This window comes from Elaeis guineensis, chromosome 6 (assembly GCF_000442705.2).
Source record: "Elaeis guineensis isolate ETL-2024a chromosome 6, EG11, whole genome shotgun sequence".
Taxonomy (NCBI): Eukaryota; Viridiplantae; Streptophyta; class Magnoliopsida; order Arecales; family Arecaceae; genus Elaeis; species Elaeis guineensis.
The window spans coordinates 82,134,975-82,279,153 of NC_025998.2; positions in this window are offsets into that span (position 1 = coordinate 82,134,975).

The following is a 144,179-nucleotide window of genomic DNA, read 5'->3' on the forward strand; positions in this document are numbered from 1 at the left end:
CACAAACTAGCATCCCACATGCCAAGAATTATTTTCTTGCTTGTGGGATTTATTTTGTGCGCAAAAGGCATGTTGGCGTCCCATGAGATGGGATGCCCCTTTCCTCATTCTTATCTCTTTGTTCCATGATGAAAAAAAATTCATAAGGTTTATGATCTAATTTTAGGCATAGAAGAGTCCTTCTGTAGCTAAATCACTTCATGGTTTAATCGTGGAAATTAGATAAGAATTGGAAACCTAGCCAAATCTCATTTATGCGCCACCTAGTGTCCAACTAGTTTAGGTCTCTTAATTTTGTTGCACGCCACCTTTATTCCTGATTTTTTCTCCACACCATCTTTAGGTTAGAACCTCATTTGTGGGCCCTTGGATGGTCAAAGTGTGCTGTTCAATGTGGAGAGAAATGCCGCTCAAGGATACCTCGCGATGCATCAAAAAAATAACAGGAAAATTTCTCCCAAGAGTCTTTCTGCGTGAAGTGACTCTTGGATTCTTTTCCCAATGTTTGCCATGTATCACAAGACACCAGATGGGTGTGTGAAATTGGGTAGGGGCATGAGATCATCTGGTTGGGTGCAAGATGTAGCGTGGAGAGGGCGTGAGATAATTCTGAACACTTCCCGTCGCTAACTATAAAAGGGGTCCTGCACCAGGGTTTAATTCATTCAGATTTTAGTCTTATCTCTTATTTCTTACACCTCTCTCCCTATTGTCCAATTAATCCTTTCCTTGCCTTGTTAGGACAAGTTCTAAAATAGTAAGGACAAGTCTGATTTTAAAACAGGGGCCTAGGAAGAGATATAAGGAGGACAAGGAGACAAGAAAGGTAGAGATAGGAAGGTTAGGAGGAGAAGAAGAAGGCCTTGAGGTTCTGCTACCCAAAAAAATTCTTAGAGTGAGAAGTTTGGAGGAGAAATTATTCTAAAGAGTTTGTGTCCTGATGAGAGCCCTGTGTGGATCACCGTTGGAGGGCAAACACTTGGGCACCTAGTGGAAGTTCTATCGATGTTTTAGATTAAATATTGCAGGTATTCTTCTATACCTTGAATTTTATTATAAAAATATTTTACATGATTGTTAATCATTAAGGAGGTGTTGGTTTAAGAATTTAATATTTAAATTTTTTTAGTTTAAAATTTTAAAATCCATTATGCTTCCACTGTGCATGATCTCCCTGAAACCCTACAGTAGTATCAGAGTCGATTTTGTTTGGTTCAATCATATATATAGATAATATTCACGTAATGCATGTTATAATTCATGTTATAAAATTAATTATACTAGGAATTATGCTTTCATATGATAATATAAATTGATGCATATCTAATCAATCACTTCATCATTCTGAAATAAGTTATCCTAGTATAATGGGGTTATGCTACAAGGTTGTCCTAAAATGATGAATGTTCATATATTACACTGGCACATATAAAATATTTAATACTGATATATATATCAATGAGCATTAGCATTATAAAATTAGAATATCCACGAGACCAATGAAGTCCTTATAAAATTATATTAAGTGGTAGTGATAAGAAACTATGGGTTAACCAATTCTTGATCAATTGATCAATTGGTGTCTAGGAAAGTACTAAAGGTAGTTCTTTAATTGGTTCTGTTGATTGATCTGACCAATTTATTGGTGTCTAACGAAAGCAACAGGGAGACCCCTACCTATTTATCTGGCTAATTTCGTTAAGCGATTTTGATATTAAAAAATTCTAATATTGAAAATACTACTAGGGGCATTCCTTCATGCTAGGTTCATGTTACATCATGAACTATGGCAAGCTTGTTGTGTTACCATAAGGCTTATCATAAGGACTGATATAATATAATCCTAGTGCATAAAAGATACTTACGATAATTTTGGATATACTACTTTGTTGTGTTACCATTGTTAAAAAATTGTTGCGATTTCGTACGTAAAATTCAAAAAAAAATTCTAAAGATGTATGCAGCAAAAACAAATAAATTCAAATATTTTTAATTAATTTACATACCAGATGTAATCTAAAAATTATAGCAAGAATCTTGATACAAAAATGTAACCATGATCTAAAATTTAAAATAAAAAAATAAATAATTATAAAAATCAAATGGAGATCAGATCTCCATACCTCGGATCTTCTGACTGTCTCGGGTTTTGATCGTAGCCGTGCACATGCCTGACCACTGCTGATATCCACATAGAGCCACCTAATTAGAGCATCGAGATCACCGATATGCTAGCACCTTACAGATCTCGCTCTTCATCTTTAGATCTAGATCTTTTTTTCTAGATCTTGAAGAAGGAGATCGCTGTGCGAACTCTTTCGCATAGATCCGATGGGATCTGAACCTTATCACCATGAAGAGAAGAAGAATCCTTCTTCTTCTCTTTTTCTCTCTCTTTTTCTTCTCTTAGATCTGATCTTTATCAGATCTGGGCATTGGATGAAGGGGAGAAGGGAGGAGGCATTGGGAAGAATTTTTTATGTAAGAAAGAAAGACTCTCCTCCTATCTCATGCATGCCTCCTCTTCTTTTATTTTTGTCTCACCAACCAGATCTCTCACACTCCAAACCCTTCTTAACATCTTAATAGATCAAATCCTATTTGATCTTAGGCATCAAAATCATAAAGAAGGGATGAGATTAATTGAGATAAGAGGAGGAAGAAAACAATCTCACGCACACAATTAGCGCACGTCCCAACTTCTCTAATTTTTTTTTTCACACAAAAATACTCTTCCACAACCCAATCAAAGAGATTTTTATCTTATTTTAAATCAAATTCAAATAAAAAAAATTTAGATGAAAAAGAGTTTTAGATGAGGTGGGGCACCAACTATTGGCGCCCCCTCTCCTTTCACGCATGCGAGAAGAAAAAGATGTGAAAAATAATGCCCCTCTTTCTTTCTTGGCATGATTTCTAGAGAGAGAGTCTCAAAAGGGCTCTCTGAGTCAAGATTTATCTGCTTTAAATAGAGCCTCAATCAGATTCAAATCGAGTCCGAAACGAGCTGAATTCGAAAAGGTTGTCAAGCCTGATCCAATTAAGCCTGAAATCTAAATCTGATTTGAATTATTGAACCTAATTAGTATTAAATTAAATTAAATTAAATTAAATTTAAATTAATTAAAATTTAATTTATAATTTAATTAATTTTAAAAAATTATAATATTTATAATTAAATCTCTATGCTAACAATTAGTAGCTGTCAAAATTGTAACGATTACAAATTAGCAGTTTCTAAAATTCAAACTATCAATCTGATTGATAATTCGAATATGATCCAAGCCATTGATCTGGTTATACTCCTTTTCTGTGTGACCCCTCAGATTCTATTCTGTCTGGTAGTGAGATATAACGTGATCTCTATCACAGTATCATCAAAACTCTTTTCGATGGGATGAAATGATTCCAACTCACCTCAACAAAGATTGTTAATCCAAAAATGATCTTAGTGAGTTCTCACAATCTACCAATGACATCTAGCAACATGTAGTGACAATCCAGCAGAACGAAAAAGTAAACCTCTAGGTGTAGTTATCATGTGATATAATCCCTCTATTGTGTGTTCCAACTTGACAGAGGTCATGAAGAACTCATCAAACCCCATCGTTAATCATATGCTAGATTGGCTCGACTCAAGTTCATTTGTGAATCTTGTGAAAACTCTTTTTTAGTATTGACACTTACTCTGGCCAAAGATTTTTTGAACTCGATCTTACGAATCATATAAGACTTCTTCTTTTCTACCAAGATCGATAGATTCCATCTAGGTGTATCTTACTTTAAATAGCAAATCTGAACCTACATAACTAACATACATAGCAAGGACCCATATGGCTAGGGACCAAAGAAATGTGCAGTCAAACTAAGTAGCCTCACTGCTGTGAATAACCAACACACCACAGGTCAAAGGACTAGTCACACCACTGCAGCATCGAGAAAGATCATTAACGAGTGAGTAGACATCCAAGTGATTTCTTATGTTGGTCATGCTCAGTGCAAGTTGTTCTCCAACAACCACCTACACTTTCACCTTAGTGTCTCTATACCGTAGACTCAAAACTCATCTATCTCAAAGAGAGGTGATCCGTGCTTTGATCTCGAATAGACTGATCATTGTCCTCCATGACGATCCTTCGATCAGAAGTATTTAGAAATTAACTACTAATGATGTATGTCTCAAATTCTCAGCATTTTGAGAATATACAAAATTATCTTTATTAATTTTTAGGATAAATCATGGACATATAAGACATGATTGATTTTAAAAATTGCCCATCAAATACAAAACATATCCTAAAGAAAAATATGTGTCAGCCAAGATTAATTTCTATGGCACACATCCAACAAACTTCCACTTGCACTAAAGCCAATTTGCCATATATCTGAGCCCCATCTTCTGAAGATAGGCTTCAATGTTTAGCTAGCTAAGTAACTTGGGCCTTCCACATTCTATGTGGAGTTTACTCTCTTTACCTCCATATATTTCTACTTGAGATAATCGCGTATATCTCTACTCTATGTGCATGGACTGGTGAGATCTTGGCTCCTTAGCAAAGGCTATGAACTATTATCTTTGTAGTACAATGTCATAGCATCCAATGATATGACATCCAGTTCTGTAACTATCATAAGAACCAAAATGCATCCTGCACATCTATAGCAAATTCAGCTTCCATTGATTGATTGCTTAAAATCCTTCCAGCATATCGAACCAATATAACTCAAAAGTATATGCTGGTGTAGACATTCTACCATCAGCATCAGTGTATCCTCCCACTCTTAGCTCTAACCCTTCTTCAAAGATAAGAAATAATCCTTTAGTACTTCTCAAGTACTTAGGGATATTTTTACAACAATCTATTATATCCATTCTGGATTCGACTAATATTTGCTCATGACTTTCACAGCAAGATGTACTAAATCAAGTACATAGCTTGGCATACACCTATGCCTAAGAGAATAATGGATCTCTCTTGGAGGTTTCAATGCTGAACCCTTTTAGCACCTCTTCTATGTACTTATCTATGAAAACCAAACATCCTTTAGGATCTATCTCTGTAGACCTTTTATTTCCAAAATATTTGACATAGGTTTTTGAAAAGAAAATTCTATATATAACCACATCATAATCGATATCAGCATGGGACCCACTACTGACATTCATGTAACTACATGATTCCTCGTATCACATCATTGTAGGTTTTGGGATCATCCCTATATTTCCAATCTCCCTCGAGAAATACTTTCTCTAAATCTTTTATAAGAATACCAAGTATCTTTCTAAAAGATAGGAGTTCCTACTAGATTTACAAGGTGGAGGAAGTACTACATATACTGGCTCATCTTAAATAGGTTGTACAGGTCCTGTGACTCATTATTCTTTAAAGATTTCTCTTTGAGTTCATCCTCCCACTATTTCTAAAGAAAATAATATGATTGCTCACAATCACATTGTGAACCACTGGAAAGAAAAAGTGACATCCCAAACTCTTTTGGGATACCCCATAAATGAGCTCTTACAGATCTATCCTCTAACTTATCCACCATATCATTATCTCATATGGTGTGGTGAAACCAACTATTAGTAGTCTACATGTCCCCATGCATATATTGGATTTCATCAAATATTGAATCCAATTTATAGCACCTAACCTAATTATCAATGTCTAACTATTTGTCAAGTATAGCTTGTTAACTATGGATTGGACAAGCTGATGACATTGGGTTAATCTGATCAAGAATATGGCTTAATTTCTAAAATCTAAAAATTATTCTTAGATTTATGAGCCAGAATATATAATTGATTTCGGTTAAGTGGTTAATATCAAAGATTTGGGTTAGAAGGTTGGAAGCTAAAGAATTGATCATAGAGAGTAAAATTTTAATTAGATGATTGTACTTGTAATAGTTTGCTCTAAGGATTTTAAAAACAAACAAAAGGCTCTCATTAATTTTTTGAGTCTCTCACACTCCTCAGGTGGAGAAACAGAAACACTAACGAGATAATAGGTTTTAGTAGGTGCTGCGGTCCCATTGATGTATGGTATCTCACCTAATAGTTATTGGTGACACATATACCAATGCATGGACAACTCTTTATCCAGATGCTAATCCAAGCATGTTGCAGTGACTTGATCTCTAAGTCCTGTGGTCTCACCTAACAGTTATTAGCATATTTCTTAGTTAAGTCTGACCCACCATTTACCAGCGAATGCAAAGCCATCATTAGGTTCCTCACCTAATAGTTATTAGGCTCAACCCCATCTTTATCCTGGGGCATCTGATGCCAATAGAGTGGTTGTATCTTTTCGATGCAATCAAACCACTGTAACCAGTCGATAACGATCAACACCAGAAAAGGCATCCGTATCTCTACAATGGTGAAAGACCACTAGACTTAATATTTAGTGAGGAGATTTGGATTTAGGTCTCTTCTAATTAGTCACATATATTTGATGTAATGACTAATATGATTTGGATCAGCACATTATATGTCTGACCAATCTAGTCAGCATGGGTGAACTCGGGTCAACAAGTAACCTAATACAAAACATAATATCCCAAGATGGTCAAGTAATGATGAGTGGAGGTCCCCCCATTGCTTTTCTTAGACACCAACAAATTGGCCAGGTCAGACAATGAAACCAATTAAATAACCACCATCTAATACTTGCCTTAGATACTAAATTGATTGATTAGTATTAATTAGGTTAATCTATAGACTTGAGCTCGAACCGCTAAGCCAAATTCGATCTTGACTTAATCAATTCATATCATATGTGAATCAATTTGACCAACTATAACTAAATTTAATTTTGAACCCCTTTGACCTAATCCCAATCAACTCTTGATTAGGTTTGATCAACTGCTCAAAATCAAAAAGGATTCTAACTTGATCTAATCAATGACTCTCGTTGTAGTTTAATCTTGAAATCTAATTTGTTCAACCCATACCCAAAGCCCATATTTTATGCATTAAAATTTAGATCTTAAATTTATAATTTTAGATCTTATAATTTTAAATCTTAATTCTTAATTAAGTTCATTATGTACATGGATTTAAGTTTAGATCTTGAAATATTTTTTAATCTAAACCATTTATTTTGTATCTTATACAATATCGCTATTTGCATAATCAAGTCGATTCATCCAGGAACATGAATCGACTTGTCACAGTGAGCCAGCACACACTGAGATAAGAAAAAAAATAAAATTTTGTAGACCTAGCGTACACAATTGAGTCGATTCATCAGCAAATGAGCCGACCTACTCGTGTCTCGAGTCAACTCCAACAAAAATGAGTCAACTCACCTTAACAACTCGAGTCGACCCAATAGAGAATTGAGTCAATTCCACCGGCATACCAGTCATAGTTTCATGCTCTCATGCAAACAAAGCCTAGGGTTTTGGATCTAAGATTTTGCAAAAATTAAGTTTTAGATCAGATGTCAAACAATATATCAAATATAATATTAATCGATCTAAAACACATAAAAATACATGTATAATTTGATTTAAATCTAAAATATGTATCATATATACTTTTTTGTTCACTGTTCCTCATCATGAGAAATATCACAGTCGGCACCCCTACACGTCATAAGAGAGAACACATCAAATGGGCAAGAGAGGAACTTTGATCCCTTCATCATCTTATGACTGGACGGCTACGGTGACTATCTCAATTTGATTAGCTACTAAAAATTTAATCTAACATATCATATATATAATCAATTAAAAATTAGATCTAATTATTTTTCACATGTCAAATATATGAATAATAACTATGAATCTATGCATGTAAGAAAAATTTCAGCAACCATACTAGATCTAAATTACATCCTAATTAAAATTTTAGATCTAAAATTAATTTTAGATTTGAATAACTCATGATTTATTTTAGATTTAAAATAATTTTAGATCTAAAATAATTCTGTAATTATATTACAGCATGCACAAAAATCAGATCTAACTTTAATCGATGTTCTATATCGTTCTAGGACAATCGTTCAGTATAATAGGGATTATACCAGGGCAACCTTATTTCAGAATGATGTGATTATCTAACTAACCTTCAGATCTGATTTCTACAAACTAGATATCAGATTTGAGGAAGTTTCATATTTGTATCGAAACTTATGCTCTGATACCACTGTTAGAAAATCACTATGGTTTCTTACGTAAAGTTCAAAATTTTTTTCTAAAGATCTATGCAGCAAAAATAAATAAATTAAAATATTTTTAATTCATTTACATACTAGATCTAATCTGAAAACTATAGCAAAGATCTTGATACGAACATGTAACCATGATTTGAAATCTAAAATAAAAAAATAAATAATTAAAAAAATCAAATGGAGATCAAATCTCTATACCTCAAATCTTGTGGATGTCTCAAATTCTGATCGTAGCCATACATGCATCCGACCTCTATTGATATCCACACAAAGTCACCTAATTAGAGCATCGAGATCATCGATGTGCTACCACCTTACAGATCTCACTCCTTATCCTTGGATCTAGATTTCTTCTTCTAGATCTTGAAGAAGGAGATCGCTGCATGAACTCTTTCATGCAGATCTGAGAGGATCTAAACTAGATCACCATGAAAAGAAGAAGAACCCTTCTTCTTCTCTTCTTCTCTCTCTTTTTCTTCTCTTAGATCTGATCTCTATCAGATCTGGGCATTGGATAAAGGGGAGAAGGGAGGAGGAGGCATTGGGAAGAATTTTTGATGTAAGAAAGAATGACTCTCCTCCTATCTCACACATGCCTCCTCTTCTTTTATTTTTATCGCACCAACCAGATCTCTCACACCCCAAACCCTTCTTAACAACTCAATAGATCAAATCCTATTTGATCTTGGGCATCTAAATCACAAAGAAGGGATGAGATTAATTGAGATAAGAGAAGAAGGAAGAAAATAATCTCACGGACACAATTAGCACACATCCCAACTTCTCCATTTTTTTTTTCATACAAAAATATTCTTTCACATCCTAATCAAAAAGATTTTTATCTTATTTTGAATCAAATTCAAATAAAAAAATTTAGATGAAAAAGAGTTCCAGATAAGGTGGGGCGCCAATAGCTCCTTTCACGCATGTGAAAAGAAAAGGATGTGAAAAACAATATTCCTCTTTCCTTTTTGGCATGATTTTTGGAGAAAGAGTTTTAGATAACTTAAGCTCTCTGAGTCAAGATTCATCTGGTTCAAATAGAGTCTCAATCAAATTTAAATTGAGTCTGAAACGAGTCAAATTTGAAAAGACTGTCAAGCCTGATCCAATCAAGCCTTAAATCCAAATCTAATTTGGATTATTGAACCCAATTAGCATTAAATTAAATTAAATTTAATTAAATTTAAATTAATTAAAATTTAATTTATAATTTAATTTATTTCAAAAAATTATAATATTTATAATTAAATCCCTGTGCTAACAATTAGTAGCTGCCAAAACTGTAATGATTACAAATTAGCAGTTTTTAAATTTTAAACTATCAATCCGATTGATAATTTGAATATGATCCAAGCCGTTGATCAGGTCATGCTCATTTTGTATGTGACCCTTCAAGTTTTATTCTATTTGGTAGTGAGATATATCGTGATCTCCATTACAGTATCATCGAAATCTTTTTCGATGGGCTAAAATGCTTCCAACTCACCTCAATAAAGATCGTTGATCTGAAAATGATCTTAGTGAGTTCTCATGATCTACCAGTAATATCTAGCAATATGTGGTGATAATCTAGCAAAACAAAAATATGAACCTCTAGGTGCAGTTATCGTGTGATACAATTCCTTTATCGTGAGTCCCAACCTGACGGAGGTCATGGAAAACTCTTCAAACTCCATCGTCAGTTATATGCTAGATTGGCTCGACTCGAGTTCATTTGTGAATTTTATGAAAACTTTTTTTCAATATTTCATACTTACTTTGGTCAGAGATTTTCTGAGCTCAGTCTTACGAATTGCATAGGACTTCTCTTTTTCTACCAAGATCGATAGATTCCATCTAGGTGTATCCTACTCTAAACAGCGAACTTGAACCTACATAGCCAACATACACAGCAAGGATCCATATGGCTAAGGACTAAAAAAATATGCAATCAAACTAAGTAGCCTCGCTGTGAATAGCCAACACACCGCAGATCAAAGGATCAGTCACACCACTGCAGCATCAGGAAAGATAACTGACGAGTGAGTAGACATCCAAATGGTTCTCATGTTGGTCATGCTCAGTGCAAGTTATTCTCTAACAATCATCTGCACTCTCATCTTAGTGTCTCTATACTGTAGACTCAAGACTTATCTGCCCCAAAGAGAGGTGATCCATGCACCGATCTCGAATGGATTGATCACTGTCCTCCGTGACGATCCTTCAATCGGAAGCATTTAAAAATTAACTACTAATGATGTATGTCTCAAATTTTCAACATCTTGAGAATATATAAAATTATCTTTGTTAATTTTTAAGATAAATCATGGACACATAAGATATGATTTGTTTTAAAGACTGCCCATCAAGTACAAAATATATCCTAGAAAAAAATATGTGCTAGCTAAGATTGGCTTCTAGGGCACAATCCAACAACTACAAGGACAATAATATTCAAATTTAACTATATTAAAATGAAGGGTCTTACTTAACTAAAATATTATAGCTTGTTGTGTTACCATAAGACTAATAATATTTTAGAGGCCAAGATAAAATTAAAAATTGCATGAGATGCAATTGCAAAGAGTTTCCTACCTATGAACTCATAAGGGTTTATTATGTTACCATAAGATCATTATGAGAAATTAGAGTCTCAATCCCACTAAGATAAATACATAATATATCTCGTTCATCATAGTAGAGGGTTATGATATTCGATAAAATAGTGGGGGACTCAATTAAATCTAAAAACTTTATTTAATTGTGTAAGTCATCATGAGTTATTTGCTTATGTTATATTATTTATTTATTATAGATTAAATTTTATAAATAGCATCTTCTTTATCATTATGAGAAATTTTAGATTCTAACAAGTTGATCAATCTCAATTACGTAGACTGATTGAGGAATTTAAAGATTATACTTACTCAAGAAAAGCTCTCTTATATTCTTGATGTCCCTGAACCATAAGAGGTTGGGGATGATGCCACTTAGGAGGAGGTATCAACATACAAGATGTGAAAGAATGACAATTTAACTGTCAAATGCATCATACTTGCCTCTATGACCAATGAATTGTAGAGGCAGCATGAGAGCATGGATACTCAATCCATACTCTTCAATCTTAAAGAGTTGTATAGAGAATAGAGTAGGACTGCTAGGTATGAGATATCTAAGTAATTATTTTATGCTAGAATGACTGAAGGGTCATCCGTGCAAGACCATATCCTTAAGGTCATTGACTTGATCACTAGATTGGATCAATTGAATTTTATGATGGTTGGAGAATTAAGTCAAGATTTGATCTTGCAATCTCTCCTTGAATCATTCTCTCAATTTGTTGTGAATTATCACATGAACAAACTGAATACCTTCTTGCCGAGCTGTTAAACAAGCTTAAAATAGCTGAGAGCCATATTAAAAAGAAAAAGGCTCCACTTCTTCTTGTGGGTAAAACCTCTAAGAAGAAATTAGGCTTTAAGGGTTCAAGGAAAGCATTGAACCCTAAGCATGGCAAGATGAAGAAGAAGGGGAAGAAAGTCTTCAGATAAAGTACCTACTTTCACTGCGGCAAGGCAAGGGACTAAAAAAAGAATTACAAGTCTTATCTTATAACTGTAAAGACTAGTGCAAGCATCGCACCAAAAGGTATGTATGAGGTACATATAATTTTGTTATTAAGTTCTTCTAATTTAGACTCTTGGGTATTAGATACCACTTACGATTCTCATATATGCATGTCATTATAGGGCTGTAGAATATTAGAGTATTGAAGAAGGATGACTTCGAGCTCTACGACGCTAGAGGAGAGTCCATCTAGGTAGAAGCTATAGGGATATTTATGTTGATGTTATCTTCTGAAAAGATCATAGAGTTAGAAAACTATTATTATATACCTAAAATTATTAGGAATATTATTTCTGTATCATTGCTGTTGTAACGAGATTTTGAAATAAATGGAAAGGATAATAGTTGCTTAATTTTTTTTCTAATGAAATTCTCTATCATGGCATTGTTAATTATAGTCTTCTGATTCTATCTAATGATAATATTTTTCATATCGATGAAAGCAAAAAGTGAAAGAGAAAAAAAAATAAATAATACTTTGCTTTAGAATTGTCGACTTAGTCATATAAGTGAGACGAGAATTAACAAGTTATACAAAGAAGAGTTCTTTGATCCTTATGTTTATGTATCATTAGAAACTTGTAAATCCTGTCTCATGGGTAAAATGACTAAGACTCTATTTAGTGGATATGAAGAAAGGACAAGTAAGTTATTAGAACTTATACATATTGATATAAGTGATCCTATGACAACTAAAGTTAGAGAAGGATACTCTTATTTTATTACATTCATTGATGATTTATCTAGGTTTGGATATGTGTATCTTATGAAACATAAATTCGAAGCCTTTGATAAATTTACAGAGTACCAAATTATGATCGAGAAACAAATTGAAAAAGATATTAAAATCTTTTGACCTGATCAAGGAGGAGAAAATTTATCTAATGAATTTTTAGATCATCTTAGAGAAAAAAAATTGTCGCAGAGTGGACCCTTCCTTATATACCACAGCTAAATGGTGTAGCAAAAAGGAGAAATTATACTTTATTAGATATGGTGCAGTCTATGATGTACCTTACAGACTTTTCTATTTCTTTCTGAGGATATGCCTTAGAGACTGCTGTCTATATCCTGAATAGAGTACCTTCAAAATCTGTGTCAAGCACTCCATATGGGATATGGAGAGGAAAGAAACCTAATCTTAAGTATCTTAAGATATGTGGATGTCTAGCTTACATTAAAAGAAACTTTGGACATAAGCTAAGCACTAGGACAGATAAATGCTTATATGTAGGTTATCCTAAAGAGAGTATGAGATATCTCTTTTACCACCCTACTGAATAAAAGATGTTTGTCAGTAAACATGCTACTTTTTTGAAAAAAGAGTTTAGCTTAGAAAGAGGTAGTGAAAAGAAAATTAAACTTGAAAAAGTTCAAGACCTATAAATAGAAGCATAAGATAATCCTCAATCAGAAGTACCCATTGATGAGGTACAATCACAAAATACACCTTCTCTCCGAAGGTTGGATAGAGTGCGAAATACACCTCTAAGGTATGTGTTTATTATTGAGAATAATGAAGCCCACATCATTGAGAATGATGAACCTTTGAACTATACAGAAGCTATCATGAGTAAGGACTCAAACAAATGGTTGAGGCTATGAAATTCGAAATAGACTCTATGTACTCCAACCAAGTGTGAATTTTAGTTGATGCACCAGAGGATGTGACCCCTATTGGATGCAAATGGATCTATAAGAAAAAGATTGGAGCAGATGGCCAAGTTGAAACCTATAAAGTTAAATTGGTGGCTAAAGATTTTAGACAAAAATAGGATATTGATTATGATGAAACATTCTCACCTATTGTCATGCTCAAATCTATACGGATTATACTTGCAATAGCAGTATACCATAATTATGAAATATGGCAAATAGATGTAAAAATTGCTTTCCTTAATGGTTATCTTGAGAAAGAGGTTTACATGTCTCAGCCAGAAGGATTTGTCTCAAAAGGGAGAACAAATCAGGTATGCAAGCTTAAAAAGTTAATTTATGGGTTAAAACAGACCTCGAAGAGTTGGAACATCCACTTTGATGTTACAATCAAAGAGTTTGGCTATATCAAAAATATGGATAAACTTTGTACATACAAGAAGACTAGTAGGAGTGTCATTATCTTCTTAGTCTTATACATGGATGACATACTTCTCATTGAGAATGATATCCCAATATTACAATATTGGATTTTGATGACATAGTGAAATATAAATTTTAAAATTTTTAACATACATTCAATAATTAAAAATAAAGTTTAATAATTAAATTAGTCTATCGGAACACAAAACCCTAGGAACCCCTTGATGATTACAATCAAATGATCAAAAACACACATATTAGAAAGAGACCAAAAGTTATATACCAACGAGAAGACCATGATCTGATAATTTTAAAATTTCCATGAGATTCTAAAGTAGAAGCCCTCCAATGGTGATCCACACAGGACTAATCAGGGTCCTTCCCAACTCGACATGGTGTTGCAGCCTTCTTTGCAAGCTTGCTGCTGACCGTCCTTCTCAAGAACTGGTTGCACCATTACTTGTATGCCTTCATGACCTCTATTAAGATTTTTTTAGAAATTATTTTTTCAAAGATCACACACACACAAATTAGATTTTATGTTCAACACATGAACAATATAATTTTTGGACAAGCATCTCATGCTTTTCATTTTCTCTCTTCCCTTTCTTTCTATTTTTCTTTCTTTTTTTTCCTTTTTTTTTTCACTTCAGATTTTTTCTACCACTTTTTCATCTAATATCACATCCAAACCACCCTTTGGATAAATTTTATGCCATATGGGGTGCCCCTTATATAAGTATGAAGGTGAAGGAACCAAATCTAGGGTTTCAGGGTTAGATCTTAAAATTTTTTCAAAATCAGACAGCGAAAGACTAAAATAAATCAAAATTTATCTTATAAAATTAAAGAATCTCTAGATCTAAGATTCTATTACATGATTATTATATAGTATTAAATCAAAAATTAAAATATAAAGAGCAAGAACTACATGTTGATCATATTAACATGTTTCTCTCTTCCCTTTCTTTCTATTTTTCTCTCTTTTTTTTCCTTTTCTTTTTCACTTCAGATTTTTTCTACCACTTTCTCATCTAATCTCACATCCAAACCACCCTTTGGATAAATTTTATGCCATATGGGGTGCCCCTTATATAAGGTATGAAGGTGAAAGAACCAAATCTAGGATTTTAGGGTTAGATCTTAAAACTTTTTTAAGATCAGGCAGCGGAAGACTAAAATAAATCAAAATTTATCTTATAAAATTAGAGAATCTCTAGATCTAAGATTTTATTACATAATTATTACATGGTATAAAATCAAAAATTAAAATATAAAGAGAAAGAACTACATGTTGATCATATCAGCATATTTCTATACTACATCTAATGTATGTAAAATATAATAGATCAGATCTATTACCTTGCAAGTTAGATGTTCTAACTTTGCTGATCTGGGCTTGAGGATAATATTGTGAGCTGCACACATGTCCAGCCTCTAGGAGTCATCCACATGAGCCCACGAATCACGATCAGAAGTTCTGATCCAGAAAATCAGCACAGTATGCTAGTATTGTGCTGATCCTTCTTCGATGGTCGATTAGATGCCTCCTTCTTCTTGATTTGGACTCTTTCAAAGATGAAAAGTAGGAGAAGGAGTTTTAGATGTGAGAAACTCTCAGAAAACTTACAGGTGGAGGAAGGAAAGAGATGAACTCAGTAACCCTAGAAGAAGACCCTCTTCTTCTTCTCTTTGCTCTCACTTAGATACCTAGTTTTGTGTCTATTATATCTCCACGCTCTAATACTCTTTCTCCCTGAATTTCACATGCCCCAAAGGTCTCTCAGTGCTCTATAATTCATAAAAATTTTAAGAAGAAATTTATCTTAAATAATAAGATATGAAGAGTCCTTGTCTAGGTCAAATACCTAGTCAAGGAAAATCCAAATAGGGCAAGACAAGGGGTGCCCAACTCATGGGTGCCCCCTCTTTCTTTTTCTACCATGGACCACCAGTAAAGGATGCACAATATATGCCATAAAAGTCATAAAAATATCAAAAAAAATTTGGATAAAATCAGTGTCATAAGGAAAGAGTTTTGGATTCCTAAAATTCTATCTCATAGAATTTGAAATCCAAACTAATTCCTACTTTGACTTGGTCCACAACCACATTCCATGTAAGAGAAAAAGAGTGAAAAGCTTTGAGCATGCATGAAAGCTTGGGAGAGAAGATTTTGTTGCACAAAATAAGAGAGAGTGGGCATGGGGGGCTAAGGTGGTGCAAGGTAGAATCCTAGTCTTTCTAGGGTTCAATCTATGACTTATTCAAATTTGATTTCTCAAACCAAATCAAACCAAAACCAAATCAACCCAATTAAAATAGGTCTTAACCCAATTAAAAACCTAATTTAATCAGATTAAATTAGATTTAAATCTGATTTAATTTTTTAATCGAATTAAAAATTAAGTTGACCCAAGTCCTAATTGAACTAGGACTAGTTTTTTCTTGCACTTGGCTTATCCAATAAACCAATTAGACTTGATCCAATCAAGCCCAAACCAAATTTAATTAAATAATATTTAATTAAACTTAATCTCAGCCCATTGGCTTAATCAAATTATGCCAATTAGTAATTAAATTGCTAATCGATCCTCCTGCAATACTTGCACAAGGTTTAATGTCAATCGTATTGATCGTTTAACCTTAGAATGATTCTTAATCATTGATCAACCATCCGATCGGATCGTGAACTCTAATATGTATGACATCATAGGTCTGAACCTAAGTTGATAGCATAAGAATAAATTTTTATACTAATCGAAGTGACCATCTAGCAATGGTATCCGACGGTCGGATAGGTCAAATATGTAGAACAACATCCTTAGAACCCATGCGGATATAGTTTCCATATAATTCATCTCCGTGACCAAAATGCTTATAGGACACCTCAGAGTTCAACTGTCAACTCTGATCAGGTTGTCCACATTGTATTTCAAAATATCAAATCTATCTGATGGATTACTCTGGCCAAGGTTTTGCTAAATTGAAATACAGCGACTCATTCTTGTCCAACTCTTGGAGTGGTCAATCTCATCTTGATCATACTCCAACTTCGCAAGTACTTAACTGTGCCCAGAAGCCTTCCATCACTAAATTTAAAATTTAGTTAGTCCAATACCAAAGCACAGTGAGTTACTTGCAAGTCACTGAGGTGATCTCAAATCTAAGAGACACTTATACCTATATCCCATCCGAGACATTCTCGATAGCAGAATGCTCTGGAGTTGGTCATGTTCAATGACGTCGTATCCTTACATCTCACCTATATGCCATACCAGTATCTCCACACTCCTTGATTAAGAGGACAACCAACTCATATGGCCTATAGTGACCTATACTCGATAGAAGCTGTCGTCCTTATTAACAGTCTATCATTTAGTCATGAGCAGTTTTAAGGACTAATCGATAAATCTTCTCTTTATTGAACCTAAATAGTCCTAAGAACTTCATCACAATAATGGAGTTCATTAGAAGATGAAAACTTATGATGAAAATGCCAAAAATATATTTTATTTATTAATAAATCAATTATAATACAAGTTTGCTCAATCGTCAATAGGTTGACGATTGGGTTTTGGGATATATTTTCCAACAATTCTCACTTGTCCTAAAGCCACTCGGCACAGTATCTAATACCCATCTTTGACTTGTGGTTGTCAAACTCCCTTATCACCAGGGCTTTAGTGAAGGGGTCGGCCAGGTTCTCTTTTTCATCGATCTTCTGAAGGTTGACGTCATCTCGATCCACGATCTCTCGAATCAGGTGGAAGCGGCGTAACATGTGCTTCGTCTGCTAGTGTGCTTTGGGTTCCTTCGCCTGAGCAATGGCACCAGTGCTGTCACAGTAGAGCAGGACCAGACCATCGATGGAGGGTGCTACTTCGAGCTCGATAATGAATTTTTTCAACCACACAGCTTCCTTCACGGTATCCGATGCTGTGATGTACTCCACCTCACAAATAAAGTCTGCCACAGTATGCTGCTTGAAACTCTTCCAGCAGATGGCTCCACCAATCAGAGTAAAGATATAACCCGACACGCTTCTACTGTCATCATGGTCAGATTGAAAGCCGGAGTCTGTGAACCCCACAAGTTTCAGATCTAACTCGCCATAAACCAACCATTGGTCCTTAGTATTTCTCAAATACTTAAGGACGGCTTTAACCACCTTTCAGTGATTTTCTCTAGGATCAGATTGGTATCTACTCACTACTCCTAGAAAGTATTGATAAGTGGTATATTTTTATATTTATTATAGATATTTTTCATAATTTATGGTGCTAACATCTTCTTAAAAAACCCTAATTTCATGAATTTATTATTTTTTTTAAAAAATAAATAATTTTGAATAAAATATAAAATTAGATATTGTCACACCCCTAGCCCGAGATCGCGAGCAGGAGGTCGCAGCAACCACCGCAATACTTATGAAGAACTCTCTCCATAAGCATGCAAGACATCTCATCACGATATCAATGCATCACAGTGGAATAAATTCAAATAATTATTATTCAACTTTAATTCAAGTAATTAAATCAAATATCTTACATCCAATAAAATTTTTACTAAAAATAAAATAATAGATCTACGTTCAATGAAGTTGACAATGCTAAATCTCGCCTCTAAAAGCTCTGTCCCAATATTTCTTCCCATGCTTGTAATTAATTATCTGAATCTGAAAAATAGAAAGAAAGGTAATGAGCTAGACAGCCCAGTAAATAACAAATATCTCAACTAGATATTTCAGATATTATATAATTTTCAAGAACAATGTTGCAAATAAATATAAAAATATATTTCATGCTGATTTTATACAAATCCAATCTTTTCAAATATTCACATATAATATAATCATAAATTCGATTCGATTCAAAACACTCGTAACTCAACAGCCTCGACTATGACCAACGTTTAACCCCCATTGCCGGGGTCCACTGAATACCAGCGCACAACCCCCACTGGCAGGGTCCACAAACACCAGCGCACAAATCCCACTGGCAGGGTCCACTAAATACCAGCGCACAACCCCCACTGGCAGGGTCCACTGAGTACCAACGTATAATCCCCATTGGTGGGGCCCACTGAAACATAGTTAGGCTGAGAGCATAAATCCGATCTGTATCAAAATATTTTTGTATCATAATATATCATAATTTTTTACTGAACATGTACATAATTGACGTACCATAATATTTCAAAAGCACTTTTCTTTCAAAACATAATTTTATAAATTATGCATAATTTCAGAGAATAATTATTTATTTTTAGAATAAATATAAAATATCTCGAGAAGATGATTCATTACTTACCTTTCACAGAGCACTGAATGAATAGATCGACTAACTTCTAGGAGATTCTTCAGTGCCTATTATCCAAAATTATATTTTTACATTAATTTTTAATTCAAAATTAAATCTAAACAAATCTCAAATCAAAATCTCACTTAAAATCAGACTCTTCCCTAAACTCGATCAAAATTATCAAAATGAAGCCTTTCACTACGCTAATCTTAGAAGGATAACTTTGGAGAGAGAAATCCATCAAGAGAGAGAAATAATCTAGAGAGAGAAAGTCCAATTCTAGAGAGAGAGAGTGAGGGTTCAGACTGAAAGAAGAGGGAGAAGAGAGAGAAACTCTCCCTTATTTTTATTTTATTTTATTATTTATTTATTTATTTATTTATTTCTTTTCTTTTCCTTTTTTTCTTTTTTTTTCCTTTTCTTTTTCTTTTTTTTTTCTTTTTCCTTTTTTTTTCTTTTTCTTTTTTTTCTTCCTTCTTCTACTTCTTCCCGTGGCCTCCCTGGGTGAAAAAAAAACTGAAACAGTGGACCGCATGGTCCCCTCATACGATTGGCCGACCGACGATCAACCGACACAGGAATGGCCGATGGCCGGAGAAGAGCGCACCGCCATCCCAAGGGTCCCAAATCGGTGGGTTTAAGGCCCAATGGGCCGGATGTTACATTCTTTCCTCCTAAAAATAAATTTCATCCTCAAAATTTTTCTTACCTGTCACCATTGTATTGGAAGCCTGTGCATTCTATTGAGTAAGCACATAAACTCTTCTCTGGGTTTTAGAAATCTGTCCACCATCCTTATGTTGTCCTTCATAAGTTCTTTGGCCAACTTGATTTTCAGTATTTAGCGGGCAGCTAGCAATTTTATGATCCATCTGACCACATTTGAAACAAGCACCTGTATTCCAATAGCAATCTTTGTCTGTATGATTTTTGCCACATCTGGAGCACTGCTCACCATCAATCTGTTGAGTCTTATTATCTATTGCTCCCTTAGCTAAACTTTTGATGTTTTTATTATTCTGCCCTTGTGTATCATTTGATTTTGCTCTCTTTCTTTGCTTTCTTTTCCTTTCCATGCGTTCTTCATTAACATCTCTTTCAATTATCAATGCTTTGTTTACCACATCAGCATAAGTTGTCAATTCATATGGAACCACTTATTTTCGAATCTCAGTTCTCAGTCCCATCTCAAACTTGTGAACATGTTCTTGCTCACCATCCACTAATCTCGGAGCAAATTTTGCTAACTCTGTAAATTTTGCTTCATATTCAGTCACACTCATACCCTTTTGCTTCAAATAAATAAACTCTTGCTCTTTCTGGATCCTTATACTCCGAGGAAAATACTGATCGTAGAATGCAATCCGAAATCTTTCCCAAATAAGTATTTCGCTGTCTTGTTCATACTTGTGCTGTAGTCGCTGACACCAGTTGTATGCTTCTCCTTGTAGTAAATAAGCTGCATATTGAATCTTTTCTTCATCAAGACACTCTTGGACAGCGAAGGCCTTCTCCATCTCCATTATCCAGTTATCAGCCTCCAAAGGTTCAGTAGTCCCCTTGAAAGCTGGAGGAGCAAGTTTTTTAAATTCTGAAATGTTGTTCCGTTGTACTGGTTGCTCTCCATGTTGTGGTGGGGGATGCTGATGTTGTTGTGTATCTCGTTGTATCTGCTGTAGTTCAAGCATTTGCTGCTGTATTTGTTGTTGAGTTTGTACCATCCCGATTAGGGTCTGCATTAACTGAGCCATATCTAGTTCCTGACATGCACTCGAAGTACTCCCATTAGGATCTACGACTCCCTCCTCCTAAGGGGTGCCACTGGTCAGATGGAAAGTGCTACCATCCTGTGGTTGTGATGTCTCTCTTGCAATTTCTTGAGTAGTTCTTGTCATTCTACGGGGAGGCATGATAACCTTATAGTAGTAAAACCTTATTAGATTCATTTATCTATTTGTTAGGATGGATTTATTATGATGCTCATACTTTAACGTCCCAATATTTCTAATGTTTACCCACCTACACTCATACTATGTCTAATTCTATGTGTCATAATTTATCCACTAATGCTCTGATACCATATTAATTTGTCACGCCCCCGGCCCGAGATCGCAAGCAGGAGGTCGCGGCAACCGCCGCAATACTTATGAAGAACTCTCTCCATAAGCATGCAAGGCATCTCATCACCATATCACTACATCACAGTGGAATAAATTCAAATAATTATTATTCAACTTTAATTCAAGTAATTAAATCAAATATCTTACATCCAATAAAATTTTTACTAAAAATAAAATAATAGATCTAAGTTTAATGAAGTTGACAATGCTAAATCTCGCCTCTAAAAGCTTTATCCCAATATTTCTTCCCACGCTCGTAATTAATTATCTGAATCTAAAAAATAGAAAGAAAGGTAATGAGCTAGACAGCCCAGTAAGTAACAAATATCTCAACTAGATATTTTAGATATGATATAATTTTCAAGAACAATACTGCAAATAAACAAAAAAATATATTTCATGCTGATTTTATACAAATCCAATTTTTTTAAATATTCACATATAATATAATCATAAATCCGATTCGATTCAAAATACTCGTAACTCAACAGCCTCGACTATGACCAATGTTTAACCCCCATTGGTGGGGTCTACTGAATACCAGTGCACAACCCCCATTGATAGGGTCCACAAACACCAGCGCACAACCCCCACTGGCAGGGTCCACTAAATACCAGTGCACAACTCCCACTGACAGGGTCCACTGAGTACCAACGTATAATCCCCATTGGTGGGGCCCACTGAAACATAGTTAGGTTGAGAGCATAAATCCGATCTGTATCAAAATACTTTTGTATCATAATATATCATAATTTTTCACTGAACATGCACATAATCGATGTACCATAATATTTCAAAAGTACTTTTCTTTCAAAATATAATTTCATAAATCATGCATAATTTCAGAGAATAATTATTTATTTTCAAAATAAATATAAAATATCTCGAGAACATGATTCATTACTTACCTTTCACAGAGCACTGAATGAATAGATCGACTAACTTCTAGAAGATTCTTCAGTGCCTATTATCTAAAATTATATTTTTATATTAATTTTTAATTCAAAATTAAATCTAAACAAATATCAAATCAAAACCTCACTTAGAATCAGACTCTTCCCTAAACTCGATCAAAATCATCAAAATGAAGCCTTTCACTATGCTAATCTTAGAAGGATAACTTTGGAGAGAGAAATCCATCAAGAGAGAGAAACAATCTAGATAGAGAAAATTCTAGAGAGAGAAAGTAGAGAGAGAAAGTCCAATTCTAGAGAGAGAAAGTAAGGGTTCAGATTGAAAGAAGAGAGAGAAACTCTCCCTCATTTTTATTTTATTATTTATTTATTTTTTTCTTTTATTTTTCCTTTTTTTTCTTTTTTTTCCTTTTTCCTTTTCTTTTTCTTTTTTTTTTCTTTTTCCTTTTTCCTTTTCTTTTTCTTCTTTTTCTTCCTTCTTCTACTTCTTCCCGTGGCCACCCTGGGTGAAAAAAAATTGAAACAGGGGACCGCATGGTCCCCTCATACGATTGGCCGACCAACGATCAACCGGCACAAGAATGGCCGGTGGCCGGAGAAGAGCGCACCGCCATCCCAAGGGTCCCAAATCGGTGGCTGGCGACGACCACCGGCGTCCGAAAACCAAAAAAATTAAAACCTCTCCCATGACAAAATTCAGTGACTCTGATCACCGGTGAGCGTGCACACCGGCACGGGAAAGAAGGGAGAGAAAAGAGGAAGAGAACCACATGCTTACCTCGAGCTCCGGTGACCTCTCCGGTGAGGAATTGCGGCGGGCATAGTGATGGTTTCTGCGAGCGATTTCCGGTGATCTTCGCCGTTTCACTCCAGGATTCTTTGGTAGGAAGAAGAGAAAAGGGTCTCCCCTTTAAATAGAACCGGAGGAGAGAAGTTTGACTCCTCTCCGATGAGGTTTCCGACTCCGATTAGGAGTCGGTTGGGAGAAGAAGACTCCCTACGGGAGTCTTTTTCATATATATATATATATATATATATATATATATATATATATATATATATATATATATATTTTGGACTGGGTTTAAGGCCCAATGGGTCGGATGTTACATTCTTTCCTCCTAAAAATAAATTTCGTTCTCGAAATTTTTCTTACCTGTCACCATTGTGTTGGAAGCCTGTGCATTCTGTTGAGTAAGCGCATAAACTCTTCCTTGGGTTTTAAAAATCTGTCCACCACCCATATGTTGTCCTTCATAAGTTTTTTGGCCAATTTGATTTTCAGTATTTAGTGGGCAGCTAGCAATTTTATGATCCATCTGACCACATTTGAAATAAGCACCTGTATTCCAATAGCAATCATTGTCTGCATGATTTTTGCCACATCTGGAGCACTGCTCACCATCAATCTATTGAGTCTTATTATCTATTGCTCCCTTAGCTGAACTTTTGATATTTTTATTATTCTGCCCTTGTGTATCATTTGATTTTGCTCTCTTTCTTTGCTTTTTTTCCCTTTCCATGCATTCTTCATTAACTTCTCTTTCAATTATCAATGCTTTGTTTACCTCATCTACATAAGTTGTCAATTCATATGGAACCACTTATTTTCGAATCTCAGTTCTCAGTCCCATCTCAAACTTGTGAACACGTTCTTGCTCACCATCCACTAATCTCGGAGTAAATTTTGCTAACTCTGTAAATTTTGCTTCATATTCAGTCACACTCATATCCTTTTGCTTCAAATAAATAAACTCTTGCTCTTTCTGGATCCTTATACTCCGAGAAAAATACTGATCGTAGAATGCAATCCAAAATCATTCCCAGGTAGGTATTTCACCGTCTTGTTCATACTTGTGCTGTAGTCGCTGACACCAGTTCTATGCTTTTTCTTGTAGTAAATAAGCTGCATATCGAATCTTTTCTTCATCAAGATACTCTTGGACAGCGAAGGCCTTCTCCATCTCCATTATCTAGTTATTAGCCTCCAAAGGTTCAGTAGTCTCCTTGAAAGCTGGAGGAGCAAGCTTTTTAAATTCTGAAATGTTGTTCCGTTGTACTGGTTGCTCTCCATGTTGTGGTGGGGGATGCTGATGTTGTTGTGTGTCTCGTTGTATCTACTGTAGTTCAAGCATTTGCTGCTGTATTTGTTGTTGCATTTGTACCATCCCGATTAGGGTCTGCATTAACTGAGCCATATCTAGTTCCTGACGTGCTCTCGAAGTACTCCTATTAGGATCCATGACTCCCTCCTCCTGAGGGGTGCCACTGGTTAGATGGGGAGTACTACCATCCCATGGTTGTGATGTCTCTCTTGCAATTTCTTGAGTAGTTCTTGTCATTCTACATGGAGGCATGATAACCTTGTAGTAGTAAAACCTTATTAGATTCATTTATCTATTTGTTAGGATGGATTTATTATGATGCTCATACTTTAACGTCCCAATATTTCTAATGTTTACCCAACTACACTCATACTATGTCTAATTCTATGTGTCATAATTTATCCACTTATGCTCTGATACCATATTAATTTGTCACACCCTCGGCCCGAGATCGCAAGCAGGAGGTCGCGGCAACCGCCGCAATACTTATGAAGAACTCTCTCCATAAGCATGCAAGGCATCTCATCACGATATCAATGCATCACAGTGGAATAAATTCAAATAATTATTATTCAACTTTAATTCAAGTAATTAAATCAAATATCTTACATCCAATAAAATTTTTACAAAAAATAAAATAATAGATCTAAGTTCAATGAAGTTGACAATGCTAAATTTTGCCTCTAAAAGCTCTGTCCCAATATTTCTTCCCACGCTCGTAATTAATTATCTGAATCTAAAAAATAGAAAAAAAAGTAATGAGCTGGACAGCCCAGTATGTAACAAATATCTCAACTAGATATTTCAGATATTATATAATTTTCAAGAACAATACTGCAAATAAATATAAAAATATATTTCATGATGATTTTATACAAATCCAATCTTTTCAAATATTCACATATAATATTATCATAAATTCGATTCGATTCAAAATATTCGTAACTCAACAGCCTCGACTATGACCAACGTTTAACCCCCATTAGCGGGATCCACTGAATACCAGTGCACAACCCCCACTGGCAGGGTCCACAAACACCAGCGCACAACCCCCACTGGCAAGGTCCACCAAAAACCAGCGCACAACCTCCACTGACAGGGTCCACTGAGTACTAACGTATAATCCCCATTGGCAGGGCCCACTGAAACATAGTTGGCTGAGAGCATAAATTCGATCTGTATCAAAATAATTTTGTATCATAATATATCATAATTTTATACTGAACATGTACATAATCGACGTACCATAATATTTCAAAAGTACTTTTCTTTCAAATCATAATTTCATAAATCATGCATAATTTTAGAGAATAATTATTTATTTTCAGAATAAATATGAAATATCTCGAGAAGTTGATTCATTACTTACCTTTCACAGAGCATTGAATGAATAGATCGACTAACTTCTAGGAGATTCTTCAGTGCCTATTATCTAAAATTATATTTTTATATTAATTTTTAATTCAAAATTAAATCTAAACAAATCTCAAATCAAAATCTCACTTAGAATCAGACTCTTCCCTAAACTCGATCAAAATCATCAAAATGAAGCCTTTCACTATGCTAATCTTAGAAGGATAACTTTGGAGAAAGAAATCCATCAAGAGAGAGAAAATTCTAGAGAGAGAAATTAGAGAGAGAATCAAATTCTAGAGAGAAAAAGTAAGGGTTCAGACTGAAAGAAGAGAGAGAAGAGAGAGAAACTCTCCCTCATTTTTATTTTATTATTTATTTATTTCTTTATTTATTTCTTTTCTTTTTCCTTTTTTTTCTTTTTTTTTCCTTTTTCTTTTTCTTTTCTTTTTTTTTTCCTTTTTCCTTTTCTTTTTCTTTTTTTTCTTCCTTCTTCTACTTCTTCTCGTGGCCTCCCTGGGTGAAAAAAAAACTGAAACAGGGGACCGCATGGTCCCCTCATACAATCACCGACCGACGATCGATCGGCACAGGAATGGTCATGGCCGGAGAAGAGTGCACCACCATCCCAAGGGTCCCAAATTGGTGGCCGACGACGACCACCGGCATCCAAAAACCAAAAAAATTGAAACCTCTCCCATGACAAAATTTGATGACTTCGATCATCGGTGAGCGTGCACACCGACACGGGAAAGAGAGGACAGAAAAAAGGAAGAGAACCACATGCTTACCTCGAGCTCCGACGACCTCTCCAGTGATGAATTATGGCGGGCACAGTGACGATTTCTGCAAGCAATTTCCGACGATCTTCGCCGTTTCGCTGCAGGATTCTTTGGTAGGAAGAAGGGAGAAGGGTCTCTCCTTTAAATAGAACCGGAGGAGAGGAGTTTGACTCCTCTCCGATGAGGTTTTCGACTCTGATTAGGAGCCGATCGGGAGAAGAAGACTCCCTGCGGGAGTCTTCTTCATATATATATATATATATATATATATATATATATATATATATATTTTGGGCTGGGTTTAAGGCCCAATGGGCCGGATGTTACTGATATATTTATAAAAAAATAGATGTTAATTTAATTAAGCAATTTGAGTACCAAAATGAAGAAAAATTTTTAAAGAATTTAATGCATATTTTTTTTAATTTTTTAGTTAAAAATCGAAGCAAAAATGGAGCTAAAATATCCTAAAAAATAAAGAAAATAGCCTTCGATGTACGGTGGATCGGTCGGTTGGTCCACAGAAAACTTCACGCGATCCACAGGCACGGCTCACAGTGAGAGAAGGATTCTGGGCATGATCCAATGACTGAAATTCATCCCAACCTAGATCCGACGGTCAGCATCCATTTCCAATTTATAAAGAGGAGTTTTTGTGCGATCCGATGGCTCAGAAGTGATCCATCAAGTGATCAGACGGCTGAGAATGCTCCCGACTGTGTTAAAGATTTAAATTACGTGATCCGATGGCTAGAACTTCATCAAAACTCAGATCCAATGGCTGACATTTGATTTGACTTTGATAAGGATTAAAACTATGAATTTTGATCAGATCTGGGTGGTCTGAAGCTGATACGACGGCCAGGAATATTCCTAGGAGGATTAATATGATTTTTAAGGGTTTTAGGACTCCTTTTCCTACCAAAAAATTATGAAAAATTTATCTATAAATAGAGGGTCTGGGAATAAGCTTTTAGAGCAAAAAATTTGAGTAGAAAGTATAAAAAAATAAAAAAAAATTAAATAGCTTTAGAGACCCAAGAAAAAGAAAGAGAAAAGTTGGTTCACTCTATAGAGTACGATGGAAGACGAAGAGGTCATCAACTATCTTCTCGATGAGACTTGACTGGTCAACTTCAGATCTTTGTTATAATTTTATTTTTATTTTATTTTATTATTTTTTTTAAATTTTTTGAACTTAAATTTTATTTTTAATTAATATAAAATTTATTTTTTTATATTTTAAATTTTTATTATTTATTTTTATTGCAAGTAGATGCTAGGATCTAGTTAGTAGATCTTAGTATCTGATTTATTTTTTATATTTTTAATTTTTATTTTTTGACTTAAATTGCTTTCTCTAAAATTTTATTTTTTTTGTAAAATCAAAGATTTTAAATCAAAATTCTGCCTTCTTTGTGGATTCAACCCGACTCACTATATTTTACATATTTTAAATTTTTATTGAAGTCGAAATTTGATTGATAATCATAGTGTCTTAACGATAGCATCACGATCCTATCAATTTTTGGCACCGTTGCTGGGGAAGGCACCAATTTTAATATTTGATTTCTTTGATTTTCTTGTGACTATTGCTTACTAACTTTTTTTTTATCTTTTTACAGAAAAAAATTCAAAAATTAAAAAAAAAGAGAGATAGAAAGCTTCCAAATTGGTGAGATCAATCCTAACCCTAGCCTTAACTATTTTTTTAGTATTAATTAATATTTTTTTAATTAACCTAAAATTCATCCACATAAACCTAATAAAAATTGCATGACAAGAGTAGAAACTTAATTTTTAGAAGCATTCATCGTTGTAGATTTATTTTTGGTGATCGCTGCAGACAAGGTAAGCTTTCAAGTTTTATTAGTTTCATGCATCTAATTTAGTTGCATAGAACTCCTTGATTGAAATTGGTTGTGCATATTCATCTCAAATCAATTTAAGGACAACACCCATAACAAGATAAGGTGAGGATTTCATCACCCTCTCTTAGCCCAAAAACAACCAACCAGCATCTCACATTAACCCTAGCCTAACTAAAATCAAGTAGACATTGGCCCCTAGTATTAATTGAGTTCAGTTCTGAGTATTATGGTCAAGTCAAGTGCAAGTAAGTCCGAACTCACTCCTGAAACTGGTGTCTAAGGATAGAGGTTATAAAGGCTCAGCCTAAGTGGATTTGTGGTTATTTAATTGGTTTCGTTAACTTACCTAGCCAATTCAATTGGTGTCTAAGGCAAGCAACGGGGGGACCCCCACGATCCCACCTCTTACCTTGCTAGTTGAAAGAAGTGAGAAAAAGTTCAATTTATATTTAAGCTAAACCACTCTACATCGAACTGTTAGGTCTAAGAAACTCATTGGTGTCTAGGTTTAATTGTTTGCTAACTTGATTATAATTAACACTAAACCACAACTAATTCTTCCCACCTTACATATCTAGGTCTAGGGCTCTTTCTTTCTTCTCTCTCCTTTTTCTCTTAAAAAAAAAAATAAAATAAAAACAAAACTTGAATCATACATTAGGGTTTGCACTGGTATATGCAGGGTAGAAGATCTCTCTATCCTGACCTAGTTGAACCAAATCCTGAGATTGAACGGTTGATTCATATTAAACCTAAAAATCAGATGGCTGGAGATCCTAGAGAACCACCTAGGCAGATGAAGGAATATTTTATTCCTTCCACCTATAACCCATTGATGTTTTCATCATTTTATGGGATCAAATATTCTGACTCTGGTCCTAAGACCGATCTGAACCTAATAGCCCAAAGATTAGATAAAGTCGACGTTCTTGCCTAGAAATTTGATCTGTTCCTAGCATTAGGTCAACAATCTCCTGCACAATACACACCACCACCTAATTATTAAAAAATTTATTCTATCTATGCTAGCCCAGCCTATTATATGAGCGAATGTCCCATAGCTGCACAGTTTCCACCTTTCATTCAAGAACAAGTTCAAGCTGCCCAAGGTTACTCCAAATCTGTCAATGATCCATTCTCTAATACATATAATTCAGGCTGGAGGAACCATCTTAATTTTTCTTGGAGACCTCAACAGACTCAGGATCAGACCCAAATTTTTCTTTTGCAAAACATTCAGAGTAGGCCTCCATACCAGAATTATGCTTACAATAGAGGTCAGCCTAGTCAATCTATTCAGCCACCATATCAAAATCAGCTATCATACCCATCTCCTCAACAGACTAATCTAGCTGATGATAGATTAAACCAACTTCAACAAATGATCATGACCCAACTGTAATTCCTAGCTAGGCTAGAAGCACAAATAGATCAATTAACTGAATCTACCATGAGGAGAGAACTAGGTCAATTGCCAAACGATCTAATACCGAATTTTGAAAATGACCCACCCATCCACCAATCACCTGGACCTAGTCATCAATCCAATGTCCCACCTAAGAATCCCCAATTTGAAAGTGACAATACAATTTCTGAGCTTAAAAGTAATAGGATTCTTAAAGACCCATATCAAGTCCAGGTGAGTGAGGCTAGTACTGATGCTAGCCAAAAAGAGAATTTAGAAGAGGAAATTAGTACTGAGACTAGCCCAATAGAAGAACCTGAGCCCAGTACTGATATTGATCTAAGTGATAAAGAGAAGAGAATGGATAAGTTACCCAAGATCTATTCACCAAAAGTTTCATTCCCTTCAGTGCCAGAAGTCGGTTCTTCCATTTTAAAATTACCTCCTTCAGAACTGAAATTGCCCTTGGTCACATCTGAGTATATATGTTTAAAATCAACTGACATCCTTTCAGCACCCATTACTTCAAACTCAACTTCTAACCTAAAAACTCAATTCATGAGCATTTTAGATGAACAAATAAGAGAAATTCTTGATAAATAAGGATCTGTGAATGGGTTTGTGAACTATCTTTCTAAAATTAAGAACGGAGGTGTGAACTACTTTCTAAAGATTGATAATAAAATATTAAAATTTATTTTAGATCATTTTTCTAAGATTGGCAATCCAAACTTATTGAAATTTATCAATCCAATATTTGACACGGGATAGGTGAGAGAATCAGCATGGTCTGGCTGAAGACGGTAAACTCAGCACTTCTTGGGAGGCAATCCAGTTTTCAAGTTTTTAATTTTTGCTTTTGCCTTTGCTTTCTTTTGCATTTTGTTTAGGATAATCGAGTCTTGCTTTATGTCTTTTATAAGGATCTAAAAATAATCTTGGCTAAGTTGGGGGGAGAATCAATTTTGAAAAGACTTATGGATCAGGTGATATCTCTCCTTTTCTTTCTCTTTACATGCACCGTTCATTTTTTCTACTCCATTAAGGACAATGTTGATTAAGTTGGAGGGGAGAATCAAAAATTTTTTAAAGTCCTCAAGTAAGTTAGCATTTAGTATTTAAGCATCTGATTATACTTAAGAATCAAGTTAAACCAAGTATTTTTAAAAGAAAATTGATATACAGATCAGAGAGTTTGTGAGATATTGAGGGATCAAGTATTAAGAAAACTCAATAAAGAGTTAAGTTTAGAACTTAAATAGTTTTTTTTGAATATTTCTAAATTTTTCTACCAGCAGCAAAGAAGAGTTTACTTCTTATGGACTTGTGTAAAGTAACTATACATTTCTTCATATATTTAAAAAAAAAAAATTTAAGTACTTCATGCTGAGTAATCGGGCCTCTTTGCCTAAGCAAGCATTGAGTTTCACGTCAAAAGGTATGAAGGGCAAAGAAGCTTTGTTGTAAAGTTAGTTTTAACTCGTAACCTATTTGATTCGAGTAAATAGATTTGAGAGATATTTTATACCTAGTGTCCTAAAGCCATCTTGTTTGAGAGTCATTGACTGAAACTCACTACATGGGTCAAACAGAAAGCTTAAGGGGTTAAGATACTTAATAGCAGTATAACATTAAAAAAAAAAATCAATCAATAAATGAAGGATGGAAGTAACAATATACTTGTCCGTGTGAAGGTGAATGATTTGGAGATAAAGGTAGCGATAATTTGAAAAAGTTCAAAAAAGATTTAGTGTTCTTAGTTTAACTCTCATATTGACTAGTATTAATACCCCAATGACATACCTCATTTACACTCTACTGAACATCAGTGGTCCTTTTGAAAATTGTTTGGTGAAATTTGAGATTTTAAGTTAAACGGTACTTGATTCTAAATTTTTTCTTTACTCGAGGACGAGCAAAGTTTAAGTTGGAGAGTGTGATAAGTGGTATATTTTAACATTTATTGTAGGTATTTTTGATAATTTATGGTGCTAACATCTTCTTAAAAAACCCTAATTTATTGAATTTATTGAATTTTTCTAAAAAATAAGTGATTTTAAAAAAATATAAAATTAGATATATTTATAAAAAAAATAGATATTAATTTAATTAAATAATTTAAGCACCAAAATGAAGAAAAATTTTTGAAGAATTTAATGCATATTTTTTTTTTAATTTTTTAGATAAAAGTTAGAGCAAAAATGAAGCTAAAATATCCTAAAAAATAAAGAAAATAGCCTTCGGTGTATGGTGGACCGATCGATTAATCCAGAGAGCCAAGGTGCGGTCCATAGAAAACTTCATGCGGTCCACAGACACGGCTCACAGTGAGAGAAGGATTCTAGGTGCAATCCAACGACTGAAATTCATCCCGATCTAGATCCAACAGTCAGCATCCATTGTCAGTTTATAAAGAGGGGTTTTTACACAATCCGATGGCCCAGAAGTGATCCATCAAGTGATCGGACGGCTGAGAACACTCTCGACTGTGTTAAGCATTTAAATTACGCGATCCGATGGCCAGAACTTCATCAGAACCCAGATCCAATGGCTAACATTCGATCCAACTTTGATAAGGATTAAAACTATGGATTTTGATCATATCTGGGCGGTCCGAAGCTGATCCGACAGTCAGAAATATTTCTAGGAGGATTAATATAATTTCTAAGGGTTTTAGGACTCCTTTTCCTACCAAAAAATTATGAAAAATTCATCTATAAATAGAGAGTCTGGGAATAAGCTTTTAGAATAAAAAAATTGAATAGAAAGTATAAAAAAATAGAAAAAAAAAATTAAATAGCTTTAGAGACCCAAGAAAAAGAAGGAAAGAAGTCGGTTCGCTCTACGGAGTATGATGAAAGATGGAGAGGTCATCAACCATCTTTTCGATGAGACTTGACTGATCAACTTCAGATCCTTGTTATAGTTTTATTTTTATTTTATTTTATTGTTTCTTTTAAATTTCTTGTACTTGAATTTTAATTTCAATTAATGCAAAATTTATTTTCATGCACTTTAAATTTTTGTCTTTTATTTTTTGCACGTAGATGCTATGATCTAATTAGTAAATCTTAGTACCAATTTATTTTTATACTTTTTAAATTTTTATTATTTATTTTTATTGCAAGTAGATGCTAGGATCTAGTTAGTAGATCTTAGTATCCGATTTATTTTTTGCACTTTTAATTTTTATTTTCCGACTTAAATTGCTTTCTTCAAAATTTTATTTCTTTTTTATAAAATCAAAGATTTTAAATCAAAATCATACCTTCTTTGTGGATTCGACCCGACTCACTACTTTCTACATATTTTTAATTTTTATTGAAGTCGAAATTTGATTGATAATCACGATGTCCTAACAACAGCATCGCGATCCTATCAAGTATGCCACATCTGGCTTTGTACATATCATGGCGTATATGATAGATCCCACGATCGAAGCATATGGAACTCTACTCATATGCTCTCTCTCTTCAAAAGTTGTCGGACAATCATTCTTAGAGAGAGAAATTTCATGGCCTATCGATAGATAGTCCTTATTGAAATTCTCCATGCTGAACCTCTTCAGCATAGTATCTATGTACGTGGACTGGGATAACCCAAGCATCATTTTAAATCTATCCTTATAGATCTTCATCCTTAGGATGTAGGATGCTTCACTCAAGTCCTTCATGGAGAACTACGATGACAACCAAATTTTTATTCCCTATAGTGCAGGGATGTCATTCCCGATTAAGAGAATATCATCTATATACAAGACAAGGAATACCATAACTGGACTATTTGTCCATTTATAGATGCAGGGCTCTTCTCCGTTCTTAACGAAGCCATACATTTTGATCACCTTATCAAAATGCGTGTTCCAACTTCGAGAAGCTTGCTTCAATCCATAAATGGATCTCTGAAGCTTGCACATCTTGGATTCATCTGTGGATATAAACCCCTCAGGTTGTATCATATACACCTCTTCGGTCAGCTCTCCATTCAGGAAAGCTGTCTTTACATCCATCTGTCAGATCTCATAATCCAGATGGGTAGCTATTGCAAGCATTATCCGAATGGATTTGAGCATTGCCACAGGGAAGAACGTCTTGTTATAGTCAATACCATAATATTGACGATACCCTTTGACAACCAGACGGGCTTTATAGATCTCCATCTTTTCATCTGCGCCCCTCTTCCTTTTGAAGACCCATTTACACCCAATGGGTTTAACCCATTCAGGTGGGTCAACCAATGTCCATACATCATTGACCTTCACGATACTCTATCAGATCATCTTAATGGTGCAGGTACATTGGGCTTCGAATCTGATCTAATCAAATCCTACTCAGGTTTAGCTATTGGTGTCGATCCTTCTATCTATTGAACTTCATCAAGTTCAACCTTAGAGGCAACAGTTCCTTCACCAAAGAACTCCTTTTCTAAAAAGGTTGTCTTAAGGCTGACGAACACCTTTTGTTCATCAGTATGGTAGTAAAAATATCCTTTGGTCTCTTTGAGATACCCTATGAATGTGCATTTGTCAGACCTAGGTCTAAGTTTATCTGTAACTAACCGTTTGACAAAGGTCGGGCACCCTCAGACCCTAAGGTGTGAAAGTGCTAGCTTACGTCCTATCCATATCTCATATGGAGTCTTAATTACAGACTTATCTGGAACCCTATTTAACAGATAACAGGCTAATTCGAGTGTATATCCCCAGAAGGATATCGACAAGCTGGCAAAACCCATCATGGATCGGACCATATCTAACAAAGTCCGATTTCTTCTTTCAGACACACCATTATGTTGTGGTGTTCTTGGAGGAGTCCATTAGGAGAGAATCCCATTCTCTCCTAGATATGTGAGAAACTTACCAAAAAGGTATTCCTCTCCTTGATTAGACCGAAGAGTTTTAATACTCTTCCCAGTTTATTTTTCTACTTCACTTCGAAATTGTTTGAACATTTCAAATAAATCTGACTTATGTTTCATCAGATAGACATATCCATATCTGGATAGATCATCCGTGAAAGTGATGAAGTAGAAATATCCACCTCTAGCACTTATGCTCATGGGCCTGTAAACATCAGTATGTACTAGGCCCAAGAGCTCAGTAGCTCTCTCACCTTTTCCAGTAAAAGGTGACTTGGTCATTTTATCAATAAGACAAGACTCACAGGTTGGAAGTGATTCACAATCACTACTTCAAGGATTCTCTCTTGAGTCAACCTGTTTATCCTGTTCTTGTTTATATGACCTAGCCTATAGTGCCATAAGTAGATATCTGATACACTATCTAATCTAGGATGCTTGCCAGTAGAATAGACTACGTTAACAGGTTGTGATAATATATACACACCATTGTTCAAATGTCCACAAAAAATAGTAACACCATTCATAATGATAGTACAAACTTATTTCTTTATTAAAATTTTATAATCATTTTTGGCCAAAAGGCCTACAGAAATAATATTTAAAAAGAAACTAGGACAGAAATGACAATCATTAAGAGCAATGGTATGGGACTCAAATACAAGTTTCAAGATTTCTAATGCTAGAACTGGAACTGATCTTCCATCTTCAATGTTCAGAAACCTCTCGCCTTGCTCGAATCTCCTACTAACCTGCAACCTCTGCAATGAATTGCAAATATGGTAAGGGCTATCGGTATCCAATATCCAGTCAGTTATATCATAAATAGAGAAATTACAAGGAGTTATCATATAAATACCTTGCCCAGCAACAACTTGCTTCTTTCTCTGCCTGTTTGGATCCAGGGAGGCAATGTACTGAGGATAGTTTCTCTTTCAATGCCCCCACTTCTTGCAAAAGAAGCATTCAGTTTGACTCTTATCGGGCTTGATCATTCTGGTCTAGCCCTGCACTGATGTCCTAGCCTGAACTTGCACCTTCTTCACTTTCTTCTTCTTGTTCTTCTTCCCTTTTTCAAAGGGTCGAGAACCAGAAGACGAACCTCTCACTAAGTTCATCGACTCCTTGTGGAGTTGGTGATCCTTCTCAAAGTTCAGAAGCAACCACAGTAACCCATAGTAGTTTACTTCAGGTTTTGTCATTCTATACTGAGTGAGGAATGGGAGATAAGACTTGAGTAGTGAGTTCGGTATTGTATCTTTCTCAAGCTGCTTATGCAAGAAAAAGTTGAGCTTACTCAAATGCTCTATCAGCTCGATCATGTACAATACATGATCAGTGATAGAGGCACCATCCTGCATTTTGGCATTGAAGATGGCACAACTAGTCTTGTGCCTCTCCACATCATCGGGTGTGCCAAAGGCATCCTCCAACACTTGAAGCATGTCCTTTGGCTGAGCCATCTCAAATCTGCGACTGAACTCGTTGCTCATAGCAGCAGCATGATGCAGCGCACCGTGATCCGATCATTAAGCCACTTTTGGTAAGTATCTCTGACTGTTCCACGTGCATTGGCAGCTAGCTCCTCAGGTGCAGGATCTGCCATCACATATAGGATCTGTTTATGCTCTAGGACAATCTTCAACTTTCGGTACCAGCTATCGAAGTTGGATCCCATCAAATTATCATTGTCCAACAATGATCGGAGCGATAGGGAAGTGGCCATATCTGCATAAAGAAAAACCATAACCTAATTAGTAATTGATTCATTAAACCTAAAGATTTGGATTTTAATCAAAAGGTTTCTCCCACTATTTTATTCGAATTAATAGCCTCTACCTCCAATTCGAAGAATTACCTTAATTCCTTAGTGGGTACTAGAATCTACTTAGACTGCACATAAGCCCAACTTTGGTTGGCCAACCCATATACATCTAAGGGTAGGTTCATAACCAATTATTTCTCTAAATAATTTTTAAAAATTTTAATTTTGCCCCAGTCCCTAATTAGTAGGCTTTGGCCTCCACTGAAAAGGTCTGGTTAGGTCCAACCATTAACATGACCATACTTAGCCCATCTAGCCAATGAATGAATAGGCCCAACTTTGGTTGGCTAATCTAATCACCATTTAGAAAGATATAGTCAAAAAATCATATTATGAATGATAATTCCATCAGCTGATAAGCACCAGGCCTTTGGGCCTTTAATGATTATCCAACTGATGGATCCATTATCATCCACTTAATGGGAGGCTATGATCTAGTTATCACCATAACTATTTCATTTTAAGGACTTAATAATTTTAGAAAATTTAATTAATTTAGAGAAGGAGGTTAGATGAACCAGCTTATCATGATCCTCTCACTGGCTTCACCAAGTCATCTTAAGAGAGACCATTAAAAGGGCTGGTCTAGGAGCACCTAAATCAGTCACATTGATTTACCTAACTGACATAGGTCAGCTCGAATAGTCAAGTGATCTGATCAAAATATAATTTCACCAAGAGGCCAGGTAAGTTCGATCGGTGAGAGGATCTATCAAAGCTTGCCTTAGACACTGTTGGGTTATAAAATACCCGCAGCCAAATTCGACAGCAGAACGGCTCCGCCCGGACTCCTACGGGAGTCGGGCTCCACCGCCGACAGCAGTTGCAGCTCCGCCTGGACTCCTACGGGAGCCGGGCTCCACCGACGACATCAGTGCAGCTCCGCCCGGACTCCTACGGGAGCCGGGCTCCACTGCCGACAGCAGTTGCAGCTCCGCCCGAACTCCTACGGGAGTCGGGCTCCACCGACGACATCAGCGCAGCTCCGCCCGGACTCCTACGGGAGCCGGGCTCCGCCGCCAACATCAGAACAGCCCCGCCCGGACTCCTACGGGAGCCGGGCTCCGCTCTCAGTATCAACTACTGGTAAGCTCCATCTGGACTCCTACGGGAGCCGGGCTCCACCGCCGACAGCAGTTGCAGCTCCGCCCGGACTCCTACGGGAGCCGGGCTCCACCGACGACATCAGTGCAGCTCCGCCTGGACTCCTACGGGAGCCGGGCTCCACCGCCGACAGCAGTTGCAGCTCCGCCCGGACTCCTACGGGAGCTGGGCTCCACCGACGACATCAGCGCAGCTCCACCCGGACTCCTACGGGAGCCGGGCTCCACCGACGACATCAGCGCAGCTCCGCCCGGACTCCTACGGGAGCCGGGCTCCGCCGCCAACATCAGAACAGCCCCGCCCGGACTCCTACGGGAGCCGGGCTCCGCCGCCAACATCAGAACAGCCCCGCCCGGACTCCTATGGGAGTCGGGCTCCGCTCTCAGTATCAACTGCTGGTAAGCTCCATCCGGACTCCTACAAGAGCCGGACTTCACCCTTAACTTTGATTGCAGCGCAGCTCCGCCCAGACTCCTACGGGAGCCGGGCTCCACCGACGACATCAGCGCAGCTCCGCCCGGACTCCTACGGGAGCCGGACTCCGCCGCCAACATCAGAACGGCTCCGCCCGGACTCCTACGGGAGCCGGGCTCCGCTCTCGGTACCAGGCTCCGCTCTCGGTACCAACTGCTGGAGGAGCCGAGCCTTAAGGGAGCCGAGCCTCATCTCTGACGCCAGCGACTACAGCCGCAAGCAGACTCTGCCCGGACTCCTACGAGAGCCGGGCTCCACCCACAACTTCAGCTCCGAGAGGGTTCCGCCCGGACTCCCCCGGGAGTCAGGCTCCGCTCACGACCCCTACCGCCAGGAGGACCTCACCCGGACCTCAACAGAAATCGGGCTCCAGCCACTGTCGAGCCTCGATCAACAGATCCGCTTCCCTTGGCAGATCACGATAACAACCCTGATCCTGTTCCACTTCTTGTAGCGGATTTCGTGCGGCTCCATCACCCCCTACGGCGGACCCATTACTTTCTGACAGGCTGTGTCAACAGCTATGATGCTGCTCCGCTCCCTGCGGCAGGTGCTGCACGATCCCACTACTCGCTGACAACTAGCGGCAACGGATGCCGCTCCACTACCTGCAACAGGCCCTACGTGGTGGGCTATGATGATGGCCACGTGTCTGCTCCACTATCTTTCGCAATCAATTCCCCTGACCATGGGCGACCCACTACCAGGCGATTACAAACGTCGCCATCAATCCGTTGCCTCCTCCGCCTATAAAAGGGGGATCCAGATACGTTATTCTTTAAGCTCCTTTTCCTTATCTCAAAACTCTGCTAAATTCTCCGTTCGAGCACTCCATTCTTGTTGAGGCAGAAAACTGACTTGAGCGTCGGAGGGTCTTGCCGGAGCAACCCCACCTCCGATTTAGACTTCCCTTGCAGGTCCCGGTGGCGACCGCGGCTTCCCCGACTCCAGCTTCTCCAGCGCAAGCGGATTTTTGCACCAACAGGATTGGCGCTAGAGGAAGGGGCTTTGTGTCTTCGCAGCACCCTTGTTCTTGAAGGAGCGCTCAACGGACCCGCTTCCGGCCATCTTTTCCGGCATCCAATCCTCTTTTCCCCATCCGATGCCCTCTCGCGAAGTTTCTGCACGGCTACCCCTGGCTATGGTCGTCGATAAGGGGTGGCCGGGTGACCAGTCTTCGCCGGATTCTGTCAACGTCATCTCGGGGGAATCCCGGCAGGGGGGAATCAACACGTCAGCTGCACCCCTCAAGCGGCAAAAAGTTGAAGAGCCCATCGCTTTCACTGAAGAAGATGCCCAGGGAATCCAATTCCCTCATAACGACGCGATCGTGGTTTCCTTGAACATAGCAAATTATGACGTCCGTCGCATTCTCGTCGACAACGGAAGTTCGGCCGACATCTTATTCTACAGTGCCTTTTCGAGAATGGCCACTCTTGGCAGTCATCTAAGGCCGATTTGCTCCCCCTTGATAGGGTTTACTGGTGACGCCATTCCGACGGAAGGAATGATAGCTCTAACTGTGACCGCGGGTCAACATCTAAAGCAGTCTAGAGCCCTGGTGAATTTCCTGGTGGTAAAGGCGCCATCTGCCTACAATGCAATTCTTGGCCGACCCGGCCTCAACACCCTCAGAGCCGTTGTTTCAACCTACCATTTGAAATTGAAGTTCCCCACCGACAAGGGGATCGGAGAAGTTCGGGGAGACCAAGCGCTGGCCAGGCACTGCTACAATATAGCCCTGCAAAGAAGCGATCAAGCGGACCTCTGTCCAGTCGACGGGTTGGATGCGCGCGATGACCTCACTGAAGAGAGGGGCGGTCCGATCGAGGACCTAATACCAATTCCTTTGAATGATGGGAATGCGGAGCATGTGGTGTTAATTGGCTCCAACCTGGAGGAGGAGGTGCGGACGCATCTCGTGGATTTCCTCCGGAGGAATGCGGACGTTTTCGCATGGGTCCCGACGGATATGCCGAAAATTGACACAGAAGTCATGGAACATCATCTGGCGGTCGACCCTAAACATCGGCCAACAAAAGAAAAAATCCAGAGTCATGCCCCGGAGAGGCAGAAGGCAATAGCCGAGGAAGTGGATAAACTTCTCAAGGCCGGATTCATCAAGGAGGTCAATTATCCTGAGTGGATCTCCAATGTTGTCTTGGTCAAGAAAGAAAACGGCAAGTGGAGGATGTGTATCGACTTCAAAAAGCTGAATAAGGCTTGCCCAAAGGACAGTTACCCCCTTCCCAGGATCGACCAACTGGTGGACGCTACCTCGGGCCATGAGCTTCTTACTTTTATGGACGCATTCTCCGGCTATAACCAGATTAGAATGGCATCGGAAGATGAAGAAAAGACTGCTTTTATCACTAATCGTGGCCTTTACTGCTACAGGGTTATGCCGTTCGGCCTCAAGAATGCGGACGCAACCTATCAACGACTGGTGAACAAAATCTTCAAGGAGCAGATCGGCCGAAACATGGAAGTTTATGTGGACGATATGCTCGTGAAAAGCAGGTCTTCCGAAAATCATGTCGCCGACCTCGAGGAAACCTTTGGCGCTCTTTGAAAGTATAGAATGAAGCTAAACCCAACCAAATGCGCCTTTGGGGTAACCTCAGGAAAGTTCCTGGGCTTCATGGTATCAGGGCGCGGGATCGAGGCCAATCCGGAGAAAATTCGCGCCATCCAAAATATGACTGCCCCAAGATCAATCAAGGAGGTTCAGTGCCTCACGGGAAGAGTTGCGGCTCTTAATCGCTTTGTCGCAAGGTCGGTCGAACGATGTCTGCCCTTCTTTCAAACCCTCAAGCAGCCGAAGAACTTCTGTTGGACCCCTGAATGCCAACAGGCATTCGAAGAATTGAAAAGCTACCTTAGCTCGCCTCCACTGCTGGCGAAGCCCGAGCCTAAGGAGGAATTATTTTTGTACCTGGCGGTCTCTCCCACAGCCCTTGCAGCTGTCCTTGTTAAAGAGGAAATGAAAGTCCAGCGATCGGTCTACTACATCAGTCGCGTGTTGAGGGACGCCGAGACCAGGTATACTAAATTAGAAAAACTGACCTACGCCTTGTTGATTGCAGCTCGGAGACTCCGGCCTTACTTTCAAGGGCACACGGTGATGTTACTCACCGACCAACCGATCAAGGTGGTTTTGCACCGAGCTGATATCTCCGGGAGAATGGCGAAATGGGCAATCGAGCTCACAGAATTCGACATCAACTACAAACCTAGACCGGCCATAAAAGCCCAGATATTAGCAGAATTCATAGTAGAATGCACCATCCCCGAGGAGGTCGAACCTGAGCAAAGCAAAATTGATGACCTGAAGACTCAACCGAACTCCCCCGACGAAGAAGCCAGTTCCTCCGATAGCTTTTGGACCCTCCATGTGGACGGATCTTCCAACATGGCAGGTGCGGGTGCAGGCCTAATCTTGACCAGCCCGGAGGGAGTCGTTGTGGAGTACGCTCTGTGTTTCGAATTCCCCGCAACAAACAATGGAGCGGAGTATGAAGCTCTGATTGCAGGATTGAGGATCGCTAAGGAGCTTGGAATAGGTCAACTCCGGGTGCACAGCGATTCCCAACTTGTGGTGGGGCAAGTCAGCGGGAGTTTTGAAGCGCGGGAGGACAGTATGGCCAAATATCTTGAGAAGGTGAAGGAGTTCACCCCTGCCTTTGGCAATTTCGACATCAGGCAAATTCCAAGGTCGGAGAACATCAGAGCCGATCTTCTCTCCAAACTGGCGACATCGGCTCCGGTCGAATTGCCAAAAGGCGTCCTCTTTGAAGTTCTAAAGCATCCAAGTACGGAGGAATCGCGACTCGTAATGGAGATCGACCACGAGCCCAGCTGGGTCAACCCGCTGATAACCTATCTTAGAGATGGGATTCTCCCCCAGGATGCGAAAGAGGCCCGAAAACTCCGAAATCAAGCCTCCCGGTACATCCTTTATGAGGGCAAATTGTACAAAAGATCGTACTCCTTGCCTCTCTTGAGATGCCTCCGACCCTCAGAAGCTGACTACGCTTTATGGGAAGTACACGAGGGAAACTGCGGAAGCCATTTGGGTGCCAGGTCTCTATCCCACAAGCTACTCCGCCAAGGGTATTACTGGCCAACAATGCATCATGATTCAATCGAATATGTCAAAAAGTATGATCGATGTCAAAGATACGCCAACGTCCAGAGACAACCTGCTACCGAGCTTACACCCTTGAGTGCCCCATGGCCTTTTGCGCAATGGGGGATGGATATTCTTGGCCCCTTTCCCATGGCGTCTGGTCAAAGGAAATTCCTCCTTGTAGCAATCGACTACTTCACCAAATGGGTCGAGGCCGAGCCACTAGCCAAAATCATAGAAGCAAAAGTGCAGGATTTCGTCTGGAAATCGATCGTGTGTAGGTTCGGTTTGCCTAGAACCCTCATCACTGATAATGGACGGCAATTCGCGGGAGCCAGATTTGCTGAATTCTGTGAAGATCTAAACATCTCCCACAACTTCACATCAGTGGCCCATCCTCAGGCGAACGGCGAAGCCGAGGTAACAAATAGAACCCTTTTGCAGGGGATTAAGACCAGGCTCGAAAAAGCAAAAGGAACTTGGGTGGACGAACTTTATCATGTGCTATGGGCTTATCGGACCACTCAGAGGTTGCCTACAGGAGAGACTCCCTTTGCTTTAGCCTTTGGTACGGAAGCCGTCATCCCAATCGAGCTTAAACTCCCGTTGGCACGAGTCGTGGCATTCGACGAACCCCAAAACGCGCAAAGCCTCAGAGCCAACCTCGACCTACTGGAAGAAAGGCGGGAGATTGCTCAGGTTCGGATGGCAGCCTACAGACAGAAAGTTGCCCGATATTACAACGCCCGAGTCAAAAATAAGGCGTTCAAAGCAGGGGATCTAGTGCTCCGACGAGCTGCTGTCTCACAACCGCAGGGCTAGGGGAAGCTTGCCCCAAACTGGGAGGGACCCTATGAGGTCAAAGAAGTAGTCCGGCCTGGAACTTATTATCTTAAGGAGCTCAGAGGAGCCGACCTCCCGCGACCTTGGAGCTCAGAAAACTTACGGATGTACTACCAGTAATCTCATCCTAATCAAAAAATGCGTGCCCATTTGTCTTGCGACAATTCAAGCAGACGGTATCAAAAATGAGAGGGCAACCTTACAAAAGTCGAAGGCCCGATTCTTTTAGACCGGATGGGGGGAGAGGCCTCACAACGTCCTAATGTGCCCCCACAGCCCTGTTAGGGACAGGAGGAGAACCTCGCCCTAACTTGAGCAAAGTCGAAGGCCCGATTCTTTTAGACCAGATGGGGGGAGAGGCCTTACAACGCCCTAATGTGCCCCCACAGCCCTGTTAGGGACAGGAGGAGAACCTCACCCTAACTTGAGCAAAGTCGAAGGCCCGGTTCTTTTAGACCGGATGGGGGGAGAGGCCTCACAATGCCCTAATGTGCCCCCACAGCCCTGTTAGGGATAGGAGGAGAACCTCGCCCTAACTTGAGCAAAGTCGAAGGCCTGGTTCTTTTAGACCGGATGGGGGGAGAGGCCTTGCAACGCCCTGATGTGCCCCCACAGCCCTGTCAGGAACAGGAGGAGAACCTCGTCCTGACATGAGCAAAGTGGAAGGTCCGAACTCCTACGGGAGCCGGGTTCCACTGCCAAGAAGACTTCGCCCGGACTCCTACGGGAGCCGGGTTCCACCACCAAGAAGACTTCGCCCGGACTCCTACGGGAGCCGGGTTCCACCGCCAAGAAGACTTCGCCCGGACTCCTACGGGAGCCAGGTTCCACCGCCAAGAAGACTTCGCCCGGACTCCTACGGAAGCCGGGTTCCACCGCCAAAAAGACTTCACCCGGACTCCCACGGGAGCCGGGCTCTACCGTCAACATCAGCTACAGGACAACTCCACCCGGACTTCTACGGAAGCCAGGCTTTATTTATGACTTTGATTGCAGAAAAACTTTGCCCCAACTCTTACGAGAATCGAGCTACTCCAACTTTCGGAGGGCTTCTCCGTTCGGACTATCAAGGGAGCCGAACTTAGCCCCGACTTCAGCAAAAAAAAAATAAAAAAAAAATCCAAGCAAACCTGACAAGTGGGTATCTCCGAACGGCATAAAAGCCGAAAAGGAGCTCGGTGAATGACGACCCCACATGAGCTGAAAAGGTCGCCGACGACCTTGGAACGACGTAACACAGACAAAGAGAAGGAAAGGAAAATGAAGAAGTTCGGCAGACAACTATTTAACACAAGATACAAACAAGGTACTAAAATCACTTTTTCATTTAACAGAAGTACACGTTACAGGACCCGATGGGTCAGGAAAAAAAAAAAAAAAAAAAAAGAAGAGAAGATACACGTCATTGCATGTCTCGCGAGCACGGTTCGGGCAGGACGAACCGGAGATCGCTCCGAGCTACGAACTCCGTCTCTATCCTTCTCAGTCGCATTCTCCAGTGCGTGTAACAGCTCTCGCCCATCTCGCCTCATTCTGTTCCCGAAGTCCCAACCTTAGCGGGAAAGGGGTGGGGTAGATCCCCGGAGGCGGAGGGGGCAACGACGGCCGCCACCCGAGACGCTCCGGCAAGGTCGGCATGCGTTACTTCCACCGTCCCCGCAACAAGTTCTACTGCCCCACCGTCGACGCTGACCGCCTCTGGTCTCTCGGCCCCGACGGCGTCAAGGACCCCGTCATGGCTTATGACGGCTATTCTGCCCTCTTGACCGGTATCACCCTGCCTTGCTACTCCAAGATTTGCGGGCAGAATAACTTCACCGACCGCCCCCGTTATTAAACCCCTGTTGTTGAAGGAATTCTTCCTTGAGCTCCCTTTAGAACGACGGAAATTCTCACCGGCCGTCATTCTCCTCCTCACCTTCCTCCAAACCCTAAAAATTCCCTTAAGAACAGCCCCCCAAGTAGAGAACATGGTGTGAGGGAAGGGGACAGGGACTGGGGCGAGAGAAGCAGGGCTCTCAGATGAAAGGGCAGCGCCAGGATGAAACCACGAAGGGACTGAGGGGTTTAAATAGCCGATGGATCCTGGCGCAGTTATGGCGGCGGGTATTCCAGGGCCAACTGGTGTGTGCCACGTGGCGCGCTTATCCCCTTCACCGCCATCGAGGGTTGACCACTCACGAATTCCCGCAGGGCGACGCTTGAGATCGCGTTTCAATGGGGGTTTCGAAAAGACTTTTCAAGTCACCTTCATCGAAAAACGGACTCTGACGTGCGCGCATTAAATGGGGGCGGCAGTGCGCAAGGTTCGAAGGGGCGATTCCGACTGCGCACATCTCTCTCTGTGTGTACTTCCTTCGCTTGAAATTCAAACTCGGAAGTAGGGGGACTGGTGTTGGGTTATAAAATACCCGCAGCCAAATTCGACAGCAGAACGGCTCCGCCCGGACTCCTACGGGAGCCGGGCTCCACCGCCGACAGCAGTTGCAGCTCCGCCCGGACTCCTACGGGAGCCGGGCTCCACCGACGACATCAGTGCAGCTCCACCCGGACTCCTACGGGAGCCGAGCTCCACCGCCGACAGCAGTTGCAGCTCCGCCCGGACTCCTACGGGAGCCGGGCTCCACCGACGACATCAGCACAGCTCCGCCCGGACTCCTACGGGAGCCGGGCTCCGCCGCCAACATCAGAACAGCCCCGCCCGGACTCCTACGGGAGCTGGGCTCCGCTCTCAGTATCAACTACTGGTAAGCTCCATCTGGACTCCTACGGGAGCCGGGCTCCACCGCCGACAGCAGTTGCAGCTCCGCCCGGACTCCTACGGGAGTCGGGCTCCACCGACAACATCAGTGCAGCTCCGCCCAGACTCCTACGGGAGCCGGGCTCCACCGCCGACAGTTGTTGCAGCTCCACCCGGACTCCTACGGGAGCCGGGCTCCACCGACGACATCAGCGCAGCTCCGCCCGGACTCCTACGGGAGCCGGGCTTCGCCGCCAACATCAGAACAGCCCCGCCCGGACTCCTACGGGAGCCGGGCTCCGCTCTCAGTATCAACTGCTGGTAAGCTCCATCCGGACTCCTACCAGAGCCGGACTTCACCCTTAACTTTGATTGCAGCGCAGCTCCGCCTGGACTCCTACGGGAGCCGGGCTCCACCGACGACATCAGCGCAGCTCCGCTCGGACTCCTACGGGAGTCGGACTCCGCCGCCAACATCAGAACGGCTCCGCCCGGACTCCTACGGGAGCCGGGCTCCGCTCTCGGTACCGGGCTCCGCTCTCGGTACCAACTGCTGGAGGAGCCGAGCCTTAAGGGAGCTGAGCCTCATCTCTGATGCCAGTGACTACAGCCGCAAGCAGACTCCGCCCGGACTCCTACGAGAGCCGGGCTCCACCCACAACTTCAGCTCCGAGAGGGTTCCGCCCGGACTCCCCCGGGAGTCGGGCTCCGCTCACGACCCCTACCGCCAGGAGGACCTCACCCGAACCTCAACAGAAATCGGGCTCCGGCCACTGTCGAGCCTCGATCAACAGATCTGCTTCCCTTGGCAGATCACGATAACAACCCTGATCCTGTTCCACTTCCTGTAGCGGATTTCGTGCGGCTCCATCACCCCCTGCGGCGGACCCATTACTTTCTGACAGGCTGTGTCAACAGCTATGATGCTGCTCCGCTCCCTGCGGCAGGTGCTGCACGATCCCACTACTCGCTGACAACTAGCGGCAACGGACGCCGCTCCACTACCTGCAACAGGCCCTACGTGGCGGGCTATGATGATGGCCACGTGTCTGCTCCACTATCTTTCACAATCAATTCCCCTGACCATGGGCGGCCCACTACCAGGCGGTTACAAACGTCGCCATCAATCCGTTGCCTCCTCCGCCTATAAAAGGGGGATCCAGATACGTTATTCTTTAAGCTCCTTTTTCTTATCTCAAAACTCTGCTAAATTCTCCGTTCGAGCACTCCATTCTTGTTGAGGCAGAAAACTGACTTGAGCGTCGGAGGGTCTTGCCGGAGCAACCCCACCTCCGGTTTAGACTTCCCTTGCAGGTCCCGGCGGCGACCGCGGCTTCCCCGACTCCAGCTTCTCCGGCGCAAGCAGATTTTTGCACCAACAGACACCATCATAAATGGCCAGGTAAGCGGACTGCCAATTAAAATCCACCAATCTGGTTTACTTTAGATACCAATTGATTTAATTAGTTTCGATTAGATCAATCTAACAGTTCATGCTAGACCGCTTAGCCTAGAATCAAGTCCATTTGGTTCTCGTTAAAGACATAGACTTGACCAACTACAACTATTGTAATTGATCTAGAGAATCCTTGATCTAATCTAAGACAACAATTGATTAGATTTAGTCAATTCTCTAATTAAGTCCATCTTTAATCTAACCTTAGGTCTAACCTAATTAATGGACCTAATTCTCACTAACCCATTAACCCAATATGTTATGGTTTGTGTCTTAGGTTCTTCAATTCACAATCCTCGAACCTAATCAAACAACTTCTTAATTCTTAATTAAGTTTTGGGTTGAGGGTTGGGGTTCGGCTTTTCGAAAATAATTTTTATATTTGTAAAATATTTTTACAACATGGTTCTACCAACCAAGTTTCATGTTTGATTCATAATCAAAATGCAAGTAAAATAAGCATGAAACTACTTTAGATCTAATCTAAACAGGTTCATGTAATTGAAATAATTTCAACTTTAAACTGCATAAATTTCTCAGATAAATATATGATGGTTCTTTACGTAAAAATTATTAACAAAGAGATTTTATTTTAAATTTAAATATTATTTAAATCTAATAAATTATAAATTTAATTTAGATCATATCTAATAAATTTATGATTAAAGATAGATCTACACGAACTAGGACAACCTTTGCACTGCAAGGGGTAAACCTTACAGTAGGACAACCTACAGTTTGTGATTGATCTAAAAATTTTAATTTTAGATCTAACAATTAGATTATAAATTAGATCTAATCTAAGAAATAATCTAAGCATGTATAAATAATCATGTAATAAACAACCTGGCTCTGATACCAATTAAAGGAACCAGATCTAGGGTTTCAGGGTTAGATCTTGAAACTTTTTCAAGATAAGACAGCGAAAGACTAAAATAAATTAAAATTTATCTTATAAAATTAAAGAATACTTAGATCTAAGATCTTATTACATGATTATTATATGGTATTAAATCAAAAATTAAAATATAAAGAGCAAGAACTACATGTTGATCATATCAACATGTTTCTATACTACATCAAATGTATGTAAAATATAATAGATCAGATCTATTACCTTGCAAGTTAGATATTCTAACTTTGCTTATTCGAGCTTGAGGATGCTGTTGCAAGCTGCACATGCATCCAATCTTTAGGAGTCATCCATACGAGCTCACGAATCATGATCAGAAGTCTTGATCCAGAAAATCAGCACAGTAAGCTAGTACTATGCTGATCCTTCTTTGATGGTCGATCAGATACCTCCTTCTTCTTGATTTGGACTCTTCTAAAGATGAAAAGTAGGAGGAGTTTTATATGTGAGACACTCTCAGAAAACTCACAGATGGAGGAAGGAAAGAGGTGAACTCAGCAATCCTAGAAGAAGACCCTCTTCTTCTTCTCTTTGCTCTCATCTAGACACCTAATTTTGTGTCTATTATATCTCCACACTCCAACACTCTTTCTCTCTAATTTTCATATGCCCCAAAGGTCTCTCAATGCTTTATAATTTACAAAAATTTTAAGAAGAAATTCATCTTAAATAATGAGATATGAAGAGTTCTTGTCTAGGTCAAATACCTAGTCAAGAAAAATTCAAATAGGGCAAGACAAGGGGTGCCCGACTCATGGGCACCCCCTCTTTCTTTTTCTGCCATGGACTACTAGAAAAGGGTATACAATATATGCCATAAAAGCCACAAAAATGTCAAAAAAAAATTGAGTAAAATTAGTGTTATAAAGAAAAAGTTTTGGTTTCCTAAAATTCTATCTCATAGAATTTGAAATCCAAACTAATTCCTACTTTGACTTGGTCCACAACCACATTCTATATAAGAGAGAAAGGATGGAAAGCTTTGGGCATGCATGAAGGCTTGGGAGAGAAGGTTTTGTCATACAAAATAAGAAAGAGTGGGCGTGGGGGGCTAAGGTGACGCAAGGTGGAATCCTAGTCTTACTAGGGTTCAATCTATGACTTGTTCAAATTTGATTTCTTAAACCAAATCAAACTAAAACCAAATCAATTTAATTAAAATAGATCTTAACCCAATTAAGAATATAATTTAATCAAATTAAATTAGATTTAAATCTAATTAAATTTTTTAATCGAATTAAAAATTAGGTTGATCCAAGTCCTAATTGAACTAGGACTAGTTTTTCTTTGCACTTGACTTATCCAATAAATCAATTAGACTTGATCAAATCAAGTCCAAACTAAATCTAATTAAATCATATTCAATTAGACTTAATTTTAACCCATTGACTTAATCAAATTAAGTTAATTAATAATCAAATTGCTAATCGATCCTCTTGCAACACTTGCACTAAGTTAAATATCAATCGTATTGATCGTTTAACCCTAGAATGATTCTTAATTATTGATCAACCATCCGATTGGATCGTGAACTCTAATGTGTGTGACCTCATAGGTCTGAACCTAAATTAATAGTATAAAAATAAATTTTTGTACCAATCAAAGTGACCATCTAGCAATGGTACCCAATGGCCGGATAGGTCGAATGTGTAAAACAACATCCTTAGAACCCATGCGGATATAGTTTCCATATAATTCATCCCCTTGACCAAAATGCTCATAGGATACCTCAGAGTTCAACTATCAACTCTGATCAGGTTGTCCATATTGTATTTCAAAATATCAAATCCATCTGATAGATTATCCTGGTCAAAATTTTGCTAAATTAAAATACAGCGACTCATTCTTCTCCAACTCTTGGACTGGTCAATCCCATCTTGATCACACTCCAACTTTACAAGTACTTGACTGTGCCCAGAAGTCTTCCATCACTGAATTAGAAATTTAGTTAGTCCAGTATCAAAGCACAGTGAGTTGCTTGCAAGTCACTGAGGCGATCTCAGATCCATGGGATACTTATATCTATATTCCATCAGAGACATTTTTGATAGTAGAATGCTCTGGAGTTGGTCACTTCAATGATGATGTACCCTTATATCTCATCTATATGCCATACTAGTGTCTCCACACTCCTTGATTAAGAGGACAACCAACCCATATGGCCTACAGTGATCTCTGCTCGATAGAAGCTGTCGTCCTTATTAACAGCCTATCATTTGGTCATGAACAGTTTTAAGGACTAATCGATAAATCCTCTCTTTATTGAACCTAAATAGTCTTAAGGACTTTATCACAAAAATGGAGTTCATTAGAAGATGAAAACTTATGATGAAAATATCAAAAATATATTTTATTTATTAACAAATCAATTATAATATAAGGTTGCTTAACCATCAACAGGTTGACGATTGGCTTTTGAGACATATTTTCCAACAGAAGGGGCACCACATTATTTCCCAAGGGATGCCAACTCTTGGTGTCCCTTAATTCTTACATGCATAAAAATAATTTTTGCATGAAATCCAAAGCATTAAGGCATGGAATAGGAAGTGATTTACAAGTAGAATGACTCTTCCTTTGCTAAGAAAAATCTACACACCATTTTATGGTGCGTGGAATTAAGGGAGCGCGTGAGAATTCAAGAGTCCTTAATACTTAAGACTCTTCCACATTCAATGCATAAAAGAAGGGGCATCCCATTTAATTTGGCATTCAAATTCCTTACTAGAGAAGGACTCTTCCTTCTCTTCCATGTCCCACATCCCAAGACTCCATCTGATGGTGCACAAAATAATAGGATGTGTAGAAATATGTAAGAAAATTAAGAGAAGTAAAAGAGAAGGACTTCTCCTCTCCAACGCCAAAATAAATGCAGCATCCCAATAATTTTTGTCATGTAAATTCCTTCCAAGAGAAGGACTCCTCCTCCTCTTCCATGCTCCATATCCCAAGTGCCATCACATGACACGAGGATTAATGGAAAATGTGTGGAACTTGAAAGAAATTAAGATATCCTGTTAAGAAGGACTCTTCCTTCTTAACACCAAAATAAATGGTGTGTGCCACATTTTTCTTGCATGGAATTTGGTGTGGAGGAGGTTTATTCACATGAAACTCTTCCATATAAATTAGATAAATCAACTAATAAATAGATGGTTCAAACCCAATCACATTAGGTCAAGGCAACAAGCAAAGGGTTAGCACAAATATATTTGCACTGAACCCAATTGAGAACTTGGATTAATTCATGTGCTAGCAATTTAATTAACCCATTGAATTTATAATAAATTCAAATAGATTAGATTAAGACTAAATTTTTATTATGTGTGATCTATTAGATTTCAAATCTAGCCAGCAGTGGACCAAGACTCTCGATGTAACCTTAATCTGATTGGATTAGGTTAGCTCAAGAGTCCCAATCAACTAAGATTCTTCTTAATTGATTCTAGAATTAAATTTTTTTAATTCTGATAAATTCACAAGTCAAGATTGACGTCTAGCAATGTGTCATGACTATCTAAAAGATTTAGAATTTGGTAGAAATATCAAAATTATCCTTCTGTGGTAAGCTACCGTGCAATTCAATTCTTCGATCATACAACATCCCGAAGAGGCCATGGGCATAAAAATATGTCAAATCTAAATATCTATCCATATGTATCTTGATCCGATGATGATGACTCGATTGATGAATCAGTAGACATTATTTCTACTATTCATCTCTGCTTTGGCTAGAGACTCTCAGAGTCATCATCCTATAAGATCACATAAGATGTTCTCTCTTCTTACAAGGAGTGACTGATTCCTTATTGATCACTCACAATCTTCATACATACTTCACCATACTCAGAATATCCCAGACACATCTCAAAGTGGTGTGCTAGAGAAAAAATCAAAGTAAGGATCCATGTACACAAGATACCATGGTGATCTCAGGTCAAAAGATCACATGCACCACTCCCACTGAAGAACCATCTGTTGACATGCTGTAAGGCTCCATCAAATATTTTTTTGATGGGTTAGTTCAATGAACTTATTCTCTAATGAGCACCTACATTCTTATATTAGTGTCACCACATAAGTGATTGCGAGATCAACCACCCTCTCCATCGAGCATACATAGGATGTACCAGTCTTACTAGAATCATTGATTTCCAACTCGATGATCCAATGACTGAAAGTATTTTAGATTAGGACTATCAAGATTTTAGGTCTCACTAGCATGATCTCATCATGGCCCTAAAATCATTATCCTAATCTATGGAATTTATCATAATCATAAAATATATGATGCAGCAAATGATAAAATATAATATCTCATAAATAAAAATAACTAATATTATGAAAATATGTAAAAAGAAAATAAAGAAAAGTTCCTTCGCATCTCTATGCGATTGGCTTGTAGGGCACTATTCTTTCATACAATTGATCAAGACATGGCTATCAAGTAAGTTTTTCATTCAGGATTTGGGTGAAGCTTCCTATATACTAGGTATAAAAATCTATAGGGATAGATCTAAGAGGATGTTAGGTTTGTCCCAATCTAGATACATAGATTTAGTGCTAAAAAGGTTTAGCACGGATGGGAGTAACTGAGGTTACTTACCCATGAGTCAAGACATACATCTCTCTAAAAGGATGTCTCTTAAAATATCAAAAGAGAGAAATAGAAATAGTTCTATTCCCTATACTTCGACAGCAGGGTCAATCATGTATGCTATGCTATGTACCAGGCCTGATGTTGCCTATGCCTTTAGCATAGTTAGTAGATTTTAGGCTGATCCAAGAGAGGCGAAAGAAGAGTGTCCTATAAGCCAATCGCAAGTGTGTTGTGATGGAACTTTTCTTTATAATTTTCCAACTCATGAAATGATATTTATTATTTGAGGTATTGATTCATCATATTAGCTGCATCTTATTATGTTTAAGATTATGATGAACACCAAAGATTAGGACAATAATTTTAGGAGATATGAATGGATCATGCTAGTGAGATCTAAAATCCTGAAATCCTAATCTTAAATATTTTTGATCGTAGAAACATTGAGTCGAAGATCAATGTTCCAGATAGACGGGCACGTCTCATGTATGCTCGATGGAGAGGGTGGCAGATCTCACTAGCCACTTGTGTGAGACACTAATACAAGAATATGAGTACTCATTTGAGAAATGAGTCCACTGAATTGACTCGATGAAAGAGAACATCTTATGGAAGCTTTACTTGTATGTCAAAGATGGTTCTCTAAGTGGGAGTTGTGCAAATAATCCTTAGATCTGAGATCACCATAAAATCTTATGCACATGAATTTATATTTTGGTTCATACTCAAGTATGGCTTTAAGATATGTACAGGGTATTCTGGATATGGTAGGAGTGTGTACGAATGTTGTGAGTAGGTCAACATGGAATCGATCGCTCCTAGTAAGAGGAGATCGCATCCTGTGTATTCTCATTCGTAGATGACTCAAAAAAAAATCTTTTAGCCAAAAGTAGGAAGAGAATTAGAAAAAGAGTTTCTAATGTTTCTTCATTGGAGTCATCATTAGTTAATAGAGAATCGATATGAATATGTGTTTGAGTTTGACATGATTCTATACTCATGAACATATCCAGAGTGCTAAGATGATCGAAGGATTATATTGCACGGTAACTTGCCACTGAAGGATATATTTGATATTTTTATCAAATTTTTATATCTTCTGAGTAGTCATGTTATGTTGCTAGATGTCAATCTTGACTTGTAAATTTTTGATCGAATTAAAGAGTTTAATTCGAATGCCAATTAGAAAGAGTTTTAATTACTGAAATCGGATTAGCTCGATTGGACCTAAATCGGTTAGATTAAATTCTAATCAAATTAGGTCAACATATATCTGGACCTACTGTTAGCTAGATGTGGAATCTAATGGATCATACACATATAAAAATTAGCCAAGGATCCTTTTGAAAAAGGTTAATTGAAATTTTGGATTCAATCAGGGCTCCGATAAGCATGCTAGCACATGTGGAACCCTAGCTCTTTTAGAGATCAATTTGGTCTCATGCCTTGCTTATTTACCAGCTCAATTTGTTGAGAATTTGGGTTAGGACAAGCTACCTAGAAGCAGTCAAAAAGAGGCACCATATCTGGTGTACACACCAAATAACTAAGAGTCTTACTTAAGAAGGACTCTTGGCGCTAATATGCATAATGCATGCACACTTTATTTGTGGTGTGGAGAAGGACTAAGAATCCTTCTATTTTTGGCCTCTATTTTTTATGGCAAGTAGATTAGATGATGAGTCACCTAGCACATCTTTTGAAGTATGAAAAATCTACCAAATTGTGCATGAAAAATTTTTTTGAAACTTTGCTACATGCATGACAGTTTTTTTTGGACACATGAAGGAACGTGAAGACTCCTTCTGTTTAGGGAGTCTTAAGTAACTTTTTATCTGATAATTTTCATAATAAGGATCAATTTTAAGTGTTGATGATGTAGTAAAAATATAAAAAGTTATCAGATTAAGAAAGGTCACTTTTCACACCCTTTTCTAGGCGTGCACACGCGCGATAGGGAGAAGGTGCTCGCACGTCTCTTCGGTGAAAAGTATTTCTCACATATGAAATCTTATCCAAATAATGTGTCATTTGGTGATGGCCTTCCTAATTGAATAAAAGTTTGTGGTAAAATTTTACACTAATCTGATGTGTGAAGAGATGCAAAAAGTATCTCATTCTGGGCATGCATGCGTGAGAAGGCAGGAATCGACGTATCACCCCCTGAAGAGTCCTTCTATTTAATGACTCTCAGATAAGTGATATGAAGACTTGATATACCTTTCTAGATGAGGCATGCCTTCTCTATTAGTGCCCCATCTGGTGCTATAAATAGGGAATGGCAGATGGGGCGATCATTCAATTTTTACATCCCCTATCCACTCCCTCTCTCTCTCTCTTACAACTCTAGGTATTAGGACAAGACTTGTTCTTTTAAGACAAGCCTAATCCTAATAGCTCTAAAGATTTAAAAGGTCTAGAAAAAGGTGGTCAAGTCTAATGAATGGTTTAGAAAGTTTCAGACTCAGGTCTGGAGGAAGATCTGATCGATTGGTGGCTGATTGAGTTCTAGGGGCTAGAACTCTTGAAGCAAGGTGAAGAAGGAGCGCTGTCTTTGGTTCAATTTTTGTGTGGATCATCATTGGAGGGTGGACAATTGGATGCCTCGTAGAAATTAGATTAGTGTTACAGGTATTCTTCTGATCCAAATTTATTTTATTATTCTTTGATTGATATAGTCAAAAGTTTCTAGGCATTAGGATTTTTGATGCATCGGGTGTTTTTAATAAAAATTTTAAATACCTAATCCTTCCACTGCACCATCAAAATCCAACAGTGGTATCAGAGCCTATTTTGATCTATATAATCAAAGGTTAAATTATTATCTTGATTATGATCAAGCATGGGTTTTTAGTTTGGTTCAAGTCAGCTCAAGGGTTGAACCCAATTGAACATCCAAACCCTAGTATGTCTTAGAGATATATTTTAAATATAAAATATATGATGTATGTGTAAAATTTTTTTAGTAGCTTAGTACTCTAATTGAGATTCATCACCAAACCATCCAGTTATAAGAAAAAGTAAGATTCAGAGATCCTTTCTTCCTATTCAATAGGGTAATCTTATGGCGTGTAGGGGTGCCATTGTGATATCCTAAGAAGAAGAACCACGAAAAGAATATTTTATATTCATGCATGTTATTAGAACTTCATGCATATGTGATATGCTTGAGATGTTTAGTTATAATTATATTGAATGATTATGATTTCATATCTTAGAGATGTGAATAGATACAATGATTAGTTGTTATGATTATTAAGATATAACTATAATAGTGCATCATTGTGATTGAATTAGGATATGCTTGAGACCATTAAAGCTCTCATAAAAATTATATTAAGTCGTAGTATTATAAATCAGTAGCTAATCTATTTTTTGAATCGATTAATCAATTGATATCTTAGGAGTGTTTCAAGTATGATGATTATTTATTGGTTCTGTTCTTGGTCTGGTCAATTTTATTGATGTCTAAGAAAAGCAACGGGGGGACCCCCACCAATCTTAACACTTTTCTGACCAATTGGATTAGTTCAAATCTTGAATGAAGGTAGCTCAATATTTAGAACACTACATATGCCTTCCTTCATGCCTAGTCAATATTCTATCAAAAAATCATAGTAGGTTTGTTGTGATATCCACAAGACTTGCTATAGAGATTGATGTGGATTTGTCTTGGTGCATATTATATGCTTTACGGCATATTTGGATATGTTACTTTCTTGTGATATCCATAAGGGTAGCATTTTTCAGATATGACTGTATGAAAATGAAGGGTTTGACTTAACTAAAAATACTATAGTTTATTGTGATGTCTACAAGGCTATGAGTATTTTTAGAGGTAGGTTATATTGAGAGTTGCATGAGATGTAATTAGATAGATTTTTCTATCTTTGAACTCAATGAGATTTGTTATGATATCCACAAAGCTTTTTTGAGGGATTAGGATCTCAACTCCATTAAAAAAATAGATTAGTATTTCTTGTTTACCATTGGAGCGGGCTATGGTATCCAATAAAATAGTGGAAGACATAACTAGTTTAAAAGTTTTCATCTAGTTATGCATGTCAAACATGAGTGGTCTACTTATACTATTATTCTTTATTTATGTAGATTTAAATCTGTATTATGACTTCTTTATTCATTGTACATCACTATAAATTAAAATATGTTGATCGATCCAACTCTGTGGATTGGTTGAGGAACTTGCAAATAAAGTTCGTATCGAAAAAAAACTCCGATGTTTTGGATATTTCTAACCTTGGGATGGTCAGTAATAATGAGAAGGCAAAAGATGTCCATATGGATATTAGCTGTTTATTTTGTGGCAAGTTTAAAGCAGGATGCAAGTATAGCACCAAAAGGTGTGTATGTGATACAAACTTATTTTTCATTGAGTGGCTCAGACTCTGATACTTGGGTATTAGATACTGCCTATGGATTGCATATTTGTAATTCATTATAGCGACTATGAAATATTAAAGGTCTGAAAAGAGGTGATCTCGAGCTTTATGGCACAAGTGGAGAGTCCATTAACACAGAAACTGTGAAAATCTGTATGCTTGATTTATCTTCAAGCAAAATTTTAGTATTGAAAGACTATTATTACATGCCAAAGGTCATTAGAAATATTATTTTTATACCTTTATTACTAAAATAAGGTTATGAAATAAGGCTAATAGAAAATGGATGCTCCATTTTCTTTTCTAATGACTTTTATGGCTGTGGCTATATTGATAACAATCTTTTAATTCTTGCACTCAATGAAAATATTTTTTATATTGAAAGAAATATGAAAAGAAAGAGAGAAGATGTGAATATCACATATCTCTGGTATTGCCGCTTTGGTCATATTAGTGAGTCAAGGATAAACAAGTTATACAAAGAGGAATTCTTTGACCCATATGATTATGAATCATTTGGAACTTGTGAATCTTATCTCATGGGTAAGATGACCAAGACTCCATCTTTTGGACATAGAGAGAGAGCAAGTGAGTTGTTAGTCCTAGTACATATGGATGTATGTAGACCAATGACAACTCAAGCTAGAGGTGGATACTTCTATTTTATTATCTTTACAGATGATTTATCAAGGTTCGGGTATGTGTATCTTATGAAACATAAATTCGAAACCTTTGATAAGTTCAAAGAGTATCAATGTATGGTTGAGTAACAAACTGAAAAAAGTATCAAGGTTCTTCGATCTGATCGAGGAGGAGAATACTTATCTAGTAAATTTTTTGATCATCTTTAAAGTAAAGGTATTCTCCTTGAATGGATCCCTTCTTATACACCTCAGTTAAATGGTGTAGCAGAAAGGAGGAATTACACTTTAATGGATATGGTATGGTCCATGATGTGCTTCACTGATCTTTCAATATCTTTTTAAAGATATATCCTAGAGATTGCTGCATGCATATTAAATAGAGTACCTTCAAAGTTTGTTGCAAGCACACCATAAGAGATATGGAGAGAAAGGAAGCCTAATCTTAAACATCTTAAGATTTGGAGCTGTCCAGCTTATGTCAAAAATATTTTTGGACACAAGTTTAGTGCTAGATCAGACAAGTGTAGGTTTGTAGAGTATCCTAAAAAAACTAATGGATACTATTTCTACCACCCTACTAATCAAAAAGTATTTGTTAGTAGGCATGCCACTTTTTTGAAGAATAAATTCATCCAAAAAGGAAGCAGTGAGAGGAATATTGAACTTACTGAAGCTTATAATCTACAAACCGATCCAAAAATATCAGTGGTTGGACCATAAGAAGATCCTCAATCAGAAGTATCTAAAGATGAGGTACATCCACAATTCACACCTCCTCTTCAAAGATCAGATAGAGTGCATCAAGCACCTTTGAGATATGATTTTATCATTGAGAATGATAATTTGATTAATATCATTCAAGATGGTGATCTATTGACCTATTCAAAAGTTGTTATGAGTAGAGATTCAGACAGATGGCTGGAAGCCATGAAATCTGAGATGGACTCGATGTACACCAATCAAGTATGGATCTTGATTGATGCACTTGAGGGCGTGACCCCAATAGGGTGCAAGTAGGTCTTCAAAAAGAAGATCGGAGCAGATAGCTAAGTAGAAACCTACAAAGCTAGGTTGGTGGTGAAGGGTTTCAGATAAAAGCAAGGAATTGACTATGATAAAACTTTCTGACCAATGGCTATGCTCAAGTCCATTAGGATTTTGTTTGCTATAGCAGCATACTATGATTATGAGATCTGGCAGATGGATGTCAAGACTGCATTCCTCATTGGTGATCTAGAGGAAGAAGTCTATATGACTCAGCCAGAGAGATTTGTCTCAAAGGGGAGGGCAAATCAAGTATGTAAGCTAAAGAGATCTATCTATGGATTAAAGAAGGCTTCGAAGAGTTAGAACATTCAATTTGATATGACAGTCAAAGAGTTTAGCTTTATTAAAAATAAGGATGAACTTTATGTGCATAAGAAGACAAGTGGGAGTGCTGTTATCTTTTTGATTTTGTATGTCGATGACTTACTACTCATTGAGAATAATATCTCAATAATGCAATCGATCAAGACTTGGCTATCGAATAAGTTTTTCATAAAAGACTTGGATGAAGCATCCTATATACTGGGTATAAAGATCTATAGAGATAGATCTAAAATGATGTTAGGCTTATCCCAGTCACGGTACATAGATCTCATATTAAAGAGGTTTAATATGGAGGCTAGTCAGAGAGGTTACTTGCTTGCAAGTCATGGTATACGTCTCTCTAAGAAAATGTGTCCTAAGACATCAGAAGAGAGAAATAGGATGAGTGAAATTTTTTATGCTTCGATTGTGGGATCAATTATGTATTCCATGCTATGTACTAGGCCTGATGTAGCTTATGCTTTGGGTATAGCTATCAGATTTCAAGCTGATCCAAGGGAGGATCATTGGAAAGTGGATGATAGCAAGTTGATATCAGGGTATGTATTTACCTTAATGATGGGGCAGTGAGTTGGAAGAGTTTCAAGCAGCAGACAGTAGCTGACTCAACTACTGAGGCAGAGTACATCACTGCTAGTGAAGCCATTAAGGAAGTTGTCTGGATGAAGAAATTCATCATGGATTTAAGAGTCATTCCTAAGAATAAAGGACCAGTGTCACTCTATCGTGATAACATTAGGATTATTATTGAAGCAAAGAAACTTAGGTCTCATTATAGATCCAAACACATCCTCAGATACTTCCATCTCGTTAGAGACAAAATATTATCCTTGAGTGAGTAGATAGAAAGAATAATATAGCAGACCCATTCACTAAGGCCATACCACAACAGCTAAATGATCGCCATCTTGATTGTATGAGATATAAAGATAATTGACGTTAGTGTAAGTGGGAGATTGAAAGAAGAGTGCCCTATAAGCCAATCGCAAGTATGTTGCGATGGAACCTTTCTTTATAATTTTTCAACTCATGAAATGATATTTATTATTTGAGGCATTGATTCATCATATTAGCTACATCTTATTATGTCTAAGATTATGACGAACTTCAAAGATTAAGATAATGGTTTTAGGAGATATGAATAGGTTATGCTAGTGAGACCTAAAATCTTAAAATCTTAATCTTAAATATTCCTGATCGTAGGACCATTGAGTCGGAGATCAATATTCTGGATAGACTGGTACATCCTATGTATGCTCGATGGAGAGGGTGGCAGATCTCACTAGCCACTTGTGTGGGACACTAATACAAGGATGTGGGCACTCATTTGAGAAATGAGTCTATTGAATTGACTTGATGAAAGAGAATATCTTATGAAAGCCTTACTTGCATGTCAAAGATGGTTCTCTAAGTGGGTGTTATGTAAGTGATCCTTAGACCTGATATCACCATAAAATCTTATGCACATGAATTCATATTTTGGTTCATACTCAAGCATGGCTTTAAGACATGTACGGGGTGTTCTGGATATGGTAGGAGTATGTATGAAGGTTATGAGTAGATCAATATGGAATCGATCGCTCCTAGTAAGAGGAGATCGCATCCTATGTATTCTCATTCGTAGATGACTCAGAAAAAAATCTTTTGGTCAAAAGTAGGAAGAAGATTAGAAAAAAAAAATTTCATGCTTTTTCATTGGAGTCATCATTGGTTAATTAAGAATCGATATGAATATGTGTTTGAGTTTGACATGATTCTATACTCATGAACATATTCAGGGTGCTGGGTTGATCGAGGGATTGTATTACACGGTAACTTGCCACTGAAGTGCATATTTGATATTTCTATCAAATTTTTATATCTTATGGGTAGTCATGATATATTGCTAGACTTTAATCTTGACTTATAAATTTTTGATCGAATTAAAGAGTTTAATTCGAATGCCAATTAGAAAGAGTTCTAATTACTGAAATCGGGTTAGCTCGATTGGACCTAAATTGGTTAGATTAAATTCTAATCAAATTAGATCAACTTGCATCCAAATCTACTACTAGCTAGATGTAGAACCCAATAGATCACACATATATAGAAATTAGCCAAGGACCTTTTGAAAAAGATTGATTGGAATTTTGGATTCAATCAGGGCTCTGGTAAGCATGCTAGCACGTGAGAAACCCTTGCTCTTTTAGAGATCAATTTGGTCTCATACCTTGCTCATTTGCTAGCCCAATTTGGTGAGCATTTGGATCAAGTCAAGCTACTTAGAAGCAGTCAAAAAGAGGCACCATATCTAGTGTACACATCAAATAACTAAGAGTCCAAGTTAAGAAGGACTATTGGTGCTAATATAAAGAATGCATACGTACTTTATTTATGGTGTAGAGAAGGACTAAGAATCCTTCTGTTTTGGGCCTCTATTTTTTATGACAAGTAGATCAAATGATGATTCACCTAGTACATCTTTTGAAGTATGAAAAATCTACTAGATTGTGCATGAAAAAATTACTCAAAGCTTTGCTGTAAGCATGATAATTTTTTCTGGACATGCGAAGGGATGCAAAGACTACTTCTGTTTAGAGAGACTTAAGCAACTTTTTATCTAATAATTTTGTGATAAGGATTAGTTTTAATTGTTGATCATATGATAAAAATCTAAAAAATCATCGGATTAAGAAAGATTGCATTTCACACCCTTTTCTTGGCGTGCACGTACACGATAGGGAGAAGGTGCTCGCACATCTCTTCGGTGATGAGTCCCTCTCACATATGAACTCTTATCCAAATAATGTGTCATTTAGTGATGGCCTTCCTATTTGAATAAAGGTTTATGTGGCAAAATTTTATACTAATTTGATGTGTGAAGAGATGCAAAAAGTATCTCATTTTGGGCATACGCACGTGAGAAGGCATGAATTGATGTATCACCCCCTGAAGAGTCCTTCTGTTTAAAGACTCTCAGATAAGTGATATGAAGACTTGATATACCTTTCTAGATAAGGTGTGCCTTTTCTATTAGCACCCCATCTGGTGCTATAAATAGGGGACGACAGATGGGGTGATCATTCAATTCTTACATCCCCTATCCACTCCCTCTCTCCCTCTCTTACCACTCTAGATTTTAAGACAAGGCTTGTTCTTTAAGACAAGCCTAATCCTAATAGCTCTAAGGGTTTAAGAGGTCTAAAAAAAGATGATCAAGTCTAATGGATGGTTTAGAAAGGTTTAGACTCTGGTCTGGAGGAAGATTTGATCGATTGGTGGCTTGTTGAGTTCTAGGGGCTAGAACTCTTAAAGCAAGATGAAGAAAGAGCACTGTCCTTGGTTTAATTTTCATGTGGATCACTATTGGAGGGTAGACACTTGGATGCCTAATGAAAATTGGATTAGCATTACAGGTATTCTTCTGATCCAAATTTATTTTATTGTACTTTGATTGATATAGTTAAGAGTTTTTGGGCATTAGGATTTTCAGTGCATCGGGTGTTTTTAATAAAAATTTTAAACACCTAATCCTTTCGCTGCACCATCGAAACCCAACAAGATGATCATTGAAAAGTAGTAAAAAATATTCTTAAATACTTAAGAAGGTCTAAGGATATTTTTTTGATATATAGAGGATTTGATCTAAAATTAGAAGCTTATTCTGACTCTAGTTTTCAATCAGACCCTAATGATAGCAAGTCCACTTCAGAGTATGTCTTTACTCTGTATGATGGAGTAATTAATTAGAAAAATTCTAAGTAGCAGACTGTAGTTGACTCAACCACTGAGATAGAGTATATAGCTGCAAGTGAAGCCATCAAGGAAGCTATCTGGATGAAGAAGTTCATCATTGAGTTGGGTGTCATTTCTGAGATTGAGAATTCAGTATCACTTTACTGTGATAATACTGGAGTAGTTGCTGAAGCAAAGGAACCAAGGTCTTATCATAAATCCAAGCACATTCTAAGGTGCTTCCATCATATTTATAAAATAATTGAAAGATAAGATGTAGTCATTGAACAAATAGATACAAAGAACAATATAGCAGGCCCAATCACTAAGGCTCTACCACAATAGCAGTTTGATCGCCATCTTAATTATATGGGGATAAAATATAAGGGTGATTGACTTTAGTGCAAATAGGAGATTGAAAAAAATATGCCCTACAAGTCAATCGAAATTTATATTTTGATAGATTTTCTTTGTAATCTTCCAAACTCATGTAATTTATATTTTATAAATATAAGGCATTTATTTTTCATCATAGATTACATCTTACTTTGTAATGATTATGATGAACTTCATAAATCAGGATAACAGCTTTAGAGTTATGATAAAATTATACCTATGAGATCTAAAATTTTAAAAATTCTGATTTAGAATATTCTTAGTCATAGGAGCATTGCGTAGGGGATCAATATTTCAGATAGACTGACACTTCCTATGTATGCTCAATGGAGAAGGTGGCTGATCTTATAAGTCACTTGTGTGAGATACTAATAAAAAGATGTAGATGCTCATTAGAAAATGAGTTTACTAAATTGATCCGACTTGAGAAACATCTTATAAAATCAACTTACTCATCAAAAGATGTTTTCTTTTAGTGAGAGTTGAGCATGTAATCCTTTGACCTGAGACTACCATAGAACTTTGTAAACATGAATCTATATTTTGGTTCATACTCATTCATGACTTAGTCATGTACGGGGTGATCTAGATATGATGGAATGTGTATGGAGGTTGTGAGTAGGTCAATATGGAATCGACTACTCCTGATAAGAGGAGGTCGTATTCTGTTTGCTCTAATCAATTGATGATTCAAGAAGTCTTTGATCAAAGTAAGATAAAAATTAAAAAGAATTTCTAATATCTTATTAATTAAATTATCATTAAAGATTAAGAAAAATATGAATATGATATTGAATTTGACATTATTCTATATCCAGAGTCATATTCGGGATGCAAGTTGATCGTAGGATCGAATTGCATGGTAACTTTTCACTGAAGGATATTTTTAGTATTTTTATTAAAATTTTATATTTTTTTAATAATCATGATATATTGCTAGACATCAATCTTATCTTGTAGATTTGATCAAATTAAAGAGTTTAATTTGATCGTTAATTAGAAATGGTTCTAATTGCTGAAATCGAGTTAGCTTGATTGGACGTAGATTGGTTAGATTAAATTATAATCAAATCAGATCAACTTGCACTCGGATCCATGATTGGTTAGATATAGAACCCAATGGGTCACACATAAAAAAAATTGATCGGAGATCTAATTAGATTAGATCATGTTTGCAAGATGAACATGCTAGCACATGTTGCAAATCCTAGCTCCTTATTTTGAATCGGGTTCGAATTTGATTCCAGATTGGGCTAATTAAATCTAAATTAAGTCAAACCAATTTTGGGTTTGAGTTGGATCAATCTTTGGTTGGATAAACTAGGGATTGGGCACCACAAACCAACATCCCATGCACCAAGAATTATTTTCTTGCCCATGGGATTTATTTTGTGCGCAAAAGGCATGTTGGCATCCTATGAGATGGGACGCCCCTTTCCTCATTCTTATCTCTTTGTTTCATGATAAAAAAAAATTTATGGGATTTATGATAGAATTTTAGGCATAGAAGAGTCCTTCTGTTGCTAAATAACTTTATGGTTTAATCATGGAAATTAGATAAGAATTGAGAACCTAGCCAAATCTCATCTATGCGCCACCTAGAGTCCAACTAGTTTAGGTCTCTTAATTTTGTTGCATGCTACCTTTTTTCCAGATTTTTTCTCCACTCCATCTTCAGGTTAGCACTTCATTTGTGGACCCTTGGATAGCCAAAGTGTGCTGATCAATGGTAGAGAGAAATGCCGCCCAAGGATACCTCACGATGCATCGAAAAAATAATGAGAAGATTTCTCCAAAGCATCTTTCTACGTGAAGCAACTCTTGGATTCTTTTTCTGATGTTTTCTTTGTGTCACAAGTCACTAGATGGGCATGTGAAATTGGGTAGAGGCATGAGATCATCTGGTTGGGCATGAGATGTCGTGTGGAGAGGGCACGAGATAATTCTGAACACATCTCATCGCTAACTATAAAAGGGGTCCTGTGCTGGGGTTTAATTTATTCAGATTTCAGGCTTATCTCTTCTTTCTTACACTTCTTTCCCTATTGTCCAATTAGTTTCTTTCTTTCTTTGTTAGAATAAGTCTTAAAATAGTAAGGACAAATCCGATTTTAGGACAAGGGCCTGGGAAGAGATATAAGGAAGACAAAGAGATAAGAAAGGTAGAGATAGGAAGGTTAGGAGGAGAGGAAGAAGGCCCTGAGGTTCTACTGCCCAACAAAATTCTCAGAGTGAGAATTTGAGAGGAGAAATCATCCTTAAGAGTTGGTGTCTTGATTAAAGCCCTGTGTGGATTACCATTGGAGGGCGAATACTTGGACACTTGGTGGAGGTTCTGTCGGAGTTTTGGATTAAGCATTGCAGGTATTCATCTATACCTTGAATTTTATTATGAAAATATTTTATATAATTGTTAATCATCAAGGAGGTACTGATTTAAGAGTTTAATATTTTAAATTTTTTAGTTTAAAATTTTAAAATCCATTATGCTTCCGCTATGCATGATCTCCCTGAAACCCTATAATTGGGACTCTAGAGATGAGTCCCACTGGACTGGGACTCTGGTGGAGAGTCCTATTGGATTGAAACTCTACTGTTAATGGAGAATTTATTAGTAATTAGATTACTAATTGACTTAATTTGATTAAGCAAAGTGGTTCGGATCAAGTCTAATTGAATTGGATTTTGTTTGACATAGATTGTGTTTGATTTGATGAAGCCCAATTGTAAGGAAAGCTTATTCTTGATTTGATCAGGACTTGGGTTCAGTTTATTTCTAATTAGGTTAGAAATTTATTGAAGTGATCATGTTCTTAATTAGATTAGATTTTTTTCTCTCATTGGGTTCAAATCAGATCAGATTTGATTTAGAATAAAATTGAAAACGAAGAGTCCCAGCCAATTGGGACTTTCTCCCTTGTGCAAGCCCTAGGTCCCATGCCATTTATTTTAACACAAAAATGGGTTTTGCATGAGATTTTTTGATGTGAGAAGAGAGGGTGTAGAGAGGGTGGGTGGCAATCATGATGAGTCATGGTCCTTATCTCTTTTCTGATTTGAATTCGATCCGAATCAAGTATAAGGAGATAAGAAGGAAAGAGATCCATTTTGTTTGGAAAGAAGGATGGCACCAAAAATTTTTTCATGTGCATTTGGGATATTGGTTGGTGTGAGAAAGATCTAATTTCTTTCTCATGCCATCACATATTTTTCCAAAATATGGGATGCCCTATATGGTGGTTGGCGTGGAGAAAGTTGGTGCCCCTTCTTCACCCAAAACCCTAACACCCATCTATATAAAGGGGGTCCAATAGTTGGATGCCCCATGATGAATACAGTTGAAATTTGTTTCTTCTCAAAAGCTCTCTCCTCTCTTCTCTTCCTCCATCAGTTTTTCTTCCTCTCTAGGGTGTCTAAGAGATCAGAAAAAGAAGAAGAAGATCAGCCTTCAAAGATTCTTACGAGCTAGCACTCTCTAGGAGCTTGATCAGTATTCGTTCTTCATATGGACAATCTATAGAGGTCGAACTCTTTTGTGTGGCTGTGAGCAACCTGAAAGAACTCCTTTCTATGCGATATGCTTGTGGATATCAGTAATCCATGCTTCGGTAATGAGTTCTGAACTCGTTAGATCAGGTTTGATTAGATCTAAGGGTTAGATCTAGTCTACAGTATCGATATGATCGATGCAGATTTTTATTTTTTAGATCTTAATCTCATATTTAATCATATCATAGGTCATGACATGGTAGTTTAGATTAGATCTTGTGCATATAATATAAGTTAAATCATTTAATCTATCAAGATCCACTACAAAATTTTAAAATTACATACATAGAACTGCCAATGTTTCCTTCAAATGATATCAAAGCAGCATTCGATATGATATGATTGTTGAGAAATGTGTCCCAAAAAGCCAATCGTCAAGCTGTTGACGGTTGAGCAACCAAGTATTGTAATTGATTTGTTAATAAATAAAATATATTTAGTATTTTTATCATAAGCTTTCATCTTCTAATGAACTTTGTTGTTATGATGAAGTCCTTGGGACTATTTAGATTCGATAAAGAGAGGATTTATCGATTAGTCCTTAAAACAGTTCACAACCAAATGATAGGTTGTTAATAAGGATGACAGCTTCTATCGAGCATAGATTGCTGTAGGCCATATGGGTTGGTTGTCCTCTTAACCAAAGAGTGTGGAGACACTGGTATGGCATACAAGTGAGATGTACTGATACATCATCATTGAACGTGACCAACTCTAGAGTATTCTGTTGTTGAGAATGTCTTTGATGGGATATATGTATAAGTGTCCCTTAGACTTGAGATCGCCTCAGTGACTTGCAAGCAACTCACTGTGCTTTGGTACTGGACTAATTAAATTTCTAATTTAGGGATGGAAGGCTTCTGGGCACAGTCAAGTACTTGTAAAGTCAGAGTGTGATCGAGATGGGATTGACCACTCCAAGAGTTGGAGAATTATGAGTCGCTGTATTTTAATTTAGCAAAACCTTGGCCAGGGTAATCCATCAGATGGATTTGATATTTTGAAATACAATGTGGACAACCTAATCAGAGTTGACAGTTGAACTTTGGGGTGTCCTATGATCATTTTGGTCAAGGGGATGAATTATATGAAAACTATATCTGCATGGGTTCTAAGGATGTTGTTTTACACATTCGACCTATCCGATCGTCGGGTACCATTGCTAGATGGTCACTTTGATTGGTACAGAAATTTATTCCTATGCTACCGAGTTAGGTTCAGACCTATGAGATCATATACATTAGAGTTCATGATCCGATCGGATGGTTGATCAACGATTAAGAATCGTTCTAGGGTTAAATGATCAATATGATTGACATTTAACCCAGTGCAAGTGTTGCAGGAGGATCGATTAGCAATTCGATTGCTAATTGGCTTAATTTGATTAAGCCAATGGGCTGAGATTAAGTCTAATTAAATATGATTTAATTAGATTTAGTTTGAGCTTGATTGGATCAAGTCCAATTGGTTTATTGGATAAGCCAAGTGCAAGAAAAAACTAGTCCTAGTTCAACTAGGACTTGGGTGAATCTAATTTCTAATTTGATTAAAAAATTAAATCAGATTTAAATCTAATTTAATCTGATTAAATTAGATTCTTAATTAGGTTAAGACCTATTTTAATTGGATTGATCTAATTTTGATTTGATTTGGTTTGAGAAATCAAATTAAAACAAGTCATAAGATAGAATCCTAGTAAGACTAGGATTCCACCTTGCACCATATAAGCCTTCCCCATACCCTCTCTCTCATTCAATGCCAATCTCCTCTTATTTTGTATGACAAAAGCTCTCTCCCATGTCTCTCCCATGTTCACAAAAGGTCTCCTCTCTTCTTTCTTACATGGAAGGTGGTTTGGATCAAATAAAAAAGGAATAAGTTTGGATTTCGAATTCTATGAGATAGAGTTTTAGAAATCCAAAACTCTTTCAATTTTGCACCAAATCTATCCAAATTCTTTTTGGAATTTTTATAAATTTTAGGGTACATATTATGCATCCTTTGCTAGTGATCCATATATAAAAATAAGGAGGAGGTGCTCAAGAGTTGAGCACCCCTTTACTTGCCATGTTTGGATAAGCCTTGACTAGGTATTTGACCTAGACAAGGACTCTATCATATCTCTTTATATAAAATGAGTTTCTTCATGAAATTTTTGAAAAAGATAGAGATTTGAAAGACCTTTGGGCCATCCAAAAATTAGAGAGAAACACCTTTGGATCGTGAAGATATAAAAGACACAAGTTAGGGTATCTAGAGAGAGAAACGAGAAGAAGAAGAGGGTCTTCTTCTAGGGTTGTTTGTTTTCATATCTTTCCTCCCTCCATCTTGAGTTTCCTGAAAGTATCTCAGATATGAAACTCCTTCTACTTTTCATCTTTGGAAGAGTCCAAATCAAGAAGAAGGAGGCACCTGATCAACCATCAAAGAAGGATCAGCGTAGTACTAGCATACTGTGCTGATTTTCTGAAGCGGGACTTCTGATCGAGATTCGTGGGCTCGTGTGGATGACTCCTAGAGGCCGGATGTATGTGCGGCTTGCAACATCATCCTCAAGCCCGGATCAGCGAGGTTAGAACATCTAACTTGCAAGGTAATAGATCTGATCTATTGTATAATACATACATTAGATGTAGTATAGAAACATGTTGATATGATCAACATGTAGTTCATGCTATATTTATATATTTTAATTTTTGATTTAATAATATATAATAATCATATAATAGGATCTTAGATCTAAAGATTTTTTAATTTTAAAAAATAATTTTAATTTATTTTAGTCTTCCGCTGTATGATCTTGAAAAAGTTTCAAGATCTAACCCTGAAACCCTAGATCTGGTTCCTACAATTGGTATCAGAGTCTAGGTTCTTTATTACATGATTATTTATACATGCTTAGATTATTTCTTAGATTAGATCTAATTTATAATCTGATCATTAAATCTGAAATTAAAATTTTAGATCAATCATGAACTGCAAGGTTGTCCTGCTGTAAGATTTACCCGTTACAGTGTAAAGGTTGTCCTAGTTTGTGTAGATCTATCTTTAATCATAAATTTGTTAGATATGATCTACATTAAATTTATGATTTATTAGATTTAAAAGATATTTAAATCTAAAATAAAATCTCTTTGTTAATAATTTTTATGCAAAGAAATTATTTAAAGTTGAAATTATTTCAATTACATGAACCTGTTTAGATTAGATCTAAAGTAGTTTCATGTTTATTTCACTTGTATCTTGATTATGAATCAAACATACAATATGGTTGGTAGAATCATATTGTAAAATTATTTTACAAATATAAAAATTATTTTTTAAAAAATCGAACCCAACCTTCAGTCCAAAACTTAATTAAGAATTAAGAAGTTGTTTGATTAGGTTCTAGGATTGTGAATTGAAGAACCTAAGACACAAACTATAACACATTGGGTTAATGGGTTAGTGGAAATTAGGTCCATTAATTGGGTTAGACCTATGGTTAGATTGAAGATGGACTTAATTAGAGAATTGACTAAATCTAATCAATTGTTGTCTTATATTAGGTCAAGGATTCTCTAGATCAATTACAATAGTTGTAGTTGGTCAAGTCCATGTCTTTAACGAGAATCAAATGGACTTGATTCTTGGCTAAGCGGTCTAGCACGAACTGTTAGGTTGATCTAATCAAAACTAATTAAACCAGTTGGTGTCTAAGATAAACCAGACCGGTGGTTTTTAATTGGGAGCCCGCTTACCTGGCCATTTTTTATGGTGTCTAAGGCAAGCTTTGGCAGACCCTCCCACTGATCGAACTTTTCTGGCCTCTTGGTGAAATTATGTTTTGATCGGATCACTTGACTATTCGAGCTGATCCATGTCAGCTAGGTAAATCAGTGTGACTGATTTAGGTGCTCCTAGACCAGCCCTTTTAATGGTCTCCCTTAAGCTGACTTGGTGAAGCCAGTGGGAGGATCATGATAAGCTGGTTCATCTGACCTCATCCTCTAAATCATTTAAATCCTCTAAAATTATTAGGTCCTTAAAATGACAAAGTTATGGAGATAACTGAGTCATAGCCTCCCATTAAGGTGTTTGATAATGAGTCTATTAACTCAATAATCATTGCAGACCCAAAGGCCTGGTGCTTGTTGACTAATAGAATTATCGCTCATCATATGATGACTTGAAAGTGTCTCTCTAATGGTGGTTAGGTGAGCCAACCAAAGTTGGGCTTAATCATTCGTTGGTTAGATATACCAAGTATGATCATGTTAATGGTTGGACCTAACTGGATCCTTACAGTGGAGGCCAAAGCCTACTGATTAGGTTTCTGGGCAAAATTAAAATTACTAAAAATTGTTTAGAGAAATAATTGGTTATGAACCTATCCTTAGATTTACATGGGTTGGCCAACCAAAGTTGGACTTGTGTGCAGTCTAAGTAGATTCTAGTACCCACTAAGGAATTAGGGTAATTCCTCGAATTGAAGGTAGAGGCTACCAATTTGAATAAAATAGTGGGAGAAACCTTTTGATTAAAGTCTAAATCTTTAGGTTTAATGAATCAATTACTAATTAGGTTATGGTTCTCCTTTGTGCAAATATGGCCACTTCCCTATCGCTCTGATCATTGTTGGACAATGATAAGTTGGTGGGATCCAACTTCGGTAGCTGGTACCAAAAGTTGAAGATAGTCCTGGAGAATGAACGGATCCTATATGTGATAATAGATCCTGCATCTGAGGAGCCAGCTGCCAATGCACGTGGAACAGTCAGAGACACTTACCAGAAGTGGCTCAGTGATCGAACCATGGTGCGCTGTATCATGCTGGCTACCATGAGCGACGAGTTTAGTCGCAGATTCGAGATGGCTCAGCCAAAGGACATGCTTCAAGTGTTGGAGGATGTCTTTAGCACACCCGATGATGTAGAGAGGCACAAGACTCGTTGTGCTATCTTCAACATCAAAATGCAGGATGGTGCCTCTGTCACTGATCATGTATTGTACATGATCGAGCTGGTGGAACGATTGAGCAAGCTCAGCTTTCCCTTGCATGAGCAGCTTGGGAAAGATGTAATACTGAACTCGCTGCCCAAGTCTTATCTCCCATTCTTCACTCATTATAGAATGACAAAGCCTGAAGAGAACTACCACAGGTTACTGGGGTTGCTTCAGAACTTTGAGAAGGATCACCAACTTCACAAAGAGTCAGTGAACTTAGTGGGAGGTTCATCTTCTGGTTCTCGACCCTTTTAAGAAAGGAAAGAAGAACAAGAAGAAGAAAGAAAAGAAGGTGCAAGTTCAGGCTGGGACATCAGTGCAAAGCCAGACCAAAAAGATCAAGCCTGATAAGAGTCTATTCTACTAACAAGCATCCTAGATTAGATAGTGTGTCAGATATCCACTTATGGCATTGGAGGCTAGGTCATATAAACAAGAACAGAATAAATAGGTTGACTCAAGAGGGAATCTTTGAAGTCAGTGATTGTGAATCACTTCCAATCTATGAGTTCTGTCTTCTTGATAAAATGACCAAGTCACCTTTTACTGGAAAAGGTGAGAGAGCTACTGAGCTCTTGAGCCTAGTACATACTGATGTATGCGGGCCCATGAGCACCAGTGCTAGAGGTGGATATTTTTACATCATAACTTTCACGGATGACCTATCCCGATATGGATATGTCTATCTGATGAAACATAAGTCGGATTCATTTGAAATGTTCAAACGATTCCGAAGTGAAGTAGAAAAACAAACTGGAAAGAGTATTAAAACTCTTCGATCTGATCGAGGAGGAGAATACCTTTCTAGTGAGTTTCTCACATATCTAGGAGAGAATGGGATTCTCTCCCAATGGACTCCTCCAGGAACACCACAGCATAATGGTGTGTCTGAAAGGAGAAATCAGACTCTGTTAGACATGATCTGATCCATGATGGGTTTTGCTAGCTTGCCGATATTCTTCTGGGGATATGCACTCGAATCAGTCTGTTATCTATTAAATAGGATTCCAAGTAAGTCTGTAATTAAGACTTCATATGAGATATGGATAGGACGTAAGCCAGCACTTTCACACCTTAGGGTCTGGGGGTGCCCGGCCTATGTCAAACGATTAGTCATAGACAAACTTGGACCTAGGTCTGACAAATGCTCATTCATAGGGTACTCCAAAGAGACAAAAGGATATTTTTTCTACCATGCTGATGAACAAAAGGTGTTCGTCAGCCTTAAGGCAATCTTTTTAGAAAAGGAGTTCCTTGGTGAAGGAACCATTGCCTCTAAGGTTAAACTTGATGAAGTTCAACAGGTAGAAGGACTAACACCAATAGCTGAACCTGAGTCGGATATGATTAGATCAGATCCAGAGCCAAATGTACCTACACCATTAAGGCGATTCGGTAGAGTACCGCATCAGTCGGACAGATACTATAGTTTCTTGATCCGGGATGGTGATCCCATCGAACTTGATGAAAATAATAAGGATCCGATCACCTATATGGATGTAATGCAGAGACCTGATTCTGAGAAATAGCTTGAAGCCATGAAATCCGAAATGGAGTCTATGAAGGTCAACGATGTATGGACATTGGTTGACCCACCTGAAGGGGTTAAACCCATTGGGTGTAAATGGGTCTTCAAAAGGAAGAGGGGCGCAAATGAAAAGGTGGAGACTTATAAAGTTCGTCTGGTCGTCAAGGGGTATCGTCAACATTATGGTATTGACTATGACGAGACGTTTTCCCCTGTGGCAATGCTCAAATCCATTCGGATAATGCTTGCAATAGCTGCCTATCTGGATTATGAGATCTGGCAGATGGATGTAAGGACAGCTTTCCTGAATGGAGAGCTGACTGAAGAGGTGTATATGATACAACCTAAGGGATTTACATCCACAGATGAGTCCAAGGTGTGCAAGCTTCAGAGATCCATTTATGGATTGAAGCAAGCTTCTCGGAGTTGGAACATGCATTTTGATAAGGTGATCAAAACGTATGGCTTCATTAAGAATGGAGAAGAGCCCTGCATCTATAAATGGTCAAATGGTCCAGTTGTAGTATTCCTTATCTTGTATGTGATGACATTCTCTTAATCGAAAATAACATCCCCGCACTACAGGGAATAAAAGTTTGGTTGTCATCACAGTTCTCCATGAAGGACTTGGGTGAAGCATCCTACATCCTAGGGATGAAGATCTATAGGGATAGATCTAAAAGGATGCTTGGGTTATCCCAGTCCATGTACATAGACACTGTGCTGAAGAGGTTCAGCATGAAGAATTCCAAGAAGGGCTATCTACCGATAGGACAAGAAATTTCTCTCTCTAAGAAGGATTGTCCGATAACTCCTGAAGAGAGAGAGCGTATGAGTAGAGTCCCATATGCTTCAGCTGTGGGATCTATCATTACGCCATGACATGTACAAGACCAGATGTGGCATACTCACTAGGAGTAGTGAGTGGATACCAATCTGATCCTGGAGAAAATTACTGGAAAGTGATTAAAGCCATCCTTAAGTATTTGAAAAATACTAAGGACCAATGGTTGGTTTATGGCGAGTCAGATCTGAAACTTGTGGGGTTCACAGACTCTAGCTTTCAATCTGACCATGATGACAATAGGAGCGTGTCGGGTTATATCTTTACTCTGAATGGTGGAGCCATTTGCTGGAAGAGTTTCAAGCAGCATACTGTGGCAGACTCTGTTTGTGAAGTAAAGTACATCGCAGCATCGGATGCCGTGAAGGAAGCTGTGTGGCTGAGGAAATTCATCAATGAGCTCAGAGTAGCACCCTCCCTCGATGGTCCGGTCCTGCTCTACTACGACAGCACTGGTGCCATAGCTGAGACGACGGAACCCAAAGCACATCAGCGGACATAGCACATCTTGCACCGCTTCCACCTGGTCTGGGAGATCGTGGATCGAGGTGACGTCGACCTTCAGAAGATCGATGGAAAGAAAAACCTGGCCGACCCCTTCACTAAAGCCCTAGCGATAAAGGAGTTCGACAACCACAAGTCGAAGATGGGTATTAGATACTGTGCCGAGTGGCTTTAGGATAAGTGGGAGTTGTTGGGAAATGTGTCCCAAAAAGTCAATCGTCAAGCTGTTGACGGTTGAGCAACCAAGTATTGTAATTGATTTGTTAATAAATAAAATATATTTGGTATTTTCATCATAAGCTTTCATCTTCTAATGAACTCCGTTGTTATGATGAAGTCCTTAGGACTATTTAGATTCGATAAAGAGAGGATTTATCGATTAGTCCTTAAAACAGTTCACGACCAAATGATAGGCTGTTAATAAGGACGATAGCTTCTATCGAGCATAGGTCGCTTTAGGCCATATGGGTTGGTTGTCCTCTTAACCAAAGAGTGTGGAGACACTGGTATGGCATACAGGTGAGATGTACTGGTACATCATCATTGAACATGACCAACTCCAGAGTATTCTGCTGTTGAGAATGTCTTTGACGGGATATAGGTATAAGTGTCCCTTAGACTTGAGATCGCCTCAGTGACTTGCAAGCAACTCACTGTGCTTTGGTACTAGACTAACTGAATTTCTAATTCAGAGATGGAAGGCTTCTAGGCACAATCAAGTACTTGCGAAGTCAGAGTGTGATCGAGATGGGATTGACCACTCCAAGAGTTGGAGAAGAATGAGTCGCTGTATTTCAATTTAGCAAAACCTTGGCCAGGATAATCCATCAGATGGATTTGATATTTTGAAATACAATGTGGACAACCTGATCAGAGTTGACAGTGGAACTCTGGGGTATCCTATGATCATTTTGGTCAAGAGGATGAATTATATGAAAACTATATCCGCATGGGTTCTAAGGATGTTGTTCTACACATTCGACCTATCCGATCGTTGGGTACCATTGCTAGATGGTCACTTCGATTGGTACAGATATTTATTTCTATGCTACCAGCTTAGGTTCGGACCTATGAGGTCATACATATTAGAGTTCATGATCCGATCGGATGGTTGATCAATGATTAAAAATTATTCTAGGGTTAAATGATCAATACGATTGACATTTAACCCAGTGCAAGTGTTGCAAGAGGATCGATTAGCAATTCGATTGCTAATTAGCTTAATTTGATTAAGCCAATGGACTGAGATTAAGTCTAATTAAATATAATTTAATTAGATTTAGTTTGGGCTTGATTGGATCAAGTTCAATTGGTTTATTGGATAAGCCAAGTGCAAGGAAAAACTAGTCCTAGTTCAACTAGGATTTGGGTCTATCTAATTTCTAATTTGATTAGAAAATTAAATCAGATTTAAATCAAATTTAATCTAATTAAATTAGATTTTTAATTGAGTTAAGATCTATTTTAATTAGATTTATCTAATTTTGGTTTGATTTAGTTTGAGAAATCAAATTAAAACAAGTCATAAGATAGAATCCTAGTAAGACTAGGATTCCACCTTGCACCATATAAGCCTTCCCCACGCCCTCTCCCTCATTCAATGCCAATCTCCCCTTATTTTGTGCGACAAAAACCCTCTCCCAGGTCTCTCCCATGTTCATAAAAGGTCTCCTCTCTTCTTTCTTACATGGAAGGTGGTTTGGATCAAATAAAAAAGGAATAAGTTTGGATTTCGAATTCTATGAGATGGAGTTTTAGAAATCCAAAACTCTTTCAATTTTGCACCAAATCTATTCAAATTTTTTTTGGAATTTTTGTGGCTTTTATGTTATATATTATGCACCCTTTTCTAGTGATCCATGCATGAAAATAAGAAGGAGGTGCTCAAGAGTTGAGCGCCCCTTAACTTGCCATGTTTGGATAAGCCTTGACTAGGTATTTGACCTAGACAAGGACTCTATCATATCTCTCTATATAAAATGAGTTTCTTTATGAAATTTTTGAAAAAGACAAATATTTAAGAGACCTTTGGGTCATCCAAAAATAAAAGAGAAAGACCTTTGGATCATGGAGATATAAAAGATACAAGTTAGGGTGTCTAGAGAGAGAAACGAGAAGAAGAAGAGGGTCTTCTTCTAGGGTTGTTTGTTTTCATATCTTTCCTCCCTCCATCTTGAGTTTTCTGAGAGCATCTCAGATCTGAAACTCCTCCTTCTACTTTCCATCTTTGGAAGAGTCCAAATCAAGAAGGAGGTACCTGATCAACCATCAAAGAAGGATCAGCGCAGTACTAGCATACTGTGCTGATTTTCTGAAGCAGAACTTCTGATCGAGATTCGTGGGCTCATGTGGATGACTCCTAGAGGCCAGATGTGTGTGTGGCTTTCAACATCATCCTCAAGTCTGGATCAGTGAGGTTAGAATGTCTAACTTGCAAGGTAATAGATCTGATCTATTGTTTAATACATACATTAGATGTAGTATAGAAACATGTTGATATGATCAACATGTAGTTCGTGCTATATTTATATATTTTAATTTTTGATTTAATGCTATGTAATAATCATGTAATAGGATCATAGATCTAGAGATTCTCTGATTTTAAAAAATAATTTTGATTTATTTTAGTCTTCTGCTGTATGATCTTGAAAAAGTTTCAAGATCTAACCCTAAAACTCTAGATCTGGTTCCTACAATAATTTCTTATATGTTTACATTTGATTTTATGTTATTTTGATTTGATCTAAATAATTGTTATTTTCAGATCTAATTTTTAATTAGTCCTATACATGTTAGATTAGATGATCTGAGTAATAAAATACTCGGATTGGATAGTCATCAGATCATTCGATCATAAAAATAAGTAGGATTACATGATCCTCTTTTTCCATTCAATATGGTGCTCTTATGGTGTGTAGGGGTGCCACTGTGTGGTCCTATTACAAAGAAAGTGAAAAAAAAACTTACTTTTCTGTAAAATTTTAGATCTTAAAATTTTAGAATTTGTTGTATGCGATACAAGTTGTAAGAAAAATAATAATATCTAATTTTAATAATTAAAATTATTTTAATTTGAAATCATAAAAAGTTTAGATGTGATCTAAAAAATTTTATGATTTAATGTAAAAATATTTATTGAAACTCGAGATTTGGTACATGCATATGTGTTTTAAAAATTTTATTTTTTAAACATCATTGTTTAGAATAAAATTAAAATGCTTTTAATATGTATTATGCATGTATGAAAATATAAAACTACATGGATCTATTTTATATGCTGAAATTGATATATGTTGAATTCAGATTATGATCAAATCACATACCTGTTTTGCAATCTTTTTCTTTGAATCTGAAACTGAAAGAGAAGAGATTTTCTTTTAGCCACACAAGCATCTGACTTCTATGAGTAATCACTCAGGATCAGCTTGAAACAGTCTTCTTTAATTTGAATTTTAATTCTTCCAAAATTCAGCCTACTGAATCTGAACGAAGCCTAGATCATGATCAATGCTTGATCTTTCTCCTTGATCTTCTTCTTTTTCTCTTCTCTAGAGTTTCTCCTTACTTTGCACTGCTACAAAATACTAGCAACCAGCTAATTATGGGATACCCAACACCTTGGGCATGGAACTCCTTGGGAATTGCATCCCAAGGGATGGGCGTGTAGAACACCCAAGAGAAGAAAAAGGGAGAGGAAGAGAGGGTGTGGGGAGAGTCTTTGGGCATGAGGGACTGCTGGTTTGGATCTTTTAGGGACCTTACCAGAGGTCCCTTTAAATAGGCATGAGGGTTGAATCCTATTCAATCTCATAATACAAGTCTTACTTACATTAGGATTCCTATTAACTTAAGTTATCCAACTTACATTAGGAAGCCTATTGGGAACCAACAATTGGAGCCCTTGCACCCATAATTAGATACTCCAAAATACACCCAAGAGATACCTCATAAGAGAACTAAAAGCTCTCTAATCAACGGACACACCCAACTTGATCAAATCAAGGTGGCACCCAAAAATAACTATCAAAAAAATTAATTAGAGACTTGCACCCTTAATTAATATGATCCATAACCTTAGACACCCAACAATTGGAGTATCATAAATTTAATTTATGTAGATTATTAGTAGATAATTAAGTTGAAATTATCTTGTCAAATAAGTAGTCCCAACGGAAATAGAAATTGGGTCGAACCATGTGCTAGTAAGGTTAATATGAACCCAATGGGTTTCTTTAAACCCAATTGATACTTCATAAGCTCAATTACTTATTCCAGGCTTAATCCCTTTATTGTGCGACCCCATAGGTTCAATTATATCTGGTAATGAGATATACAATGATCACTATCGTTGTATCATTGAAACTCTTTTCAATGGGTCAAAACAATTCTACTCTAACTCAGTAAGGATTGTCGATCTAGAACAATCCTAATGAGCTCTCACAATCCACCAATGATACCTAGCAGTTTGTAGTGGCAATCCAGTAGAATTAAAATAAACCTCTAGGTATAGTTAACGTATGATTCAGACCCTCTATTATGAGTCCCGACTAAATAGCAGGTCATGAATAAATCGTCAAACCTCAACATCAATCATATGATAGATTCGATTAGCTCAAATCCAGTTGTGACTTTTATGAAAATTTTTTTCATTGATCACACTACTATGCCCATAGATTCTTGGACTTAGCTTTTTAAATCCTATAAGACTACTCTTCTCTATCAAGATCGATACATCCTGTCTTGATGTGCACTCTACTCTTACAATGAACCAACTGTCGCCAACATCTACTACAAAGGCTTATTGAGATCCATGATTATGTGTCAGTCAAACTTTAGCAACCTCACTATGAGTAGTAGTACCATCTCAAGTCAAAAGATTAGTCATACATGTTGCCCAGCTATGCAACCCAAGAGGGGGGGGTGAATTGGGTTTCTAAAAATTTTAAGCCCAACTGATTACTTATGAAGAACAAAACAAAGACTTTAAATCAATATTAATTACCTAAAGCAGTATTGCAATGATATAATAAAGAAATAAGATAAAACAATAAAGCACACCACAAACACAAGGATTTATAGTGGTTCGGTGCTAACCTTGCACCTACATCTACTCCCCAAGATCCTACTTGGGAATTTCAATCCACTATCCTTTGTATTCAACCCGAATACAAAACGTCGAAAACTCCGACACTAGCTATCCCAAGCTAGATCACTTATTTTCCGGGTACAAGTAAACCCAAAATACTCCGATTTCAGGTTCGGATCAACCTTTCCTTGTTTTGGAAATCCTCCAAAAACAAGAACAAAAACTCACAAAGAGTAAGAAAAATTTGAGCACAGATTAATACAATAACTGCTCCTTAAATGAGCGAATATAACAATAAAAGCTTTACTCAAATGAAGAACCCCTTTTTTGGATTTTCTCAAAGTGGATGAATGCTTGAATGCTTGAGAAGAGGTTGATTGTTGATTGAAGATCTCTTGAAAGCTTTGAACGATCTCTAGATCAAGGTTGAAACAATAGGCGTGAAGAATTCTCTCCTTGAAAGATCTTGCTTTTCTCTTTCACAATCTCTCTGGTATATTGTGGATCCTCTCTCTTTTTCTTTTTGGATTTTTCGTTGATCTCAGGCTTTTTTGTGCAGATTTTGGATCCTCTCTTCTGTTCTTCTCATTTTTGATTTCATGTTTGATCCGCTATTTAATCTGCAATTTCTTTCATCATTTTAAGCATTTTGTAGCATTAGAAGCAAGAGAAAATAATTTAGGTAGATAAAGAGCCGTTAGAGGATTTTTAGGAAGCATAAATGGCAATTAAAATGGACAAAAAAATAGCCGTTGCTGACATTTCCCGTCGCAGGGGTCGACTCATGAGTCGACTCATGCTTCAGGGGTCGACTCATGAGTCGACCTTTGTTGCAAAAACCAGAGAATGCGTTTCTGGAAATTCTTGGCTCAAATTAGCAGGGGTCGACTCATGAGTCGACTCATGCCTTGTGGGTCGACTCATGAGTCGACTCACAGGTCGTGCCAAGCCAGAAAACTAGCGTGCCAAGGAGAATTTTTGCGTGTCAATCAGCTCACAGTGCCATGAGTTGACTCATGAGTCGACTCATACACTTCAAACCTTCATAACTTCAAAAATATAAGTCCAAACACAATGAAATTTTCACCAATAGATTTCAAATCATTTGTTCTACCAAATGGTACTATCAAATCAGGATTTTAGTGAAATTATGATTTTGCCCTTGAAGAGCATAAGGACTTTTTCATTTTAAAATTATTTGTATCCCTTCAATCTGCTTTGTAATCATCAAAATCAATCTAGGAGCAACAATCTCCCCCTTTTTGATGATGACAAAATATTTGAACAAAAATATTTATGTTAATGCATTAATTTCAAAAGAATCCATTATAGGTGTATATGCTTGAAAAGAGTATGATTCTTTTGGCATGTAATATAAATGCAAAAATAGTTTGTCTATTTTCTTAAAGATTTGAAAAGGGTATTAGATCATTTTGAGTTCAAGATATATCAGAGCAAGAGAAGAGAAATAAATTTTGCAATGTATCAGAGCAAGAAAAATAATTTTTTTTTTTTTACAATGTTATCAGAAAAGATTTTACAATGTATCGGAGCAAGAAAATTTTATAATATATCAAAGAAAATTTCACACTGTATTAGAGCAAATGTCAGAGAAAATTTTACACTGTATCAGAGCAAATGTTATAATATATCAGAGAACTTTCTCACTGTATCAGATCAAATGTTATAATTTATCAGAGAAACCTTCACACTGTATCGGATCAAATGTTATAATTTATCAGAGAAACCTTCACACTGTATCAGATCAAATGTTATAATTTATCAGAGAAACCTTCACACTGTATCGGATTAAATTTTATCATGCATCAGAGCAAGTTAAAAGAAATTGTAGGGTGTATCAGAGTAAAATAAATTTCTTAAGATGTATCAAGGTGAATAAAATTTCAAAAGATGTATCAGAGCAAGTTTGAATTTTAAAATATATCAGAGCATAAAAAAAATACTTATTTGCATTGTACTTATGATTTTGCTTTTGATGGATGGCTTTAAGTTCTGTCTGATACCAAATTTCTCAAAGTTTTGTTTAATCTTTCAATCCTTGTTTTTGTTTAATTTCTTTAATATTTGTTTAATTTCTCCAATATTTATTTTAATCTTCCAATCTTTGTTTTTGTTTAATTTCTCCAATATTTGTTTAATTTCTCCAATATTTGTTTTAATCTTCCAATCTTTGTTTTTGTTTAATTTCTCCAATATTTGTTTTAATCTTCCAATCTTTGTTTTTGTTTAATTTCTCCAATATTTATTTTAATCTTCCAATATTTGTTTTTGTTTAATTTCTCCCCCTTTTTCTCATAATTTAGGGTTTTGCTTTTTGTCTAATTTTAATTTTTGTTTTTGTTTAATTTCTCCCCCTTTTTGACATCATCAAACATAGTTAACTCTTCCTTTTCTTTTTCTGAAATATTCTTTAATTTCTTCCTCTTTAGAGTTTTTCACAGATGTTTGCTCCCCCTTAATATAGCAATTATCAACAGCAAACAACAACAAGGAGAAGACAATATTTCAACAAGAAGAAAATATATAACCAAAATATGATCATTATAAAGAGGTAGAAATATAGGTAAAAGATGATTCCATTAATATCATAATTGTTTCAATACATAGATCTTAAAAATAAAATTCAACCAGCTAATTGTCAATACATGGCCCCAAGGTATAGATCCTAGAACAAGATACTAACTCCTAGGACCTAGTAAAGATCAAGATAAGTCAATGATCGGAGTCATCAGATATAGGGTGAGGAGATGATGGATCAGAAGTGCGTCCTCTACCCCGTCTGCCTCTGCCACGAGTAGGAGGGCGAGATGAACTGGGTGGCTGAGAATGCTGAGATGCTAGGGACTGAACAGAAAGGGTGAGTCTAATAGAATCAAGTACGTTCAGTGCTCTGGAAACAGATTGAAGTAGAGCAGTGAACTGGGTGGTAGCATGCTCACTCGATCCTCGGATCTCTTTCCTCAGTAATTCATATCCACCTTCTAGTGCTCCTCTGAGTCTGCCAGCCTCTGCAGTGAGGTCTGTGACCTCAATAGTAGACTCCTGTGGCTGGGGATGGGCCAATGCAAGGACTTGCCCTTGCAAGTCAAGAACTCTGCCAGTCAGTCTCCAGACTGTATCCTCAAGCTGCTGTATTCTGACGGACTGATCTGAAATCATCTGAAATACAGTGGAGATGTGGGGAGTAATGGTCTGATCAGAAGAGGTAGCTCCAGGTGCAAAAGAAGTACTACTCCACTGGCTAGACAGCAAAGAAGCCACACGCTGAGATATATGCTCGATCTGATCATCAGCCAGTCTGAACTCTGAATGAGGTGCTCTGCTCTCTGACTGATACACTGGTGTGGGCATCCAAGTAAACTCAGAAGGGCCAGCCTTAGTATCAGGAATGAACTGGGTATCTGGTGATGCTGCCCTGAAGTCATGTACAGGAGAAGATGGACCTTCTTCTTCTACTCTGCCTTCAGTTCTGTCTTCAGCTCTTTCCTCAACTCTCTCCTCAGTTCTTTCTTCAGAGCCCTTGATCCAACCACCAACAGTCTTTGTAATTCCCATTCGATGCAGGCTGTGTTGGTTGAAAGTGTCCACATGTGAGAGCTTGGTAGGTGTCTCCCCCTCACAGCTAACTCCAAACCTCCTAAATACTCTAGTAAGGGCCATACCATAAGGCAAGTGTGCCTTGCATCTGTTCAAAGTTTCTCTCATGGCCTCTATCATAAGTGCAGGGAGGTTTAGGGGGGTCTGAGTGATGATATGAAACATTACACATACATCTCTACCAGATAGTAGATCATGCCTACCACTCCTAGGAAAGAAGAGTTTTGTTACAATCTTATGCAAGACCCTCATCTCAATGGACAAAATCTTTGCTTCCAATTTGTTTAAATTTCCTGAAAAAGCTTCTCCTAAGATAATTCTGATCCCTTCTTCTTTAATTGGGAGTTCCATATATGAGTATCCTTCACTAGGCAACTGAAGTATTTCTCCCAATATCCTAGAATCCAGGCAGATATCAATTCCCTTGACTGTTGAAGTCACTGACCCATTTCCATAATTTAGGTTCTGGTAGAACTCTCTAACTAGATCAACATAGGTGACTTCCTTAAGAGAGCAATAAAGTTCCCATCCTTGATTTTTGATCTTGGTAGCAAAAGTAAAGCCTTCTTTCTCAAAGAACCGAAAATCTATATTTTTTCCGGTTTCTACTTTTCTATCAGAAAGAGGATTTACACTAGGGCTTATGGAGGATTGAGAGAGACCTTGAGCAGGTACTGAAACTGGATCGGGAACACTGGAAGACTGAGCATGCCTTTTCTTTCGGATAATTTCCTCAGGCTCACGGATTGATTTCCTTCTTTGGAGAAGTTTCATCTTTGGAGCCATATCCAATAAAGTAGCAGACAAGAAGACTTGAATTGAGAGGAGGAGGGATCACAAGAGAGTAAAGAGGAATTTTAGTGGAGAAAGGAAGTGGATTTTGGAAGTTCGGTGAAGTGCTAGGGCACGTTCCAACCGCGCCAAGCAATGCGAGAAAACACGAGAAATCTCTTTTCCAAGGAGGCAATTTTTGGTGGAGAGTAGGAGGGAGAATTGCCTCAGAATTGATCCTTGGATTTGGAGCAAGAAGAGTTGGAGAAGACGGCTTTTGGAAGAAGAACGATGGGAAGATGAGTCGTCTCACAAACAGGGTTCCGTTTAAAAACAATGAGCCCGTGTGAAGTTTGTGGGATTTACAAGTTTGCCATTGAGTCGACTCATGGGGGTCGACTCATGAAGTTCAGAAATTCAGGAAAAATGCAAATAAATTCCAGAAAAATTCAAAATTTTGGGAGAAGGAATTTTGCTCAATGATAAGTTTTTTTTTTTTTGAGTGATAAATCTGAGCTTTTGGGACCAGGATAGATGTTGAAAATTGAGCTCTAAGAGTTTTTGACATCTATTCTTTGGAAATTGAGAAATTTCAGACAAATGGATCTAGAATTCCTAGATTTCTTCTAATTTCACAGAATCTATCCTCACTAAGGGCCTTTCTAAAGATATCGGCTAATTGATTTTTAATGCAAACATATTCAAGAATTACATTTTTGTTTTGAACATGTTCTCTTATAAAATGATGTCTTATTTCAATATGTTTAGATCTTGAGTGTTGAATTGGATTTTTAGATAGATTTATGGCACTTGTATTATCACATTTTATTGGTGTTTCATTAAGTTTGATTCCAAAATCTTCGAGTTGTTGCTTAATCCACAAGATTTGAGCACAACAACTTCCGGCTGCAATGTATTCGGCCTCAGCCGTAGACAGTGCCACCGAATTTTGTTTCTTGCTAAACCATGAGATTAGGTTTACTCCAAGAAATTGGCAAGTTCCACTTGTGCTTTTTCTATCTAATTTACATCCAGCAAAATCAGCATCAGAATATCCTAACAAATTAATTTGTGAGTCCTTAGAGTACCATAACCCTATAGTTTGTGTACCATTTAAGTATCTAAGGATTCTTTTAACAGCATTCAAATGAGATTCCTTAGGATTAGATTGATATCTTGCACATAAGCAAACACTAAACATGATATCAGGCCTACTTGCAGTTAAATACAATAATGAACCAATTATACCTCTGTAGTATTTTAAGTCTACGCTTTTACCTTCATCATCCTTGTCAAGCTTACTTGAGGGACTCATTGGTGTGCTAATTGGTTTGCAGTTCTCCATTCCAAATCTTTTGAGTAGTTCCTTGGTGTACTTGCTTTGGGTGATGGAGATTCCCTCTTTTGATTGTTTGATTTGGAGTCCGAGGAAGAAGGTGAGTTCTCCCATCATGCTCATCTCGAACTCTCTCAGCATAGGCTTAGCAAAGTCTTGACAAAGGGATTCATTAGTAGACCCAAAAATTATGTCATCAACGTAAATTTGTATAATTAGCATATCATTTTGGTTTCTTTTAATAAATAGGGTTGTATCTACATTGCCTCTTGAGAAACCATTATTTAGTAAAAATTTGCTTAGCCTTTCATACCATGCTCTAGGTGCTTGTTTTAGACCATATAAAGCTTTATTTAATCTAAAGACATGATTGGGAAAAGCATGATTTTCAAATCTAGGGGGTTGTTCTACATATACTTCTTCAGAGATATATCCATTTAAAAATACACTTTTAACATCCATTTGAAATAGTTTGAATTTCATAAAGCAAGCATAAGCAAGTAGAAGTCTAATGGCTTCTAATCTAGCAACAGGTGCAAAGGTTTCATCAAAATCAATTCCTTCTTCTTGATTATATCCCTTAGCAACCAGTCTTGCTTTATTTCTAATTACATTTCCATGCTCATCTAATTTATTTCTAAAGACCCATTTTGTACCAATTATTGAATAATCTTTAGGTCTTTTCACTAAGGTCCAAACATTATTTCTTTCAAATTGATTAAGTTCTTCTTGCATAGCATTAATCCAGTTATGATCATTCTCAGCTTCTTCAAAAGTTTTAGGTTCAAGTTGAGATACAAATGCACAATGATTAAGTACATCTCTAAGTGAAGAACGGGTTTTTACCCCATGCATAGGATCACCAATTATTAACTCCTTAGGGTGGTTGTGAACATACCTCCATTCCTTGGGTAAGTCATTTGTACCTTAAGGTTGTTCTTGAATTTCTTCACCTTTCTCATTTTGTTTGACTTCTTGATCCTTGTCTTCTGGAGTTGCTGAGTCTTTCAGAGTGATCTCCTTCATACCTTCTATTAGTGGATCTGCATCATCAATACCCTCATTCTTCCTTGAAGGAAGATCGTTAGATTCATCAAAGACAACATGTATGGACTCCTCAACTACTAAAGTTCTTTTGTTGAAAACTCTAAATGCTTTACTAGTGGAGGAGTAACCTAGAAGGATTGCTTCATCTGATTTTGCATCAAATTTATCAAGTTTTTCTTTGCCATTATTTAATACAAAACATCGGCAACCAAAAACATGAAGATATGCAATATTTGGTTTTCTTCCTTTCCAAAGTTCATAGGGGGTTTTCTTTAAAAATTGTCTAATTAAAGCACGATTTAAAATGTAACATGCTGTGTTAATAGCTTCTGCCCAAAAATATCTTGGAAGGTTGCTTTCACAAAGCATGGTACAGGCCATTTCTTCTAAGGTTCTGTTTTTCCTTTCTACTACCCCATTCTGTTGGGGTGTCCTAGGAGCAGAGAAGTTATGGCCAATTCCATTTTCATCACAAAAATTTTCAAAGTCATGATTTTCAAATTCTGTTCCATGATCACTTCTAATATTTTGAATTGAAAATCCTTTTTCATTAGTGACTTTTCGATGAAATTTAGTGAAAATTTGAAAAGTTTCATTTTTGTGAGCTAAAAAGAAAACCCAAGTAAAACGAGAGTAATCATCAATTATTACAAATCCATATCATTTTCCTCCTAGACTAGTGGTTCTAGTTGGTCCAAATAAATCCATATGTAAGAGCTCTAAAGGTCTAGAAGTTGAAACAGTATTTTTGGATTTAAATGATACTCTAGTTTGTTTACCTAATTGGCATGCATCACAAATTCTATCCTTTTCAAAATTCAGTTTTGGCAAACCGAGAACTAAATTCTTTTTAATTAATTTTGAGAGAGAATGCATGCTAATGTGTGCAAGTCTACGATGCCACAGCCAACTAGTCTCATTTATTTTAGCACTTAAGGAAACTAGGTATTGCATGTCTAATTTAGTTAAATCATTCAAGTCTACCATATAAACATTGCCATGCCTATGTCCTATAAATTTAATGCCATCGTTAATAGGACTTGTCACAATGCAAACAGATGATTCAAAACTTACTTTATATCCTTTATCACAGAATTGACTAATGCTAAGTAAGTTATGCTTTAAACCTTTAACTAATAAAACATTCTCAATGTATTTGGAGGGAGTGATACCAATGTTACCTATCCCGATGATCTTTCCTTTGCCATTATCTCCAAAGGTGACCATCCCTCCATCCTTAGCATCAAGCGTGATGAATTATGATTCATCACCAGTCATGTGTCTCGAGCATCCGCTATCAAGATACCATTTCCTGTTTCCTTCTTGGGATGCTAGACACACCTGCAAGCAAAGGTCACGTTTCTATCTTAGGTACCCAAGCTTTCTTGGGTCCTTTCAGGTTAGTCAGAATGGTTCCTTTTGGAACCCATATTTTCTTTGTGTTTGCATATTTGTTAATAAAACATGTGTATGATTTATGTCCTATTCTTCCACATTTAAAACAAGTAATATTTGTAGACTTGTTACTTGAATAATAAATATCCTTCAGAAATTTTTGTTTCTTCAGGGGTTTATAACCAAGTCCAGCCTTATCATATATAGCTTTCTGATTTTCAAGGATCATATTTAGTTTGTTTGAACTTAAGGTGAACTTATCTACTATAGATTTCAGCTTGTTCATTTCATCCTTTAAGTTTTGATTTTCTTGAATCAAGGTGAATTTTTCAATTGAAAGATTTTCAGCTTGTTTCACTAAGGACTGATTTTCCAATTTCAGCTCTTTGTTTTTCTTCCCTAGTTTCTTTAATTCATCAATTGAATCATAGAATGCTTCATGCAATTCTTCAAAAGTAAATTCACTAGTGGATTCAGAAGTTACCTCATTTTCATGTGCCATCAGGCACAGGTTGGCTTGTTCTGTTGAGGTTTTCTCATCGGAGCTTGAGTCATCACTCGCACTCCAGGTCGCCATCATTGCCTTCTTTTTGAACTTCTTTGGACCTTTCTTCAATTGTGGACATTCGGTTCTGAAATATCCCGGCTTCTTGCACTCGTAGCATATAGGGGGTTGATCTTTCTCCTTTTCTTTGCTTTGATCCCCTTTTGTGAATTTTTTTCTCATCCCCTGTTTCCTTTTTCTTAGAAACTTCTTAAATTTTCGGGTGATGAGAGCCATCTCTTCATCCTGATCATCATCTTCAGAGTCATCCATTTCATAATCAGGCGAAGTTGTGGATTTGAGGGCAATGGTTCTTTTCTTTTTGACTTCATCCTCTTGATGTTGCTTCATGCTAAGTTCATGAGTCATCAAGGATCCAAGAAGCTCTTCTAGAGGCAGAGTGTTCAAGTCCTTTGCTTCTTGGATGGCAGTCACCTTGGCTTCCCAAGTTCTTGGCAGTGACCTGAGAATCTTCCTTACAAGTTCACTGTTAGTATAAGATTTGTCAAGACTCTTTAAACCATTGATTATATCAGTAAAATGAGTAAACATAGCAGTTATGGATTCATCATGCTCTATTTTGAACAATTCATATTTATGTACAAGCATGTTTATTTTAGACTCTTTTACTTGATTTGTTCCCTCATGGGTGACTTCTAACCTATTCCATATTTTTTTAGCAGATGCACAAGTAGAAATGCGATTAAATTCACTTGCATCTAGTGCACAATAAAGAACATTCATGGCTTTGGCATTTAATTGTGCCAATTTTTGTCAACCTCATCCCATTCTTTCTCGGGTTTGGTTGATTCCTCACCATTTATAATCTTGATGGGTGTGTGAGGACCATTCACTATGATACTCCACATATCATAGTCGAGTGCTTGTATGAAAATCTTCATCCGAGCTTTCCAATAGGTGTAATTAGATCCATTGAAAAGTGGAGGTCGGTTTGTTGATTGCCCCTCGGCTAGAAAAATACCAACATGGGTTGCCATAGATCTTTGGCTCTTTGATTATTAGATCAAAGAAGGGCTAGAGCACCGGCTCTGATACCACTTGTTGCCCAGCTATGCAACCCAAGAGGGGGGGGGTGAATTGGGTTTCTAAAAATTTTAAGCCCAACTGATTACTTATGAAGAACAAAACAAAGACTTTAAATCAATATTAATTACCTAAAGCAGTATTGCAACGATATAATAAAGAAATAAGATAAAACAATAAAGCACACCACAAACACAAGGATTTATAGTGGTTCGGTGCTAACCTTGCACCTACATCCACTCCCCAAGATCCTACTTGAGAATTTCAATCCACTATCCTTTGTATTCAACCCGAATACAAAACGTCGGAAACTCCGACACTAGCTATCCCAAGCTAGATCACTTGTTTCTCGGGTACAAGTAAACCCAAAACACTCCGATTTCAGGTTCGGATCAACCTTTCCTTGTTTTGGAAATCCTCCAAAAACAAGAACAAAAACTCACAAAGAGTAAGAAAAATTTGAGCACAGATTAATACAATAACAGCTCCTTAAATGAGCGAATATAATAATAAAAGCTTTACTCAAATGAAGAACCCCTTTTTCGTATTTTCTCAAAGTGGATGAATGCTTGAATGCTTGAGAAGAGGTTGATTGTTGATTGAAGATCTCTTGAAAGCTTTGAACGATCTCTAGATCAAGGTTGAAACAATAGGCGTGAAGAATCCTCTCCTTGAAAGATCTTGCTTTTCTCTTTCACAATCTCTCTGGTATATTGTGGATCCTCTCTCTTTTTCTTTTTGGATTTTTCGTTGATCTTAGGCTTTTTTGTGCAGATTTTGGATCCTCTCTTCTGTTCTTCTCATTTTTGATTTCACGTTTGATCCGCTATTTAATCTGCAATTTCTTTCATCATTTTAAGCATTTTGTAGCATTAGAAGCAAGAGAAAACAATTTAGGTAGATAAAGAGCCGTTAGAGGATTTTTAAGAAGCATAAATGGCAATTAAAACGGGCAAAAAAATAGCCGTTGCTGACATTTCCCGTCGCAGGGGTCGACTCATGAGTCGACTCATGCTTCAGGGGTCGACTCATGAGTCGACCTTTGTTGCAAAAACCAGAGAATGTGTTTCTGGAAATTCTTGGCTCAAATTAGCAGGGGTCGACTCATGAGTCGACTCATGCCTTGTGGGTCGACTCATGAGTCGACTCACAGGTCGTGCCAAGCCAGAAAACTAGCGTGCCAAGGAGAATTTTTGCGTGCCAATCAACTCACAGTGCCATGAGTTGACTCATGAGTCGACTCATGCACTTCAAACCTTCATAACTTCAAAAATATAAGTCCAAACATAATGAAATTTTCACCAATAGATTTCAAATCATTTGTACTATCAAATCAGGATTTTAGTGAAATTATGATTTTGCCCTTGAAGAGCATAAGGACTTTTTCATTTTAAAATTATTTGTATCCCTTCAATCTGCTTTGTAATCATCAAAATCAATCTAGGAGCAACAATACAACTATAGCATCAAGACAATCACTGATGATTGAATAGAAATCCAAATGATCTCTCATATGGTCACGCTCAGTACTAGTTGTTCTCTAACAACTATCCGCACTCGTCGTCTTGTATCTCTACACAATAGATCAGAGACTCATCTATCTTAAAGAAAGTGATTTGTGTTATTCAGTTCTATCATCATCCTCATGATGATCCTATGATCGGAAGCATTTAGGAATTAAATATGAAAGGAATTTATGATAGTGCAGTACATGCAATTAAAAAATTTTTGTGCAGTAAAAATAATAGATTAAATAATTTAATTCTAATCACATGTATAAGATCTAATCTTAGACTACCATATCAAGATCTTTGATATAAAAAATATATACTTTAGATCTGAAAATAAAAATCACATCGATCTCATCGATGCTGAAATTCTAGATCTAACTATTAGATTTACCATAGGAATCAAAATAAGTTAGAGATCGTTACCAAATAAATTTTGATTTTGATATTCTCTGATCTAATAGTTGTAGAGGGTGTTCCTCAGGTTGCTTGTAGCCACACAAAGTTGTTTGACCTTTATAAAAAATCCACATGAAGACTGGCGCAGATCAGGGGCTTGGAGATACTAGTTTGTGAACAACTTTGACAGCTAACCTCTTCCTTCTTCTACAAGCACCTTGGATACTCCAAAGTGATAGAGGATCTGGAGGATGAAGAGAGGAGGAGAGAGAAGAGGTTCTAAAAATAAAATATCTATGAGAGAATTGATCATAGGACGTCCAAGAGTGGGGTCTCCTTTTTTATAGACTAGGAATTAGGACTTTTTAAGAAAAGATTCCATGAATAAATGCCAAAATCCCTTTTTGGCATCCCCAAAAATTCTAAAAATATTGTTAAGATGTGGAGAAGAAATCTAGAGTCTTACACACCAAAGGATTCCTTAGGAAAACTAAGAAAAAAAATATATAGTTCCAACAATATGCCATATACGAAAAATCTCTTTCTTAGTCTACATCTTATCTCTAATTCGGATCACATTCGAATTAGGCAAGAGATAATATTATGACTCATCAGCTATAGCTGACCACCCTTACTGGATCCTCTCTTAAATGTTAAAAATCAAAACCCAAATCTAATTAGGTGTGGAGAAATTGGCATAGATCCAAATATGGTGCAAAAGATAATATAGAGTCCTAGTCTGATTTGGACTCTTCATTTCTAATTCAATTCTAATCCAAATCAAATTTAGATTGAAACCATTGATAGAAATGAATCTAATCCAATTAAGAATCTAAATATCTCATCAAATTTCTAACCAATTAAGAATTAACCGAGTCCAAATCCTGATTGAATCAGGATCAATTTTTTTTTGTAATCAGGTTTGATCATATCAATCCCAATCTGAGTCGAACTGAATCTAATTCAATTAGACTTGTTGGGTATAAAATACCCACAGCCGAAGTCCTCAGCAGAATCAACTCCAGGAAGACTCCGCCCGGACTCCTACGGGAGCCGAGCTTCATCCTCGACCTCAACGGCTGCAGACAAACTTCGTCCGGACTCCTACGGGAGCCGGACTTCGCCGACAACTTCAATCGCAAGTAGACTCCGCCCGAACTCCCACGGGAGCTGGGCTCCATCCTCAACATCAACTGTCGGTAAGCCTTGTCCGGACTCCTCCGGGAGCCGAACTTTGCCTTTGACTTTAATTACAGGAAGACTCCGTCCGGACTCCTACGGGAGCCGGGCTTCATCCTCGACTCCAACGGCTGCAGACAGACTTCGTCTGGACTCCTACGGGAGCCGGACTCCGCCGATAACTTCAATCGCAAGTAGACTCCACCCGAACTCCCACGGGAGCCGGGCTCCGTCCTCAACATCAACTACCGGAAAGCCTTGTCCGGACTCCTACGGGAGCCGGACTTCGCCTTTGACTTTAATTACAGGAAGACTCCGCCCGGACTCCTACGAGAGTCGGGCTTCATCCTCGACTCCAACGGTTGCAGACAGACTTCGTTCGGACTCCTACGGGAGCCGGACTCCACCGACAACTTCAATCGCAAGTAGACTCCGCCCGAACTCCCACGGGAGCCAGGCTCCGTCCTCAACATCAACTATCGGTAAGCCTTGTCCGGACTCCTACGGGAGCCGGACTTCGCACCTGTTTTTAATTGCAGGGGACTCTGCCCAGACTCCTACGGGAGTCGGGCTCCGCCCGTGACTTCAACTCTGAGAGGACTCCACCCGGACTCCCACGGAAGTCAGACTCCATCCATGACTCCAACCTCAAGGGGGACTCCGCCCGGACTGCCGTGGGAGCCAGGCTCCGTCGCCAACTTCGACTGCCGGTAAGATCCGTCCGAACTCTTACGGGAGCCAGACTTCGCACCTGATTTTGATTGCAGGGGACTCTGCCCGGACTCCTACGGGAGCTGGGCTCTGCCCGTGACTTCAACTTTGAGAGGACTCCGCCCGGACTCCCACGGGAGCCGGGCTCCGCCCATGACTCCAACCGCAAGGAGGACTTCGCCCGAACTCCTACGGGAGCCAGACTCCGTCGTCAGCTCCGACCACTGTCGAACTTCAGCCGACGTATTTGCACTCCCTGGCAGGCCACGATAACGGCCACAATCCTGCTCCACTTCCCGTGGCAGATTTCGCGCAGCTCCATCACTCCCTGACAGGCCGCAGTAAAGGTCACAGCACTGCTCCACTTCCTACGACGGATCCTGCGCAGCTCCACTACTCCTTGGCAGGCCACAATAACGGCCACGATCCTGCTCCACTTCCTGCGATGGATACCGTGCGATTCTCCCATCCGCTGGCAAGTCGCGACAACAGACGTCGCTCCACTCCCCGCGGCAGACTCCACGTGGCACACCCCGGTGATAGCCATGGGTCCACTCCACTACTCTTCGTAGCAAACTCTGCCTGACCCTGGGCAGCCCACTGCCAGACGGTTACAGATGTCGCTATCAGGCTACTGCCCCCTCCGCCTATAAAAGGAGGCTCCAGATACGTTATTCAATAAGCTCTCATCTTTCATCTAAAAACTCTGCTAAATTCTCCGTTCGAGTACTCCATTCTTGTTGAGGCAGAGAACTGACTTCAGCGTCGGAGGGTTTTGCCGGAGCAACCCCACCTCCAGTTTAGACTTCCTTTGCAGGTCCCGACGGCGACCGCGACTTCCTCGACTCCAGCTTCTCCGACGCGAGCGGATTTTTGCACCAACAGGATTGGCACTAGAGAAAGGGGCTGTGTCTTCGCAGTACCCTTGTTCTTGAAGGAGCGTTCAACGGAGCCGCCCCCGATCGTCTCTTCCGACACCCACTCCTTGTTTCCCCCACAGGATCCATACTTGATGCCTCCTCGCAAGGCGTCCACGCGACGGTCCACGGCCTCCGCGGCCAGATCTCAGGCTCCGGCCTCCCCTCCTGTTTCTCAACCTCCTCCTCCTCCTCCGACGGTGGCGGTCAGCGCGGAGCAGTTTGACCTACTGGTGCAGCAGGTCAGAGACCTCACCGAGGCTGTGCAAGCTATGCAGCAGCCGCAGGCATCGATACGCCCGAAAAGGGCATCCCCGGAACACCAGAATCCGACTGCGGGGCGGGCCACCTGTGCCAGCCGCCCCGTCCTTCCTGGGAAAATGAACTCGAGGGTAGAGAGCCCTCAATCGGACCATAACTCCACCCCTGGAAGATCCCTGCCCCCGTTCTGCCAGAGAACCCTCGAGACTCGAAGTCGAGAGAATTTCCTGGACCGGAGGCTCCAGGAGATGAACCGACGGATCGAAGAACTCCACCACGTGCCCCCCACTTATGGTGAGGATATTTGTACCGACCCTCCCTTCTCCCAAATGATCATGCAAGAATCGATCCCGCCAAACTTCAAGCTTCTCCAGTTCGAAAGCTACGATGGGACTTCGGACCCGGTTGATCATCTGGAGGCCTTCCGGACGATGATGCTGCTCCACGGTGCTCCTGATGCCATTTTATGCTGGGCCTTCCCATCCACCTTGAAGGGAGCGGCAAGGAGCTGGTACTCGGCTTTGAAACTGGGTACCATCTTTTCCTTCGATCAAATGAGCTACCAATTTGTGGCCCATTTTGTTAGCAGCCGACGCCCCCGGAAGGGTTCGGAGTCCCTCATCAACGTCAAGCAAAGGGAAGGGGAGTCCATTCGGGCCTACATCAATCGCTTCAACATCACGGCGTTGGAGTCCATTCGGGCCTACATCAACCGCTTCAACATCACCGCTTCAACATCACGGCAAAGGGAACCGAGCTCCGTCCACGACGCCAAGGAAGACTCCACCCGGACTCCTACGGGAGCCGGGCTCCGTACACGATGCCAAGGAAGACCCCACCCGGACTCCTACGGGAGCTGGACTCCACCCGCGACTTTTGCAGCAAGGGCTGATGGCGGCGAAACCCGGCCGCCCAACAAGATTGGATGAAAGGAAAAAGCCCCTCAGTGGCACCTCCTCGCTTCTATGCAACCCCGCAAAAAGCGGGAGGAGGGCCCTCACTCTGAGAAGAGGAGGAAAATTAAAAAGGAAGGATGACGAACTACGATGGGAACAGATGAAGGATGAACCGCACCAAAAGACCTAAAGGACTTCGTCCCAACTGAAATGGGGAGTTCCTACCGAACACCCCCGGCCTCTAAAAAGACTTTCGACACCGGTTAGGAAGACAACGACATCCCCAAAATAATGCGGAGCCCAGACGGCCAAGCTCGGGCTTGCGGCCATGTACGACGAGAAAGGCGAGCTAACGCATCGACGACCAGGCGCCCCCCCAACGACGTCTACATCAGACAAGTCAAACGACAAGAAAAGTTCGGCGGACGGCAATTTAGTGCAATGCGCGGACGAGGTAACACAAAATGCCCTTTTCATTCCATTTCCGATTCACACGCTACAAATCCTGGCAGGCCAAGGAAAGAAAGGCAAAACGATAAAAAGAGAAGTAAATACATGAAAAGACAGAAAGATGAAAAGAGCTCTAAGGAGGCCCTGCTCCCTCCGACCTAGAATTATCTACTCCATCCCTTAACCAGGACTGCCTTAGATTCTCAATTTTTCCTTCTAGCTCTTTCCTTTTCTGCAGTGCATCCTGGAGCACCCGACGAAGTCGCTGGCTCTCGGCCTCCGCCTCTCGATGCCTCTTCCTCAAGACCTCGGATTTCGCCTCCGCGTCCGCAACGGCCCGCTGCTCGTATGCCAATTGGATCTTCAGTTGTTGCAGCTCAGCTGTCTTTTCCCCGAGGGAGACAGAAATCCCCTCAACGGTGCCTCTTAGGGCTTGGAGCTCATCAGAATCTCGGGTGGAAGTAAGCTGTGCCCTGCTAGCCAGCTGCCTCTGGAGATGGACGACTTCGTCAGCCGCCGCCCTGAACCTCCCTTTATATTCCTCCACCTGCCTGCGCTAGCTAGCTCGATGGACGTCGTGGCTCACCTCGGTGTCCTGAAGCTGCTGCTGAAGGTCGGAGACCTTCTTTGACCACTCTTGGTCACCGTCGACTCGGGCCAAGAGCCGGGATGAATTTCCTTCCAGCTGGTCGATCTTCCCCTTCGCAGCTGACAGTTCCACCTTGAGGGCGCTGATCCTGGCGGCCTGGGCCCAAATCCAGTCGCTGGCGCTCTTCTTGCATTCCTCGAGTTCCTTCGCGAAGTCCGCCTTCCTACGGCTATACTCCATGATCCCCTTCACGTGGAGATTCCGAAAGTGGGTGGCCTCGACGGTGGCTTCAGAATGACCTTCTCTTAATCTGCGGAGCTCGCCTTCCATCTTCTTTAACTTCTTTGTCAGGTGAAGGACTTCCTTCTTCAGCCGCTGGATCGTCGATTTCAACGGGACCCCCAGGGGCAGGGGGAGTGCTTCTGCAGGACACTGCCATCGAAAGGCAAAAGCGTCAAAGCACGACTCATTGCAGGAAGGAGAACAGAGAAAAGGAGGGGGGAAGGAGAAGCCGTCCGCAACAAGAAATTCAACTTTATTGATGGATGATTTTTGAAGACAAATAGAAAAGAAAAATTACGATGAAATAAAGGTACAAGATCGGAGGTCTCAGACCTCGGGGGCAGGGGTTGGAGAACTCGACGTCCCCGGCAAGGGGGCTGCGACAGCAATGGCGGCTGGCGAGGGACCGGTCTCATCTTTAGACTCCTTGCCTAGGAAGCTGAGGTCGAGCTCTGGAAATTTTTTGGCCACCTTCTCTTGGCAGAGCTCGAACCCCTTTATAAATGCTTCCTGGCCAAATTGGACCTTCAGGTCCCTCATCTCCGCATAGGCCTTGAATTCTTCTACCGCAAGGACTCTAGCCTCTGAGACCAGGACCGGAGTTTGCTCGACCAAGTTGGCAACCTCAGCCTCTGCCTTTCTCGTCGATTCCTCCAAGGTCTGCCTCTCCTCCTCCCGGGCTCGTTTCTCTCTTTCCAAGGCCTCCTGGAGGGCGACTACTTCGGCCGTCTTTGCTTGGAGGCGAGCAACCTCAGCCTGACAGCGTTCCTCCACCTGGAGAATGTCCCTCCTCGCACGGCTCACCGCCTCGATATAGGCGAGGAGCTGGTGCCCAATCTGCAAGGATGGCTAGGGAATTAGAATAAAGGTTGAATAGCCATGTAAATGAAGATTCGCTTACCTCAAGGAAGGACCCCAAAGAGTCCCAGGCCCGCTGCTCAGGATCGGCGCGGTCGATCCTCTCAACGATGTCAGGCAGAATGTAACCGTCGATCAGCCGCCTGATCAAGTCCCTATCGTTGAAGAGATTCTCTGACCCCTCTTCAGAGCAGAGGGACTCGTCCACAGCAGTTCGGTGGCTACTCACCCTGCGGGCCACCGATTTCCTTCTTTTTCTCTCGGCTATGGGCGCCTCCGTGGAGTGGACCCCCGAAATGGGGGCCCCAGTCGGCGGACTCCTCGAGGAGGCCCGGGGGGCCGTTGGCTCGGCATCCGAGGGAATGTCGATGGCCGGAGCCGCCTGGACGAGTGCAGCTAAGCTCGACTCCTCCGCCCTGGCCCTCTTCGCCGATTCGGAGGTCGCGGCACCCTTTCTCTTGTCGGCCCTAAGGCCCCTGGCAAGCATCCGCACTGCTTCGGCGTCCATTCCTAAAAAAAAAAAGGAAGAAAAAGAAAAAAAGAGAGAGAGAGAAAAGGAAAGAAGAAAAAGAAGCAAACCAATCAATCAAGAGTCAAAAAAAAAAAAAAAAAAGAGAAAAGAAAGAGAGAAGAAAGGGGAAGAAAGAAAGAAAGAAACAGAGGGGAAAAAGAAAGAGAAAGGAAAAGGAGAAAGGCATGAAAAGAGAAGATAAGGTAAAAGATGAATACTCGCTGGATCCTGGGGACTCAGACCGATGTTGAAAAGAAGTTGCTCCCTCAGAAGATTGGGAAGGGAAGGAGCGGAGTAAGCTAGAAGCTTCCGGGCAGTCTGGAGGTCATCCTCCCCTAGGCTGGGGGCCCGACAGACAGAATCCCTCAGAGAGCCCCAAGGGGGCAGGCCCAGTCTCAAGGTCGGGTAGTGGACGAAGAGATATTTCCCCTTCCAATTGTGGATTGAAGAAGGGGCGCCTTTCAGCAACCCCTTCTTGTCGAACTGGGGGGAGAAGTACCACCAGTCCTTCGCCGAAGTATGGCGCTTGAAAGTATAGAAGTGCCTAAACAGGGAGAGGGACGGTTTCGGCTGTGCCCATCTCTCTGTACTTCCTTCGCTCGAAATTCAAACTCGGAAGTAGGGAGACTGGTGTTGGGTATAAAATACCCACAGCCGAAGTCCTCAGCAAAATCAACTCCAGGAAGACTCCGCCCGGACTCCTACGGGAGTCGGGCTTCGTCCTCGAACTCAACGGCTGCAGACAGACTTCGTCCGGACTCCTACGGGAGCCAGACTCCACCGACAACTTCAACCGCAAGTAGACTCTGCCCGAACTCCCACGGGAGCCGGGCTCCGTCCTCAACATCAACTATCGGTAAGCCTTGTCCGGACTCCTACGGGAGCCGGACTTCGCCTTTGACTTTAATTGCAGGAAGACTCCGCCCGGACTCCTACGAGAGCCGGGCTTCGTCCTCGACTCCAACGGCTGCAGACAGACTTCGTCCGGACTCCTACGGGAGCCGGACTCCACCGACAACTTCAACCGCAAGTAGACTCCGCCCGAACTCCCACAGGAGCCGGGCTCCATCCTCAACATCAACTGCCGGTAAGCCTTGTCCGGACTCCTACGGGAGCCGGACTTCGCCTCTGACTTTAATTGCAGGAAGACTCCGCCCGAACTCCTACGGGAGCCGGGCTTCGTCCTCGACTCCAACGGCTGCAGACAGACTTCGTCCGGACTCCTACGGGAGCCGGACTCCACCGATAACTTCAACCGCAAGTAGACTCCGCCCGAACTCCCATGGGAGCCGGGCTCCGTCCTCAACATCAACTGCCGGTAAGCCTTGTCCGGACTCCTACGGGAGCTAGACTTCGCACCTGTTTTTAATTGTAGGGGACTCCGCCCGGACTCCTACGGGAGCCGGGCTCCGCCCGTGACTTCAACTCTGAGAGGACTCCACCCGGACTCCCACGGAAGCCGGACTCCGTCCACGACTCCAACCTCAAGGGGGACTCCGCCCGGACTCCCGCGGGAGCCAGGCTCCGTCGCCAACTTCGACTGCCGGTAAGATCCATCCGGACTCCTACGGGAGCCAGACTTCGCACCTAATTTTGATTGCAGGGGACTCCACCCAGACTCCTACGAGAGCCGGGCTCCGCCCGTGACTTCAACTCTGAGAGGACTCCACCCGGACTCCCACGGGAGCCGGGCTCCGCCCACGACTCCAACCGCAAGGAGGACTCCGCCCGAACTCCTACGGGAGCCAGACTCCATCATCAGCTCCGACCGCTGTCGAACTTCAGCCGACGTATCTGCACTCTCTGGCAGGCCACGATAACGTCCACGATCCTGCTCCACTTTCCACGACAGATTCTGCGCAGCTCCATCACTCCCTGACAGGCCGCAGTAACGGTCACAGCACTGCTCCACTTCCTACGACGGATCCCGCGCAGCTCCACTACTCCCTGGCAGGCCACAATAACGGCCACGATCCTGCTCCACTTCCTGCGATGGATACTGCGCGATTCTCTCATCCGCTGGCAAGTCGCGACAACAGATGCCGCTCCACTCCCCGCGGCAGGCTCCACGTGGCACACCCCGATGATAGCCACGGGTCCACTCCACTACTCTTCGCATCAAACTCTGCCTGACCCTGGGCAGCCCACTGCCAGACGGTTACAGATGTCGCTATCAAGCTACTGCCCCCTCCGCCTATAAAAGGGGGCTCCAGATACGTTATTCGATAAGCTCTCATCTTTCATCTAAAAACTCTGCTAAATTCTCCATTCGAGCACTCCATTCTTGTTGAGGCAGAGAACTGACTTGAGCGTCGGAGGGTCTTGCCGGAGCAACCCCACCTCCGGTTTAGACTTCCTTTGCAGGTCCCGACGGCGACCGCGACTTCCTCGACTCCAGCTTCTCCGGCGCGAGCGGATTTTTGCACCAACAAGACTTATTTCAAAGCTCTTTACTCAATCAAATTGAGCCAATTAGCAATCTAATTATTAATTAATTCTTTATAAATGATAGAGTTTCAGTCTCAGTGGGACTCTCCCATAGAGTCCTAGTCCAAGTAGGACTCTTCTCAAAGTCACAATCCAATTGGACTCTTCAGCCATTAGATCTGATCAAATCTTCTAATGCGTGTGGCCCGTTAGATTTGAACCTAAGTCAGTAGTATAAGAATAACTTTTTATATCAATCAATGTAACCATCTAGCAATGATGACCTGATGATCAGATGGGTCGAAGTATTGCAAAGCAACCTTCTAGAACCTACTAGTGTATGGTTACCCTATAATTCATCCCTTTGACCCAAATGCTCAAGGTGACTTAGGGTTTAGCTGTCAACCCTAATTTGGTCAATCATATTGTATTTTAACTTTTCAAATCCATCTCATGGATTATCCTGGCCAAGATTTTGCTAAATTGAAATACACTGATGCATATCTACTACCAATTCAGAGGAGTCAATTCCATCTTGACTCATACACCGACTTGATAAGTACTTGACTACACTTAGTATCATTCCGTCACTAAGTTAAAAACTCAGATAGTCTGATACTAAAGTATAGTGAGTTGCTTACATGTCACCGTGGTGGTCTTAGATCGGAGGGACATTTATACCCATATCCTTCACATGCTACTCTTGACAGCAGAGTGCTCGGCACATGATCACGTTCAATGTGAATGTACTCCTACATTCTATCTGCATGTCATAATAGTATCTCTATACTCTTTGGTTAAGAGGACAACCAACTCATATGGGACACAATGTCCTACACTTGATATCACTATCATCCTAGTAATAGTGTATCATTTAGTCGCGAATAATTTTAAAGACTTGACGATAAATCCTCCTTTGTCAATTAATATATATATTCCTAAGGACTTCATTATAACACAAAAGTTCAACAATGGTCAATTTATTATAAAAATATCAAATAATTTTTATTAATAAAAAATTATATATAGTTTATAAGATGTGCACAATCGTCTAACAATTGGCTTGGGATATATTTTCTAATAACTCCCACTTGGACTAAAGCCAATCAGTACAGTATCGTATACCCATCTTCGATTTGTGATCATCAAACTCCTTGATTCTGAGAGCTTTAGTAAATGGACTGGCTAGGTTCTCCCTTCCATCGATCTTCTGAAGATCGATGTTACCTCGATCCACGATCTCTCAGATAAGGTGAAAATGATGCAGAATATATTTGGTGCGCTGATGGGATGTCGGCTCCTTGGCTTGAGCAATGGCTTCAGTATTGTCACAGTATAACAAGATAGGACCATCAATGGAGGGTGCCACTCCGAGCTCATCGATGAATTTTCGTAACCATACTGCTTCCTTTGCAGCATCGGATGTCGCGATATGCTTTGCTTCGCAAACAGAGTGTGCTAAAATATTCTGTTTGAAATTTTTTCAATAGATTGCTCCACCATTTAGGATAAAAGTATAACCCAATACACTCTTACTATCATCATGATCTGACTGAAAGCTAAAGTTGGTGAACCCCACAAGTTTCAAGTTAGTTTCACCATACACAAGCCACTGGTCCTTAGTATTTCTTAAATACTTAAGAATGGTCTTTACGACCTTCCAGTGGTTTTCTTCTGGATCAGACTGGTATCTACTCACTACCCCTAATGAGTATATCACATCTGATCTCGTACATGTCATGACGTACATAATAGAACCCACTACTGAAGCATATGGAACTCTACTCATACACTCTCTCTCTCTTGAGGAGTTATCGAACGATCTCCTTTTGAAAGAGAAATTTCTTGGCCTATCGAAAGATAGCCTTCCTTGAAATTCTCCATGTTGAACCATTTCAGCATAGTATCTATGTACGTGGATTGGAAGAACCCGAGCAGCCTCTTAGATCTATCCCTATAGATCTTCATCTCTAGGATGTAGGCTGCTTCTCCCAGATCCTTCATGGAGAATTATGACGACAGCCATACTTTTATTCCCTGCAATGCAGAGACATCATTTTTGATTAAGAGAATGTCATCCACATATAACACAAGAAATATAATTATCAAACCATTTGCCCACTTATATATGTAGGGTTTCTCTCCATTCCTAACGATGCTATACGTTCTGATCACCTTATCAAAATGTATGTTCCAACTCTGAGATGCTTGTTTGAATCTATAAATAGATCTCTGAAGCTTGCACACCTTGGACTCATCTATAGATATGAACCCTTCAGATTGTATCATATACACCTCTTCATTCATCTTCTATTTAGAAAAGCTGTCTTCACATCCATTTGCCAGACTTCATAGTCCAGATATGCTGATATCGCAAGCATGATCTGAATAGATTTGAGCATTGCCACAGGAGAAAATATCTCATCATAGTCAATACCATAATGCTGATGATAACTCTTGACAACCAATCGAGCTTTATAGATCTCCACTTTTCCGTTTGTGCCCCTCTTCCTCTTGATGACCCACTTACACCCTATAGGCTTTACCCCTTCAGGTGGGTCAACTAATGTCCATATATCCTTGACCTTCATGGACTCCATTTTGGATCTCATGACTTCAAGCCATTTATCAGAGTCGGATCTCTGCATTACATCCATGTAGGTGATCGGATCCTCATCGTTCTCATCGAGTTCGACAAGGTCCCCATCTCGGACCAAAAAACCTAAGTATCTGTCCGACTGATGCGGTACTCTATCAGATCGCTTTAAAGATATTTATTCATTGGGCTTCAAGTTTGATCTCATCAAATTTGGTTCAGATTCAATCATTGGTGTCGGTTCTTCTATCTGATGAACTTCATCAAGCTCGATTTTAAAGGTACTTATTCCTTTACTAAATTTTTTTTTTCAAAAAATATACTTTATTGCTGATAAACATCTTTTATTTAGCAGGCAGGTAGAAGTAATATCTCCTCATTTTCTTGGGGTACCCTACAAAATTACACTTATCAGATTTAAGACTAAGCTTGTCAGTTTGTAATCATTTAACATAAGCTGACACCCCCTGACCCTAAAGTAAGAGAGGTTCGACCTACGTCCTAACCATATCTCATATGGTGTATTACTATCTAACTTGCTTGAAATATTATTGAGCATAAGACAAGCTGTTTCAAGTGCATATCCCCAAAAGAAAATCGATAAAATTGCAAACCCTATCATGGACCGAACCATATCCAACAAAGTTTGATTCCTCCTTTCTGAGATGCCATTATGCTGTGGTGTCCCTGGAGGGGTCTATTGAAAGAGAATCCTATGCTCTCCTAGATATGTTAGAAATTCACTGAAAAAGTATTCACTTCCTCAGTCAGACTGAAGAGTTTTTATATTTATTTTAGTTTGTTTCTCTACTTCATTACCAAATCATTTGAATATTTCAAATGATTCAGATTTGTTTTTCATCAAGTAGACGTATCCATACCTAGATAGGTTGTCTGTGAACGTGATGAAATAGCTATACCCTCCTCTGACACATATGCTCATGTGTCCACATACATCGGTATGTATGAGACCCAGCACATCACTGGCTCGTTCATCTTTTTCAGTAAAAGGTGACTTGGTCATCTTTTCAAGCAAACAAGACTCACAGGTAGGTAACGAATCATAATCATGTTTATCAAAAAATTTTTCTTGAGCCAATCTATTTATCCTATTCTTGTTGATATGACCTAACCTACAATGCCAAAGATAGGCATCTGTGACATCATCTATTTTAGGATGTTTATTTGAAATATACATTACATTAGGCCTAGATACAATATAGATACCATTATTCAACTGTCCACATAATATTGTAACACCATTCAAAATGATATCACAAAAATATTTTTTTATTGATATTTCATAATTTGAATTGGCCAAAAGGCCTACAAAAATAATATTTAAAAGAAAACTAGGACAGTAATGACACTTATTAAGAATAATATACTGATACTCGAATACAAGCTTGATGATTCCTAAAGCTAGAACTGGAACTGATCTTTCATCTCCATCATTCAGGAATCTCTCGTCTTCTTCAAATCTCCTAGTGATCCGAAGACCCTGTAACGAATTGTAAATATGAATTGGGCTTTCAATATCCAATACCCACATTATTATATCTATAAGAGAGAAGTTACAAGGTGTTATCACATAAGTACCTTGTCCAACAACTAATTGCTTCTTCTTTTTTGGCCTATTCAGATCAAGGAAAGCGATATACTGAGGATAATTTCTCTTTTAGTGACTACTTCTTGCAAAAGAAGCACTTTGCCTGACTTTGATCAGTCTTGAACTTGAGTTTCTGGGACTGACTCCCAGCACCAGGCACCTTCTTATTCTTCTTCTTTTTTCATTTCTTAAAGGGATGATGACTACCCAAAGAAGATCATCCCACTAGATTCACTGTCTCCTTATAGAGCTGGTAATCTTTCTCAAAAATCTATAGCAATTCCAATAGACCATGGTAGTTGACTACAGGCTTCATTATTTTGAAATGATTGAGAAACGGTAGGTAGGACTTGGGAAGAGAGTTCAGGATCGCATCTTTCCCCAACTGTTCATGCAAAGGAAAGTTGAGTTTGCTCAATTTTTTAATCTGCTCGATCATATATAATACATGATCGATAACAGATGCACCCTCCCTCATTTGGGCATTGAAAATGATGCAACTAGTCTTGTGTCGCTCAACATTGTCCGGAGTACCAAAGGAATCCCTCAACACTTGAAGCATTTCTTCTGGCTGAGCTTCCTCAAACTTTTAGCTGAACTCATCATTCATGAAGGCCCACATGATGCAACAAACCATGGTGCGGTCATTAAGCCACTTCAAATAAGTATCTCGAATCGCACTTCGGGCGTTAGGAGCAGGCTCCTCAGGTGTCGGATCTGTTGTCACATAAAGGATCCATTCGTGCTTTAGAATAATCTTTAATTTTTGATATCAATTATCGAAATTTGGTCGGTAAGCTTCTCACTATCCAACAGTGATTGGAGTGACAAGTTTGAGGCCATATCTACACACACAAAGAAAGAACAAAGCCTAATTAGTATATGAATTTATTAATCCTAAAGATTTGGATTTTAGTCTAAAGGTCCTCTCACTATTTTATATGAATTGGTAGCCTATACCTCTAATTCGATGAATTACTTTAATTCCTTAGCAGGTACTAGAATCCATACATACTACATATAGGCCCGAGGATGGCTCGGTCAACCAAATGCACCTATGGATAGGTTCTCAACTAATTATTTCTCCAACCAACTTCTAGTATTTAATTTGTTGGGTGTAAAACCCCCCCAGCCGAAGTTCGTGTCAGGAGTGACCCCTCGGGGATTCTATAGAAAAGCTTCATCCGGACTCCTACGGGAGCCGGACTCCATCTCCAACTTCGGCTGCAGACAAACTTCGTCCGGACTCCTACGGGAGCCGGACTCCGTCTCCAACTTCTGCTATGGGTAAACTTCGTCCGGACTCCTATGGGAGCCGGACTCCATCTCCAACTTCAGCTGCAGACAAACTTCATCTGGACTCCAACGGGAGCCAGACTCCGTCTCCATCTTCTGCTATGGGTAAACTTCGTCCAGATTCCTACGGGAGCCGGACTCTATCTCCAACTTCGGCTGCAGACAAACTTCGTCCGGACTCCTACGGGAGCCAGACTCCGTCTCCAACTTCTACTATGGGTAAACTTCATCCAGACTCCTACGGGAGCTGGACTCCGTATCCAACTTCGACTGCAGACAAACTTCGTCCGGACTCCTACGGGAGCCGGACTCCGTCTCCAACTTCTACTACGGGTAAACTTCATCCGGACTCCTACGGGAGCCGGACTCCATCTCCAACTTCTACTACGGGTAAACTTCATCCGGACTCCTACGGGAGCCGGACTCCGTCCCCAACTTCTACTATGGGTAAACTTTGTCCGGACTCCTACAGGAGCCGGACTCCGTCCCCAACTTCTACTACGGGTAAACTTCGTCCGGACTCCTATGAGAGCCGGACTCTGTCTCCAACTTCTACTGCAGGTAAACTTCATCCGGACTCCTACGGGAGCCGGACTCCGTCTCCAATTTCAACTGCAGGTAAACTTCATCCGGACTCCACGGGAGTCGGACTCCGATCGAACTCCAACTGCAGACAAACATCGTCCGAACTCCTACGGGAGCCAGACTTTGTTCCCAACTTCGACTGCAGGAAGACTTCGTCCGAGCTCCTATGGGAGCCGAACTTCGCCTCCGACTCCAGCTATAGGTAGGATTTGTCCGGGCTCCCACGGGAGCCGGACTTCCATCTTGAATTCCTGCTGAAGGTCTCGGCCGAGGTTCCTCGACAAATGATCCCCATCCGGACTTCCGTGGAAATCAGACTCCAACCGAACTTCAGCCGATAAGTCTGGACCCCCTGGCAGGCCGCAGTAATGGCCACGATCCTGCTCCACTCCCTGCGGCGGATCCTACACGGCTCCATTACTCCCTGGCAGGCCGCAGTAACGGCCATGATTTTGCTCCACTCCCTGCGGCGGATCCTGTGTGGTTCCACCACTCCCTGTCGAGTCGCGACAACGGACGTCGCTCCACCCCCCGCAACTGATTCCACGTGGCGAGCCATGGTGACAGCCACGACTCCACCCCATTACTCTTCATGATAAATTCCTCCTGGCCTCGTACGGCCCACGATGAGGCAATCATAAATAGTCGCTATCAATCTGCTGCTCCCCCGGCTATAAAAGGAGACCCCATATATGTTATTCTTTAAGCTCTCATTTTTACCTAGAAACTCTGCAAAAATTTCTGTTCGAGCACTCCATTCTTGTTGAGGCAGAGAACTGACTTGAGCGTCGGAGGGTCTTGCTGGAGCAACCCCACCTCTGATTTAGACTTCTTTTGCAGGTCCCGACGGCGACCGCGACTCCCTCGACTCCAGCTTCTCCGACGCAGGCGGATTTTTGCACCAACAAGATTTGCACTAGAGGAAGGGTCCTGAACCTTCGTGGTACCCTTGTTCTTAAAGGAGCGCTCAATAGGACTGCCTCTGGTCATCTTCTCCGACATCCACTCTCCTTCCCCCACTAGATCCTCGCCCGATGCCTTCTCGCGAAGCATCCACACGGCGACCCACGGCCTCCACGGCCAGATCTCAGGCTTCGGCCTCGCCTTCAATTTTCCAGGCCCCACATCCTCCGACAACGATCGCCGGCACAGAGCGGTCGGACAATCGACCTCCGACGGATTTCGCCAACACCATCTCGGGAGGATCCCGACAGGAAGCAACCAACGTACTGGCCGTAACCCCCAAGCGATAAAAGATTGAGGAGCCCATAACCTTTACTGAAGAAGATGCCCAGAGAGTCCAATTCCCTCATAACGACATGGTTGTAGTTTCCTTGAATATAGCAAATTACGACGTCCGCCGCATTCTCGTCGACAATGGGAGTTCGGCCGACATTTTGTTCTACGATGCCTTCTCAAGATTGTCCATCCTTGACAGTCATTTGAGGTCGATTAGCTCTCCTCTAGTAGGGTTTACCGACGACGCTGTTCTGGTGGAGGGAGTGATAACTTTGACTGTAGCCGCGGGATGATATCCAAGACAATCCAGAGCTCTAGTGAATTTCCTGGTGGTGAAGGCACCGTCAGCCTACAACGCGATCCTTGGCCGACCTGGCCTCAATGCTCTCCGAGCCGTCGTGTCAACCTACCATTTGAAGTTGAAATTCTCTACCAACCAGGAGATCGGAGAGGTCAGAGGAGACCAAGCCCTGGCCAGACACTGCTACAACATAGCCTTGCAAAGAAGCGACCAATCCGACCCCTGTCCAGTTGATGGGCTGGATGCCCGCGATGACCTCACTGAAGAGAGGGGAGGCCCAATCGAAGATCTGGTACCGATCCCTTTGAACGACGGGAATGCGGAGCATGTGGCGATGATCGGCTCCAACCTGGGGGAAGAGGTGCGGATGCATCTCATCAATTTTCTATGAAAGAATGCAGATGTTTTTGCTTGGGTTCCAGCGGACATGCCGGGGATTGACACGGAAGTCATGGAGCACCGTCTAGCCATCGATCCAAAACATCGACCGACGAAAGAAAAAATCTGAGGTAATGCACCAGAGAGGCAGAAGATGATAGCCGAGGAAGTGGACAAACTCTTGAAAGCCAGATTCATTAGAGAAGTCAATTACCCTGATTGGATTTCCAACGTTGTCCTAGTCAAAAAGGCAAACAGCAAATGGAGGATGTGCATAGACTTCGAAAAGCTGAACAAAGCTTGCCCAAAGGACAGCTACCCTCTGCCCAGAATTGATCAACTGGTGGACGTGACCTCAGGCCATGAGCTCCTCACCTTTATGGATGCATTCTCTGGCTATAATCAAATCAGGATGGTGCCGGAGGATGAAGAAAAGACTGCTTTCATTACTAACCATGGCCTTTACTATTACAGGGTCATGCCTTTTGGCCTAAAAAATGCAGGCACAACCTACCAGCAGTTGGTGAACAAAATCTTCAAGGAGCAGATCGGCCGTAACATGGAGGTCTACATGGACAACATGCTCGTAAAAAGTAAATCTTTCATGAACCACATCTTCGACCTCGAGGAGACCTTCGACGCCCTCCGAAAATATAAAATGAAGCTGAACCCGACTAAATGTGCTTTCGGAGTGACCTCAGGAAAATTTCTGGGCTTCATGGTATCGGGATGCGGAATTGAAGCCAATCCGAAAAAAATTTGCGCCATCCAGGAGATGGCCGCCCCAAAGTCGATAAAAGAGGTTCAGCGCCTTACAGGGAGGGTAGCAGCCCTGAATCGCTTCGTCGTGAGGTCGGCCGAACGGTGCTTACCCTTCTTCCAAACCCTCAAGCAGCCGAAGAACTTCTGTTGGACTCTTGAGTGCCAACAGGCATTCAAAGAACTAAGGAGCTACCTCGACTCACCTCCGTTGTTGGCGAAGCCAGAGCCTGGAGAGGAACTATTTTTATACCTGATGGTCTCTCCCATGGCTCTCGCGGCAATCCTTGTCAAAGAAGAAGCAAAAGTCCAACGGTCGATCTACTACGTCAGTCGCGCATTGAGAGATGCCGAGACTAGGTATACCAAATTAGAAAAACTGACTTACGCCCTGTTGATTGCAGCACGGAGGCTCCAACCCTACTTTCAAGGGCACACTGTAATGCTGCTCACCAACCAACCGATCAAGGTGATTCTGCATCGGATGGATTTCTCCGGGAGGATGGCAAAATGGGCGATCGAGCTCATAGAATTCGACATCAACTATCGACCCAGGCCAGCAGTGAAGGCCCAGATATTGGCAGATTTCATAGTGGAGTGTACTATCCCAAAGGAGGCCGAATCCGAACAAGGTGAAATTGACGGCCTGGAGTCCCGACCGAACTCCCCCAAAGAAGAAGCAGATCCCTCTGGTTGCTTTTGGGCCCTCTACGTGGATGGGTCTTCCAACATGTCAGGCGCAGGCACGGGCCTGATCTTGATCAATCCAGAGGGAGTCATCGCAGAGTACGCTCTGCACTTTGAGTTCTCCGCAACAAACAATGGAGCAGAATATGAAGCTTTGATCGTAGGACTGAGGATCACCAAAGAGCTGGAAATAGATCGGCTCCAGGTCCACAGCGACTCTCAACTAGTAGTGGGACAAGTCAATGGAAACTACGAAGCACGGGAGGACAGCATGGCTAAATATCTTGAAAAGGTAAAGGAGCTCGTCCCCGCCTTCAGCAGCTTCAACATCAGACAGATTCCGAGGCTAGAAAATATCAGGGCCGACCTTCTCTCCAAGCTGGCAATGCTGGCTTTGGCCGAATTACCCAAGGGTATTCTCTTTGAAGTGCTCAAGTGCCCGAGTATGGAAGAATCGCAGCCCGTGTTGGAAATTGACCACGAGCCCAGCTAGATCGACCCACTGATAACATATATCAGAGATGGGGTTCTCCCCCAGGATGCGAAAGAAGCTCAGAAGCTCTGAAATCAAGCCTCCCGATACATCCTTTATGAGGACAATTTGTACAAGAGATCATACTCTTTGCCCCTTTTAAAATATCTCCGGCCCTTGAAAGCTGACTACGCCTTGTGGGAGGTGCATGAAGGAATCTGCGGAAGCCATCTGGGGGCTAGATCTTTATCCCACAAGTTGCTCCGCCAAGGATATTACTGGCCAATGATGCATCATGACTCGATTGAATACGTCAGAAAGTGTGACCGATGCCAGAGATATGCCAACATCTAGAGACAACCCACCACCGAGCTTACACCCTTGAGTGCCCCATGGCCTTTTGTGCGATGGAGGATGGACATCCTTGGACCCTTTCTCGTGGCGTCAGGGCAAAAGAAGTTCCTCCTGATAGCGATTGACTACTTCACCAAGTGGGTCGAAGCCGAACCACTAGCAAAAATCATAGAAGCTAAAGTGCAAGATTTCGTCTGGAAGTCAATCGTTTGCAGGTTCGGTCTGCCAAGAACCCTAATCACTGATAATGGACGGCAGTTCGTGGGAGCAAGATTCATCGAATTCTGTGAAGATCTAAATATCTCCCACAACTTCACATCAGTAGCCCATCCTCAGGCGAACGGCGAAGCTGAAGTGACCAACAGTACCCTACTGCAAGGGATCAAGACAAGGCTTGAAAATGCGAAGGGAACTTGGGCAGACAAACTTTATCATGTGCTGTGGGCATATCGAACTACCCAAAGACTGCCCACGGGGGAGACCCCCTTCGCTTTAGCCTTCAGAAGGGAGGCTGTTATCCCAATTGAGCTTACACTCCCGTCGGCGCGGGTCGTGGCATTCAACGAACATCACAATTCGCAAGGTCTTAAAGCCAATCTCGACTTACTGGAAGAAAAGCGGGAGGTAGCTCAAGTTCGGATGGCAGCCTACAAACAGAAAGTTGCCCACTATTACAATTCCCGAGTCAAAAATAAAGCCTTTAGAGTAGGAGATCTAGTGCTTCGATGAGCCGCTGTCTCGCAACCTCAGGATCGAGGGAAGCTCGCCCCAAACTGGGAAGGCCCGTATGAGGTCAAAGAAGTGGTCCAGCCTGAAACTTATTACCTCAAAGAGCTCGGAGGAGTAGACCTCTCACGACCATGGAGCGTGAAAAACCTACGAATGTATTACCGATAACTTTATTTTAAATAAAAGTTGCATATCCATATGTCTCCTCTCTTGGCACAAGCCTATATCGACAGGACAGTCAGAACAAACCGTGTTGGAAGCGGGAGGAGAACTTCATTTCAACGAAGTCAAAGGCCCAGTTCTCTTTAGACCGGATAGGGGGAGAGGCCCTGCAACGCCCATATGTGCCTCCACAGCCCTGTTAGGGGCAGGAGGAGAACCTCGTCCTAACTTGAGCAAAGTCGAAGGCCCGATTCTCTTTAGACCGGATGGGGGGAGAGGCCCTGCAACGCTTATATGTGCCCCCACAGCCATGTTAGGAATAGGAGGAGAACTTCATCCTAACATGAGCAAAGTCGAAGGCCCGGTTCTCTTTAGACCAGATTGGGGGAGAGACCCTGCAACGCCCATATGTGCCCCCACAGCCCTGTTAGGGATAGGAGGAGAACCTCGCCCTAACTTGAGCAAAGTCGAAGGCCCGATTCTCTTTAGACCAGATGGGGGGAGAGGCCCTGCAATGCCCATATGTGCCCCACAGCCATGTTAGGAACAGGAGGAGAACCTTCTCCTAACATAAGCAAAGTTGAAGGCCTGGTTACACCTAGACCGGATGGGGGGAAAGGCCCGGCAGCGCCCATAGGTGCCCCTACAGCCGCGTTAGGGACAGGAGGAGAATCTCGTCCTAACCAGAGCTGAAACCTGTTACGACATAAATTGGGAAAGAACCTCCCTCCCCCACGACACCAATTAAGGCCTGGTCATTCAAGACCAGATGGGAGAAAGGGGACTTTCCCAGCGGCCCCTTCGTAAGAAGACTTCATCCGGACTCCTACGGGAGTCGGACATCGCCTCCAACACCAATTACGGGTGGACTCCGCCCGGACTTCTACGGGAGCCAGGCTTCATCTCCGACTTCGACTGCTGGAAAACTTCATCCGAACTCCTACGGGAGTCAGACTTCGCCCCTGACTTTAATTGCAGGTGGACCTTGTCCAGACTCCTACGGGAGCCGGACTTCACCCCTGACTTTAATTGTAGGTGGACCTCGCCCGGTCTCCTACGGGAGCCAGGCTCCCACAACCCCACCAAGAGCAGAGGGAAAAATCCCACTCGAAAAAGAAAAAGAAGAAAGGGGAGAGAAGTTAAAAAAGAAAGCGATGGACTATGTCAGCGATGAATGGAAAACAAACAGCATCAAAGATGCAGAGAACCTCATCTCAGCAAGGATTGGGGTTCTTATCAAGAACCCCAGCTTTCAAGGAAGCTCTCAACGCAAGCTTGAGCTAAGATGACTTCCTCAGGGTGACGGAAGCTCCGACCTCCGAGCTCGAGCCTTGACGGGGGGCACCAAACCCGAGCGGCCCCAGACAAATCTGTGGCCACGGATGAAAAAGATGGGCCGATGCGATGGCAATCGGGTACCTCCGAACGATGCAAAGGCCGAAAAGAAGCTCGGCAAGTGACAATTCAACACATGAGTAAAAGAGGTAGCAAAAAATTTTCTTCTCATATTATTCATCAAATATGCATTATAGAGCCATTAAGGCTGAGGGAGAAGGGTAACTAAAAGGCGAGCCGATGTGGCAACAACCGATAATATCCGGATGATGTGAAAAAAAAAAAAGAGGGAGGAAAAGAAGAGAAAAAGAGAAAAGGGAATACAACAATAACAATGGTAAAGGAAAGAAGCTCGGCAGGCAGCAATTCGATGCAAAATGCGGGCGAAGTAACAAAATCTCCTTCTCATTTTTCGATTAACAAGATGTACGTTACAAGACCCGAAGGGCCAGAAAAAGAAAATATTATTACAAGACTCGAAAGGGATACACCGGAGGCCACTTCAAGCTGTAGACTTCTCTTCCCGATTCTGTCTTTCCCAGCAGCATCTTCCAGTATGTGTGATAAGCCTCTCGGTTCTCGCCCCCCGCCTCGTTCCGCTCCATCTCCAAAACCCCAACCTAGGGGAAAAAGGATGGGATAGAATTCAGGGGGCAGCGAAGGCAACGGCAGTGACGACGATGACCTACTTCAAGAAGAATCGGAAGTACCCCGGAGGCCGCGATGGCACCGGAGGCATGTGCCACCACCGTGTGCTCCACGACAACCACCATCCTCGGTACTCCGGCAAGGTTGGCATGTGCTACTTCCACCGTCCCCGCAATGAGTTCTACTGCCCCACCATCGGTGCCGACCGCTTCTGGTCCCTTGGCCCCGATGACGTCAAGAATCCCGCCATAGCTTGTGACGATGACTCTGCCCCCTTGACCGGTGTCGCCCTGTTCAGCTACTCCAAAATTCTCAAGCGAAATGCCCTCACCGGTTGTCCCCGTTATTAAACCCCTGTTGTTGAAGGAATTCTCCCTCGAGCCCCCTTTAAGGCGACGGGAACCCTCAGCGACAGTTTGACGATCGGAGAACTCGCAAGCCGCTGTTCTCCTCCTCACACTCTTCCTGGTCCGTGGCATCCTCTTGAGGCTGGCCTCCAGGGTGGAGACCCCGGTGGGAGAACCCCTCGGAGAGACTCGAGGGAAGATGACGGAGGGACGGCGGAGATGGCAAAGACCGGTGCGAAGGATGCTCGGAGTCGAAAAGGGCACCGATGGAATGGCTGAGTGGCTAAGCTCTCAGGCGGAAGAAAGGTGTCAACCCTCAGGCGAAGTGAGGCCCCTGAAGGAAAGGCAGGGGCTTAAATAGGCAACAGGGCCTGGCGTAATTATGGTGGTAGATATCCCTAGGCCAATCGGTACCCACCACGTGTCCCACTCACCGCAGCATAGGGTTGACCGTTGGCGGACCATTATGGCGTGACGCTTAGGATTACGTCCTGGTGGGTGTTCTGAAAGGACTCTTCGGGTCTCCCTAATCGAAAAAAGGCTCCAGCATGCGCGTATTAAATGCCAAAATTTTCGAGGGCGGTCGTGTGCAGAATTCAAGAAAACAACTTCGGCTGTGAAATTTTTTTGTACTTCCTCCGATCGAAACTCGAACTTGGAAGTAGGGGGACTGGTGTTGGGTGTAAACCCCCCCAGCCGAAGTTCATGTTTGGAGTGACCCCTTGGGGATTCTATAGGAAAACTTCGTCCGGACTCCTATGGAAGCTGGACTCCGTCTCCAACTTCAGCTGCAGACAAACTTCGTCCGGACTCCTACGGGAGCCGGACTCCATCTCCAACTTCTGCTACGGGTAAACTTCGTTCGGACTCCTACGGGAACCGGACTCCATCTCCAACTTCGGCTGTAGATAAACTTCGTCCGGACTCCAACGGGGGCCGGACTCCGTCTCCAACTTCTACTATGGGTAAACTTCTTCCGGACTCCTACAGGAGCCGGACTCCGTCTCCAACTTCGGCTGCAGATAAACTTCGTCCGGACTCCTACGGGAGCTGGACTCCGTCTCCAACTTCTACTATGGGTAAATTTCGTCCGGACTCCTACGGGAGCCAGACTCCGTCTCCAACTTCGGCTGCAGACAAACTTCGTCTGGACTCCTATGGGAGCCGGACTCTGTCTCCAACTTCTACTACGGGTAAACTTCATCCGGACTCCTACGGGAGCCGGACTCCGTCTCCAACTTCTACTGCAGGTAAACTTCGTCCGGACTCCTACGGGAGCCGGACTCCATCTCCAACTTCTACTACGGGTAAACTTCGTCCGGACTCCTACGGGAGCCGGACTCCGTCTCCAACTTCTACTACGGGTAAACTTCGTCTGGACTCCTACAGGAGCCGGACTCCGTCCCCAACTTCTACTATGGGTAAACTTCGTCCGGACTCCTACGGGAGCCGGACTTCGTCTCCAACTTCTACTGCAGGTAAACTTCATCCAGACTCCTACGGGAGTCGGACTCCGTCTCCAATTTCAACTGCAGGTAAACTTCATCCGGACTCCACGGGAGTCGGACTCCGATCGAACTCCAACTGCAGACAAACTTCATCCGGACTCCTATGGGAGCCAGACTTCATTCCCAACTTCGACTGCAGGAAGACTTCGTCCGAGCTCCTACGGGAGCCGGACTTCGCCTCCGACTCCAGCTACAGGTAGGATTTGTCTGGGCTCCCACGGGAGCCGAACTTCCATCCTGGATTCCTGCTGAAGGTCTCGGTCGAGGTTCCTCGACAAATGATCCCCATCCAGACTTTCGTGGAAATCAGACTCCAACCGAACTTCAGCCGACAAGTCTGGACCCCCTGGCAGGCCGCAGTAACGGCCACGATCCTGCTCCACTCCCTGCGACGGATCCTACGCGGCTCCATTACTCCCTGGCAGGCCGCAGTAACGGCCACGATTTTGCTCCACTCCCTGCGATGGATCCTGTGCAGTTCCACCACTCCCTGGCGAGTCATGACAACGGACGTCGCTCCACCCCCCGCAACTGATTCCACGTGGCGAGCCATGGTGACAGCCACGACTCCACCCCATTACTCTTCATGATACGGCCCACGACGAGGCGATCATAAATAGTTGCTATCAATCCACTGCTCCCCCCGGCTATAAAAGGGGACCCCAGATATGTTATTCTTTAAGCTCTCATTTTTACCTAGAAACTCTGCAAAAATTTTCATTCGAGAACTCCATTCTTGCTGAGGCAGAGAACTGACTTGAGCGTCGGAGGGTCTTGCCAGAGCAACCCCACCTCCGGTTTAGACTTCTTTTGCAGGTCCCGACGGCGACCGCGACTCCCTCGACTCCAGCTTCTCCGGCGCAGGTGAATTTTTGCACCAACATAATTTAACCTCAGATTTTATTTCAATAGGTGATGGGCCTCCACTGAAAGTTTCGGTTAGGTCAAACCATTAACATGAACCTACTCAGTGATTCTACCTAATGAGTGATCAGGTCCGAGGATGGCTCGGTCAACCCATCCATCATTAGATAGTTCATCAGAGTCATCATATGATGAATGATAATTCCATCACTCAGAGAGAACATCAGATGGATGGCACCTGCAGTATTAATTAAAAATAATGGACCCATTATCACTCATCTTAATAGGAGGCTATGATCTAGTTATCACCATAACCAACTTATTTTAAGGATTTAATAATTTAAAAGATTTAATCTACTTAGAGAAGAGAGAAGAGAAGAAAAGATCAATTAGTAGACCATAATCCTCCCACTGACTTCACCAAGTCACTGAATCGGATTAGATCATGCTGATTGAACTGGCACTTAGATCAGTCACACTGATCAATCTTAATGGCATTGGCTAACTCAAATCACTTAGTGCCAGTTCACTAAGTGCCACTTCTGGTGATCAGTGTGACTGATCTAAGTGCCAGTGATCACTTATCTAATCAAAATCTAGTTCACCAAATTGGTCAGGTAAGTGAGATCGATGGAAGGATCTGCTAAGCTTGTCTTAGACACCATCAAAATAGTCAGGTAAGCCACTCCCAATTAAAAATCATTGGTCGAAATGCCCAACTTACCTTAGACATCAATTGGTTAATTAGTTTCAATTTGACCAACTTAATAATTTGGGTTCAACTACTAAGCCACAATCAAGGTCCATTTGGTCTAATCAAAGACATGGACTTGACCATCTACAATATTGTTCTAGAGAAATCCTGATTAATCTAATTCAATATTTAGTTAGACTTAATCAATTTCTCTACATGGTCAATCAATTCTTTGATTCTAACCTTAGGGATAACTCAACTAAAGAAAAGGATCTGATTTGAGCTAACCCATGCCCCATGTTTTATGCAATCTCATTAGATCTAAATTATAATTCTAGATCTAATCAGCTTGATACTTAATTCTCAATTAAGGTTTGCATCAACATGATTAAGGTTTCAAAAATAATTTTTCATGCAAACATTTTACATCAAGTCATAAAATTTTTTATATCAAATCTAATTTTTTTATGATTTTAGATCAAAATAATTCTAACTAAACAAGATTAGATGTAACTAACTATCTTCACAACTTGCACACATACAACAACACCTAGGGTTTCAAGATCTAGGATTTTGCAAGAAAGTAAGTTTTTTTTTTTACTTTTTTCTTCATGGGACCTTATAGTGGCACCCCTACACGCCATGAAGAGCACCCCTTTGAATGGGAGGAGAGGATCATGAAATCCTACTTGCTCCTATGATCGGACGGCCCGGTGATTACCCAATCCGAGTACTTTGCTACTCAGAACATCTAATCTAAATAAATAATAATTAGATCTGAAAATAAACTAATTTAGATCTAATTTAAATAATAAATAATTAGATTTAATAATAAAAAATTAGATCTAAAGTCATATTAATTCATATCAAAACAACCTAGCTCTGATACCAATTGAAAAAAATTTATGGTAGTATAGTACTTGCAATTAAAAAATTTTTATGCAGCAAAAATAATAGACTATATAATTTAATCCTAATCATATGTATAAAATCTAATCTTAAACTATCATATCAAAATTTTTGATATAAAAAATATACACTTTAGATCTAAAAATAAAAATCACATCGATTTCTTCGATACTGAAATTCTAGATCTAACTATTAGATCTACCATAGGAATCCAAATAAGTTAGAGATCATTACCAAATAAATTTTGATCTTGATCTCCTCTAATCCAATGATTGGAGAGGGTGTTCTTCAGGTCACTCATAGCCACACAAAGTCATCTGGCTTTGATAGAAAAATTCACATGAAGACAAGCATAGATCAGGGGCTCAAAGATGCTAGTTTGTGAACAACTTCGACAGCTGACCTCTTTCTTCTTCTACAAGCATCTTGGACATTCCAAAGTGATAGGAGATCTGGAGGAGAAAGAGTGGAGGAGGAGAAAAGACTTTATAAATAAAAAATATATAAAGAAATTGAACATAGGATGTCCAAGAGAGGGGTCTCCTTTTTTATAGACTAAGAATTAGGACTTTCAAAGAAAGGATGCCATGAATCAATGCCAAAACCCCTTTTTGACAACCCCAAAAATTTTAAAAAATTTATTAGGATGTGGAGAAAAAATTTTAAGTCTCACATAAAAAATAATTCTTCAAGAAAATTAAGAAAAAAAATAATATGGCTCCAACAATATATCATATATAAAAAATCTCTTTTTTAGTCAACATCTTATCTCTAATTTGGATCGCATTCGAATTAGGCAAGAGATAATATTATGACTCATTAGCTATGGTCGACCACCCTTACTGGATCCTCTCTCATGATGCCAAAATTCACAACCCAAATCTAATTAGACGTGGAGAAATTGGCATGGTCTAGATGTGGCACAAAATATAAGGATAGAGTCTTAGTCTAACTTGGACTCTTCATTTCTAATTTAATTCTAATCCAAATCAAATTTGGATTGAAACCACTGATAGAAATGAACATAATTTAATTAAAAATATAAATATCTTATCAAATTTTTAATCCAATTAGAAATTAGTCAAGTCCAAACTCTGGTCGAATCAGGATCAATTTTTTTTTGTAATCGGGTTTGATCATATCAATCCCAATCTGAGTCGAACTGAATCTAATTCAATTAGACTTATTTCAAAGCTCTTTACTCAATCAAATTAAATCAATTTATAATTTAATTACTAATTAATTCTCCATGAATGGTAGAGTCTCAGTCCTAATGGGACTCTCCCACAAAGTCCTAGTCCAAGTAGGACTCTTCACCGGAGTCACAATTCAATTGGACTCTTCAGCCATCAGATCTGATCAAATCTTCTAATGCATGTGACCCCATAGATTCAACCTTAAGTCGGTAGTATAAGAATAACTTTTCATATGAATCGATGTAACCATCTAGTAATGATGACCCGATGACTAGATGGGTTGAAGTGTTGCAAAGCAATCTTCTAGAACCTACTGACGTATGGTTACCGTATAATTCATCCCTTTGACCCAAATACTCAAGGTGACTTAGGGTTTAACTGTCAATCCTAATTAAGTCGACCACATTATAATTCATCCTTTCAAATCTATCTTGTAGATTATCCTGATCAAGATTTTGCTAAATTGAAATATACTAATGCATATCTCCTATCAATTCAGAGAGGTCAATTCTATTTTGATCCACGCACCAACTTGATAAGTACTTGACTGCACCGAGTATCTTTTCGTCATTAAGTTAGAAACTTAAATAGTCTGGTACTAAAGTATAGTAAGTTGCTTATAAATCACCATGGTAGTCTCAGATCGGAGGGACACTTATACCCATACACTTCATAAGCTACTCTTGATAGCAGAGTACTCGATATATGGTTACGTTCGATACGAATGTACTCTTACATTCCATCTGTATGCCATAACAGTATCTCTATACTTTTTGGTTAAGAGAACAACTAACTCATATGGCATACAACGACCTACACTTGATATCGCTATCATCCTAGTAATAGCGTATCATTTGATCGCAAACAATTTTAAGGACTTACCGACAAATCCTCCTTTGTCGATTAATATATATAGTCCTAAGGACTTCATTACAACACAGAAGTTTAAAGATGATCCATTTATAATAAAAATATCAAATAATTTTTATTAATAAAAATTTATATACAGTTTACAAGATGAGCACAATCGTTTAACGATTGATTTTGGGACATATTTTCTAATAAAATACATATCTCTAATTCTTAACACTTTGAGAAATATATCAAAACTAATTTCATAGATAATTCAAGGATACATCACACTTGAATAAAAAGAAAATTATCTTTTTATTGATCATATCAATATATTAAGTATAAAATTATGCCACAGAATTATTACAATATGTCAGTCATATTGGCTTCTAAGACATACATCTAACAATCTCCTACTTGGACTAAAGCCAATTGGCCATAAATCTAAGTCCCATCTTCTCAAGGTGGACTTTCATTTTTGATTGGCTCAACTGCTTAGTCAGTGGATTTGCCACATTGTCCATAGAGTTTACTCTTGGCACATCGATATGAGATAGTCGCATACACTGCTGCTTTATGTGTTTGGACTTCTGGTAAGACCTTGGGCTCCTTAGCTAGGGCTATGGTGCCATTGTCTTTGCAGTACTATGTTAGAACATGATATCAGTTCTACAACTAACATTAGAGTCAAAATTCATCGTACACATCTACAGCATGCTCAGCCTCCATTGTTCGATTACTCAGAATCCTTCCAATATATCGAACAAGAATACATCCTCGAATCGTAACTCAAAATCTCCTCCAAAGATCAAGAACAAATTCTTAGTCCTTCTTAAGTACTTAAGAATATTCTTCATAGCTATCTAGTGCTCTTCATCTATATTCGACTGATACCTGCTCATGACACTCATGGCAAGAGCAATATCAGATTGAGTACATAGCACAGCATGCATGAGGCTTTCTATCATCGAAGCATAAAGAATCCTACTCATGCGCTGTACCTCCTCAAATGTGGTCAGATACATCTTCTTGGAGAGACTAATATCATACCTAAGAGGTAAGAGACCTCTTTTAGAATTTTTCATGCTGAACCTCTTCAGCACTTTCTCTATGTACCGCCTTTGTGACAGGCCAAGCATCTATTTAGGTCTATCCCTATAGACCTTTATTTCATGAATATAGGATGCTTCCCTTAGGTCTTTCATGAAGAATTTCTTGGACAACCATCTTTTGACCATGATCAGCATGGGAATGTCATTCCCAATAAGGAGAATATCATCCACGTACAATATGAGGAAGATGATCGCACTCCCACTGACCCTCTTGTACACACAAGGTTTCTCTTCATTTTTGATGAAATCAAATGATTTGATTGCCTCATCAAAATGATGGTTCTAACTCCGACAAGCTTTCTTTAATCTATATATGGACTTTTACAGCTTGCAGACTCTGTGATCACCATCACTAGATGTGAAACCCATAGGCTGCTCCATATAGATATCTTCCTCAAGATATCTATTTAGGAAGCAGTTTTCACATCCATCTGTCAGATTTTATAATCATAGTAAGCCACAATAGTAAGCAAAGTGTGGATAGATTTCAGCATGGCTGCAGACGAAAAGATTTTTTGATAGTCAATACCCTCACACTGACTATAACCTTTAGTCACAAGCCTAGCTTTATAGGTCTCTACCTTACTATCGGCACCTATCTTCTTTTTGTAGATTCATTTATACCCAATTAGGTACGATACCCTCAGGTGAATCCACTAAAATCCAGACTTGGTTCGAGTGCATCGAGTTAATTTTGACATCATAGCATCTAATCATTTCTCAAAATCTATGTCAGACATCACCTCATCTAAGGTATTAGGATCATTACTATGACCCCTATCTCCCATAAGGAACATTTCTTTTACTTTCTCTGTAAGCATACCCATGTACCTTTCAGGAGGATGGGAGACCCTGCTGGTTCTATGAGGTGGTAGAGGAACATCAATTACTAGCTCATGGACTATGGGTTCCTGAGGATCTATAGCTTTGAGCTCTTCAAAGACTTTCTCTTCGAGCTTTACTAACCTCCCACTATCGCCATCCTGGATAAACTATTTTTCTAGGAATACAACATTTCGACTCATAATCACATTGTAATCTTGTGAAAAGTAGTAGTATCCCATGAATTCTTTTAGATACCCTATAAAGTGAGCTATAATAGATCTATCCTCTAGCTTATCCACCATTTGTCTCTTGACATAAGTCAGACATCCTCAAATCTTGAGGTAACCCAGACTCGGCTTCTTACCAAATCATATCCTATACCATGTAGTAGGAATGGACTTTGATAGAACCCTATTCAACAAGTGAATGGCAGTTAATAAGGTATGTTCTCAAAGAAATAAAGGTAGATCAGTGAAGCTCATCATGGATCGAACCATATCGAATAGAGTCCTATTCCTCCTTTCGGATATCTCACTGAGCTGAGGTATTCTAGGAGAGGTCTACTGAGAGACTATGTCATTGTCCTTAAGATATCTCAAAAATTTTCGACTAAGGTATTCACCTCTTTGATCAGATCAAAGAACCTTAATGGATTTGCCTGTCTACTTTTCTACTTCATGTCTGAATTCTTTGAACTTTTCAAAGACCTCAAACTTATGTTTCATGAGATCACATATTCGTACCTAGACAGATCATCAGTAAAGGTAATGAAGTAGGTATAACCACCCCTGGCCTATACATCAAATGGCCCACACACGTCGATGTGTATCAGGGCAAGTAGCTCTGTGGCTCTTTCTCCATGTCCTACAAAGGGCAACTTGGCCATCTTTCCTTAAAGGCAGGATTCGTAAGCTAGATATGGTTCTGGATTAAGAGAGCCAAAGATTCCATCCTTCTCCAGTCTGTTTATCCTATCCTCTCCAATATGGCCTAGTCTATGGTGCCACAAGTACTTTTAGTTTATTCTATTTTTGAATCTCTTTTGGCCTATGGCACACACTATTTGCTCGTTTAGGTTCACATTCGCATCAACATGCAAGTGATAAAGACTGTCAATTAAAAGACCTCATGCAACCAATTTATTTTATAAATAAATAAAATAAAAATCTTTATTAAAATAAATTTTAAAACCTTCTTATGCTAGCACAGACATAAAAATTAAATTTTGACTAGCTACAGAAATATAATAATAGTCTTTTAAATTTAATCTAACACCAGACAGTAATCGAAGAGGGTAAGTGCCAATGGCCTCTACAGCAACCTTATTCCATTACCAACCCAAAGGATCATATCACCTTCTTTCAACCTCCTACTTTCTATCAGAACCTGCATTGAGGTACATATATGAGCACTCAAGCCAGAGTCCAATATCCAACTAGAAGTAGAAGAAACCGTAAGGTTAGATTCAATTACGAGCATACCTTCAGAAGGCTTATCATCCTTTTTGGTCTTTAGGCTCTCCATATATTTAGGATAGTTCCTTCTCCAGTGGCCTTCAGTATGATAGTGAAAATACTTTTCCTTTGCCTCAGCCACCTTTGGACCATCCTTTTTCTGCTTGCTCTCTTTCTTTTGTTTCTTTGTGGATTTAACCTTCTTCCTTAAAGTAGACTTTTTTTTGAAAGAAGAAGTTTGCTCCACAGTGAGAATAGTATCCCTCAATCTCTTCAAGGTACCCTCCGTGGTGACCAACATGTTGACGAGTTCAAAAATAGTGTAGTCAAGTTTGTTCATATAAAAATTCATAATGAATTAACTATATGAACTGGTAAGAAATTGAAGGATCAGATCCATTGGTAATTCTTTTAGTATTTCTAGCCCGAGCTACCCAAGCTCCTCAATGTTCTTGATTTCTATCATACAGTGCTTATGGATAGACTGCCCCTCACACATCTTTAGATTGAAGAGTTGCTTGGATACTTCGAAGTATGCAGTATAGCTCTGCTCACCATACAACTCTTGTAGATGAGTGATTATGGCTCGAGTAATGGGCATATGCTCGTGCTGGCTTTGTAACTCATTTGACATAGACACCAGCACATGACACTTGATCTGACTGCTTCATCCATCCATTTCTTAAAAGTCGCTCTTTGCTCAGCAGTAGGATGGTTTGGTAGCACTATAGGATCCTGGTCAAGAACATGGCTTAACATTTTTGGAAAAAGGACAATCTTGAGGTTTCTGAGCCAGTCTTTATAATTGGTATCGATCAAACGATTGGTTTCAAGGATGTGGGCTAGAAGGTTTGAGACTGACATAGTGGTTAAACTGTGAGAGTAGAGATTCAATTTAGATTTTTGTATTTAATATTTATATTTATTTTTAAAGATTTTAAGTTATAAACAATGACTCCCACTAATTTATCAGATCTCTCCACTCTCCGAAAAGAAAATAAAAACTCTAACGTGATAAAAGATTCCTAGTGGATGCTGTGATTCCACTGATGATATGTACCTCACCTAACAGTTATTGGTAACATGTACACTAATGCGTAGGCAACTCTTTATCTAGTTGCTTCACTATGTTGCAACGACTTGGTCTCTAAGTCATGTGGGCTCACCAAACAATTATTGCCAACACTTCTTAGTTAACCCTGACCCACTATTCACTAGCAGGTGCAAGGCCATCATTGGGTCCCTCATCTAACAGTTATTGGGCTCAACCCTATCCTTATCCTAGAGCAACTCTTTGCTAATAGAGTGGTTGCATATTTCTGATGCAACTGAACCACTGTAATCCATCGAGAATAATCAACACTGGTAGTACGTCCGCACATCTATAACGATGGAAGACTTATGGACTTAATAATTGTGAAGAGGTTTAGGTTTAAGTCTCATCTAATCAGTCATCATATGATCGATCTAACTGGCATGGGCTAAACCAGATCGCTGAGCAACCTAATTTAAGACCCAATCTTCTAAATTGGCTAAGTGGAGATCGATGGGGGTCCCCCCGTTGCCTTTCTAAGACATCAATAAATTAGCCAAATTGGCTAACAAAACTAATTAAATAACCACATCTCATTAACTTGCCTTAGACACCAATAGGTCGATTGATCAGAATTGGTTAGCTCTAACGAATTAGGCTCAAACCAGTGAGTCAAATTAGGTCCTTAGGTTAATCGATTCTACATATGGGATCCAATCAATTTGATCAACAATAATTTTATGATCGTTAACTTGATTGACCTAATCTTTGTGAATACTTGACTAGGTTTAATCAATTACTTAATTGAGTTAGACCCATATGACTCAAATCAAAATTCTTAAATGCAATCCTATTACATGACCTAATTTATGATTTTTTCATTACCAAAATTCTCATACACAAACATAAATTTTAAATTTTAAAATTATATTTTAGATCTAAATTTATTACATAAAATAAATTTTAAAATATAAAAATAATTTTTAGATTTTGTCATACAAATATATATCACATATATGCATGTAAAATCAGGTCTAAACCAAAATTCAGATCTAAGCATGATATCATATATCTCATATACTAATCATGGATCAGATTAAAAATAAATTTATGATCTAAATATACAATCATATATCATATATATGAATCAAAATTTAGATCACATAAAAATTTTAAGTTTTATGCATGCATCTATGTATCACATGAACATAAACTAGAATTCTTTTTAGATCAAAATTTGGATCTATGTATGCAATCACATATCAACTATATATTCTAAAATTAAATCTTAAATCAAATTTTAGATTAGAAGATCCATCTATACATCTCATGTATCAAAGAAAAATCTGATTTTAAAACTTTTTCAAAAATATGTATATCAAAATTCAGCACATGTAAACCTGGGGCTCTGATACTACAATTGAAATTCGGGGTTTAGTGCATGCATATGTATTTTCAAAATTTTATTTTCTAAACATCATAGTGGAGAATAAGATTAAAATACTTTTGATCTAAATTATATATACATAAAAATATAAAATCACATGGATCTATCTCATATGCTAAAATTGATATATGCTGAATTCAGATTATGATCAAATCACATACCTATTTTGCAATCTTTTTCTGTGAATCTGGATCTAAAAGAGAAAAAAAATTTTCTTAGTCACACAAGCATCTGGTCTCTATGAGTATCCACTAAGGATTAGCCTAGAATAGCCCTCTTTAATCTAAATTTTGGTTCTCCCAAAATTCAGCTTGCTGAATCTGAATAAAGCCTGGATCGCGATCAACACTTAATCTTTCTCCTTGATCTTCTTCTTCTCCTCTTCTCTAGAGTTTTTACTTGCTTTGTTCTACTATAAAATATCAGCAACTAGCAAATTATGGGATGCCCAACATCTTTGGCATGGAACTCCTGGGGACTCATGTCTCAAGGGATGGGCATGTAGAACACCCAAGAGAAGAGAAAGGGAGAGGAAGAGAGGGCGTGGGGAGAGCCTTTAGGCATGAGGAGCTACTGGTTTGGATCCTCTAGGGATCTTAGTAGAGGTCCTTTTAAATAGGCATGAGGATTGCATCCTATTCAATCTCATAATACAAGTCCTACTTGCATTAGGATTCCTATTAACTTAAGTTATCCAACTTACATTAGGAAGCCCATTAGGTGCCAATAATTGGAGCTTTTACACCCATAAATAGACATCCCAAAATACACCCAAGAGATATCCTATAAGAGAACTAAAGGTTCTCTAATCAATGGACACACCCAACTTGATCAAATCAAGGTGGCGTCTAAAAATAACTATCAAAGAAATTAATTAGGGACTTGCACCCTTAATTAATATGATCCATAATATTAGACATCCAATAATTGGAGTCTCATGAATTAATTTATGTAGAATATTAGCAGATAATTAAGTTAAAATTATCTTGTCAAATAAGTAGTCCCAAGAGAAAGAAGAATTGGGTCTAACCATATGCTAGCAAGATTAACATGAACCCAATAGGTTTCTCTAAATCAAATTGACCTTTCATAAGCTCAATTACTTATTTCAGGTCTAATCTCTTTATTGTGTGACCCTATAAGCATTGGAAAATGTGTCCCAAAAAGTCAATCGTCAAGCTGTTGACGGTTGAGCAACCAAGTATTGTAATTGATTTGTTAATAAATAAAATATATTTAGCATTTTCATCATAAGCTTTCATCTTCTAATGAACTCCGTTGTTATGATGAAGTCCTTAGGACTATTTAGATTCAATAAAGAGAGGATTTATTGATTAGTCCTTAAAACAGTTCATGATCAAATGATAGGCTGTTAATAAGGACGATAGCTTCTATCGAGCATAGGTCGCTGTAGGCCATATGGATTGGTTGTCCTCTTAACCAAAGAGTGTGGAGACACTGGTATGGCATATAGGTGAGATGTACTGGTACATCACCATTGAATGTGACCAACTCTAGAGTATTCTGCTGTCGAAAATATCTCTGATGGGATATAGGTATAAGTGTCCCTTAGACCTGAGATCGCCTCAGTGACTTGCAAGCAACTCACTGTGCTTTGGTACTAGACTAACTAAATTTCTAATTCAAGGATGGAAGGCTTCTGGGCACAGTCAAGTACTTGTGAAGTCAGAGTGTGATCGAGATGGGATTGACCACTCCAAGAGTTGGAGAAGAATGAGTCACTGTATTTCAATTTAGCAAAATCTTGGCCAGGGTAATCCATCAGATGGATTAGATATTTTGAAATACAATGTGGACAACCTGATCAGAGTTAACAGTTAAACTCTGGGGTGTCCTATGATCATTTTGGTCAAGGGGATGAATTATATGAAAACTATATCCGCATGGGTTCTAAGGATGTTGTTCTACACATTCGACCTATCCGGTCGTCGGGTACCATTGCTAGATGGTCACTTTGATTGGTATAAAAATTTATTCCTGTGCTACCGACTTAGGTTCAGACCTATGAGGTCACACACATTAGAGTTCATGATCCTATCGGATGGTTGATCAATGATTAAGAATCGTTCTAGTTTTAAATGATCAATACGATTGACATTTAACCCAGTACAAGTTTTGCAGGAGGATCGATTAGCAATTTGATTGCTAATTGGCTTAATTTGATTAAGCCAATAGGTTGAGATTAAGTCTAATTAAATATAATTAAATTAAATTTAGTTTGGGCTTGATTGGATCAAGTCCAATTGGTTTATTAGATAAGCCAAGTGCAAGAAAAAACTAGTCCTAGTTCAACTAGGACTTGGGTCAATCTAATTTCTAATTTGATTAAAAAATTAAATAAGATTTAAATCTAATTTAATCTGATTAAATTAGGTTCTTAATTGGGTTAAGACCTATTTTAATTAGGTTGATCTAATTTTGGTTTGATTTAGTTTGAGAAACCAAATTAAAACAAGTCATAAGATAGAATCCTAGTAAGACTAGGATTCCACCTTGCGCCACATAAGCCTTCCCCATGCCCTCTCTCTCATTCAATGCCAATCTCCTCTTATTTTGTGTGACAAAAGCCCTCTCCCAGGTCTCTCCCACGTTCACAAAAGGTTTTCTCTCTTCTTTCTTACATGGAAGGTGGTTTGGATCATATCAAAGAGAAATAAGTTTGGATTTCGAATTCTATGAGATAGAGTTTTAGAAATCCAAAACTCTTTCAATTTTGCACCAAATTTATCTAAATTTTTTTTTGAAATTTTTGTAGCTTTTAGGGTACACATTTTGCATTTTTTTCTGGTAATCCATGTATAAAAATAAGGAGGAGGTGCTCAAGTGTTGGGCGCCCCTTATCTTGCCATGTTTGGATAAGCCTTGACTAGGTATTTGACCTAGACAAGGACTCTATCATATCTCTTTGTATAAAATGAGTTTCTTTATAAAATTTTTTAAGAAGATATAGATTTGAGATTCCTTTGGACCATCCAAAAATCAAAGAGAAAAACCTTTGGGTCATAGAGATATAATAGACACAAGATAGGGTGTCTAGAGAGAAAAATGAGAAGAAGAAGAGGGTCTTCTTCTAGGGTTGTTTGTTTTCATATCTTTCCTCCCTCCATCTTGAGTTTTCTGAGAGCATCTCAGATCTAAAACTCCTCCTCCTACTTTTCATCTTTGAAAGAGTCCAAAACAAGAAGAAGGAGGCACCTGATCAACCATCAAAGAAGGATCAACGCAGTACTAGCATACTGTGCTGATTTCCTGAAGCAGGACTTCTGATTGAGATTCATGGGCTCGTGTGGATGACTCCTAGAGGCTGAACATGTGTGTGGCTTGCAACATCATCCTCAAGCTCGGATCAGCGAGGTTAAAACATCTAACTTGCAAGGTAATAGATCTGATCTATTGTTTAATACATACATTAGATGTAGTATAGAAACATGTTGATATGATCAACATGTAGTTCATGCTCTATATATTTTAATTTTTGATTTAATGCTATGTAATAATCATGTAATAGGATATTATATCTAGAGATTCTCTAGTTTTAAAAAATAAATTTTGATTTATTTTAGTCTTCCGCTGTATGATCTTGAAAAAATTTCAAGATCTAACCCTGAAATCCTAGATCTGGTTCCTTCAATTGATATCAGAGCCTAGGTTCTTTATTACATAATTATTTATGCATGCTTAGATTATTTCTTAGATTAGATCTAATTTATAATCTAATTATTAAATCTAAAATTAAAATTTTAGATCAATCATGAACTGCAAGGTTGTCCTGCTGTAAGGTTTACCCCTTACAGTGCAAAGGTTGTCCTAGTTTGTGTAGATCTATCTTTAATCATAAATTTGTTAGATATGATCTAGATTAAATTTATAATTTATTAGATTTAAAAGATATTTAAATATAAAATAAAATCTCTTTGTTAATAATTTTTGTGTAAAGAAATTATTTAAAGTTGAAATTATTTCAATTACATGAACCTGTTTAGATTAGATCTAAAGTAGTTTCATGTTTATTTCACTTGTATCTTGATTATGAATCAAACATGCAATATGGTTGGTAGAATTATATTATAAAATTATTTTATAAATATAAAAATTATTTTTTGAAAAGCCGAACCCAACCCTCAGCCCAAAACTTAATTAAGAATTAAGAAGTTGTTTGATTAAGTTCTAGGATTGTGAATTGAAGAACCTAAGACACAAACCATAACACATTGGGTTAATGGGTTGTGGGAATTAGGTCCATTAATTGGGTTAGACCTATGGTTAGATTAAAGATGGACTTAATTAGAGAATTGACTAAATCTAATCAATTATTATCTTAGATTAGGTCAAAGATTCTCTAGATCAATTACAATAGTTGTAGTTGGTCAAGTCCATGTCTTTAATGAGAACCAAATGGACTAGATTCTTGGCTAAGCGGTCTAGCATGAACTGTTAGGTTGATCTAATCGAAACTAATTAAACCAGTTGGTGTCTAAGGTAAACCAGACTGGGGGTTTTTAATTGGGAGCCTGCTTACCTGGCCATTTCTGATGGTGTCTAAGGCAAGCTTTGGCAGACCCTCCCACTGATCGAACTTACCTGGCCTCTTGGTGAAATTATGTTTTGATCGGATCACTTGACTATTCGAGCTAACCCATGTCAGCTAGGTAAATCAGTGTGACTAATTTAGGTGCTTCTAGACTAGCCCTTTTAATGGTCTCCCTTAAGCTGACTTGGTGAAGCCAGTGGGAGGATCATGATAAGCTGGTTCATCTGACCTCATCATCTAAATTATTTAAATCTTCTAAAATTATTAGGTCCTTAAAATGATAAAGTTATGGAGATAACTAAGTCATAGCCTCCCATTAAGGTGTTTGATAATGAGTCCATTAACTCAATAATCATTGCAGACCCAAAGGCCTGGTGCTTGTTGACTAATGGAATTATCACTCATCATATGATGACTTGGAAGTGTCTCTCTAATGGTGGTTAGGTGAGCCAACCAAAGTTGAGCTTAATCATTCGTTGGTTAGATACACCAAGTATGATATGTTAATAGTTGGACCTAACCGGATCCTTACAATAGAGGCCAAAGCCTACTGATTAGGTTTCTGGGGCAAAATTAAAATTACTAAAAATTATTTAAAGAAACAATTGGTTATGAACCTACCCTTAGATGTACATGGGTTGGCCAACCAAAGTTGGGCTTGTGTACAGTCTATGTGGATTCTAGTACCCATTAAGAAATTAGGGTAATTCCTCGAATTAGAGGTAGAGGCTACCAATTTGAATAAAATAGTGGGAGAAACCTTTAGATTAAAGTCCAAATCTTTAGGTTTAATGAATCAATTACTAATTAGGTTATGGTTCTCCTTTGTGCAAATATGGCCACTTCCCTATCGCTTCGATCATTATTGGAAAATGATAAGTTGGTGGGACCCAACTTCGGTAGTTGGTACCGAAAGTTGAAGATAGTCCTGGAGCATGAACGGATCCTATATGTGATAATGGATCCTGCACCTGAGGAGCCAGCTGCCAATGCATGTGGAACAGTTAGAGACACTTACCAGAAGTGGCTCAGTGATCGGACCACGGTGCGCGGTATCATGCTGGCTGCCATGAGCGATGAGTTCAGTCACAGATTCGAGATGGCTCAGCCAAAGGACATGCTTTAAGTGTTGGAGGATGCCTTTGGCACACCCGATGACGTAGAGAGGCACAAGACTAGTTGTGCCATCTTCAACTCCAAAATGCAGGATGGTGCCTCTGTCACTGATCATGTATTGTACATGATCGAGCTGATGGAACGATTGAGCAAGCTCGGCTTTCCCTTGCATGAGCAGCTTGGGAAAGATGCAATACTGAACTCGCTACCCAAGTCTTATCTCCCATTGCTCACTCATTATAGAATGACAAAGCCTGCAGAGAACTACCACGGGTTACTGGGGTTGCTTCAGAACTTTGAGAAGGATCACCAATTTCACAAGGAGTCGGTGAACTTAGTGGGAGGTTCGTCTTCTGGTTCTCGACCTTTTAAGAAAGGGAAGAAGAATCAGAAGAAGAAAGTGAAGAAGGTGCATGTTCAGACTGGGACATCAGTGCAGGGCCAGACCAGAAAGATCAAGCCCGATAAGAGTCTATTCTACTGGCAAGCACCCTAGATTAGATAGTGTGTCAGATATCTACTTATGGCACTGTAGGCTAGGTCATATAAATAAGAACAGAATAAATAGGTTGACTCAAGAGGGAATCCTCAAAGTCAGTGATTGTGAATCACTTCCAACCTGTGAGTCCTGTCTTCTTGGTAAAATGACCAAGTCACCTTTTACTAGAAAAGGTGAGAGAGCTACTGAGCTCTTGGGCCTAGTACATACTGATGTTTGCAGGCCCATGAGCACAAGTGCTAGAGGTGGATATTTCAACTTCATAACTTTCACGGATGACCTATCCCGATATGGATATGTCTATTTGATGAAACATAATTCGGATTCATTTGAAATGTTCAAATGATTCCGAAGTGAAGTAGAAAAATAAACTAGAAAGAGTATTAAAACTCTTCGATCTGATTGAGGAGGAGAATACCTTTCTAGTGAGTTTCTCACATATCTAGGAGAGAATGGGATTCTCTCCCAATGGACTCCTCCAGGAACACCACAGCATAATGGTGTGTCTGAAAGGAGGAATCGAACTCTGTTAGACATGATCCGATCCATGATGGGTTTTGCTAGCTTGCCGATATCCTTCTGGGGATATGCACTCGAATCGACCTGTTATCTATTAAATAGGGTTCCAAGTAAGTCTATAATTAAGACTCCATATGAGATATGGACAGGACGTAAGCCAGCACTTTCACACCTTAGGGTCTGGGGGTGCCCGACCTATGTCAAACGATTAGTCACAGACAAACTTGGACCTAGATCTGACAAATGCTCATTCATAGGGTATCTTAAAGAGACAAAAGGATATTTTTTCTACCATGCTGATGAACAAAAGGTGTTCGTCAGCCTTAAGGCAATTTTTTTTTAGAAAAAGAGTTCCTTGGTGAAGGAACTGTTGCCTCTAAGGTTGAACTTGATGAACTTCAACAGGTAGAAGGACCGACATCAATAGCTAAACCTGAGTCGGATATGATTAGATCAGATTCGGAGCCCAATGTACCTGCACCATTAAGGCGATCTGGTAAAGTACCATATCAGTCGGATAAATACTACGGTTTCTTGGTCCGGGATGGTGATCCCATCGAACTTGATGAGAATAATGAGGATCCGATCACCTATATGGATGCAATGTAGAGACCTGATTTCGAGAAATGGCTTGAAGCCATGAAATTCGAAATGGAGTCCATGAAGGTCAACGATGTATGGACATTGGTTGACCCACCTGAAGGGGTTAAACCCATTGGGTATAAATGGGTCTTCAAAAGGAAGAGGGATGCAGATGGAAAGGTGGAGAACTATAAAGTCTGTCTGGTCGCCAAGGGGTATCGTCAATGTTATGGTATTGACTATGATGAGATATGTTCTCCTATGGCAATGCTCAAATCCATTCGGATAATGCTTGCAATAGCTGCCCATCTGGATTATGAGATCTGGCAGATGGATGTAAAGATAACTTTCCTAAATGGAGAGCTGACCGAAGAGGTGTATATGATACAACCTGAGAGGTTTACATCCACAGATGAGTCCAAAGTGTGCAAGCTTCAGAGATCCATTTATGGATTGAAGCAAGCTTCTCGAAGTTGGAACATGCATTTTGATAAGGTGATCAAAACGTATGGCTTCATTAAGAATGGAGAAGAGCCCTGCATCTTTAAATGGGCAAATGATCTAGTTGTGGTATTCCTTGTCTTATATGTGGATGACATTCTCTTAATCGGGAATGACACCCCCACACTACAGGGAATAAAAGTTTGGTTGCCATCACAGTTCTCCATGAAGGACTTGGGTGAAGCATCCTACATCCTAGGGATGAAGATCTATAGGGATAGATCTAAAAAGATGCTTGGGTTATCCCAGTCCATGTACATAGACACTGTGCTGAAGAGGTTCAGTATGGAGAATTTTGAGAAGGGCTATCTACCGATAGGCCATGAAATTTCTCTCTCTAAGAAGGATTGTCTGACAACTCCTGAAGAGAGAGAGCATATGAGTAAAGTCCCATATGCTTCAGCCGTGGGATCTATCATGTACGCCATGACATGTACAAGACAAGATGTGGCATACTCACTAGGAGTAGTGAGTAGATACCAATCTGATCCTAGAGAAAATCACTGAAAAGTGGTTAAAGCCATCCTTAAGTATTTGAGAAATACTAAGGACCAATAGTTGGTTTATGACGAGTCAGATCTGAAACTTATGGGGTTCACAGACTCTAGCTTTCAATCTGACCATGATGACACCAGGAGCGTGTCGTGTTATATCTTTACTCTGAATGGTGGAGCCATCTGTTGGAAGAGTTCCAAGCAGCATACTGTGGCGGACTCTGTTTGTGAAGTGGAGTACATCGCAGCATCGGATGCCGCGAAGGAAGCTGTGTGGCTGAGGAAATTCATCAACAAGCTCGGAGTAGCACCCTCCCTCGATGGTCCGGTCCTGCTCTACTGTGATAGCACTGGTGCCATAGCTCAGGTGAAGGAACCTAAAGTACATCAGCAGACGAAGCACATCTTGCACTGCTTCCACCTGGTCCGGAAGATCGTGGATCAATGTGACGTCGACCTTCAGAAGATCGACGAAAAGGAGAACCTGGCCGACCCCTTCACTAAAGCCTTGGCGATAAAGGAGTTCGACAACCACAAGTCGAAGATGGGTATTAGATACTGTGCCGAGTGGCTTTAGGATAAGTGGGAGTTGTTGGAAAATATGTTCCAAAAAGCCAATCATAAAGCTGTTGACGATTGAGCAACCAAGTATTGTAATTGATTTGTTAATAAATAAAATATATTTGGCATTTTCATTATAAGCTTTCATCTTCTATGTTATGATGAAGTCCTTAGGACTATTTAGATTCGATAAAGAGATAATTTATCGATTAGTCCTTAAAACAGTTCACGACCAAATGATAGGCTGTTAATAAGGATGACAGCTTCTATCGAGCATAGGCCGCTGTAGGCCATATGGGTTGGTTGTCCTCTTAACCAAAGAGTGTGGCGACACTGGTATGGCATACAGGTGAGATGTACTGGTACATCATCATTGAACGTGACCAACTCCAGAGTATTCTGCTGTCGAGAATGTCTCTGATGGGATATAGGTATAAGTGTCCCTTAGACCTGAGATCGCCTCAATGACTTGCAAGCAACTCACTGTGCTTTGGTACTGGACTAACTAAATTTCTAATTCAGGGATGGAAGGCTTCTGGGCATAGTCAAGTACTTGTGAAGTCAGAGTGTGATCGAGATGGGATTGACCACTCCAAGAGTTGGAGAAGAATGAGTCGCTGTATTTCAATTTAGCAAAATCTTGGCCAAGGTAATCCATCAGATGGATTTGATATTTTGAAATACAATGTGGACAACCTGATCAGAGTTGACAGTTGAACTCTGGGGTGTCCTATGATCATTTTGGTCAGGGGGATGAATTATATGAAAACTATATCCGCATGGGTTCTAAGGATGTTGTTCTACACATTCGACCTATCCGGTCGTCAGGTACCATTGCTAGATGGTCACTTCGATTGGTATAGAAATTTATTTCTGTGCTATCGGTTTAGGTTCAGACCTATGAAGTCATACATATTAGAGTTCATGATCCGATCTGATGGTTGATCAACGATTAAGAATCATTCTAGGGTTAAATGATCAATACGATTGACATTTAACCCAGTGCAAGTGTTGTAGGAGGATCGATTAGCAATTCGATTGCTAATTGGCTTAATTTGATTAAACCAATGAGCTTAGATTAAGTCTAATTAAATATAATTTAATTAAATTTAGTTTGGGCTTGATTGGATCAAGTCCAATTGGTTTATTGGATAAGCCAAGTGCAAGAAAAAACTAGTCCTAGTTCAACTAGGACTTGGGTCAATCTAATTTTTAATTTGATTAAAAAATTAAATCAGATCTAAATCTAATTTAATCTGATTAAATTAGATTTTTAATTGGGTTAAGACCTATTTTAATTAGGTTGATCTAATTTTGGTTTGATTTGGTTTGAGAAACCAAATTAAAACAAGTCATAAGATAGAATCCTAGTAAGACTAGGATTCCACCTTGCGCCACATAAGCCTTCCCCATGCCCTCTCTCTCATTCAATGCCAATCTCCTCTTATTTTGTGTGACAAAAGCCCTCCCCCAAGTCTCTCCCACATTCACAAAAGGTTTTCTCTCTTCTTTCTTACATGGAAGGTGGTTTGGATCAAATCAAAGAGGAATAAATTTGGATTTCGAATTCTATGAGATAGAGTTTTAGAAATCCAAAACTCTTTCAATTTTGCACCGAATTTATCCAATTTTTTTTTTAAAATTTTTATGGCTTTTAGGGTACATATTTTTCACCCTTTTCTGGTAATCCATGTATGAAAATAAGGAGGAGGTGCTCAAGAGTTGGGTGCCCCTTATCTTGCCATATTTGGATAAGCCTTGACTAGGTATTTGATCTAGACAAAGACTCTATGATATCTCTCTGTATAAAATAAGTTTCTTTATGAATTTTTTGGAAAAGATATAGATTTTAGAGTCCTTTGAGCCATCCAAAAATCAGAGGGAAAGACCTTTGGGTCTTGGAGATATAATAGACACAAGATAGGATGTCTAGAGAGAAAAATGAGAAGAAGAAGAGGGTCTTCTTCTAGGGTTGTTTGTTTTCATATCTTTCCTCCCTCCATCTTGAGTTTCTTGAGAGCGTCTCAGATCTAAAACTCCTCCTCCTACTTTTTATGTTTGGAAGAGTCCAAATCAAGAAGAAGGAGGCACCTGATCAACCATCAAAGAAGGATCAGCACAGTACTAGCATACTGTGCTGATTTCCTGAAGCAGGACTTTTGATTGAGATTCGTGGGCTCGTGTGGATGACTCCTAGAGGTCGGATGCATGTGCGGCTTGCAACATCATCCTCAAGCCCGGATCAGCAAGGTTAGAACGTCTAACTTGCAAGGTAATAGATCTGATCTATTGTTTAATACATACATTAGATGTAGTATAGAAACATGTTGATATGATCAACATATAGTTCATGCTCTATATATTTTAATTTTTGATTTAATGCTATGTAATAATCATGTAATAGGATATTAGATCTAAGGATTCTCTAGTTTTAAAAAATAAATTTTGATTTATTTTAGTCTTTCGCTGTATGATCTTGAAAAAGTTTCAAGATCTAACCCTGAAACCCTAGATCTGGTTCCTTCAATAAGTTCAAACATATCTGGTAGTGAGATATACAATGATCTCTATCATTATATCATTGAAACTCTTTTCAATAGGTCAAAATAATTCCACTCTAACTCAGCAAGAATTGTCGATCCAGAACAATCCAAGTGAGCTCTGACAATCTACCAGTGACACCTAGTAGTATATAGTGAAAATCTAGTAGAACTAAAATGAATCTTTAGGTATAGTTAATGTGTGATTCAATCTCTCTATTGTGAGTCCCGACTAAATGGCAGGTCATGGATAAATCGTCAAATCTCAACATCAGTCATATGATAGATTCGGTTAGCTCAAATCTAATTGTGACTTCTATGAAAACTCCTTTCCATCAATCACACTACTATGATCATAGATTCTTAGACTTAACTTTTTAAATCTTATAAGACTACTTCTTTCTATCAAGATCGATAGATCCTATTTTGATGCGCACCCCACTCCTATAGTGGATCAAGTGTCGCCAACATCCACTACAAGGGCTCATTAACATCCATGTTTATGTGTCAGTCAAACTTCAGTAGCCTCACTGCGAGTAGCAGTATCATCTCAAGTCAAAGGACCAGTCATACAACTACAGCATCGAGACAATCACTGAAGATTGAATAGAAATCCAAGTGATCTCTCATATGGTCATGCTCAATACTAGTTGTTCTCTAACAACCACCCACACTCATCACTCTGTGTCTCTAAATAGTACATCAGAGACTCATCTATTCTGAAGAAACTGATTTGTATGCCAGTCTATCTGGATTTATCATCATCCTCATGATGATCCTATGATCAAAAGTATTTAGGAATTAAGTACATATCTCTAATTCTCAATACTTTGAGAATATATATCAAAACTAATTCTATAGATGATTCAAGAACACATCATACTTGAATAAAAAAAATTATCTTTTTATTGATCATATCAATATATTAAGTATAAAATTATGCCCTAGAATTATTACAATGTATCAGTCATATTGGCTTCTAAGACATATATCTAACAATATTTATATGAAAAATAGTTTCAAATCTCAACCTAAACCCATATTGATGCTGAACTTAATTAAGAATTAAGTATAGAATCGATTGGATCTAAAATTATGATTTAAGATCTAGTGACATTGCACAAAGTATGGTGGCATGGGTTAACTCAAATCAGGTCCTTTTAATTGGATTAGATCTAAGATTAAAATCAAAAAGTTAATGAACCATGTAGAGAAATTGATTAAATTTAACCAAATATTGAATTAGATTAAATAAGAATTTCTCTAGAACCAATACAATAGTTGTAGATGGTCAAGTCCATGTCTTTGATTAGATCAAATAGATCCTGATTGTGGCTCAGTGGTTGAACTCGAATCATTAGGCTGGTCAAATTGAAACTAATTAATCAATTATTGTCAAAGGTAAGTTTGGCATTTTGATTGATGGTTTTTAATCTAAAGCAATTTATCTTAACATTTTGATACTGTCTAAGGCAAGCTTAGCATTGTTAGGAAATATGTCCCAAAAACCAATCGTCAAGCTGTTGACGATTGAGCAACCTTGCATTGTAATTGATTTGTTAATAAATAAAATATATTTAGCATTTTCATCATAAGTTTTTATCTTCTAATGAACTCCATTATTGTGATGAAGTCCTTAGAACTATTTAGGTTCGATAAAGAGAGGATTTATCGATTAGTCCTTAAAACTGCTCACGACCAAATGATAGGCTGTTAATAAGGACAGAGCTTCTATCGAGCATAGGTCGCTGTAGGCCATATGGGTTGGTTGTCCTCTTAACTAAGGAGTGCAAAAATACTGGTATGGCATACAGGTGAGATGTAAGGGTACATCATCATTGAACATGACCAACTCCAGAGTATTCTGCTATCGAAAATATCTCTGATGGGATATAGGTATAAGTATCTCTTAGACCTGAGATCACCTCAGTGACTTACAAGCAACTCACTGTGCTTTGATACTGGACTAACTAAATTTCTAATTCAGTAACAGAAGGCTTCTAAGCATAGTCAAATACTTGTGAAGTCGGAGTGTGATCAAGATAGAATTGACCACTCCTAGAGTTGGAGAAGAATGAGTCGCTATATTTCAATTTTGCAAAACCTTGGCTAAGATAATCCATCAGATAGATTTGATATTTTGAAATACAATATCGACAACCTGATCAGAGTTGACAGTTGAACTCTGAGGCATCCTATGAGCATTTTGATCAAGGGGATGAATTATATGGAAACTATATCCGTATGGATTCTAACGATGTTGTTCTACACATTCGACCTATCCGGCAGTCCGGTATCATGGCTAGATGGTCACTTTGATTGGTTTATAAATTTATTCTTATACATCCAGCTTAGGTTTGAAACTATGAGGTCACACACATTAGAGTTCATGATCTGATCGGATGGTTGATCAATGATTAAGAATCATTCTAGGGTTAAACGATCAATACGATTGACATTTAACCTAGTGCAAGTGTTGTAGGAGGATCGATTAGTAATTCGATTGCTAATTGACTTAATTTGATTAAGTCAATGGACTGAGATTAAGTTTAATTAAATATGATTTTATTAGATTTAGTTTGGGCTTAATTGGATCAAGTTCAATTGGTTTATTGGATAAGCCAAGTGCAAGAAAAAACTAGTCCTAGTTCAATTAGAACTTGGATCAACCTAATTTCTAATTTGATTAAAAAATTAAATCAGATTTAAATTTAATTTAATTAAATTCTTAATTGGGTTAAGACTTATTTTAATTGGATTGATTTGGTTTTGGTTTGATTTAGTTTGAGAAATTAGATTGGAACAAGACATAGATTGAATCCTAGTAAGACTAGGATTCCACCTTGCACCAATTTAGCCCCCACGCCCACTCTCTCTTATTTTGTGTGACAAAACTTCTCTCCCAGGTCTTCACACATGTCTAAAACTTTTCTCTCTTTCTCTCTTATATGGAAAATGGTTGGGGATCAAGTTAAAGTAGGAATTAGTTTGGATTTCAAATTCTATGAGATAGAGTTTTAGGAAACCAAAATTCTTTCCTTATGGCATTGATTTTACTCAAATTTTTTTTAAGATTTTTATAGCCTTTATAGCATATAATATGTATCCTTTGCTAGTGGTCCATGAACAAAAGGAAAGAGGGGGCACCCAAGAGTTAGGCACCCCTTGTCTTGTCATGTTTGGATAATCCTTGACTAGGTATTTGACCTAGATAAGGACTCTATCATATCTCTCTATTTAAAATAAATTTTTTTACAAAATTTTTATGAAAAATAGAAAAAAGAGAGATCTTTGGGGAATGCAAAAATTAGGGATAAAAAAGGTTGGGGTGTGGAGATACAATAGACACAAGACTAAGTATCTAGGTGAGAGCAGAGAGAAGAAGAGAGTCTTCTTCAAGGGTTGCTATGTTCACCTCTTCCCTTCCTTCATCTTGAGTTTTCTAAGGGTGTCTTAGATCTAAAGCTCTTTCTCCTACTTTTCATCTTTGAAAGAGTCTTAATCAAGAAGAAGGAGGTATTCGATCGACCATCGAAGAAGGATCAGCGTAGTACTAGCATACTATGCTGATTTTCTGGATCAGGACTTCTGATCGTGATTCGTGAGCTCGTGTGGACAACTCCTAGAGGTTGGATATGTGTGTGGCTCGCAACATCATCCTCAAGTATGGATCAGCAAAGTTAAAATATCTAACTTGCAAGGTAATAGATCTAATCTATTATATTTTACATACATTAGATGTAGTATAGAAATATGTTGATATTATTAACATGTAGTTCTTGCTCTTTATATTTTAATTTTTAATTTAATGCCATGCAATAATCATGTAATAGGATCTTAGATCTAAGGATTCTTTAATTTTATAAGATAAATTATGATTTATTTTAGTCTTCCACTGCCTGATCTTGAAAAAGTTTCAAGATCTAATTTTGAAACTCTAGATCTGGTTCCTTCAATTGGTATCAGAGCCTAGGTTATTTATTATATGATTATTTATAGATGCTTAAATTATTTCTTAGATTAGATCTAATTTATAAGCTGATTGTTAAATCTAAAATTAAAATTTTTAGATCAATCACAAACTGTAGGTTGTCCTGCTATAAGATTTACCCCTTACAGTGCAAAGGTTGTCCTAGTTTGTGTAGATCTATCTTTAATCATAAATTTATTAGATGTGATCTAGATTAAATTTTTAATTTATTTGATTTAAAAAATATTTAAATCTAAAATAAAATATCTTTGTTAATAATTTTTGTGCAAAGAACCATCAGATATTTGTTTGGAAAATTTGCGTAGTTTAAAGTTGAAATTATTTCAATTACATGAACCTGTTTAGATTAGATCTAAAGTAATTTCATGCTTATTTCACTTGCATTTTGATTATGAATCAAACATGCAACTTGGTTGGTATAACCATGTTGTAAAAATATTTTACAAATATGAAAACTATTTTTGAAAAGCCGAACCCCAACCCTCAGCCTAAAACTTAATTGAGAATTAAGAAGTTGTTTGATTAGGTTCTAAGATTATGAATTGAAGAACCTAAGACACAAACCATAACACATTGGGTTAATGGGTTAGTGAAAATTAGATCCATTAATTGGGTTAGACCTAAGGTTAGATTAAAGATGGACTTAATTAGAGAATTGACTAAATCTAATCAATTGTTGTCTTAGATTCGATCAAGGATTCTCTAGATCAATTACAATAGTTGTAGTTGGTCAAGTCCATGTCTTTAACGAGAATCAAATGGACTTGATTCTTGGCTAAGCCATCTAGCACGAACTATTAGGTAGATCTAATCAAAACTAATTAAACTAGTTGGTATCTAAGATAAACCAGACCGGTGGTTTTAAATTGGCGGCTCGCTTATCTGGTCATTTCTGATGGTGTCTAAGGCAAGTTTTGGCAGACCCTCCCATCGATCGAACTTACCTGGCCTCTTGATGAATTATGTTTTGATCAGATCACTTGACTATTCGAGCTGACCCATATCAGCTAGGTAAATCAGTATGACTAATTTAGGTGCTTCTAGACCAGCCCTTTTAATGGTCTCCCTTAAGCTGACTTGGTGAAGCCAGTGGGAGGATCATGATAAACTGGTTCATCTGACCTCCTCCTCTAAATTAATTAAATCTTATAAAATTATTAGGTCCTTAAAATGAAATAGTTATGGTGATAAATAAATCATAACCTCCCATTAAGTGGATGATAATGGGTCCATCAATTGGATAATCATTGGAGGCCCAAAGGGCTGGTGCTAATCGGTTGATGGAATTATCATTCATAATATGATTTCTTGACTGTATCTTTCTAAATGATGGTTAGGTTAGCTAACCAAAGTTAGGCCTAATCATTCATTGACTAGATGGGCCAAGTATGGTCATGTTAATGGTTGGACCTAACCAGACCTTTTTAGTGGAGGCCAAAGCCTACTGATTAGAGACTGGGGCAAATTAAAATTACTAAAAATTATTTAAAGAAATAATTGATTATGAATCTACCCTTAGATGTACATAGGTTGGCCAACCAAAGTTGGGCTTGTGTGCAGTCTAAGTGGATTCTAGTACCCAATAAGGAATTAGAGTAATTCCTCAAATTAGAGGTAGAGGCTACCAATTCGAATAAAATAGTGGGAGAAACTTTTTGATTAAAGTCCAAATCTTTAGGTTTAATGAATCAATTACTAATTAGGTTATGGTTTTTTTTTGTGCAGATATGGCCACTTTCCTATCGCTCCGATCATTATTGGACAATGATAAGTTGGTGGGATCCAACTTCGATAGCTGGTACTGAAAGTTAAAGATAGTCTTGGAGCATGAACGAAACTTATATGTGATAACGGATCCTACACCTGAGGAGCCAGCTGCCAATGCATGTGAAACAGTCAGAGACACTTACCAGAAGTGGCTCAATGATCGGACCACGATGCGCTGCACCATGCTAGCTGCCATGAGCAACGAGTTCAGTCGCAGATTTGAGATGGCTCAACCAAAGGACATGCTTCAAGTGTTGAAGGATGCCTTTGGCACACTCGATGACGTGGAGAGGCACAAGACTAGTTGTGCCATCTTCAACGTCAGAATGTGGGATGGTGCCTCTATCACTGATCATGTATTGTACATGATCGAGCTGATGGAGCGTTTGAGGAACCTCGACTTTTTCTTGCATGAGCAGCTTGGGAAAAATGTAATATTGAACTCGCTGCCTAAGTCTTATCTCCCATTCCTCACTCATTATAGAATGTCAAAGCCTGAAGTAAACTATCATGGGTTACTGGGGTTGCTTCAGAACTTTGAGAAGGATCACCAACTCCACAAGGAGTCGGTGAACTTAGTGGGAGGTTCATCTTCTGATTCTCGTCCCTTTGAGAAAGGGAAGATGAACAAGAAGAAAAAAGTGAAGAAGGTGCAAGTTAAAGATGGGACATCTGTGCAGGGCCAGACCAGAAAGATCAAGCCCGATAAGAGTCAAGCTGAATGATTCTTTTGCAAGAAGTGGGGGCACTAGAAGAAAAATTGTCCTCAGTACATTACCTCCCTAGATTCGAACAGGCAGAGAAAGAAGCAAGCTGTTGCTGGGTAAGGTATTTATATGATAAGTCCTTGCAATTTCTCTATTTGTGATATAACTGACTGGTTATTGGATATCAGTAGCCCTTACCATATTTGCAATTCATTGTAGGGGTTGCAGGTCAGTAGGAGATTCGAGCAAGGCGAGAGGTTCTTGAACGTTGGAGATGGAAGATCAGTTTCAGTTCTAGTATTAGAAATCTTGAAACTTGTAATTGAGTCCCATACTGTTGTTCTTAATGATTGTCATTTCTATCCCAGTTTCTTTTTAAATATTATTTCTGTAGGCCTTCTGATCAAAAATGATTATGAAATTTCAATAAAGAAACAAGTTTGTGATATCATTATGAATGGTGTTACTATATTTTATGGATATTTGAACAATGGTGTGTATATGTTATCACAATCTGTTAACATAGTCTATT